The 144,179-nt window shown below is 45.7% G+C and overlaps 4 protein-coding genes and 1 long non-coding RNA gene across 6 annotated transcripts in view; 1 reads left to right on the top strand and 4 right to left on the bottom strand.

The window, feature by feature from the left end:
* LOC142814593 (uncharacterized) overlaps window positions 1-2,491 on the bottom strand; it is a 208,591-nt gene extending 206,100 nt beyond the window's left edge. Inside the window, exon 1 of the long non-coding RNA XR_012894957.1 lies at window positions 2,303-2,491. This is a non-coding gene — a long non-coding RNA (uncharacterized LOC142814593). The remainder of the gene's footprint in view (window positions 1-2,302) is intronic.
* Window positions 1-17,554, top strand: part of LOC119172857 (atrial natriuretic peptide receptor 1-like) — a 76,047-nt gene extending 58,493 nt beyond the window's left edge. The window contains exons 11-14 of the mRNA XM_037424003.2: window positions 2,334-2,508; window positions 6,096-6,194; window positions 11,237-11,328; window positions 16,099-17,554. Coding sequence (XP_037279900.2) covers window positions 2,334-2,508; window positions 6,096-6,194; window positions 11,237-11,328; window positions 16,099-16,167 — 435 coding nt within the window. The 3' untranslated portion in view covers window positions 16,168-17,554. The remainder of the gene's footprint in view (window positions 1-2,333; window positions 2,509-6,095; window positions 6,195-11,236; window positions 11,329-16,098) is intronic.
* Window positions 17,555-20,581: 3,027 nt separating this feature from the next.
* Window positions 20,582-22,881, bottom strand: LOC119172346 (uncharacterized). The gene has a single exon (XM_037423404.2). The coding sequence runs from the start codon at window positions 22,637-22,639 to the stop codon at window positions 21,992-21,994; it is 648 nt and encodes a 215-aa protein (XP_037279301.2). The 5' UTR covers window positions 22,640-22,881; the 3' UTR covers window positions 20,582-21,991.
* Window positions 22,882-55,791: 32,910 nt separating this feature from the next.
* On the bottom strand, window positions 55,792-108,843 carry Cdc16 (cell division cycle protein 16). 2 transcript variants are annotated; one of them, XM_037423403.2, is made up of 17 exons: window positions 108,702-108,843; window positions 108,284-108,338; window positions 108,063-108,160; window positions 107,934-107,972; window positions 105,860-105,964; window positions 102,920-103,079; window positions 96,469-96,563; window positions 92,547-92,680; window positions 91,366-91,445; window positions 88,783-88,832; window positions 82,652-82,722; window positions 80,530-80,655; window positions 78,454-78,606; window positions 72,646-72,771; window positions 64,690-64,825; window positions 59,195-59,285; window positions 55,792-55,974 (listed from the first exon to the last, which is right to left on the bottom strand). In XM_037423403.2, the coding sequence occupies exons 1-17, from the start codon at window positions 108,819-108,821 to the stop codon at window positions 55,853-55,855; spliced, it is 1,761 nt and encodes a 586-aa protein (XP_037279300.2). In that variant the 5' UTR covers window positions 108,822-108,843; the 3' UTR covers window positions 55,792-55,852. The 2 variants fall into 2 exon arrangements, with proteins under 2 accessions (XP_037279300.2, XP_075749739.1); XM_075893624.1 differs by lacking the exon at window positions 107,934-107,972.
* A 1,525-nt stretch (window positions 108,844-110,368) lies between these two features.
* Window positions 110,369-142,732, bottom strand: LOC142814002 (uncharacterized). Its single transcript, XM_075891960.1, has 3 exons — window positions 142,473-142,732; window positions 133,525-133,805; window positions 110,369-111,819 (listed from the first exon to the last, which is right to left on the bottom strand). Exons 1-3 carry the CDS (start codon window positions 142,686-142,688, stop codon window positions 111,696-111,698), a joined length of 621 nt encoding a protein of 206 aa, XP_075748075.1. The 5' UTR covers window positions 142,689-142,732; the 3' UTR covers window positions 110,369-111,695.
* Between the last annotated feature and the right edge of the window lie 1,447 nt (window positions 142,733-144,179).

Raw genomic sequence — 144,179 nt, 5'->3', positions numbered from 1 at the left:
CAACTCTCAATCTCTCTCCCATGCTTTGAGCATAGTAGGCTTGAAACAGGCGTGTATTAGCGATGATCTATTGTCAAAGTAAGAATGCTTTGAATTCGTAAGCCATTACTCGTTCGGATACTCATCTCTTTACCCACTGATTCGGCCCTGGACTAATGATCGGGAAAATAGCAATGTACGCTTTTTCAAATATTTACGCTGCCCTAGTTCTATAGCCTCCTTTGTTTCTTTCAATGCCAGTGCAAACACGCGCTTCTCAACGGGAGCCGTCGGTTCGCCTTAGTACAGGGAGTGGTCGTGATATGGCGCTATGTGATGAGTACCGCTAGAGTTACAGTATATGCCCCCTAACGGTAGCATATACAGTAACTCTATAGGTACCGCTGCTTGCGTCACACGTGCTTCTGAGCACTTTACCCCGGAGATGCGATAGACGTGTTTTTCACTCCAATATCTACGTCTGTCAGATTTGTTCTTTCTTTGCGGCTTGAAACGCCGCCGCGTCACAGAGCAGAGTATGCAGACAGTTGCAGTGACGCTCCCCCATTGGTCGCCCGCATGAGCGCCACGAACGGCGACACGCTACCGCAAAAACACCGCATCACTTACACGGTCGGCGTGACCACCAATATTGTGAACATGAGGAATGCGAGACGCCGTTCCAACGGATATGAATGCAGCTGAACAAAAAATTACTTCATACTTCATTCGGACAAGTGTAAATTTTGCCCCAAGAGGGCGGACTTGAGCCAAATTTTATGGGCATGCCCGCAGACCCCCATGAGAGGCAAATTTCCAGACGGGAGTGGATGGGATGCCGCGCTCCTCAGCTCTGACTCTTAATTACAAGCCCGCTTAATACGGCAGGCCGAAGACGCCGCCAGAGCCCATGGGATCATGGCCGTCGTCTAGGTTTGGTCCTCCCTTCTCCTCTCGCACCTGAAAGGGGAAGAGGACCTTTCTGCTAATTAAATAGAGTTTGTTCATCATCATCATATGATTTCCGTTATGAGTCACATAACGAGGGGCTCTCTCCCCCATGACCGCAAAGCACACGCGAAGGCTAGGCGATGGGAGAGAGCACGAAAGGGCTGGAGGAGAAGGTGGTGAATAGCTGGATCGGGCGCATCTGGCTTGCATTGATAAAAAAAAAAAAAGGTGGCGTTGGTGGAGCTAAGCATGCGCGATTGCTTATATATTTTTTGCACTGACGTCAGTAAAAGAGCCACGTTGAAGCACCAAAAGGTGGGAAGCAAACTTCGTATAGTGTTACGGTAGTGTTATAAGTACACTGTGCGGGCTGTTTCTTACGCTATTTCTGCACAAAGGTCTCATTACGTTCCGGAGACGTCGTTATCACACTGAAGTTGATTAATCACTGCGTTACTATACTATCTTGATGTCATCTAAGCCGCCGTGCTGGAGCCATTTTGGGTCCATGACGACAGGCGAAACCTATCGATTCGCTGTTAAAAAAATTACTTGCCAGATAAAACTGTTTAGTTGCAATCTAAGAGCTTGTCCCAAATATTTTTTTACTTGTTCTACGTAAAGTAGAGCAATTCTTTAATAGTACCGTGCCAGCGTCGACTGTCTCAGTGTCTCGGTAGATGCTCCTTGCTGGAGATCTTGCAGACACACTAGGTAATGACTAGCCGGTAAGCGCTTTATAACGGCGCGCAGCGTCAAGAAGGTCAGCAAGAGTTGCGAATCTGCACGGAACTCACTCGAAGTGAAAGTGGCACCTTTTATAGGCTTTTTCCACAGATACGGTGCCGCTCACATCGTCCCGAACTTAGCGGAAGCTTCCATGCATGCCCATCGGAAAGCGTTCGAAGGGTGTTTAGCCGGGAAAGTTGGTACACTATTGCTCAACAAAAGGTTGCTAATACAAATGAGACAAGATATGAACACAAACAAGCACTGTTCTTGTGCTCTTTTGTCGTCACCGTTGAATTAGCACACCATCGTTGACCAAAGCTTGCATTAGCTGAATTGTGACATGGGCTGTGAGTAGTGGTGGTAGGAACGGCACAGCAGACGAGACTTGCTCATCAAATGAACAGGGTGCGTATGATCTATTATTGTCAATCTCGTTGATTCACCTTTTCAGCAAACTCTAGCCTGTTGTCCACTGGACATTCCCACGACACTGCTACGAAATTGATCCGTTGTACTCCTGCTTAATTGATCTGGTATACTCCTGTTTGTGTGGTATAGTCTGAAGATTTCGTGGCAATACCGATAAACCTTTCAACAGTCCTTAGCCCTGCGAAAAGTACGCGGGCAAAGAGTTCCTCACCTCGCTCGGTCGCTGCTTCCTCGGTGCACAGGTGGAGACCATCGGGGACGCCTACCTGGTCGCCTCTGGTCTGCCCATTCGCAACGGCAACGAACACGTGCGCGAGATTGCACGCATCGCGCTGTCGCTGCGCCACCAGCTGCAGTTCTTCAAGATCCGCCACCTGCCCAAGAGGAAACTGCAGCTGCGCATAGGAATCCACTCCGGTAAGCCTAGTGCCTCAGTTTGACAACCAAGTCAAATAGCTGCATTGCCGAGCGCACTGTGGTAGAAAAAAACACCATGCTATACGTTTGAACATAGCCGCTACGACAGAAGCGCACGAGTACATAAGCGGAAGGTTTGAAATAGGGCACACGGGATAAACATTAGCCGCAAAATCAAATACCTTATCACGAGGGAAGAATGTACGTTATCTAAAAGTGTTTAAGTGAGCTTGCAATAAACAATAAATGTTGAAAAGTGATTTCGCGTCTTTTTTTATGTCCCGAAAATTTTATTGCACCCTTATCGACCAAAGTATAGGCTAAGCTGGTCTAATAAAGCTCGGAAGCGTAAGTAGTGTCCTCTGGCCCATGTACGGTGGCTGTAGGTCAACGCCTTCCGCATTGTTCATCGTTTAACAAACATATTTGAACAGATCTTTTAGTATAGCACATGAACACACACATGGTAGACTTTTAAAAGTAGACAGGACAGCCTCCTGTTTGTTCATTCACGTGTTTCAATATATGTTCGAATGTTGTATCGAGCAGTACTCGAACGTGGTATACTGAAGCGTCACGTATGATTTTAAGACAAGTATCGCTATTCTATTTGTGTGAGTTGTTGCCTAGTGCCACCAGGGCAGGAGTGTAGCCAGAGCTTCTTTTATAAGGCGGGGAAGAAAGAGAGAGAAAGAGGGGGCGCTGAGTATACTCAATATATGCCCACACGTGTGTTTTTACGTGTGCGTGAATATATACGCATGTCGCATTTCAATATTCCGTGGCGTCTTCAAGTTCTCTCCTCCCTGGCTACGCCAGTGCACTGGGGAGGGCAGTAACCTACGTCGTGCCGCTTCATGGTTCTCACTATTTTACCAAAATCACCAATGCCGCAAGCAGCGTCGACGGCGACGCGCCGCTCTACCACTGACGTCATATGCCACGTTTCTGTTCGGTTCACGGGCCTCTCTCACACATGACGGCAAACGAAAGTTCCACTATTATAATTTTTAGCATACGAAAGCGCGCGCAACACTTCCATAGTCCATGCCACGCGCTTCCATAGTCCACGCCACGCGCTCCGTGGTGTGGACTATGGACCATCATTGCACCATTGCCCCACCACGTGCTCTGTGAAGCGCTGTGGTGGTGCACTCGCAAAGAGCCGCTCACGACGTGACGGCGTATGCATATAGGTGCGCTGAACGGCAGCAGCAATACTGCATGCATGTTGTGATATAGGACAATTAGATTCACAGCTTAGTATGCGTCAGCATTTGCTCATATATTGTCTCTACGTAGGCGTCCCTACGCTTTAACGAGCAAAACAAATATAGCTCCAACAACAAAGAAAAGCTGCTGCATACAAGGCGGAGGCTGTAGTAACTGCTCAGATTTCACGTCTCAAAACTAGAATGTGAGTATGAAGGACGCCTTAGCAGAGGGCTCCGAAATTTTCACACTCTCGAGGCTCTTTATCGTGCACGTATATATATGGAAGTGCACGGGCCTATGGGCTTGCGCATGCATCGGTATGCAGCCGATTGCAGCTGGGATTTGACCCCTTTATCATCGGATCAGCATTCGAAAACCATAACTTGCAGGCGGTAGTTTACCAGACGAAGGTGATGAGCAAGTGGCGCAACGCTTTAGCATGCTTATGCACAACACCAGTGCAGTTCCTGCAGATTTTCTTTCTCTTGTTTACGAAGCTTTTGCGCGACGTTTAGGCTGTAGGGATAAATTTCCAGCAATGTAGTACGTGCATAAGGTCACTGGTTTTCTACTGCATTCAAGACGACTCGAAGGTCAAGTCCGATTTCTTTTTCTTCCTCCTCCTTCTCCTCTTCTACGAACTTAATTGATTTCCTCCTCTGGAGAAGCTCTCTTCACCGCATTTGATGTTTTTTTTTTGCCTCCGGATCCACCTTTGACCAATAAGCGGTGTCATGCTACGAAGTCGGCGCGTGGCGTCGTGTTGCATGATGTCGTCGTAATTCGTGATCACACCTTGCATTGTTCGTGTTGACGCCGACAGTCGCTTACCACGTTTGATGAGGCATATAAGATCTTACTACTTCTTTACAGCTTAACTCAGTGTGCCTCATGAGGCTCCACTTAGCATAACCCTTCTTCGCGCGACTATCTTTAATACTGGCGTCCAGTCACGTGATAGAAGAATTTTGCCGCTATAAAGAGCCGTTCATCGAACGCAACCAAAATTTGTGAATTCCAAAATGAAACATCAAAAACCGCTAGTTCACTGAAGCATGTTTCAATACACGCAATAGTGTATATTTTTCAAGTGTTCCCGAATATTCGTAATGAAAAAAAACCTGACGCTGGACCACCCTTCAGCTCGTACATGATATACACGACTTCACACACCGCGCAGTACCTGTACCAGTTTCTACAGTCGGATACAACTTTAATAGCCCGCGGCATTTCCTCCTCGAAGGCGCACGCACAGAAGCCAATACCAACGGGCACGCACTCAATACTGACGTCATAGCGTGGATGGTCTAGAACATTGCCGTGTGTACAAGAGGGGCTATATACTTATTTAGTCGCGCAGGTGATGGCTTCCGCACTTCGGTCCTCTGGGCTGGGCTTCTGCGTACTTGTAGCTAATTTGCGGTTGTAGTGTATTCGTGTGGACAGCCTTATAAAGGGTTTATACAGCTGCACAGTTTTGTCATAGTAGAGTAGAGAGTACTCCGAATCGCCTGTCATTTATTTTAAGCACATTAAATTCTTTATCCTGCCTTTTCAAGGACACGCTTCACTTGCACGTGTAAGGACAAATCAAGAGTTAATTTCAAGCTGTCTGTCAGCCAACCTGAGACGGCACCACACGTGCTCGTCACGTGCGCGAGTACAAAGGGAGCAGCAATTTCAAAATGATTGATTGATATGTGAGGTTTAACGTCCTAAAACCACCATATGATTATGAAAGACGCCGTAGTGGAGGGCTCCGGAACAGTTTCCAAATGTTGCCAGTGTGTATCTTAACGAGGGATTAATAGTTTGCTACAATATTTTATAGTGCATATAGAGCAGATGATACCAGATCCTTTAGTATACACACTTGTCTTTAGTTTCGGTGCATATCTTACCCGGTATGGTTACAGCCACTTATACCGTTCTTAGCAGTGCCAAATAGCGCCCTCCCTGTGTTGCTGTATATTAAAAGCTCATCGCAGTGTAGAGTTGGGTTAACTCAATTTTTTTTCGCTTTAAATGCGTTAAAGAATGGACTTCACACAACACCAACATATTTTTTTGTTGCAGATTAGAAAGTTGTGAGCATTACTAGACTAGCTACGCAGGTATCAACACCCTGTGCAGGGCCTGAATAATTTTTTTTTCATCCGTCCATCCAACTTCATACATTGCTAAACTGAAAGTTTAACACAAAGCATACAAAAAGGCACCTGCTGTAACACTTCCAGCATACACAAAGGCACCTAAACCTTTGTTATACTTTGATTGTGGCTTTCTTGTACAAGATTTTTTCTGGAAAAGATTTTTGTAGCGTGTTTACGTAGGTGCGAAATCGTCCATTGTTATCCTTTATTTCTGGGCAGGTCCATGCGTCGCCGGTGTAGTGGGCCTAAAGATGCCGAAGTATTGCCTGTTTGGTGACACGGTGAACACGGCCTCGCGCATGGAAACAACCGGTGAACGTAAGTTGGGCACGTAATTTCTGCAGAATCTCAGCGATTTTCTGGGGACAATTCATGCGCAACCTGGCAAAAATAACGGAATATGAAACTTGACGTTAGGGTGCATGAATGAAACACACATTTCTTTTTAAAGACGATAGTTATTCTTGGGGTACTTCGACGCAAAAATTTTGTTCTCTCTGTCTGTACATTTGTCTGTTTGTCCGCCGTAACGATGCTCTAAAGGGCACCTGACGAAGCTTCAAACGGCCAACCCCATCCGCAGCACCCACCAACATTGCTCAAGATTACGTGTTCATACTTGTGTGATTGTCAATTGAAAAGCAATTATTGTGCATATCTGAAGCATTATAAGAACACGTCAATATTCTGTATGTGTGTCTTTATGCTAGGGAAGGCATGCATATGTAATCCTAAGGACCGTAGCGTTTATCATACTGCATGGACAACGCAACGCTATGCTCAAAAAGTCAAGTGTTTTCAACGCTTTGCTAAAACTAAAGGCTAAGACGACACAGCGGTGGCACCGCCCGTCGCTTTGCGTTCTACACCTTATCGCCTCCGAGATAAGCGCGCACGCCTTCCTCCGTTTCCAAAGATGACTGCCCGATAGCGCTTGTGTCTAATGTGCCTCGATGTGCTCATTTGCCTTCGCTGCACGGATCACGACACTCTAACACAGTGCCTCCAGAATACAATCCACCGATTTTCTCGTGCAGAACATCAAATAAACGTTTTGTTCAGTCTCTCCAGACGCAAGATTATCGTCTTCCGACGACATTTGCGGTGAAACATGCAGATACACGGCCACTGTTTTTTTTTTTTCATCCTAATGGTCGAGTGCAGAAACGATACAGAATAAAGTCAAGAGTTCTTTTATCGTCCGCGAAATTTTCAGTCAATTGCACGAATGAACGTGCCGAATGTTTTGCATTACGTTATAATGTATCTATCTATCTATCTATCTATCTATCTATCTATCTATCTATCTATCTATCTATCTGTCTATCTATCTATCTATATATCTATCTAGACGTTCTATCTAGGCATGAATCAAAATTAGCATGCGAGGGTAAGATGGCTTGACGAATATGACGTGCTCGTCAAGACAAGAGTAATGTCACCATCCTGTCGTGTACACTTACCGCCAGACAAACACACCGCCAGACAGCGGCACATACCCACGGGCGGGTGTGTGCCGCTGGTATGTCGGTATGTGCCACAGGTGATTGACACTTGATATCTACACAGGAACGACTACAACACACAGGGGCAATTTTAACGCGCGATTGTTAATAAACATCCGATATCGGTAGCGTCGACCCACCGAATGCAAAAATATATGTCAGGGTCCAGCTGGAATCAAACGCAAGCATTCTACGTGTCAATGAAGCATTTTACCACACAGCTACACCAGGTCTCTGTTCTGTTCTGTTCTGTTTTAACTGTTTTGCTGTGGAGAGGTTGAGGTGCCTGTTTTTCTCGGAACTACTTTTCAAATAGACGCGTGTCTTCGTGAAACGTCAATAGTGGTTGTAGTGCTGCCTTCCCGGTTTCAGAAACATTACATACGTACTCCTTTTCATACAGCCGTTCCGTCGAGTTTACGTCGTTTGTGGTTAGTTACCGTACGCTGAAGTTGATTTATGTAGCAGCGTCCAGGGCTAGCATCTTCGCAAGCATCAGCACTTTATATCAGCTTCTGGTATTGCTAATACGTATGTTCTAGTTGGCATCGTTGTGCAATTGCAAACAACTGGTTATATAAACATCTACAACTCTTCAACATATGCCTGTGCGTGAAAAATTTTTACATATATTTAGCGTCATTTCATGACGTGTCGCTCAACGAAAAAATTGCAACACGGTCACTTTCCCTCTGCATGCTTCTCATAACGTCGATTTCTAGGTACGTGGGATCTGCTGAATTTCTTTTAATCACGCAGACTTCTTCTGGCGTATGAATTTTTTCATCCCCAGAACGAACAGCGGATTTTGTTCAATGCTTTAACAAAAGTTAAAGTGCATTCGCTCTTTTAAATACTCTGAGTTCCGATACAGTAATAGGCATCTGTGCAATAAACGGTTTTACCCATCGTTCAAAAGGTCAAGGAGAAAGTTTTATTCCAAACGGAAAATAAAGATAGCTGAGCGCAGCATAGATGTATGACACCTCTATTTTTTGAAGCATTAGAAAAATGTAATTGCTTAAATATTGTCCAAATAACTTCACAGGTTATCATTCAACATCTCAGGACTATTCATGTCAACCTGTTCAGACAATATTTTTTTGTGAAGTAGTCATTGGCAATGAATAACATTGAAGAAAAAATGGTCGTACTGCGCGTATCAGCGAATTTTTCAAGGCATACGACAGAATTAATCATGGCAGATAATCACACATGTTATTTTGTAACCAAACTATTTATTATTTTAATGTATATATATATATATATATATATATATATATATATATATATATATATATATATATATATATATATATATATATATATATATATATATAGATATATATATATAAAAGGGAAATAAGTGTATACCTAAGGGCTCATTTTTCCGTGTTTTGACACAATATTAATAAGATCTAACAGACAATAATGCCAAGGAATGTATAATGTATAGGGGAAGTTATTAGAACCAATGTAAATTAAATAAGAAAAAAAGTGGGTGAAAAATAACTTGCCGTGAGCCTAACCTGGCGTGAGCCCATATATATATATATATATATATATATATATATATATATATATATATATATATATATATATATATATATATATATATATATATATATATATATATATAAAGTGCGTGTGCAAAATCGGCCACAGCAACATGGTATGCAAAGGGAATCAGCATGACCTAAAAACATTAAACGCAGTGTATTTCAGTAAAGCATTTCCCAACCGCTAATATTGAACATATATGATTTCACTTCTCTCGATGACACCACGCACTGTTTGTAACGTATGCGGTGTGCACAAGGCTTTTATTTTTCAAACTAATATTCGTCCTAAAAGTTTTTATTGATTTATATGTGTAGTTTAACATCCCAAAGCCACCATATGCTTATGAAAGACGCCGTAGTAGAGGGCTCCGGAAATTTTGACCACCTGAGGTTCTTTAACGTGCACCCAAATCTGAGCACATGGCCCCACAGCATTTTGGCCTCCATCGAAAATGCAGCAGCCGCCGCCAGTATTCGATTCCACAACCTGCGGGTCAGCAGCCGAGTACCTTAGCCACTATAGACCACCGCGGTGGGGCAATCTTCGTAAAAAAAATCTGACTTCTTTTTCGTGAATTTACACGAACTATCAATAAAAATTGATCACATATTATGTACGCTAAAACAACCGCCGTTCTTTATCGTCCAAAGCATTTCAGCAAGCAATCGGGCCATTTTATTCCTACCAACAAAAAGAAGTGCTTCGTCCTCCACCTTCGAACACTTCGTGTGATCATCAATTCATGAAGATATGCTTAGAAATTTCCACACGGAAAGTATAAATAAATAACAGTATAAATCTTTAAGTTATCGGTCGGTAACTTGACGCCAACATCTGCTACTGGGCAAACTAAATGTAATACTGCACAGTGCATTGTTCGACTTCCGTTCGCACTGCTACCACTTAGGCAACGGTAAGAAAAAACTTGTCATTTTTGGAAAACCATACTCCTTTTTGTGCTATCACTAATCTCCGACTTCACTGCCACCCATCCTAGCCATATAAATATTTAAACACCACAAAAACTTTCGGTCGTTTAGTCCATTCGACTTTTTGTTCCATAGTTAAATTATTTAGGAACATGAGGAATTGAGTGCAAGTTGCGAACATACGTGAAAAAAATTCCTGTAGAGCAAGTGGAACCCACGATAATGTGATCTTTACAACACTAATAAGAACGAGCATTGCGTGGCATTTTATAGCTCATGCAAAACTCCTTCAGCTTCTCTAAAACGAATTCAAAGCATCAGGCGAGGGCTCTTTGTGTGTGGGTCTTTTATAAGGTGCATCGAGAAGTTTAGTAATTTTGTAATTACGGATAACTTTCACTTTTTACTTCACGTAATACACGTATGAATGTATTTGTCTGTGAGAACTCAAATGAATCCAGCAGATGTGGCCCATTTTCTATATAAGTCTACTATGAATCTCAATGAGTAAGTTTCAAACTGTGTATGCGTTGTTGAGTGAAATTCAACACAATTTGTAAGATCGTGAAACGGAGAGAAAATCCAGTTAAGCACTTCAAGTATGCGAGATTCCTATGTTTCCCAATGTTTCGCTACTTCCCAATGTTTCGCTACTTATTCGACAGGTGATGCTCATGAATGCATCATCTCTTTTATGGAAGCAACTCGCTCCCAAAAACTCTCAAGAAGAATCGCACGGTCTCGAACAAACCTAAGTTTGCAATATGACGCACTATATTTTTACAGGAACATGCACATACGAGCACATCCGGTGGCGCCCTGCGAGCCACTGATGACGACGGTGCGAAAAATTGAGCCCCATCAATCATAGAATGCTTGGGCGGGACTCATAACCAAGGGCAGATGCCAGAAACCTTGCACTCCGGGATAAATGTTACAGGACCTCCAAGTGAATGCGCCTTTATACCGCAACTATATAGATGACAATGGTGGTTGTGTTTTTTGGAAGTTGGCGTCTGGAGATGACTTGAAGTCACAAACGTTCCTTCTGAGTGGACGCCCGTGCACTTCGTCGCATTATGGACCCTCAGCTGACAATGTACGGCTCCTTTATGTATACGGTTTTCCCTTGCCTCTATTTTTATTGCGATGCTTTTACGGACGCTCACGTTTTGTCATGCTGTCCAAGCTACGACAGCAGTAAGTGGGACGGTCTTCACTAGTTACTATCAGCCAGCCATGAGCGGTAGTTTATATAACTTCAGCACAAAACGGATGAGCGTCGATACAGACAGAGAGGAAAAGTGCGCTCACTACATCGACAAGCTGTTCGTATGTCCCCTTCTCTCTTCTCTCACTGCAGCTCTCAAGATTCACGTCAGCTCAAAGGCCAAGGAACTCCTCGACAATTTCGGAAACTTCGAACTCACGTTAAGAGGCGAGGTGCAAGTGAAGGTGAGATTAGAATCAGTCTGGTTGCTCGTAATGTTTGTGCGGACGAATAGTCATTACGCCACTTTGGACAATAGGCGTCGTGAGCGTGAGCTTCGCTCAGTGAAGTTTTTTGTTTACTCTCGCTCTATCTATCTATCTATCTATCTATCTATCTATCTATCTATCTATCTATCTATCTATCTATCTATCTATCTATCTCTCTCTCTGAGCGCTTCCTTTTTCAGAAAATGCAATATCTTCTGCAACCTTAATATTCCAATAAGAGAAGTCACTATTGCAGAGGAACAAAATGTTGTTCGGAAATCAAAAATCACCATGGGAGCCGACAGATCGAAACACGTAGTGGGATAGTCAGAATGAACACTGGAAGTGCCTCAGACAGGCTGGCCGACGTTTCGATAGAAGGACCTATATTCGTCAAAGGCGCCTTGCCATTTTTGGCGTATTAGTTTTAAGGAGGTTCGTAGTGACGCCATCTCCTGGTGGTGGCGCGTGTCCCTGTTGGCAATCGTTGTCTGAAACGACGATTATCTCAAAATGTCGTTTGGTTACTCTCACTGCAATAGCTACAAAACAGTCAATGATGAGTGAGTCAGCGTTAGAAAAATGCTTCGAAATCTGCTAATAAATATAATAGAAGCTATTTGTAAACACTGCCACCATCGAACGGGTATGCAAAGCACCGGTAACAACATGCGAACTTGTTCTATATTTGTTCAGGTACTGATTACATTTGTGTTCATCGAAAATATGGCTGACCGCATTTTCTCGTGTTTTCTGCATCATCAGATATTCGCGCTTCTGACAAATTAATCATGTAGTTATTGTTCTCTATCTCTCCGTGTGTGTGTTTGTATGCGTGTGCGTTCGTCTGCGTGCGTGCGTGTCTACATTTACAACAAAGCGACTGTGAGCTTGATAACTATCTCAGCAACAGGAAAATAATATATGGGTTGTTCGCGTAGCCTTCACCAGCATATCCAGCTCTTTCAATATTAAGGATTGCAATGTCAATGTTATGCAAGAGCGTGACGCAACAGAATCTCCTCTGTTTGGGCCAGAACATATAGGGAGCGGAAATCGTCGGTGCTTTCGTGTGTATAAGTACTGCTGACTGGGCCAGTCAGTACATATAGCTCTTTAGTTCTTCAGTGTCAGTGTCTACCATTATTTAGAGGATTAATACCTGTAGTAAACTCGCTGTATGGCCGTATATTGCTTGCTTCAGCAACAGTTTCCCTGATAACATTCGACCTATTGTAAGTTTTATCGAATTCATTCTGTTCCAATAATGGTCTGAAACGTAGGCTTTAATGGAAGTGTTTATATAAGCGCTCATTGTTTGTACAATGTTCACGTCATGTGTTGCTGACTGTTGTGGGCAACTATATGATCACGCGACGTTTTACGCCACAGACACGGCAACAGTCAACATCATGATTTCATACAAAAAAAAATGTTTGCTTCTTTCCATCCGTGGATTGCATTCAACATCGAAACCGCCTCACGATAGGCTATCAGAGTTTTAATCAAGGATAGCATTATTATACTAGCGCTGACCTCGGCTCCGTATCAGCACAAAGGAGCGCGTACAATGCATTACTGGTCTCTTATGAGATAAAAAGAAAACGTAACGATCAAAAGGCAGTACTTTAAGGGCAATTTGTCTTGATGTGCTGTCTAACGACAGCCAGAGGGCACTACAGAGGAATACGGCCAGGATACATCAGATGTGAAAGACATACACGACACGTCACTTTTCACTCGAGTGTGCAGAGATTCCCGCGATGCGCCGCTATATAAGCATATTCAAATGTAAGCATTTCTTTGCGAACTTTGGTGACATTGATCGTATCTATCTATCTATCTATCTATCTATCTATCTATCTATCTATCTATCTATCTATCTGTCTATCTGTCTGTCTGTCTGTCTGTCTGTCTGTCTGTCTGTCTGTCTGTCTGTCTGTCTGTCTGTCTGTCCATCCGTCTGTCCGTCTGTCCGTTTATCCGTCCGTCCGTCCATCCGCCTACGACATTTAGCTGTCCTGGCCGTCTCGATTATTCTATAAATACCAAAATTGGTATGGCATAACATGACGGTATGACGAGCATAACTGACTAGTGATTACATGAAAATCCTGACATGTAGGCCATGTCATGATTTACATCGCATGTTCTTGCTGCTCTTGCGGTGGTTTCGTTCGCATCACATTTTGCAAAACTGATATGATATGACATAGCTGGAGAGTGAACTTAAGTGACAGAAGCTAACATGGAAATAATCACATGCATGTCATGGTTTTCATGTTATGACTAGTCATGACTACACGCCACGCTTATGGTGCACTCATGGCGGTTTCACTGGCTTCACATATACCAAATTTGAAAATTTCACATCAGGTGACGTGAATAGACGACGAAGGTAAATGACACGTCCCAACATGATAATCATAATATTCGTGCCATGTGATACATGAATACATGCTATGCTCATAGCGTGCTCGCGGCCGTATCGCTAGCTCCACATATACCAAATTTGGTATTACGTGACGTGAACAGAGAATGGAGGTAAATGACACGTCCAAACATAATAATCATGGCACGAAAGTCATGTACGGCATAATTTACGTCTACCTCGTAATGTTGCGCTCATTTTAAAGTGGCATATTATTGTTCTCATTCGTGCTTCGCATATCATCGATTCTCACGATACGTGGGATCTGCCAATTTTTTTTAATCGGGACAACTCACAGCTTTCTCATAGTTCAATAAATTCAAATGTGAGCTTTAACGTCCCAAAGCCACCATATCATTATGCGAGACGCCGTAGTAGAGGGCTTTGGAAATTTCGACCACCTGGGGTTCTTTAACGTGCACCCAAGACTGAGCACACGCGCCCACAGCATTGCCGCCTCCATCGAAAATGCAGCCGCCGCAACCGGGATGCGATCATGCGACCTGCGTGTCAGCAGCCGAGTACCTTAGCCCCTAGACCACCGCAGCGGGGCGAGAAAGAAATGTTCCGTCGTGGGGCGTCGAGCCAGCGACCTCCCCATCAGCAGCGCGGGGAGCTAACCATTGGGCCACGAAGCACACGTTGACATACGTGCTAACTGCAAATCATTTATATACACCATATACCATTTGACAGTCCTCAGAGCTTCGAAACTTCATCGCGTTTTGTCATCAGTGGTGAAATGGCGCGAGCTGCTCGCGTTTGCTGCGCCCTACACGTCCTCGCGTCTCGCGTTTTTATAAGCACCGCCTCCAGGGAGCGTGGTCACTCCTGCGCGCGCGCTTATGAGACTCGTCCTTTGGGAGAGCACCAAGGTCATTTCGCTTGCTGCCGCGGCCGCGTTACCACAAGGAGCACGCCGCTCACACACAAAGATGTAAAAATTGTGACAGTCGTCCCCGCTTGTCCTGTGTATACTTGTGCGTTCTTCTCTTTCTTCTTTCTTTTTGTTTACACAGCGCGCTTTGAGTGCCGAGCTGTGACAGTTGTTCGTCCGCACTCGTCCTGTGTACGCTCATTTCGTGCACGCTTTCTGCTTGAGGTGGGTGATGCAAGATTCGAGCTACTTGCCGTCTTTCACGTGACTTCGTAATTTGTTGTGGTAGCGTTCGTTCCATTGCCCCGGTGGCGAAACAATCCAGAATAAACGCTCCACTGCATCTGTGAAGGCACCTTTCGCATTCATGTTATACTGATTTCTGGAAAAAGGGATCAGCCACTTTTTTTTTCTAAACACGCAAATGACACCACTATCCTTTCATATACGCAATTATCTCTGTTATTAGCACTATACGCGTAAGATAACTTCACTGTTTAGCTGCAAGAACACAGGAGAATAATGGAGATGACTTTAAAACTTTTCTTTAAACAGTTTATCCTCCTTTCCACTTAAAGAGGTCCTGCAAGGCTTTTTTGTGTATTCTTTGAATGGCGTCATTGAAAAAGCTTATTGCACCCACTGTTGCAAAATGTTTACGCAATCCTTCAAGTACGTCCGATCTTATAGTAGAACCTGCCACACGCTTCAAGTGCCTTCTTATGTGTGTTTATGTCACCGTTTGTTGAGAGAACAGGGAACAACTTTTAGTTGACTTTAAGAATCAATCGCCCATTCCAGGCTGCATGCTGCGCTTTAATGTTGGACTCAGGATCCTCGGCTACCCGTCGGTAGCGTTTGCTAACTATACTGAAAAAGTGTTGCAGTCTTCCCCTCAAGGAACATTCTATAAAAAACCTTTTTTTTGCGTATTAGTAAAATACGATTCCACAATCCCGAAAGCGCCACTATTATTGCGAGACAGTGCTTAGTAAGTGTGCAAGCACGTGAAAAAAAATGCTGTGGGAGACGCCATCTTGAAATTCTCGTACCAAACACCATGACGTAGAAGATTTCGATGGTGTATACCAAGTTCTACGTAGTGCGTAGTTGATAAATATGAAATACGTTAATATCTGTGGAGGCCATAGATCTAACGTACGATGTTTGAAAAAATTTCATCATGCCAATGTCGCGAAAATACGGAAAATACACTTTGAAATTCGTGACGTCACGCGCGAAGTGTTGGGCGCGAAACATCAACATAAAACTTCAACCTTGACTTTCTCCTGTAATAGTGAACTCGTGGTGGTGAAACTTACGACACCAGAGTTTTCAGAGTACGGTGTATCAATCTAAACCAAGTCATTGTTTCACTATAGAGTCCCCTTGGGCTACCAATGTGTCACATTTCTGCACGTTTTGCTCCGTTTCGCAGGGAAAGGGCCTCATGACCACCTATTGGCTGGAAGGCGAACGAAACAGGGAACCAGAAGCTGAACAGTGAAATGGCCACATCAGCACTCCGATGCATCCTGATGTTCTTGTCGCGATGACTCGAAAAGCAGTCTTGAAGCCGAATCCTGAGAAAACATCAACAAACAAAACAGAAGGAAAAAAAGAACACCACTCAACGCACATCATGTTAGAATGAATCAATTCATCATCTATATAGATAATTTAATAGAACATGCTTGCCATAGGCAAATTTCATTCCTCGAAGATTGCATGGTTCGCTTCATCCTCACTAATCCTGAAGTGAAGAACGCAAACACTTCGAAGCCCGAAGTTCACAGCATAGGAATTTCGAACTTTATGCTGCCACGATAACAAGCCGTGGTAGTCAGAACAATCTAATAGACGCGTAATCTGCGCGTAGCGTGTACCACGTGCCATGGAAAGCTAAAAGTCGAATAATTCCAGATGCTGCATGATTCATACATTAAGCAAACAATAGTAGGAGAAGCTCGTGTGAAGATTCGAGGCAAGAGCACAATTTCCAATTCGTGTAGTCGTTCCCAGTCAAGAGCAATTGATGATATAGCAAAGCAACTGATAAGATATCAACGCAAACCAATCGTAACTGAGAGCGAGGCAAAAGCTACATATACCCATACGTCACAAGCACTTACCTAAAAACGAATAGCACTGCGAATCATGCCTCGAAGGCTGATATCCAACGTCATACTAGCACCGTATTCAGCTGACTCTATTTACTATTTTGAAACTCTAAATAATATATTTCAGAATTGAGCTATGAACCCCTGCTCCGAAAGCTGCGTGACTCTTCAACGGCCAGTGGTAGAAATAGAAGCTCAAAAGCGCCACCGTTCGCATACTCATGACGAACACTATGTCAAGGCAGTTTCTCTTTTATTGATTACCTCAATTACATGGTCCTAATTACGTCAAAATACACGGAACCGCAAATGTCGAACAGCATCCCTTATCTCTCCAGAAACTGATCTGAAGTTGTTGGCATCGCATTAGCCATACGAAGTCATTCACCAACTTATCGTCTGTTTGTTAATGTCTACGCGAAACACAACCCACCAAGCTTTCCACTGTAGGGTGTACAGTGCACCTGAAGTTACAGCAGCAGCGCACTTTGACAGAAGAGCACTAACGCTTATGAAGCATGAGAAATGTGAGTTATGAATCACCGACTCGAGATATTTTCTCGTCTAAGTATTATAAACACCGACTCGCCCAAGCGACATACACTCCACGTTAAGAGCAAAGTTTTTTTCTTGAAATGTTAATTTGACGCCCAATATTATGTGTGTTTTTTTTTCAAGTCTTTTGAGCACCCAAGGAATCTACAACTTCATGCATGTGACTTTTTTTTTTCTCCTGCCCCCCGACGATAAAGATATCTCTAAATAAACATGCGAAAAATCTGCACTGTTTCCCGCTTCCTCTTTTCTATGCGTTAAAAACTCACAGGGCCCCGTATGAATTGGCACAAGACAACTCTAACGCCAAAGGCACGTTCTGCTTTTTTTTAGGCAAAAGCCTCAAACGCCTGAAAAAAGTGAACATTGCCCGTTGGTGGCGTCAGCGTCTCTCCACGTTGACGTGGAAACAAGTAATGCAAAAATTATAGTATGGTGACGTCAACATATTATGTCACACATCACCAAAGCGTGTGACGTCAGTATGGCGTCACCACATGGCAGTCACTTTGTCAAAGGTGGATCACGAAGGACGTACAAATCCAGGTGAGTTGTAAAAAAAAGCTTCCAATGCCTCTGGTCCTGGAGGCAGCGAAAACTACCATTACGCGCAGAAAGATTTCGGGGAGTGGCGTTGCAAGGTCAATGCGCCAAAGCTGATGCCCCCCCCCCCCTTTCGTCAAGCGCTCCCTCATCCACATTGGTGCGTCACTGATTGTTTCACCCTTTCCATCAACCCCGACACTCCCCCATTTGGCGCACCTCTTATTGGTTCGCCCTTTCCTCCGTACCTCCTCCTCACCCATTCGGGCGCGGCGTAGCCATCTGCATGGGTGCCATCAAATGAAAGCGACAACTCGAGTTGACCCGAGGTATATAAAGCCTTAGTTATGTGTCAGAAGACGCACAGTTGATGTATTTTAACAGCTGTGGTTGTTTCTGTCAAGTGGTTAGGCGCACCAATCATAGTTCAGAAGTGCGCCTTGTGGACGTATCTCACATACGAACTATATTGCCGAAAGAATAAGCTATAGCGTATGAATGAACTATAGCATGTTACTCGAACTCTACGGCACATCCAAATGAACTGCCTTATAACCCCCTCTCGCCTTTTTCTTTATAAATACAGGTCTAACCCTTGCTGTCCTAATTGCCCCTCCCCATACACTGACCTGTCACACTGCCTGTTTTACTGCCCAACTGCTCAGCAATCCAGCTATTACACTCCCCCATCCCTTTCCATCACCTTCTGGCTCGACTGGATCGGCACCGAAGGGGAAGAACAGCGTCGACTGATCGCACAGGCGGTCGAAATGCCCGGCCTGTAAATTTGGCTGGATAAAAGTCTATTACTGCTACTAGCATGTTACTACACGATTTACTTCGCGAGAGCTCCACTCGTGGATATAAACCTTCACACAAAATAGCTAATAAACTATCACGCGAAATGACACGTATGGTTGAGGTTAATAAACGATACACGCACACCATGACTCGAAGGCGTGCACGCTTCGCATAGCTGCGTGCCCTATCGCGAGTCTTCCGGCTGATCGGTCAACGTAAAAAAGTCACAGAGAGCAATTTGTTCTGAAGCATGCGAGCACACAACGAAATCTAACGGAAAGTACCTGCTGCACTTCAATTTCATTTATTGAAAACAGCAATGCGAAATCTCTGATGACCCATTATCACAATTTCGAGCGTCTTTCCGCGTACATTCTAAGCACCCAAACCAGTACCACAAACTCAACCTAGTCGGCGCATAATGACAAGCAGAACACGTAAACATGTATTGTGGACGAAAAAAAAAACAGCCTCCACAGAATTTCAATGAAACCTAAGTGATAGATTGCGACGTCCTGCAAAATTAACTACAACTTTTAGCAGAAGGCGTAACAACCACTGGCAACCGCGACGTCATTCTTGGGTGAAAAGTATTTCACAGCACAGCGCGCACTGAAGGGTCAAAACAGATTGATTTGATTGATTAATTTGTGGAGTTTAACGTCCCAAAACCACGATATGATTATGAGAGACGCCGGAAATTTCGACCACCTGGGGTTTCTTTAACGTGCTCCCAAATCTGAGCACACGGGCCTACAACATTTCCGTCTCCATCGGAAATGCAGCCGCCGCCGCCGGGAATCGAACCCGTGACCTGCGGGTCAGCAGCCGAGTACCTTAGCCACTAGACCACCGCGGCGGAGCCGGGTCAAAACAGATGCGCTGCGCTCCAAGGAGTCCGCGCATCCAGATTGAAAATGGCTGTCGCGAGCTATTGTAAACAAACGAACACTGCTTGAGTGTCGCTGAACAGGCGCGGACACTGAGGCTGAAGATTTTATCAGCTGTTGTGACTCAGTGTGTCTGCTCCCCATCTTTCTTTAAAACTATTACTTTGAGGCTACTCTATTCCCTCTTTCTCCTGTGCCTTCATTCGTAATCCTTAGATGTGTTGTATCAAAACAGTAAAAATTACCATCTCATAAGTTCTTGGCAAAGACTTTGATTAACGAGTACACGTAATTACTTTTTGCAGTATGTGCATTATTGCAGTTTTTGCAGTGTGTACTTCGAACGAAACCTCAAGAGGCCGCGTTGAAGCACTACAGTTCCGCTTTCACCACGAAAACTACGCAAGAGTTCTTGGGTATATTTTCGTTCCGGGTTTTTGGCCCAAATGCTTCTTGTATGATTCCCATTATTCAAAACTGCAAAGAGCTTGAAAGCCTTCATCTTTCCCTTCATATGCCGTTTAAGCTGGGCATACGATTTCGATGAGAAGTAGTTAGGCTGTAGATATTCATAACGTCCACTTGATTGATTGATATGTGGGGTTTAACGTCCCAAAACCACCATATGATTATGAGAGACGCCGTAGTGGAGGGCTCCGGAAATTTTGACCACCTGGGGTTCTTTAACGTGCACCCAAATCTGAGCACACGGGCCTACAACATTTCCGCCTCCATCGGAAATGCAGCCGCCGCAGCCGGGATTCGAACCCGCGACCTGCGGGTCAGCAGCCGAGTACCTTAGTCACTAAACCACCACGGCGGGGCTAACGTCCACTTCCTATACCGGTGATTCAACCGACGCAGTGTACAGGACAGAGACACCTCTGTTTGTTCGTACCTTTGGGAGAGGAGGAGGACTTACATTTGAAGTACACATTTCAATGTTCGGAGCATCATGCTACGCAAACATTTTGATAACCACGATGTACATCCACAGGCGACCGAATCCCGCTTTGTGACTCATATACAAAGAATTTTATTCAGTTTCGTTTAGGCGTTATCTTATCATAGTGTTTCTCAGTTTTAGCTGCATTTAAACGGCACAGTTGAATATGACCACAAACTAAAGGTGGTTGATCATGGTGCTGATCATGGCATTCTACAAATTTCATGTCCTCTTTCTTTTAAACTTTTTTCCGGTATGTCAAACCGTGTAACGCTGACCTGTTTAAAAATGACAGCAGCATTATGTTGCTAAATCCAGTAAAATGTGTCACTGATGCCACTAACGTTGAAGAGAAACGAGGTGTGAATGATAACCAGAAATTACGTTACGATGTGAAAGAAAATGACCAGAAAACATCGCACAGGTATGATGCAATTAAGCAAGCAGAACATGTCACTGCAATCTGTAGATGCAAAAATAACACGAAGGACTGCGAAATTCACATCGATAAACTTTGTAAAATACAAGAGTTCTTCAAAGAATCGCTCACTCACTAAAGCTCTATAACAGAACTGACCCGTGTGCTTCGGAACTACAGCAGTTCGGCCTATGCTGCAAGCTATCGACTACAGGTGTACGTGTACGACGTGACGGAGCACTGCAGTTGGCGCCGTCCTCTGAACGACTAAAAGGAAATAAAAAAATATACCGCTTTGTTCGTCAAAAAGATAAGCGGTGCGCACTGCAGATAAACAACGCCCTATAAAAAAGAGAACAGCTAGCGTAGGTCTTTCACACAGCGGGACTAGATAAGAAAATTTCTGTTGAAATTCAAATACGGGGCAATATCAGGGCAACACAACCTTGGCAGTGATTTCCACGCGTGGCCGTCCTTAAAGCACCGTGCCTCACAGTACACCCCTTTCCAACAGCGTTAAAACAACCGGAAAGAGTGATTCACACACAATAAGAAAAAGAAAGATAAATGGCAGCAGGATAGATCTGCGTTTTTTTAGTGGTCTTTGATGACACGATTCCGAACTAACCTTCTTAGAGCACTAAATCGTGGCGTATGACGCGCGCTCGCAAGCATTACATTAAAATTCGTGCACTGGGGCCGCTTTAAGTAACCGAACATCGATGATGGAAGCTTCTTGCCGCGGTGGGTCTTTGTCACCGTCGAACATTCGCGATGCACGCACAAGTGGCTCGGACGCAAAGGGAACGCGACACCCCCATTGCTCGTCAGCAGGCGTCTCTTTTGGGGCTCTGCAAAATTGTATTGCGTCGCGACTGGGTGAGGAGGAGAGCACTGTTGTGTCTTGGGTGAGGGCAAGTGCTGATGAGGCTCGAGGGGGCGAGTGCCTCTTTTGCACCCCCCTGCCGACGTCCATGCTCACTCCCTTCCTCGATGAGGCATGTCCGGTGAACACTGCCGACGACTAACCAGTTCGCCCCGACGCGCTCTAAGTCTTGTCAGCGTGGAGAATTGTTGTTGACGACGTCCACGTTAATGACGACCATCCCCTTGGTAATAGGATCCGGCACTGGTACGGAACAGTGTTCGGGAATGGGTATCGGTGCTCCGGTTTGGATCTGCTTCGAATGAGCCTCGAGTGCCTTCTTGGACCACTTGCCCAGCGCCTCGTTTGCTAGACGGTCCCACTCGAGGCACGAAAAGGACGGCACCACAAGGTGTCCACAATTTAAGCATTGCTTGCGCACCACCTTGGGCATCCCCAACCTGCCCAGGTCGAAGAAAACCTCTACGCCATCATCCGTCCAACGGTGGTCACAGCGGCGACAGTGCATCTGAGCGCGGCCCACAGCTGAGGCCAGCTTAGCTCTCGCAAGGAGACTGTTGCGGGACCATTGACTCCGCTGGTAGGATATGGCGTTGCCGCTAGCTCCTATGACCCCTCCGTTGCAGACACCATTGGCTCCCGCTCCGAGCAGGGAGCCTGACGCGGCGATGGACTTGTGGACCGAATCTTTCACGGCTTTGGACACTGTGGGCTTGGGAGGCGTTGTGGTCCCTCTCTTTTCACCCTGTGAAAACGAGCCGTTGGCCGTAGGGACGCTTCGCTGGAACACGCCGCTCGTCGAACTGCCGGAGGCACCCATGGGCAGCGCACTCCTCCTCCGAAGTCTTGGCTCCCTTTGCACTGCGAGGTATATTCTCTCCACCGCCGCGGAAGCGAGTGCCGTAGAGACCGTGGAAACCGCAGCGTGTTGCCCGGCTTGCGTGACCGCGAGCTATCGGTGACCGTCGCCCTCTCGCATATCGGACTCTCGCATAGCGATAAGGCACCGCTGGTAATATATAGCGGAGAGGTCTTCCTGTGTGCGCTCAGCGTACACTGTGGGACTCTACGAGCAGTGGGATGTTCAGAATATTTACGCGGCTTGCTTAAACAGACTGCGGTACACTTGGCTTGGCGGACCTACTTGTACACATTACAATAATCCCCTCTCCGCCCACCATGCTCATCCGAGCCTCTCAAACTTTTTTTTCTTGTCACACTACAATGTTGTGTGTGTGAGTCTGTAGACATGCCGTATTGAAGGCGTCCGGCAAATTCACATGCACAGTCATGAACCACAGGAAATAGATATTTTTCAGCCTCTTTTGCTGGTGATGCGCGTGTCGTTTCAAGGTCTTTGAGTGCAGGGGTATACGTATCCCTATCAGCCGCGTGCATGCCTTTGTGAAATTGCTTGTTGCGAGGCGCAACGCCGTGCAGTCAGCCAGGCATAACCCCAAAGAATTCACTTACCTAAACACAAAATCCAGGAATTTTAAGCTGTACGTATCAAGTGGCAGGGCAGAAGCATAGGTTTTTTTCTTCGGAGGAAGCTCAGTGGTAGAGCTACGAACGCGTTATTCGAAGGTCGCAGGTTTGGTTCCTGCCCAGGTTATCTTTTCCCCCATTTGTATTTCTTCAAATTCACACTACAATTAGTTCTGATAACTTCCCCTATACTTTCCTTGGCAGTATTGTCTGGTGGATCTCATTATTATTGTGTCAAAACACGGAAAAACAAGCCCTTGAGTATACACTTCTTTCCCATATGTATGTATGTATGTATGTATGTGTGTGTGTGGTGTGTGTGTGGTGTGTGTGTGTGTGTGTGTGGTGTGTGTGTGTGGTGTGTGCGTGTGTGTGGTGTGTGCGTGTGTGTGCGTGTGTGTGGTGTGTGTGTGTGTGTGTGTGTGTGTGTGTGTGTGTGTGTGTGTGTGTGTGTGTGTGTGTGTGTGTGTGTGTGTGTGTGTGTGTGTGTGTGTGTGTGTGTGTGTGTGTGTGTGTGTGTGTGTGTGTGTGTGTGTGTGTGTGTGTGTGTGTGTGTGTGTGTGTGTGTGTGTGTGTGTGTGTGTGTGTGTGTGTGTGTGTGTGTGTGTGTGTGTGTGTGTGTGTGTGTGTGTGTGTGTGTGTGTGTGTGTGTGTGTGTGTGTGTGTGTGTGTGTGTGTGTGTGTGTGTGTGTGTGTGTGTGTGTGTGTGTGTGTGTGTGTGTGTGTGTGTGTGTGTGTGTGTGTGTGTGTGTGTGTGTGTGTGTGTGTGTGTGTGTGTGTGTGTGTGTGTGTGTGTGTGTGTGTGTGTGTGTGTGTGTGTGTGTGAAGACTTGAAGGAAGCAAGAGCGGTGCTTGAGGACTGGCACGAGCTCAGCTTGCGCTAAACAGAAATTAAGGGCAGAATAAATGAAAACAACCAGCCCGCAGCAAGGGTGGGTGCTATATCTGATTTCTTACAATGTATATATATCAGGCGCTCATGTCTTTGATGTGTGACGAATTTGTAGTAATTTTTTTTCTTCGTCGTAGGTACAGTCACTCAATCTGTCTTTCCCCATCTCCGCATTTCCGACTAGCGCCTTTTTTTTGATCTCAGACGCAAAAGTACCCGGCTATGATTCGTTTATCAGCGGCGTTTCAGATCAATAAAACATAGCAACAATCACGGGTTATCGAGTGATAACGGCATGTGATACGAGCGGATGGTGGTAACGCGAAACCGCTCGGAAGCGGCTGTGAATCTACGAGGCTTTGCGTCACCAGAGTGCGTGTGACGCAAGATTAAAAGAATGGGGTGTGACGCGTGGGGGTGAGAGAAAAAAAGGAAAGGGAGTGCAGGAAAAGATATCCGCTCTACGCCCCCACGTCACATGCTAGCACGTCACGTGTTTTCCAGCTCGCGTAGTGCCGTAATCGCGCGTAATCCGAGAAAGAGCAGTCGGCTGACGTATCCGTTATACGTATTTAAGACACGCTGCGCAACATAAGAGCCTCGAAAAAAGAAAAAATACCAAACACGAGCGCTGGATGTATGGTTAACTTATGCACGAGTGTTCTGTGGAAATGTAATGCAATTTATGACAGTTGTCTCAAACTCACGACAGCTGGCGGGCCGCACTTAGGAAACTTCCTCCCTCCCGCAAGAGCCAGGGCAGTGGAAAAGGTCGAAGTGGGGCCGGGAGGGAGAGGGTGTTGAACGGGATATTACCTATCGTTGCCTTATGAACGAAGGTCTTTCCCATATCGTGCATGGATCAATTTTAACGGGAATATTATTTTAGGATTCGAGAACCATACTCATGCTGATTTTTACAGTTAAATCCTGGATGCCAGTTTTTTTTCTTTATTATAGAGGTTTGGCCGCGGTTGTCTCAATACATGGCGACCTCATGACATGCCTCACGCCAGAAAAAAAAATCACAACACATATTTACGCAGTGAATGATGGTGAGTGACGCGGAGCGTTCGTACGTCCATCTGTCTGTCCATCCATCCGTCAGTCTGCCTGTTTGTCCATCGGTTCGTCCGTCTGTCTGTCTATCGGTCTATCCATTCGCCCATCTGTCTGTCTGTCTGTCTGTCTGTCTGTCTGTCTGTCTGTCTGTCTGTCTGTCTGTCTGTCTGTCTGTCTGTCTGTCTGTCTGTCTGTTTGTGTGTCTGTCCATCCGTCTGTCCGTCTGTCTGTGGATATGCGGTGCTGGCCACGCCGGAGAGATAGACTGCCCTAGACCACAAGGAGCTTCGCCCTAAAAAAAAAGCTTGAGAACAGGCATGTCTGTGTAACCCATCAACATATAGCGCCGGCACCTTCCAAAAGGCATGGCCGTCGCTTACTTCGACAATATCACAGACGCAGAAGGCTGCTTGGCAGTAGTCGACGAGGCGCCAGAACTTGATTCGACACCAGTCCTTGACGTTAGCACTGCTTTGCCTAAGAACGAGCGAAAGAGGCTTCTTGAGCTACTGGCCGAATTCAAAACTGCTTTTCGACAACATCAAGAGTTGGCCGCACGCCTCTCACCAAGCATCGAATAATTATCGAGGACATGGCGAGACCAATTCACCAAAACCCCTATCGCGTGGCTGCAAAGGAACGCGAAGTGATACAAGAGCAAGTCGACAAAATGCTAGAAGATGACGTCATTCAGCCCTCAAAAAGCCCCTGGGCGTCACCTGTAGTCCTCGTTAAAAAAAAAGATGGCAGCCTGCGCTTCTGTGTAGATTACCGAAAACTCAATCAGGTGACAAAGAGAGATGTGTATCCACTTCCTCGTATAGATGACTCTCTCGACAGACTTCGACATGCTCGTTACTTTTCATCGATGGACTTGAGGAGTGGGTATTGGCAAATCGAGGTAGACCCAAGAGACCGCGAGAAGACTGCTTTTGTGACACCAGATGGCTTATATGAATTTAAAGTCTTGCCCTTTGGTTTATGTTCAGCGCCTGCTACCTTTCAAAGACTTATGGATACCGTACTTTCTGGGTTGAAGTGGAAAACCTGCTCGGTATACCTTGATGATGTCGTAGTTTTCGCCGCAACGTTTGACCAGCACCTTAAAAGACTTGAGGCAGTTTTACAAGCCATACGGTCTGCGGGCTTGACGTTGAAGCCTGAAAAGTGCCACTTTTGCTATGAAGAGCTGCAATTTCTTGGCCACGTTGTCAGTCACGCAGGCGTTCGTCCTGATTCTGAAAAGATCCCAGCTGTTGCACAGTTCCCGGTGCCGACTAATAAGAAGGCTATCCGACGATTCCTCGGACTATGTGCGTATTATAGGCGATTCATCGCAGACTTCGCACGCATCGCATCACCGTTGACCCGCCTCACGAGAGAAGACGTTGCTTTCCAATGGAGCGACGAAGAGGAAGCTGCTTTTAAGAACCCCCACCAGCGACTACGGACGCCTCCAGTGCTTGCCCACTTTGATGAGAAAGCCCCAACGATGCTACACACTGATGCCAGCAATATTGGTTTGAGAGCTGTGCTTGTGCAGCTGCAAGAAGGCACAGAAAGAGTAATCGCCTATGCAAGCCGAACACTAACACGCGCCGAGACCAATTACTCCACGACTGAGAAGGAATGCCTCGCCGTGGTATGGGCGGTCACAAAATTTCGGCAGTATTTATACGGCCGCCCTTTCAAAGTCATCAGCGACCACCACTCACTGTGTTGGTTGACAAATCTTAAAGATCCTACCGGGAGATTAGCGCGTTGGAGTCTCAGGCTGCAGGAGTACGACATGACTGTCATACACAAGTCAGGAAAGCGCCACATGGACGCCGACTGTCTATCCCGCTCACCCATTGAATCGGCAACTCTATCCGATGAGGAGGAAAGAGCATTTCTTGGGGTGCTTGACTCAACCGCTATTGCATTGCAACAACGTGGCGACCCTGAGTTATTTGCCCTAATTAATTACCTGGAGGGAACATCTCAAAAGGCACCAACTGTTTTCGTAGAAGCGCTGTCGTCATTTTGCTTACGGAGCGGAGTACTGTACAAAAGAAACTTCTCTTCGACAGGATCTGCGTATTTGCTCGTCATCCCAGCAGCCCTTCGCTCCGAAGTACTCGAAGCATGCCACAACGAGGTGACTTCAGGCCACTTAGGTTACACAAGAACGTTGGCCAGAGTACGGCAGCGCTACTTCTGGCCAAGACTGACCATAGCCGTAAAACACTATGTTCGTACTTGCCTCGACTGCCAGCGATGGAAGTCACCGCCGACTAAAGCAGCTGACCTCCTGCAGCCCGTGCAGGTCCCAAGAACACCATTCGACCAGATTGGCATGGATATTTTGGGCCCACTTCCTACTTCTACTGCTGGGAACCGCTGGGTTATTGTCGCGACTGATTACCTTACCCTTTATGCTGAAACAAAGGCTATCCAGAGAGGTACAGCAGCGGAGGTGGCACAATTTTTCATCGAGAACGTTGTCCTGCGGCATGGTGCACCAAGCGTCGTAATCACAGACATAGGAACCGCATTTACGGCAGCTCTTTTGGAACAAGTCCTCATACTGAGTGGAACAACCCATCGTAAGACCACCGCCTACCACCCGCAAACGAACGGGCTTACAGAGCGTCTGAACAAAACAATTGAAGACATGCTTTCTATGTACGTAGATCTCGAACACAAAAATTGGGACGAAATCTTGCCATATATCACGTTTGCATACAACACTGCCAAGCAAGAAACAACCCAGATGACCCCGTTCAGCCTAATTCACGGAAGGGAAGTACGAACCATGTTAGATGCGATGCTAGCGCACCAATGCGACGACATCGAACCGGACGCCAAGATGTTTACAGAACGAGCGGAAGAAGCAAGACAACTAGCACGCCTGCGAATCCAGCAACAACAAGAGTCGACGCGAGCCGCTACAATTCTCGCCGCAGAACAGTCGTTTACCAGACCGGCGACAGAGTATGGGTTTGGACGCCCATACGGAAACGAGGACTCTCTGAAAAGCTCCTAAGGAGATACTTTGGGCCATATCTAGTACTGCGACGACTGAGTGATGTTACCTATGAGGTCGTCCCCGACAGTTCACATAGTACGAGGCTTGCCAGCACCGTCCTGAACTAGTTCACGTTGTGCGCATGAAGCCTTATGAAAGGTAGTGACTGCGCAAGACACTTCTTAAAGAACAGAAAAAAAACTGCACTACTGGTTTAGCATCGGGGCGATGTACATTAAGAGGGGGGGGGGGGGGGGCAAATGACGCGTGTGTACTGGTGGACCAAAACGACGATAAGGTGATTTGGCGGACACCAGGTAGTGGAGCTCTGGCTGATTGTAGATAAAGAAGGCGATCTTGCTGTTTGGCTGCTGAGAGTCCCTGTGTCAACGTTTATCTGCCTTTGGTTCACGCTGTACCGTGACAATATTTATTAACAGGGCTGTCTACACCGTCTTTCATCACCTCCCTGTTTTGTATCGCCGTAGAAAAAAACACAGCATATCCACGGACTGAATGATGAGTGGGGCAAAGCGTCCGTCAGTTCATCCGCGCTTCCGTCCGTCCGTTCGTTCTTGCTTCTGTCCGTCCGTGCGTACGTCTGTGCGACTACTACTACTACTACTACTACTACTACTACTACTACTACTACTACTACTACTACTACTACTACTACTACTACTACTACGTAAATCGCGAACGCAAAACCCACGGCATAAGAGCTTCGCCCCTAAAAAATCACAGCATATCTACGGAGTGCACGGTGATGATTGAGGCGAAGCATCCATCAGCCCGTCCGCGCTTCTGGCCGTTCGTTCGTTCTTGCTTCCGTCCGTCCGTGCGTCCGCCTGTGCGATCGTCCGTGCGTCCATTCATGCGTCTGTCTGTGCGTCCGTCCGTTTGTCCGTACACCTGTGCTCCCCTGCGTCCGTACATCCGTCTGTGCGTGCATCCATCCGTGCCTCCGTACGTTCGTGCATCAATCCAACCATCCGTCTGTGTATCTGTCTGTCTGTCCGTCCGTTCATCTATTGAACACTGCAAGTACCACAATCTCGCATCTTTTCATCATATGTTCATTATGTAGAAGTACCGCCATCCAGCGGACATACCAAGGACTAAACGAGAAGTGGCATGGCTGGGCTAGAGGAGCGGCACACACGCAGTTTATCACGGCCTGCGCTTCGTGTTTAGTTCCCAACTTTCACCGCTGCTAGTTCAAGGCACTGCGGCACAAACCTCGCTTAACCTTGTTAAAACCAAGGAGGTTACGCCCAGCGAGTTGAACGTGGCAACCTTTTCTGGTCAGAAAGTGCTTAGAGTGGGTTTTTTTTGTAAGTATATCTTTCTTTTGGTAAGCATCAAATTCAAGACAAATTTTATTGGAGATTAGGTCACCAATACTCGTCTCTGTAAGTTATTTCATCCGAAAAAACTATCTTTTTTTATTTATGATTAACTTGAGCGGGTTTCCTCCTCAATTCAAAAGCGTGGGCGCGTGCCACTCCTCTAGTTTGACCGTGGAGGTGGATACCTACTACTACGACGACAACGACTACTACTGCTTCTACTACTACTACTACTACATACATCGCGTACCCACGACCCACGGCTTGTTTATTTGTTTATTTGATACCCACAGCGCCATAAGGCATTAAAGTGGGGGGAATACAACATGATTACAAGACAGAACACAAGCTCAATTTGCGGCAAGTACAGTACAGCCTATCCAGATAGTAGGAAGTACACTGAATACACAACGTAACGGAGATTGACAAAAATGTACGAAAAATGCCAAGCATGTACGAAAATGCTTAAGCAGCTTCGCCCATAATATCGTCTGATGTGTCATATATTGCAGCGGTTTTTTCTGAAACTGTAATGGGGTAATAAGTGAACGGCATGGGGTAGAAGTTCGCTGCCTTCAAATGGCACTGTTTGTTGTGTTCAATACCCCATTAGATTCACATCGTTGGGGGGTTTAGAAAAAAGGGGGGAACGATTTAGAGTACAGGGTACTCTACTATGGGAGAGCTTAAAGCCATCTCGTAAGAGAATGCTGCAGTAACTGCAGCACTGATTTTTTCGGGGATAAGAGGGGGGCGCCATTTTGATTTCGGGAGTAGCACCCGCTTAAAATGGTCATCTTTCGCTTTCTATGCTATGGCAAAAAAAATTTCGTAGGGGCCACGTGCCCGGTGTGCCACCGCCTGGCCACGCCCATGCACTGCGATGGTTGTTGCGCTTATTATGTGCAACTGGGCTTTACATTGCTGCTTGCCTTTGAGGGGGCAGCACTTTAGGTGGCTGGCTTGTCATGTATTGATAGATCCTATGTGTCGTGGTCACGCTCATAATAAAATGCTCAACACAGGCCGCCAAAAATTGCTAGCAATGCTAAAACCGCGTCAAGGTGAAACAAACAAGGTCTAAAATAACGTGATTGACAGTGAAAGCCAAGAAGTAACTTCGATAATGCACTTAAAATTGCCAAAAATGCTTCGGAAACATGCGGTCGACCACTGCGCTGCGCAAGGGGGTGCCACCGCCACGCAGAGCACGCGATTGCTCTTCCCAGCTGCACTTCGCCGGCTCTTGGTCGCTATACATCTGAAGGGGGATACAACCTAACGGGACTCGCTGCTTACGACGGGTATCTCAACTGCCGTATCAAGCCGGAAGTGGATAAAGCGCATGCTTCACAAATAGTTTGCGAATCCTCCTAACAATATTATACTCGCGCAAAAGGAACTCTACATGCTTACCTTAAGCGTTATCTATGCTTCGGTAAACCGACCACTGGAAACTCTAGGAACGGAAATCGCTAGGTGCCCATGCTACGCAGCTGTGTGCATTTCTTTCACGGCGGATTTGTCGAAATGCGCAAGTAACGGAGGCTTCTGTAGGCGTCGTTCTAGTTCCTGAAATGCCGCCTCCTGGGGCGTTTCCGACTTATATTCTACGTTGGACCTGGTATGGTTAGTGAGTGGCTCAGAAATGAGAGCGAAGTTTTTTTTTTTTTTTACAAACCGCCCGTAATAGGCACCGAAACTAAGAAATCGGCGTACTGCCTTCTTGTCGGTGGGTGGCGGGAAGTTGGCGATGGCGGCTGTTTTCCGCGGGTCGGGACAGACTTCAGACTTGCTAATCAATTGTCTAAAGAACGAGAGCTCCTCGTACGTGAAACGGCAGTTTGCTGGCATCAGGGTTAGCCCGGAGGTCTTGATAGCATGAAATAGTGCTTCAAGGCACCGGAGATGATCGTCCAAGCTGAAGGAAGACGCGACGACGTCATGCACGTATACAAGACAAGCCTGCCACTTATCCTGCCAGTACTGTATCCATAACACGTTGAAAAGTCACAGGCGCCGAGCAATGACCGAAGGGCACGACCTTGAGCTCGAAGACGCCGTCTGGTGTTATAAATGCAGTCTTCTCTCAGTCTCTCTCGTCGACTTCGATTTTCCAATAGCCAGTCTAGAGGTCCATCGACGAAAAGTACTTCACGTTGTAGAGCCGATCCATCGCGTCGTGGCAGAGAATACACGCCTTTTCTGTTATTCTTTTCAGGCGGCGGGTTCCATCCTTCTTCACTAACACCACGGGGGACGCCCACGGACTCTTGGATGGCTGGATGATATCATCGCGTAGTATTTCGTCAACTTGTCTCATTACGCAACTCACGTTCTCGCGTCGAAACCCCGTACCGACTCTGACGAAGTGGTCTTCCATTTTCCTCCGTTATGACGCAACGTTTCGCGACTGGGTCTGCCGAATTTGTGATCACGACGAAAAGCAGTCTTTGTATTGCAAGACCAGGGTCTTCCTGTTCTTGTTTGTGCTTCGGAAGGTTCGAGTTCAGTCGAAAGCTTAGGGAGGGGCTTTGTTCCTCGCAGCAAGTTCCGCAGAATCAGGGAGGGTGAAAGAATTGGTGGCTTCTGCAATTTCCTCGATGTATGCGACCGTCGTGTCTTTTGCGTCGTTCACGTGTTTTTACTTGTTTCTAAAATTTGTGAACATCACTTTTGCGTTTCCTCCTCTCAGCTAGGCTATTCCTATGGCGACGCGAATTTCGCGGTTGATCAACAGGTGCTGAATGCCTTCAACGACGTCTTCGAACTCTTCTGGTTTCGGAACGATGACGGTAATGATGACACTTGAGCGAGGAGGAACAGTGACTTGTGCTTCCAGCACGATTAGGGCATGGATTCCTGTTGGCGTGTGCGGCGGCAGGGCTGTTTCGGTGAATAGTGCTATCGACTTTGTTCTCAGGTCGATGACGACACCATGGAGGCTTAAAGACACCACACCAATTAAGACATCTCTCCAGCAATGTTGTAGTACGACGAAGCTTGCGGGACAAATCCAGCTGGTAATGGTTACTCTAGCTGTGCAGATTCCTGCCGGTGTTACTATAAGTGGCCTCCGGCTGTACGAACTTCAGGGCCTACCCAGGCGGTCCTAACTTTCTTCAATTTCGCGACGAATGTCCCACTGATGACTGAATAGTCGGCTCCCGTGCCGACGAGAGCTGTGACATTATGGCCGTCGATGAGAATGTCGAGGTCGCTAGTTCATCGCCTGGCGTTGCGGTTGAGGCGTGGAGTCGGATCACAGCTACGACAGTTCGTACCACTTTTCGACGTCGCGTCACCAGGTCTTCTTCTGGCCGCGAAGATTCGACGTTGATACTACGTTGAGGTTGCGGTGGATTCTTGAAGTTTGGTGGCAGCATCATCGTACAGCATTCGCACCTCCATCAGTTTCTGCCCTTAGTTTTCCGAATACGGGCTAGGCGACTGGCCACTAGTCGGGTTAGAGTACGGCCGGCGGTGAGGAGACATGTAGCGAACGGGTGAAGGTGAACGGGAAGATCCTCGGAGCGTCCAGTGTGTTACTGGGATGTAGTAGGCGATATGAAACAGTCTTTTATCCCACCTTGGACGCGGTGCGTCGATGGCGAAACCACTCAGACCTATCTGGCGGTACTGGCAGCGGCAGTAGGTGTGGATAGCTTCTACGCAGTGGTAGAAGAGAGGTCGGTGGTCAGTGGCACGTCACACGTCAGTTTTCCTTGGAGCGTTACACTGGCGCACGGGTGGATGGTATGGCGCCGGTGGCAGTAGTGCCTGGTGGTGAAATTGTGATGGTGTGGCTTCTTAACATATATAGGCGTGGCGGTAATGCGTAACGTCGGGCTGCAGAATCGTAGCTCATTCATGGCTTGCGTCCGTGGCGGTTCAGGGGAGCAGATCGATTGCTGGATTTCTTCCCGAACGATCTTGGCGATGAAGTCTACTTTCGGCTGTGATTGATGAGTATAACAGCTTCCGCAGTTCCTCTCGCACGACCGTTCGTATCGTTTCAGGCCGGTCATCGGAGCCTAGAACACGAAAACCTGGGCTGTCACGCATTATTCGGCGAATGTACCGGCGGGTTCTCATTTGCAGTCTTTTCGATCACCGTTTTCTCCGGCAGAAATTCCTGGGCGGTCTTCGATGTGTTTAAGATCAGCTCGGTGAAGACTTCTAGCTCGACCTCTCGCATGAGAAAACGAACCTTCTTCTCGGGCATGTCGGGTTCGGCGTGACGGAACAGCCGGGTAATCTCTTCAATGAAAATGGTCACGTATTCGTTCGGGAGTTTTACCCTTGTCTCCATCAACTTCGCGGCCCTTTCTTTGCGGACAATGCTTCTGAACGTGTCCAGAAATATGCCACGGAAGAGATACCAAATTTGAAGTCTAGACTTTCGGTTCTCGAACCCGGCCATTGCCACATTTTCCAAGCAGAAGTAGACGTGACGCGGCTTCTATTCAGTATCCCAGTGATTGAGGGTGGCCACTCGGTCATAGGTTTCTTGCCAGGTATCCGGGTTTTCACTGGGTGATCAATGGAAGCTCGGTGGCTCTATTTTCTTCTGTATCACGACCATGGCGAGTGACGGTATATCGGCTGTCATGGTTGCCAAAGTGGTGATAGTGGCGTTGGTCTAATGCGTGCGTTATACGGTAGATGCCCGAACTCTGAATGTAGCCCTCGTTTTCTGCGGCTAACTCACTGATCGAGGTTGGTGTCGGTGTTACCTTCAAGGTTGGGTCTTGGCTCACGGCTGCATGGGGACGTTCGCTACATGAACCGGGGAGAAACCCCGCCAGATGTCATGGGGTCATGACGCTAACGAGGGAAGAGAGAGCTTGCCTAAAATGAAACTGTTTATTCGGCCGAAGTTTTGGCCGGTAAACGGACGGCCTAGTTACGGCAATACACGCTGGCACTGATAACGGCGAAGAAAGCGTCGGCCGTCGATCGATTGAGAAACGGTCAAGAGCGTCGGCATTTATACATGCACCGTCGAATATTCTAGCGCTATCACTAGCGGTCACGTATCTTCCAGAATATTCTGTAACGTTCCCGTTGTGAGCGTAATCTTAGCGAAATGATGGACTATACAGAATGTACTCGAACAGTGCAGGTGCGGTTTGCGCTGAGAATTACTTACAGTGTAACGGGGCCGTAACAAATTTTGAGGAAAGATTGTGGCACTATTTTTACACTGTATGCACGAGCTAGTTGGTTACTATGGTGACCTAACCAGATATCATATGCTTCGCTAATGCAAGGACACACGTAGTTCGAGACGAGTTAGTTAACCTTGACCTTTGGAGTAAATTACGTGCTCACATTTTTTCGGGGAGTAAGAAATCATTACGTGCAGCATTGAATAAAGAGAAGGTTAGTGTTATAATAAAAGCATCCAATATTATCTTACACTAGTAAACGGTACACAGTGCTAATAGTAAGCAAACGAATAATTATTTTGCACTACACGGTATTCAGGATTCACCCCCATTTCATATCTGACTCACACAAGAGAGCATGGGGTACGACTCTGTTATCAAATCGTATGTAAGCGGAAAACAATTTCTAGTGCTACGTAGCCCAATGTGATATAACTGTAAGCTGTCGAAGTTTTAAGCTTATAGCAGGTAAGAATAGCAATGGGTGTTTAGATGTAAAAAAGAATTGTTTATAGTGGAATGAGCAAGCACTACTGCCACGATGAACGGTTTATAGTCAAATTAGTACTATTTCAATAATGCGCATGTTGTTGGGCGAGTCGGTTTTGCAGGAACAAAAAATGTGCTGCGCAGACTAAGCACGGACAAAAAATGGACGAGGACTGGTGCGTTTTCCTTTGCGAAACAACTTGTTCGATCGTGTACTACGACTTGTAATCGCAATTTTGAAGTCCACTAGCATGCATGATTTGAAAGACTGAAAGTAGCACTCCTCCTTTGGCACTTGGATCAACTTTGCAACTCGTAACGCTCACGAAGTGGATCTCAGAGGCAGTGTGAAAAGAGATGCAAGTGACTAAGTTCAGCTCCGCCAGGTGCCGCAACGATCCCAACTTCTCACAATCGATCAATGGATTCAACTGTTCTTTATTCGTATTCGCGACTGTCGACTGCCAGTCGGGATCGTGAATGACAACGAAAGTATCCGTGAGTAGTCAAAGTAGTCACGATAATGGACAGTGAGGAGCCTTAAGTAAAGACATGTTTCGATATCATGTGTATCCAATAAAAGTGTCTGTGGGCAGTCAAAGTCGTCGCGATAATGGACAGTAAGGAACCTTAAGGTATGTTTCAATATCATATGTATCCAATAAACATTTACCTTAAAGCAGAGCCATCTGTTAATGTTTCTAGATGTATTGAACGTTTACAAAACCGTAAGTAAGTGGTCGACTAGCAGTGCTTGGAATGCAAGCAGAAGTGTCACTCGGTGCTAATGCCAATAACAGCAATCAGCTCACGCACATTCTTGAGCTAGCCCAGACACTTAGCATTTATTTATTTTTTTGCAAGCAGTCGTCTTTACTCATGGCAAAAGCCGAATTGTAGCTTTGGCGACTACGGCGTCCATTTTGGTTGAGGTCAACACACAGTATAAGGCAAAATTACCCGAAAAGAGGGTAACAGAGCCCAATAGACCGGATGGATGGATGGATGGATGGATATGGCTGTACCCTTTAGATCAGGCGGTGGCTAGCGCCACCAAGCCGTAATACCTAATGAACCAAAAACTAGATTTATTTTTTTTTTTAAATAGTGAGGTTGAGGATTCGTACTTTGCAGTGAAGGGTTTAATTTTCACTCGTGCCTTGACTTTAGCCACCAATCAGATAACCTCCCTCTAGTTAATTCTACCCGCTTAAAGTCTATTTTGCCCTCCCTGTCCCTAAACCCCGGTGCTTTGAAAAACTCTGCGCCATCATCCTGAACTATAGAGTGAAGTCCTTTACAGAACATTATCAAGTGTTCGGCAGTTTCTTCTTCCTCTCCACACGCACTGCATACCGTGTCTACCCCTTCGTATTTGGCCCGATATGCCTTGGTTCGGAATACTCCCGTCCTGGCCTCGAACAGTAGAGGACTACCCCGAGTATTATCACAGATCCTTTCCTTGGCAATTTCCTGCTTAAAAGCTCGATAGATCTCTAATGCAGACTTCTTAATCATGCCACATATCTCCACATATCGGTCTCAGCTTCCTTCACCTTCTTCTTAACCGATAATTCTTTTTCGTTTGGCCCCCTGTTGTTTTTTAAGTATTTACCAGTCCATTTTCTGGTTCGCTTCCTCCATTTTGTATCGACATTCTTCATGTACAAGTAGCTGAACACCTTCCTAGTCCAACGCTTCTCCCCCATTTCTCTCAATCGCTTATTAAATTTTATCTTGCTGCTAGCTTCCGTGCCCTCAAATGATGTCCATCCCATATCACCTTGTACTCCCTGATTTCGTGTATTCCCGTGAGCTCCTAAGGCAAGCCTGCCTATTCCACGTTGCTTAATTTCTAATCTTACTTGAACTTCTGATCTCATGCACAAGACCGCATTGCCGAACGTCAGACCAGGAACCATGGCACCTTTCCCTATTTCTCGCACAACATGATACCTATTGTAATTCCACAGTGCCATGTTTTTCATCACCGATGCATTCCTGTTACCTTAGTCGTCACGTATATTTCGTGTTCCCTTAGGTACCCGGCCCCATTGCTTATCCATACGCCCAGATATTTGTATTTCCGAAAAGACCCTTTCCGAAAAAGACCCTTTCAGAAAAGACCCTTTCTGAAAAACGGCGCTCCTAGCGCCGCCGTCGCGACCTACAGTCTGCCACCATTGTGAGGGCATCGCAGAGGACGACGCAGGCTGTGTGTCTCAGCGACGCTGATAGGCACTGCGACGTGCTCCCGACCGGATTGCAGAAATTAGGTTCCTTTTCTCATCTTCTAACCACTACCACCACCACTACCACGCTGATGCGCGTTTCTTGCAGCGCACACAGACACCTCTTGCGTTCCTGCAGGACGCGGACCACGTCGGGAGGGCACGTCGATGAGAGTCTGTTGCAGGTCGGATCCATGCATTGCTAGTCATAACAAGCCAAACTGCTCATCGAACCCATTGAAGGATACAAAATATTGCTCATTGTGCAGCAGAAGCAGCTCAGAAAGCTTATCGGAGAGTACTAGAAGCTTGTTCAAGCTAGAAAGCGGTGCGCTTTCAGCGAATGATACGGAGAAGTGGCCGCCAACACAAACATCCTAGCACTCGCGCATTTGACGGCTCGCTTTCCATGCCCTCATGATGGCGCTATTAAATGCAAAGCATTTCTTGGCGAACTTCGGCGACTGTGAGCGTATCTATCTATCTATCTATCTATCTATCTATCTATCTATCTATCTATCTATCTATCTATCTATCTATCTATCTATCTATCTATCTATCTATCTATCTATCTATCTAGCCACTTACGCTTGGGTGCTCTCGTGGTCACCCCCTTAACTTGGCGTGAACCAAAAATGGCATGGGAGGGTAAGGTGGTTTGACGAATATGACGCGCTGGTCAAGACATGAATAATGTCACAACCCCGTCGCGTACATCGTCAAACGCTTCTCACCAGACAGTGGCCCAAACCCACGGGCGGGTGTGTGCCACTGGTATGCTGGTATTTGCCACAGGTCACTGACACTTCGTATCTACCCAGGAACGAAGAGAACACACATGGGCAATTTTAACACGCGAGCATTAAGAAGTACCCGACATTGGTAGCGTCGACCCGACGAATGCAAAGAATAAATGTCAGGATCCCAGCTGGAATCGAACCCAAGCATTCTGCGTGGCAATAAAGCATTTTACCACATAGCTACGCGACGTCTCTGAACTGCTTTCGACGTCTCGAAACGTCAATAGTGGTGGCAGTGCTGCCTACCCAATTTTTTAAACATTACATATGTACTCCTTTTGACACAGCCGTCACGTCGAGTTTATGTCGTTTGTGGTTAGTTGCCGTGCGCTGAAGTTGGTTTATGTAGCAGTTTCCAGGGCCAGCATCTTCGCAAGCATCAGCGCTTTATATCAGCTTCTGGTATTTCTAATATGGATGTTCCAGTTGGCATCATTGCGCAAGTGCAAACAACTGGTTATATAAACATCTGCAACATTGCTGCTGTACATATGCTGCAACAGCATATGTAACAGGAAAGTTTTTATTCAGAAGGGCAAATAGAAATAGCTACTAAACAAATTGAGAAAATAATCACTGTGGGTAATAAACAGTGTGGACATGCACGAATCTAATTAAAGTGTTTGAGCTAGAGCTTGCTAAGGCACGTGACAAGTCACCACGGAAAAGAAGACACAAACCCAAGAGTTGGTGGGAGGAGGAAGTTAAGAGAGCCATAGCAAAATGTCAGGAAGCCTCTAGGGAACACAGACATGCCAAGCAGCGGGGTGAACCGACAGATGATGTTGAAAGAAAATGGGAAATCTTTCTAAGCTGTAGAAGGAAATCATCCCTTCTGATCAATGAAAAGATTAGAAGAAATGGGGTTAAGTGACTGGCAGAAGTACATAGAAAGAATAGAAAGGCAGCTGCGAAATTTCGGAACCATCTAAGCTCCCTAGGAAATGAGACGAGCCTAGAGCAGAGGTTTATAACTACAGCTCAAAGTGCTAGGCTAGAAGGGGACAACGCTATTGAATATATAAGAACAAGGGTGACAGAAAAATTTCAACAAAGAAGTGCTTTATGCACCGCAATAGACAAGGATGAATCAAGTGGCGCAATGGCTCCATTTTCACAACGAGAGTGGGAAAGGGCTGATAAGAGGGTTACTAGTGGTACATCAACAGGCCCAGATGGCATTCCAATTATGCTCATAAAGACATTAGGTCCGCAGTCTAAGCAGGCTTTGAGAGATGCAGTGAGCAAAATAATAATCGATGGTGAAGTCCCCGATGAATGGAAACTTAGCAGGATGAGCATGATCTACAAAGGAAAGGGGGACAAAGCTGACATAAACAACTACTGTCCTATAACAGTGACATCAGTGGTCTACAGGCTGGCGATGCAGATTATAAAAAAAAAAGAATGCCGGCATAGATGGAGGATGAGAGGGTGCTGGGGAACTGCAGAATGGCTTTCGGAAACACAGGAGGTTGGAAGGCAATCTGTTCTCACTGACGCAGTGCATCGAAATAGCAGAAAAGGAACACAGGCCCATGTGGCTAGCATTTTTGGATATCAAGGGAGCGTGCGATAGCGTGGTTCAAGAGGAATTGCGGAGAATACTGGACACACTAGGCGTGGAAGATGGAGTCACTAATCTTTTAAAGGATATCTATAAAGGTAGCAAGGTAGGGCACAAACAGGTATCCAAGCCTGCAGAGGTAAAACGGGGGCTTAGGCAGGGGTGTCTTTTGTCACCCTTATTATTCATGATGTACCTACAAGGATTAGAGGCCAAATTAAAGGAAAGTGGACTGGGCTTCAACCTGTCTTTCGTCAAACAAGGAAAACTCATTAAACAGGCACTACCAGCATTGATGTACGCAGATGATATAGTGCTAATGGCTTACAACAAGGAAGTTTTGCAGAGATTTGTGGACATCTGCGGTAATGAGGGAGATAGGTTAGATTTCAGATTCAGTAAGGAAAAATCAGCAGTCATGATTTTTAATGACAATGAAGGTAGTGAGCTTAAAATGCAGGAGGTCATGCTAGAGATAACAGATAAATACGAATATCTGGGCGTATGGATAAGCAATAGGGCCGAGTACCTAAGGGAACACGAAATATACGTGACGACTAAAGGTAACAGGAATGCAGCGGTGATGAAAAACAGGGCACTGTGGAATTACAGTAGGTATCATGTTGTGAGAGGAATATGGAAAGGGGCAATGGTTCCTGGTCTGACGTTCGGCAAAGCGGTCTTGTGCATGAGATCAGAAGTTCAAGCAAGATTAGAAATTAAGCAACGTGGAATAGGTAGGCTTGCCTTAGGAGCTCACGCGATTACACCAAATCAGGGAGTACAAGGTGATATGGGATGGACATCATTTGAGGGCAGGAAAACTAGCAGCAAGATAAAATTTGAGAAGCGTTTAAGAGAAATTGGGGAGGAGCGTTGGACTAGGAGGGTATTCAGCTACTTGTACATGAAGAATGTCGATGCAAAATGGAGGAAGCGAACCAGAAAATTGACTGGTAAATACTTAGAAAACAACAGGGGGTCAAACCAAAAAGAATTATCGGTTAAGAAGAAGGTGAAGGAAGCTGAGACCGATATGTGGAGAATCAGCATAATTAAGAAGTCTGCACTAGAGATCTATCGAGCTTTTAAGCAGGAAATCGCCAAGCAAAGGATCTATGATAATTGGTAGTTCTCTACTGTTTGAGGCCAGGACGGGAGTATTGCTTACCAAGACATATCGGGCCAAACACGAAGGGGTAGGCACGGTATGCAGTGCGTGGTAAGAGGAAGAAGAAAGTGCCGAACACTTGATAATGTTCTGTAAAGGGCCTCAACCTATAGTTCAGGATTATGGCGCAGAGTTTTTCAAAGCACTTGGGGTTAAGGACAGGGAGGGCAAAATAGACTTTGCGCGGGTGGAATTAACTAGAAGGAGGTTATCTGATTGGTGGCTAAAGTCAAGGCACGAGTGAAAATTAAACCCTTCACTACGAATTACCAGTCCTCAACTTCACTATTTAAAGTTAAAAAAAAGATAAATTAAGTTTTTGGTTCACTAAGCATTACGGCTAGGTGGCGTTAGCCGCCTCCTGATTTAAAGGGTACAGACATATCAATACAATCCAATCCTATCTATAGGCACACGCGATGAACAAGTAGACCGTCGAGGAGCAACCACAGAGGACTACGTGCCGCGTGCAAACCACTTAGTCTCCAAAAAGATGAACCGCGCGGGAGATGCGAGCCGTGCGCAGACTGTTGTCACGGGCACTAGCTCAGTGGCACTAGCCGTCCTTCTCCCTCCTGGCTTAGTCTTCCTCCTTATTTTGCTGGTGACTGTTGGCGTTGCGGCGCGCTAGGAGAGGTCGACGATCTAGGAATCACGCCGCGGTGCTTTGTGTGTACGTTTGGATGAGCGTGAGCTGCTGCTTTTGCGTTTCGCCGCACCCATGAACTCTGGAGGAGGTCTCGACACGTCGCCACGCCGCGCTGTATATCTCCGGCTTAGTCAAGATGGTCATGAGCAACTCCCGGCACCACCGGTTGGGAATGAAGGCCAACATGGCGGCCAAGAAGACAGCAGGCCTATTGGATACATTATTCAGTCTGACTCAGGGCAGAAATCGGCGCTGGATTCTTTCACATGTAGGTGATCATTCTTTATTCCGCCATACTTGTGGCGTGTGCGATACGGATCGCGCTTTCCGGCAACGGGCTCGATCATGTTGTATACCGCACGCACGAAATCCACCGCGAAGAATGGCTTCGGCGTCTGCAGTTCGCCTGTGCCTTGTGACCACCTGCAAATTGGCCACCATTGACGTCGGCCACCCGGACGCTCGCTCATGGAGTGTTCGCCTCTGTTCGCCGCCGTGATGAGATCCGGACTCACGATGTTAGGCGGAGACCTCGCCGCTGTGTTGCGAGTCGTCCAAAACAGGTTGCAGTTCCTCGTAACAACGATCTTGGTTGTAGTACGTCGCGCGCTGTAAGTGCACCGGCACGGGCTGATAGTTGGATTCCCCGTCAATCAGTCGCAAGCAGCTCGGCGCCCGCCGTTGGCGGTGGCCGCGCCGGCGGACTCGCGTTTGCTCGCTGCCCTCGCACTCACTCGAGTTTGTGGAAATGGGCCGCATTACCGTCGGTTTCTTCGGCGCTCGCTCCAAATAAGCTCGGCGCTGTTCGGTGCGGCGGCCTAGCGTACGCTCGCTCTCCTGTTCTAGGTTCGCTGGCGACAGACACTCCGCGCGAAACGCCATGTTTGGTCTCACGTTCACTTGCTCGAGCTGAACGACGTCACTCGCTTAGAACTCTCCGACTTGTTAGCGAAATGGTGGTGTCTCGGCGCCTTGGAGTTATGACTGCGGCCAACGCACTTAAGATGTTGGTTAGGGGATCTAAATGAGTCTTTGACGATGTGTGACATCACGGTGAAACAATTGTCATGTCATATTTTACACGTATGTTTTTATTTCGCCTTGCACGTGTTTATCATATGCATGCATATTCATCCTCAGTCACTTGTGTGATTAACTATTTTTACAATCTTATTGTGCAGCCATAGGCACACATTGCCGAAGGCTGTGGCTGCGTGTGCTGGCGTCTGCAAAGCCTGTCATCTATCATTTTCGTCGGAACAGCTTGAGAAGGACTGTACTAGATGTGAAGGTAAAGTTATTTTCGTGTCACATTTTACACGTATGTTTTATATCAACCTGCACGTACTTCTCAAATTCTTGCATCTTCACCTTCTGTCACGTGTGCCTAACTATTTTTACAATCTTATTGTGCAGCCGTGGGCACACAACATGCAGGAGGCTGTCTGTGTTGGCGTCTGCAATGCCTGTCATCTATCGCGGCCGTCGGAGGAGCTTCGCAAAGACTGTGCAAGATGTGACAACGAGGCTGGACTTATATTGTACATTTCACCATAATTCGCTTAAATAATGAAGAAAGTTCATGTGTATATCGAAAAATAAAAGACTTCAATGTCTAATTTTTGTTTTTTGTTGTTGCGGTTGCTGCGAAAGCAGTAAAACATAGATGGCTAAATAATTTTTCGCGTGCTCTTTTCCGCGTCATTTTTCGCTAATTGCACAGAAAAAAAGGCGAAAAAAAGTATTAGGACTGGAGGAGAGTAAACAGAAAAACAATATTTAAACCGGGGATTAAAAGTTCATCCGACTAGAGTATTTGAGTGGACCAACCTTTCGTCCGGCAAGATGCAACTGTGAGTACTAACGGTTGCCCGGTAAGGTGTGAATGTGGGGACTAACGGTTGCCTGATAAAATGTAATTGCGAGGACTAAATATTAGTCCTTTGGAGTGATTTGCGGGACTAAAGGTTACGCGCTTAGCTGTGAATGTGAGGACTAAATGTCAGTCTCTCTAGCTGGTCTGTGGGTATTAACTGTTAGACCCGGTACCGTTAGTCCTTAAAGGGATTACAGATTGCGGCAGCCCCATTAATCCCCAAAAGGACGAACCACACACCCTTTTAACACCCTTTGCCTTTGAGTGCATAAATAGTTTAAAAAATCACAGCATATCCATGGAGTGCACGATGATGAGTGGGGCGAAGCATACCCCAGTACGTCCGCACTTCCGTCCGTCCATGCGTCCGTCTGTCCGTCCATGCGCCCGTCCATCAATGCGTCCGTTCATCCACCAGCATTTTCGCCTCCATCGAAAATGCAGCCGCCACAGCCGGGATAGCGAAAAGAAATTGCGACGAAAGCGCGTTGTTGGCAGTAGCGAGGGAAATGAGTGACATGAATGGACATACGGTAGCAAGCGTAACTCCCCCGCGGAGCGCAACGGAAACTGCGGACGCGTGCGCTGTTGTCCGGCGCCTTAGCCAGAGTGAAATGTATACGTGCAACCACGCTGCAGTCGCGCCGGAAAAACCGGGTACTGTATAGTTGTTAGCAATGTGTTCGGAATCGATGCAGCTATCAGACTAAGACTGATGCAATGCGGTATGTTTCCAGAAGGAACAACTGTCGTAACGAAAGAACGTCATGTTTAGGAACCAGTGACGTACAGATAAAAAAAAACGGGATTAAAGCTTCGTTATGAGATTACTGCAGACATTCGAAATGTGTAAAACGCGTGTTATCCCAAGACAATACGCGATATGAAAGATGGCTATGATTATAAATGAATTGAAGCAAACGCAAAGATGCGCGATGAAAAATAAGATTGCATTTTTATGAAAGTAGGAATGGTGAATGGAATATTTTATAAGTGATCCGGAGTATGCATTAAATTTCAGTTCAGTATACCTAAGACAACGTCGAGAAACAGTGCATTGGAAACAAATATGGCGCAATCGCTGACGTGAAAGGAAATTGGCACACGTGCATCGATAGTTTCGAGAAACAAAACGCCTTAAATGTTTACTTTTAGTGAAATTAATGTTAACTTGATTACTTTGGCGACTTAGTATTATTAAGTCGGTGTTAAAATGAAATTGGAGCGTGGTAACTCAATTACTGATTATAAATGTGACGAAATAATACACATACTTTTGTATTTTGTCTTAAATGGAGGCGGAAATGTTGTAGGCCCATGTGCTCAGATTTGGGTGCACTTTAACGAACCCCAGGTGGTCGAAATTCCCGGAGCCCTCCACTACGGCGTCTCTCATAATCATATGGGGGTTTTGGGACGTTAAACCCCACATATCAATCAATCAATGTATTTTGTCTTAGTAAAAAGTAGTAGACAGGTTACTATACAATTGAATAGTCTCGTGTCAAATTATCTCACACTGAAAGAAATGAGCCGAGCCCATATTAAGCAACTTTTTTCAGGGGCAGGAGGGGTCTACTTATTAAAGGAGGTAAAAAATGCCCATTTTTATTATTTGTCCCCGGTAAAACACTCCCTCCATTCATGTTTAAGGGGAAGGGGGTGGGCCAAAGCTACTCGTTTTGGAGGCATGAAATGACTCTTCACAAAAATATAGTGCAGTGAATAGCTTCACAAGCTGACTGCCTTCTTAATCACCACAGCAGATCATGTGTAGAAAGGGAAAAAAATCACACAGGAAAAAAATGGGGCTCCTTTCTTATAAACGTCAGATATAAAAGCGTATATAAAACCCCAACGCTAATTACATTTTATCACAAACAGTGCCGTGAACCTCTATTATAAGAGACCATCCAGTAAATCGGTTCTTGGTGAAGGATCTGGCAAAGCTTATGGTGTGGAAGGCCTCTGTCAGATCGATAAATACAGATACCACAATTACACCTGTGTCAGCAGCTAGCACAATTTATTCAGTCAATATCCTCGGGGAAGTGCAGAGTGCTGCGGAAAGAAAATGTTAAATTTCTTTAAGGTGGCCAATAATTGAGTGCGAAATCAATCAATTTACTAAAATAAAAAAACCTGTAACGCCATTGTAGTTTTAACGAAGTTAATGTTGACTTGATTACTTTGGAGATTAAGTGTTTTTTGATAAAGTCGTTGCTAAGGTTAGAGTGGAACGTACATGAACTATTCGACCATATTTGAAACGGCTTGGAGACAACCCTGAAAGGAAAGATTTGTTAATAACTAGTTTCATGACTGGCAACACGTTTCCTCCCAAAATAGTTTTGCGTTTTTTATGATTAATATGGTCTATAGGTGAACACTTGTCCTCAAAGACGTTCTAACCAACATATGTGTACAGATATAGTTGTCCAATGCTAGTTGTCCGACTATAGATATAGTGGTCCGACTATAGTTGTCCGATGCAACTATAGGTAAAACGTAAAACGTAAGGTAAACGGTACACTGGCAACTAGGCATCCGTAAATACTTAAAAAAAAAAAAACTCACTGCGTGCGTCAGCTATTCAATGGGAACCAACATATCATTCTACGACGTGCTTTATTTTGATTATCACCTTTGACCAACTATTCTTGCTGAGAAAAAAACAATTTTCCAGCAACGCTTCGCGCTGCGGTGCTTTTAAGGTAAGATTCTGGTAACTCATGTACTTAGCACGCCTTAAAGATGCACTAACAATATTTTAGAGGGGTCTTCTGTCTGCATTTACTGCAGAGAGAAGTGACCCCTCTAAAATATCGTTGCCTTTACGTTGCCTTTACTGCAGTATACTCCTCAATCACGGCGAAGAATTGCTCCCCTCCCAGACAAACATTAAGTTATAGGCATCAATTTATTTTGAACATTCTGCTCATTTAGTATAGGCTGTAACGTCTTTGTGTTACTATTCTGCGAAGTTCCGCATGATTGGAACCACTTTTTCAAGCTGGTTTTCCTACACACTTGGCTAATGTCACGGAGAAAGACGTGGGAACCTTTTTTCTTTGGTATCCTCGTCAATCACCAATGTCCAGTATTAACGAATTAACTGCACAAATATTGACCGATTAAAGACACTATACTTTGTGGAAGTAGTACGGCTCTTTCAATAGCACGAAAATAAAAACAACGGACGAACACACATAGCTGAACACTGTGTGTTTGTCAGTTGTTTTTTGGGCTGTTATGTGATGATTATAAACAACCAACGATTCCGACTCACCTCCATGATAGTGCATGTACACGAAACATGATGAATCATCAGGCTTCATTATGTTCATTTTTGCAGCCACCATATATGACCTTGTCCTAATTTTCTATTGCAAAATTATTAGGAGTATTGGTAACTTCACTGCGATATTGTGGACCCGAAGATGAAGATGACCGATGAATGGGAGCTACATTGGAGCTATACTGGAACAAACATGGTTGCATTCGAGCTTAAAGAGTTGAGTTATTAAACGTTTAACGTCGGCGTCGTACACTGAGGACTATTTTAAAAGTGTGGCATTTACATCACCATGACTCATTCGTAATTATATTTTTACATTGATGACCTGAAGCACATAAATTATACCTACACTGCCAGTGAATAATGTTTCAAGCAAACGTCCAAATGAGAATGAATCATCAGTTAAAGAACGCGACAACATTATCGCAATGTTGGTTTTCTTTTTTTCACAAGACTGCTGTTGTTTAGGTGAAGTATTGATGATGCGGGCGACTTGATGTGTAATAGTTCTGTCAGCAGCTTTGAAAACCGGGCCACTTAGCACGGCTCCAGATTTGGGGAAATTGCGCTGGAGAAATAAAAAAAAAAAGAAAGAAGCGAGACAGACACTCTTGCGCAGTCGCTATCGATGCTGCGCTTATCTGCTTCCTTTCCTTCCATGTTCCATGTCCATCTTGCCTTGCAGTTTCACCAACGATGAACAGTACTGCCGTTTACACGAGCCATGACAATTTAAGGCTGGTTTAAAATGGCGAACGATGGCTTTCATAGCGGCGGAAACACGTGCCTTCTGCTCATGTGGTCAGGACCACGAGGTTGTCATCGATAATTGGCGCATTGATTGCGCAATCATCAGTCTCGAGCGGATTTCATTTGTTTGGTTCCTAAAGCGCAAGTGCCAGCGCCAAAGGGCGCTTTCGCTCTGGCATTCGTTTGCGCGCACATTCTTGCCGCTTTTCCTAAGGGGTAACTTTACTTGCGTGATACACAGCTCCGCCTTTCTTGCCATTTTAGCGAATCTTATTTCTTATTCCTCGAAGAAAATTGCGTAATAATGTGGCTTCCATTTTTCGCGAGCACTCACTGCGTTATTCACATAGACGATTGGTAAGCTCACCTTTTCAACAATAAGTTCGACGATGGCCAGTCTGTTTTCGCCCTTTGTCTATAAGGTATGCCTGTCCGCTAAATATTCTTTAGTCTGAAATATTGTCGATTTCGCGCACTTGTTGTTTAAGAAGTTTCTTAATTTTGTCACTCAAAACTTTTTTAACAGGCTCTCGCTGTCATTTTTAACGTATCGACGGAATATAGCGAGCAAAGGCGTCCTCTACGAACGGTATCGACATAGAAGTCTCGAATCGCGGCAGGCCATGGGAGGGGGCCCAGTTCAGCAACGGCCTCACCGATTGACTGTGAGCCCTACGGCATACCGAGGCAGCTGCCGGTGTCCAAGGACTCGAAGACCGATGTGTTTCTCACCCAACATGTCAGCCACCTTTTAAAAACTTTACCTCACACGCTCATGAATGCTGTCGGACATCGCTAGGCTATATAGCATTCAGCTCGGTAACTTTCCCCTGAGAAGCCTGTGATTCCACCACAGTTTCAGTACGAGTCAGCATGCTGAAGGTAAGCGAACTAGAGGCAGGAGTGGGAGAAGACAAAATCGTTCGTTACTCGGAATCGTGGGTAGAAAAGGCAACGAACCTGGACGGAGAAGGCGCACGGATCAGTAGATGCACACGGTCGCAACCACTGCTGCCCTGATAACGAGCAATGGCTTGCGACAGCATTCTTGCGTCGCATCTAGTCCGGCAAATGTCGACCAAAGCAACCGAATCACTGACGAAGACCTTCACACGCAATAGATACTTTAGCAGATTGCCACAGCTGTGCAGTGAACCGTCCGAGATCGGAATAACTACAAAGACGAAGCGAACACGATGATCACAACTCGCGCACAGCCGCAAAACATCGTTGCCCAAATGTTGAAGGCTGTCAAGCGATAGCTTTCTCGTATTGTACTTCCTTACCGGTAGATGGCGAACAAAGAAGCTGAGATACATGATTTATTTGATTGATATGTGGGGTTTAACGTCCCAAAACCACCATATGATTATGAAAAACGCCGTAGTGAAGGGCTCCACATATTTTGACCACCTGGTGTTTTCTAACGTGCACCCCAATCTGAGCACACGGGCCTCGCCTCCTTTGAAAATGCAGCCGCCGCCACCGGGATTAAATCCCGCGACCTGCGGGTCAGCAGCCGGATACTTTAGCCACTAAACCACCGCGGCGGGGCAAGCTGAGATACAGTGTTAGTAAAAAGACGTGCACGTGCAGTTGAATCAACAGCAACCCGCCAATGTTGCTCATTGGATTCTACAGATTATATACGCTGCCTCGACGGAGCGAACACAAGATCAGTGCTTGCACACAGCTGCCTAATGTACTTTTGCGAAACGACTCTGCAGGGCGGCGTGCGCCAAGTTCCCCTGCAAATGGGAACCCTCCCCCCTACGCACACGCCTATGACTTGGGAACGATGCTGTCGTTACAGCACGTAACGACGTGCCTGTAAAACGTGAGGAACAAATTATGTCATGATGATGATGGTAATAATTTATGAATAATCTCCCCGAAGGGAACCCTGATGGTATGCGAAGCAGCAGCGGTGCGCACGGCGGCATTGAGCCGGTTGAAACGGGCGTCGACGCGGGTGCTGGAAGAACAGCTTGAAGAGAAATTTGGTATAGCGTTTACTCGAGTAAACGTTTATACACAAAACGTTATACGCAAAACGAGTAAACGTTTTGCGTTTAACGTTTACTCGAGTAAACGTTAAACGCAAAAACACGAGAGGCGAGTAGGGTTTCGTGTATGTTTCATCGCAGATAAACAAGCCGAAATTGAATTTCAACTCGACGTGCGGTCGAGCGTTGTGGGCGGCGGGAGGGTGAAGCGAGAGAGAAGTGTCTTGCAAGCGGGCGGAGGAGCACCCGGTAGCTGCGGCGAACGTGTTGTGGGTGAGGGAGAAAGTGACGTCAGCAAGCACCTGCAACAGATGAGTGCGAGAGGAACGTGACGTCAACGCGCAGCTGCGGCGTGACCTACTTGGAACTGCTCCAACACCTGCGGCGAGGGGAACGCGTTGCGGCGCGTTCGTACGGACGCACGAACGTACGGCGTTACACACGTGAGTCAAAGAGCTACTTCGCATCTAATAATATCCGGGGTCTAACATCCCACATTGAACTCGGGATGGACATTACAATAGAGCAGCGACGGGATACTTTCTTGGACGGTAATATCCGAAGGCTAACATGGGTGACGCCCGACCCTTCCCTTCGAATGTTTGAGTTACATGATGGTGTATTGTACCGTTGCAATATGCGTCCTAACGGCCCAGAAAGACTACTCGTCGTTCCCCTTCAATTGAGTCGGACTGTTCTCGCTTAGCTTCATGATGCACGGATAGCCGGTGACCTCGGCGTGTCACAGACTTACGAAAGAGTTCACCGGCGCTTCTTCAGGCCTGGCATGTACCGCCACGTCTGCCGTTATGTTGCAGCCTGCGACCCTTGTCAACTATGGAAAAAACCAAATGCCCCTTCCTGCCAAACGTCTTCAGCTACTGGACATCCCACGAGACCCATTCTACCGTGTTGGCGTGGACCTGCTTGGCCCTATTCCAACGGCAGCCGCGGGTAATCGGCGGATTGCAGTAGCAACCGATACGCGATCACACGAGCCCTTCCAACCAGCTGTGCAACTGATGTGGCCGATTTCCTTTTGGAGGACGTCATCCTACACCACGGCACCCCTCGAAAACTCCTTACCGACTGAGACAGCTACTTCCTTTCTAAAGTGGTTGATGACCTCCTCCGCTCCTGCACAACTAAACACAAGCTTTCGACTGCTTACCATCCACAAACAAATGGTCTAACGGAGTGCCCCAATCGCACTCTCACCGACATGCTCTCCATGTACGTCTCCACCAATCACGGCGACTGAGACACTACGTCACCGTTTGAAACATTCGCATACAATTTCTCTAGACACGACCCCACTTGGTTCTCTCCTCTTTTTTCTGTTGTTCCGCCGTGACCCTGCGCTACCTTTCAACGCGCTTCTGCGGACAGGTCTAAATGACACATCTGAGTACGCTTGGGATGCGATAATGAAGGCCCAAGCGGCACGCCAAGTTGCTCGACGACGACCACTGGACTCCCAGGACAATCAGAAGAGCGTATATGACTCCCGCCATCGCGATGTTTACTTCCCACCCGGCAATCCCGTTCTGGGTTGGTTCTCCTCGCGCTGCCTTGGACTTTCAGAGAAGTTACTCCCACGCTGTTCAAGTCTTTACCGCATCTTACGCCAAGTAACTGACGTCACTTACGAAATCGCCCCTACGGTCCCCGTCATCATTCACCCTGACACTGACATAGTATATGTTACACGCCTCAAGCCGTGTCACTCCAGTACCTCCCGATTAGCATCGGGTCGCTGCTCCAGCCACCGGGTAAATCATGTAACCGGCGGACGAGAACGACGAAGGGGACAGGGAGGAAGACGACGCGGCGAGACTCTACGAGCCAGCTTGGCTCCATCCATCTGGTCCAGCCCGAGTTCATTCTGTATTTATTTTGTCCAGTAAAGTCAATCTCCCCGTAACAATATCCCCGACATGATTATAATAGACGTATAATGAACTGCTCCGGAAATTTTGTTCTTTTACGTGCACTGACAACGCAAAATGCACAGCCTCTCGTATATCACCTCCATCGAAATGCGACCGCCACGGCCGGGATCAAACTAACGTCTTTCGGATAAGCAGACGAGCACCACAACCACTGCTTCACTGCGGCGGACGACGTGAGGAAAGAGACATATGAACTAGTTTTGTTATATAAGGTGCTTAAAATTTATGTATACTCTTGGGTGTTGGAAGAACAAGGACATAAGACTAAGAGACCAACTGAAAAAAAAAAAACTCCCAAGCATTTCCCCGAGGGTGAACATGGTTAAGTGCGAATACATGGGGTGATGCTATGAGGGGTATTTATTAATTCGCACTATTATATTTATTAATTACACTATGGTGCCTTTATGGTGTAATGGTTCCTGGGAATCGCAATTTGATCACACGGGGGAGTTTACGTTAACTCACTGGCGAATGCCAACGGATTTTAACTTTACTCCCCCTCACGACCGCTCTCGACGGGAGACTGAGAGAGAAGGCGTGCGCGCGAGAGAGAGGGGTGCGCGCGCAGCTGCAGCGAGCGAGGAGAGCGGAGGAGCGAGCGAAGGGGAGGGGGTATAAGGCGCGTTACTGACACCGATATCAGCGTCGCGTCCGTGGCTTATTCGGTAGAGCGTCGCGCTGCGGCCCGCCAAGTCCTCTTTCTTTTAAAGATAGAAAGAAGACTGCGGACGCCGCCGACGGCGGTGGATGGTTTGGGGTCGCTTATAAAGTGTATTCACACTTAAAAAACAAATAACAGCATATTCACGAAGTAAATGATGAGTGCGGCGAAGCATCCGTGCGTCTGTCCTTCCGTTTGTCCACTCCTATCACACTGGAGCACGCATTGGGTCGACGGACGCTTCGCTCAACTCATCATCATTCACTCCGTGGACGTGCTGGCTACGCAGGACGGAAGGACGACCGACCACGTGATGCTATAAAGAGCTTCGCCCCTAAAAAAATTGGCAGATCTCACGTACAGTGGGAATCCATGGTATGCGAAGCACGAATGAGGAAGGTTCATATGCCGCTTTCAAATCACCACAGCGTTACGAGGTGGAGGTAAATTATGCCGTACACGAGTTCCGTGTCATGATTATTATGTTTGGATGAGTCGTTTACCTTCGTCATCTATTCACGTAACATGATAAATTTAGTATACGTGGAGCTAGCGAAGCGGTCGCGAGCACGCTGTGAGCGTGGTATGTTGCCATGTTCTTACATGACACGCGTCTCATGATGATCATGTTTGCACCAGTCGTATACCTTCCTCATCCATTGACGTCACGTAACACCAAATTTGGTATATGTCGAGCTAGCGAAACGGCCTGGAGTGCATCATGAAGGGCCCAATATACTCCAACGTAACGTTGACGCGCGTGCACGCTGGGAACAGCGACGCTACGTTAGCAAAACGTGAGCACTCTATAGCCTGACGCAACGCGCGAACAGCGTCCGTCGGCGCGACCCGACGGCAACCGGCGCGAAATGCTGCACTTGGCGCCAATGCGTTACCCATACAGCACTGCGTCTGCCTCTTTTTTGAGACAGAAGGACGCCAAACGCGCATGCGTCAAAGCAACGCAGCGCGTGCCTGCGAGTATATGGCAGCACCGGCGCCTGGCGTAGCAACACCGGTGTGACACGACGAAACGAACGCCGGCGCCGGGTCACGTTGAAGTGTATTGGTGCCTTGACTGTGGCTTGTAGTCATGTTCTCACATGACACGCATCACATGAATATCATGTTTGAACCAGTCACATACCTTCTTCATCCATTGATGTCACGTAATATTAAATTTGGCATAAGTGAAGCTAGCGAAACGACCGCGAGCGCATCATGAGCGTGGCATGTAATCATGTTGTTACATGACATGCATGTCATGATTCTCATGTTAGGGTCTGTCGCTTGAGTTAGCCATGCAATCGTATCATACCATACCAATTTTACAGCATGTCATGTCAAGTAAACCACCGCAAGAGCAGGAAGACCGTAAAATTAAATCGTGACATTCATAACATGCATTTCTGTCATGTTACGCCATACCAAGTTTGGTATCGGAACAATTATCCAAACGGCCAAGACAGCTAAAAGTCGTAGGCAGCTAGATGGATAGATACGCTCAAAGTCGCCGAAGTTCGCTAAGAAATGCTTCGCATTTAAGAGAGGATGGGATAAAACAGAATAACTGATTTGGGCCACTTGCGGATATATATATGTGTGTGTGTAACAAGCTTCTAAACGCAGTTGCCATGCCCAGGTATGGACTCCGTGTCCTTGAGACCAGCACAGCAATGCCTCAGTTACTGTGATGTTCTGGTCAGGCATATGAATTCTGTGAGCTTATTAATGAATATTTCATTCGTGAGAGAGATCAATCTGCTTATATTGTTGTTTTGAAATGAAGGTTTTGAAGCTAAAACTTTACTGTTTTGCTTATGAAGGGAAAGAAGGAAATTGAGAGAAGCTAACGCTAGCCGCACAAGAAACTTGAAGAAAACGAGGCTACGTGTGAACGAAATAATCAGGTGGTATCCTGAAGGCTACAGTGAAACATCAAGATGAAATTAAAAGCCTTGTATCACATAGGGGCCTTGCTCTCGCTCATATGGCCACGTTGAAAACAAGGATAATGTCTGTCGCTGGCACCCGAAAACAACGGAAAGTACTCTAGCAATAAGAAAATTAGAAAAAGGTACTGTGAACATTTCGACTTCCATTCGATGCGGTGTCACTGACTCCGATTTCCAGTAGAGATTCCGCACTGTGCCGTCCCTGATGTTTACTGATGATGAAACACTTTTTTTCAACGCATAGATTCGGGCTTCTCACTTAGTTAAAACGGACACTAATCAGAAAAACGATTTCTCGCTTTTTAGTAAGTTACAATTTCACAATGCCAAAAACACCACTCCTGCTGAACAGCACTTAATATAAGCGAAAGAACGCGAAAAGTAAATGCCCGTGGCGACGCCTTCTCGTGCCAAACGCCGTCACATCATAGATTTCAACGTGGAACAATACACGAGTCAAAACTGGTTCATATGTTTAACTATGATGTCCCTTAATGTAACCGTGCTCATCGTAATCAGCAGATTTTGTACCCACCACCTAATTGTCCGTAAGCTAGCAAATTCGCTAGTTTACAGACAGAAAGGGATAGATAGGTAGATAGATAGATGATAGATAGGCAAAAGGACAAATGGCATACCGTTCACATTGAACTGCTCTCAAATGGACCGCATCACCGACATACTTTTAAGGACGCATTTCTGAGACGCTTGTTATGTTGAGTTCATCTGCTTACCATGAAGTGAATCTAGTCAAGTGGCAGGGATCGCAAATGATCAGCTTGCGTGTATAGTGAAGTGCTCCTCGCATTTTCTTTACCCAGGCGGTCGATTCATGGGGCAATTAGTTGGCAACTCAGCAGCGAGGACGCACACCTTCCCCCCCCCCCTTATTGCTTTTTGAATATTTCAAAAGTCACCGCCATAGTGCTCGCGTAAGAAAAAGTGGAATAATGAAAGTTCCCAGACAGCTATATATAATCTGACACATAGTTTGAATAAATTTTCCTAATTTATTTTAAATTAATATATACATATAAATATATATAGATATCATATAAAATTAATATATTTATATAAAATATATAACTTGCCGTGGGCTGCCCATGGCAAGTTATCTTTTCACTCACTTTTCTTTCTTCAGAGTCACATTACAACTTCGTCTAATAACTTCCCCTATACTTTTCTTGGCATTATTGTCTGTTAGATCTCATTAATATTGTGTCTAACGTGGAAAAACGAGCCCAAAGGTATAAATTTCTTTATATATATATATATATATATATATATATATATATATATATATATATATATATATAAAGAAGTGTATACTATGTATATATACACACACACAAATGCAAGATGTATAAATTTTCATTATTAAAAAGCCTCTCCCCCATTAAAAAAAGAAGTCTGTGTTTTCTATAAACAAAACTGCCCCATATATCACTCAAACGATACTCCAGAAATTAATGTTTTTACAAGTGCAGTGTGTCTAAAATGCATGGTGACGAACGACGGCTGTACTGGGACAAAAGTCCTCAAATAAAATCCTACAAGACTTTCCTTGAAGGACATCAAAGAGAGAAAGTGTGTAACAAAGCCATCCACAATCAGATGAATAAAGTTTATGTACATATGTGGAAACAATTTCTTCTAGTTGATGCTGTCAATGTCGTAGTCCTGAGACTGGCATGAAGCATTCGTGACATCCATGTCCAGTGCAGAGCTTTGTGGGCTGTCACTGGAGGTGTACTCAGGCAACACGTCGGGCACGCCTGTCAAAATGAAGTTGCACATCAAACAGAAAACAAAAAGAAACTTTGAGAATACCTGCAGCAAAGACAGCTTATGCAAGGGCAAGTTTCGGCAATGCTCCTCTCCACCTTTCATATAGTGCACACACTTCATCCGACTTGGCGTGGCGGTTTGGGATAGTTGGTAGGACATGATAATTGTTGTAGCGCGTGTTCAGAACGATGACAAAGGGACAAGACGCCGAGTGTTAACTTCCAACTGAGTTTACTGTGCAGAGAATGAAAGCATATAAAGGAGACAATAAACAAAGTGACAAAAATGAGCAATGCAAAGAAGAGCAAGAAAAAAAAGCAAGAAAATAAAAAAAGAGACAAAGATCAAGAAAAAAATCTAAGGATACAATACAGAAAACAATAAGAGCTAGTTACTCTTTGTGTGCGCCGATACTTTTGAGGAATTTTAATTCTTTCTCGGACAGAGATACGAAAGGCTTGCTAAAGCATGAAGCCTGTTCGCGTAACATCTACGTAGCGTCGACGATGATTCTGGCGCGATGATCTCTGTGCTTATACAGCGTCACTGTGTCCTCGAAAAGGGGCCCACAGTTGCACGCAGTGCAGTGTTGTGGAAGAAAGCCATCTTTCTCGTTTATGACATTGTTAGCATGTTCCTTAAGTCGATTGTTTAGAGGCCTTCCGGTCAGTTGGAAGTTAGCGCTCGTCTTCGTGTCCCTTCGTCGTCGTTCTGAGCTTGCGCTATAGCAATCATCATGTTCCTCCGAGCCCATAGATGGGAACTTCTAGAAGGGATTCCCATGTGTTGCCGCACTGCCACAACTCAGGCGCACTATACAACGTGTTTCTTGAAATATGATCAGAAATCAACAAAAACAAGGGAAATGCCATATGTACTTGCTGCCTACATAATTACTTTTTTCATAGTGGTGCACACTTAAAGCCCAGAGCACAGATGTGCCCCATGCTTGCTGGAGAGTCATCAACAGAGACCGGAATCCAGGCAAATGCCTATTTCGTTTCCTGCGCTCATATCGCAAGATTCATATATGCTCATATCATATATGAGCATAAGTTAGAGGCTAAGAAGGGCAATGTTTTTATAGAGCCGATAAATGCCTACTAGGTGTTTCTGCCTAAATCCCTACAAAAGCCTATAAATGCCCATTTTCAAAATCGGTACCAGCATGAACACTATTTAGCCTCGCGTCTTGTTTTGGGGAGTAGTTTGAGACTGTTATTCACTTTTACAGCCAACAGTGACTCTTCAGATCTTGACAGGTTGCAACCTAGTGCTCTAGTTCAACCAACTCCAAGATAACCACAGGCTGCAGTGAAGTGGGATACGCCAGCTAGCATAGCCTGCCACGCGGACGGGGCCTGAGTTGGTGACTGCGAAACCACAGAGATCCATCAGGAGAAAGGAGAGTGAAGGAAAAAAGAAGGAACAAAAATGTGATGTGCCCGTGGCTTTTGTTTCGTTTGCATGACGGAAGGAAATATTGAGGGCTTGTTTTTTTTGTTTGACACCACATCAACGACAAGCAGCAGATAATGATGCCAAAAAAAGTTATGGGGAATGTTAATTGTAGTGTTTTAGGCATATTGTAGTAATTGTGAGATGTAGATGTGAATAAAGTAACAAAAAGGCAACCTGCCGCAGGCAAGGACCAAAACCTGCTAACCTCAGATTGCGTTACTGGTGATCTTACGAGCTACCCGGGCAGTCATCCCCTTGTACCCATTATTGGATATGTTCGTGCGTGAAACTGGGGTGTGTTAGTCTGCACTGCTCGTAGCCATGGCGGCGCGTGTGCAACTCTTTTTTGTCAGATAGCCTCATGTAGCATATGAATCTTTAACGAGCAGATAGCTGACTACTAAACCAATAAGGTGTTCGTGGCCAGGGGAGAAATAGGCCCTACATGACTCGACTCGGCCAGTAGGAGGCATCCCTCCCGTCTGGCCTTCTCGACCATGCCAAAAAAAGACGCTTACGATAGTGTTGATTCGATCATGGACATTTGGTTTGCCAAGCTACAGAATAAATGGAGGGACCATGCTCTGTGAACCATAAAGGACAAAGGACAACTGCAGTGCCGTATGAACTGTTAGTGCCTTTGTCATTGTAAACAATAACACTCCCTTGGTACAATCCCATGTCATTAGAAAAAAGTAGCATGGTTGTACTTTTAATGCTGGAGGTCGAAAAGGATGTTTGGCCTGCCTATTTTTTCGGCCTAAAATGTGCTTTTTTAATGCCAGAAAACCTGGACTATCATGCAGTGTGTAATGGGAGGCTCTCACAATGTGGGCACACTCACTATATCCTTCCTCAATAAAAATAGTGACTACTGAGGGGATAGATTTAAAAGTGCTAAACGCTTGAACCCCTCATTGTACAAGGCAAATCGATGTAAGAGGCACGAGTACACCCACACTGAAATTGAGTTTAACCCTTTACTGCCTAGTGTCGCAAATTCGCGACACAACGAAAAACTTGGAGCAAGCAAGTCACGAAGAGTGTGCTGCCTTTGATGCCCCCTGTCAAGTACTCGCGAAAACCATAGCTCCCACCATAAAAATCCAGCGCCGTCTTGTCTAAGATATTTGATGTTAAAACGAATTGTTTTGCAACTGATGGCGACAAGCGCGAAGCGTGTGCAACGGCTCTCTCTTCTTCGTTGTTTCTAGCCTGGGTGTAAGTTCTATCTTCAATAATTTTGTTTATTTAGCGCGTACGTACCCAAGAGATGGCACACGACATATCACGCAGTCCTGAAGTACGTTTTTCGTGGCGAGATTCTCACTTCTGCAGGTACATGGAGAATTTGCGACACGCAAAAAATTATGCACTTAAGTTGCATTTTAGATAATTTAACAGTGGAATCATTTAAATGTTGCTATTTAGAGCTGGAAAGTGCAAACAATTTCTATTTCATTCGGCAGTTTTATAACTAAAGCACTCAAAGGTTAACCTGCCAATAAAAACACATTTGCCAGCTAATAAACAACACCTCGTATGAGACCCAAGAAATGCTTCCGGGAGCCTGTCTTTTGTAATGTGGTTCAATATTTACTTACCTATACATTTTCAATCCCCTCCCTAAATTGCATGTGTGTGCCTACAGACATGCCTACACACACACACACACGCGCGCACGCACACGCACACACACACACACACACACACACGCAAGAAGGACCAGCACATTCATTTGCATACCTTTGCCGGGCGTTAGCACCTTCATCTGCTGCTCTATTGCTTGAGAGAGCATGGTGGTCGAGAATGCATCGTCCCTCTGCAGACCTAGAGCCTGAAAGCAACATAAGAAACAGAAAAATGAATGTTTTCTTACGAAACTGCTTCTCTTCTACTCGACCATTCTTCACTTCTCACTTGCCACCTAAAGATAATGCCCGTTTTTATTGTGTTGGGTGCACAGATTATGAAACATATAGTGAATTTGCACTCTGTTGATTGGCACATACATTTACGGTTTGGTGCAAAGAGATGTTCGATAAAAGATATTAAACTATTTCAGTGACTCAATGCAGAATGAACACTTCTCCCCAAAATGCGAGCTTTAACCCATCGTCGTACTAGCCAACCCTATTTGGCCTGCACTTTTCCAAATTTATTCACACTGCCCGGTTCTTCGCCATCCTCAACGTCAAGATGTTTATGACAGGATAGTAAAAACTAAAAAAAATTAAATAATTCATGAAAATGTTAGGCACGTTACAAAAAGCGGTAAATAAAGAACATGTGCCAAGCATCAACTGTAAAACCCCAACACGGCGGAAATGGAACAATTCTCGGCGACAGCTTATCTTGACATTGGAGTGAAGGCTATGAAGACGAAGCTTCCGCACATTCGTGTTCCTCTGCAAGTGGTATATGGCAGCTCACAGCTGACTTCGGTATTGCTCGCTTGCATCGTTAACGCACTTAGAAAATTGTACACATAAAAAACGCAAATGGAAAAAATATTTATATAGTTCAGGGGACAGTTTAATGTCATACTTTGAATATATATATATTTTTTAGACAAGTAAACATCGCGTTTGCAGCCGCACATTGACCCACTACGTCACGGATGCCGTGCTTACTTTGGAAAATGGGTGTGCTGAAAAGGTGCCATCTTAAAAACGGAAAGAAAAGAAAGGCACTCTCGCAAAGTTAACAATAACTGTATTTTACCAATGAGTTCCTACAACTGTCAGAGTCATGCAATAAATAAATTCGTATTCATTTCAGCAAGGCCAACGAGACCATCATTACTAAAGTAAGGACTATTTTGCGGTAGCAGGCATGCATTTTGGTTCCGTGGCTTCCACAATGATTTCAAGAAAAGTTGTCGCTGAGTAGAGAAAAAAAATATTTCTGTGCATGCTCAGATATGTGGTGCCACCCTACAATCAGTGTAACGTACATGCTTACACAAGAAAATGACTAACAATCACATTTCATCCACATACTACATGGTAAGTGAAGGCTGGAACACAGACACTCCTCCTAATACAGTCGCCGACCGTTTATTCGGACTCGACGGGAACCGCCGAAAAGTCCGAATAATCGGGAGTCCGAAAAAACGGATGCACTCGAAAAAAAGCACTTTTATTGGCCCGATCGCCCGAAAAAACTGTCTATGCGCGTCTGCATACACGCACGCTTACGCGCGACCACGTCGGCCTGTACCTCTGCGAGTGTCTGGCCGTCGCTGTAGACAGACAACAGCATCGATATGGCCTGCGCTAAGTCCGCATTTGATGGCTGTGGTGCGGGCGGCGCGTCATCGTCGGAGCCACTGTCCGCCAGCGCCGGCTCGCAGACCTGACGGACGATCTCGTCATCGTCCAACTCTGCGCAAGGCAAAACGGCACTGTCGAAGTTGGCGAACTCTTCAAACGTACCCGCCCCCACATCGACCCCGCTAGCACGAAGGTCGTCCAAAATGTCCGCTGCTGCGGTAGGCGGACTCTCAACCGCGGGGTTCTGGCCTGTGGCACTGTCCTCCTCAATCCCAGTAATAAATCCTGCGTGGCGGAAGCAGTTGTGGATCGTTTCCTGAGTCACTGACTTCCAGGCATCGGACAACATGCTGATGGCCGTCAGAACATCCACGACGTAGTTTTTGTTATTGTCGACGCATAACAGCACACGATTCAGGAGGCGCGACCGGTAATGAACTTTCAAGTTTTTGATCACGCCCTGGTCCATGGGCTGCAACACGCTTGTCGTGTTAGGCGGCAAAAACTCCACTGTCATAGCCTTCAAGTTGTCGATATGCCCATGGGCACGGCAGTTGTCGACGAACATCAGCACCTTGCGATTTTGCTGTTCGTACCGGCGGTCGAGCTTGCGAAGGTACTGTTCGAAGAGGTTTTGCGTAATCCACGCCTTCGAATTCGCTTCATACCACACAGGGAGTGATTTGACGCCTTTAAAACATCTTGGATTTTTTGATTTCCCTATCACGAGGAGCGGAAGTTTCTCCGTCCCCGTCATGTTGCCTCCTACAACAACTGTCAGTCGCTCCTTGCTATGCTTCCCCCCATGACAGGGTTCGCCAGACAAAGCTAGCGTCTTGTCGGGCAGCATCTTATAGAAAAGTCCAGTCTCGTCACAATTAAAGACGTTTTCTGGTGGATACTGGCGCAGCAGTGCGCACAGCTTGTCGGCGCGGTAGTTGGTCACGAGCGTTTGGTCGACGGAACCACTCTCACCACACATTCGCTTGAAGGCCAGGTCGTACCTTTTCTTAAAGTTGCGCAACCACCCGTCACTGAACTTGCAGCCGGTAATACCCATGCGCAGGGCGAGCGTCTCTGCTTTCTGTCTCAGCAGATCGCCAGACACGGGTATTTTCCTAGCCACCGTGGCACTCAACCACATGTTCAGCGCTTCTTCAAGCTGCGGGTGGCTGCCGTCCCGGAAATTTTTCTGCGTACCCGCAGACGCTTTCTCAGCTGCCTCCAGGATCTTAGCCTTCTGCTTGAGGTAGTCCGAGACGGTTTGCTTGGAAATGGAAAATTCCCGAGCAACTTCAGACTGAGGTCGGCCGCCTTCTACCTGGCGAATTATCTCCGCTTTCTTCGCCATCGTGAGCGTCTTGTAGCTCCCACGTTGGCCGCGTTTCTTCACTCCCGACGGCGCAGCAAAGGGTGGCGTCGGAGCCATTTCAGCACGCCACGGAACACACAAGAGAGCGAGAACACAGAGAACAAGACGAACCAGGCCTACCCGCAGAAGCAACTGACTGACACCACTGACACGCTGACACAAACGCCAAACCACGCCAAACGCCACAGCGAACAGACTCCGTAAGTGGCTTGGCTTGGCCGCTCGACTGGCTAAAACCGAAAAAAACGTGTCGCCAAACATAGCCTTTGAGATCGGCAATGGCAATTTCTGCGTGCATTTTGACACTGGCCCGACGTCCATCCATAGCTAGTGCAGCATATCAGTGCTGGCAACCTAGCAAACGTATTGTTAACGTCCCTGTCAGCGTGTCATGGCGTACGGCGACGCATCCGGTCAGTCAAACTGAGTCCGAATAATCGAACGGCGCACAGCGGGGCGTCCGAATTTTCGGTCGTGAGTTTACATTAGGTTCAATGGGGCGAGTGGCGGTGCCACGAAGATGTCCGAATAAACGGGCATGTCCGAATTTTCGGCGTCCGAATAAACGGTCGGCGACTGTAGTGACATTCCAAGTATCAACCATAGAAAGTATCTCTTACTTTCATGGCAGTATACAACTGTACAGTATCAAATTCTGGTGCACATTGAAGATCTTTGAATTTATGACAACAGATTAGACAGATTCATTCTAGAGAACAAGTTATAAGTCCAACTGTCTTAACTTTTTCTACAATGCATTCCTACCCACATGCTCCCTTTCTGTTGCACAAAGTCTCTACTGCATATTGGCTAGGAACACATGCAACAAATGTCTTTTTCTATGATTACAGTAGTAAGTTTCAGTAGTAAGATTACAGTAGTAAGCCTCATCTATTTACATTCAAACTGACAAATAAAAGCTGTCTGCACACAAGCATGTCTATCTCAACCGAGCAGGTAGAGTACAGCGGTGGGAAAGATCGACTGATGCGATGCACCAAGCAGCTGGAGGGCGCCTTTTTAGGCTCGAGTACGACTTCAAAGCAGACGAGCATTAGGCAGTTTTTCTCTGCTAAATAAAATGGCAGTACGGTAAGCTCCAGCCGCTTAAAGTCTCTTGTATGGTATTTTTTCTCTCTTTTGAGCCTGCCCAAGAAGAACGACCAGAAACTGCCACTGAAGAGCCGGTAAGTAGAGGTGATTTTTCTGAAAAGTGCTCATTTTTCCTGGCGATTAGCGCAACTTTGCTTATCTCGAAAATCCATTTATACCGAAATTTTTCCTGGTTTCACGACTTCAAGATAGTGGGGTATTACTGTATCTGAGTTTAACTGCCGTATTTTCTCGCATATGGCCTCTGCGGAATATCTAGGAAATTTGAAGCTAAGAGAGAGAGAAATAACATTTATTGATACATGCGGCGTGTAGGATGTCCCCGACCTCGCAGGGCGTGGATGTTCCCTATCTTAAGGTGACGGCTATTGGAGTCTGATAATCTCAGAGCCTAGACCTCGAGGATGTTGTGCTCCGACTAGGCGACAGTTACTCGGGTACCTCAGCGCCCGTTAGACTGGTCGTCGACTCCTTTTCTCCGTTGCTTCGCCAGAGCCTCCTCAAGCCGCTGGACGGCCCTAATTTGAAGCTAAAGCCCAAATGCATATTAAATGCGAATTTTGGTGTGCAAGATGGCTTCATGGCACAGCCATAGTAATGCACAAAAGGGAGATTTAGAGACGATTTTCTGTAGTGGCGCACGGGCACTGCCAAACCTGATCATGTAACTGTAACTGGCCTTCCCCAGCCGGTCAAATCAGCCAATGCATTGGACCAACAAAGCGGCCGTCGTCATAAGCAAGGGCCGTAAGAGCCAGCAGCTGGGGTTTTTAGCTACACTTAGCTTATTTAGCTACGCCTGCTAAGCTTTTTCGCCGATAATCTTAGAATGAATCTTGAAAATACTGCAAAATACCGACGAACACATTGGTCTGGGAACTACTACAGGGCGTAAGTATAAGGCAATAAATGCATAAGTTGCGAACCTGCGGGCCACACGGCGCAGGACGACGACGCGATAAATTCAAGGCAGAAAAAAATTGCATCCACAGGCGCAGCCATGGTGACTTTCTGGCTACCGAATGCTCGCTTTTACTCGCGTGCGCGCAGGTGCTAGAGGGACGCCAAGCAGACAACGCAACGCAGATGGAGACGCATTGAGCAGCACTGCTAAAGGCCACGGCATTGAGAAAGCCACAGTAAAGGACGGCCACGGAGCAGTGATGGTGCCATCTAGTTTACTAAACAATCCAGCTGTAGAAAACCGTCCATAGCAATACAAGGGTGTCTATTTTTCTATAGTCCGCAGCTGAGAAGGCAGGTTATGCACAGGGGCAGGTTATTCGCAAGAAAATATTCAATAAAATTCTAGTTTTTGCATCCCTTGTGCATGTGTGACCATGTTTCTTTCATGTGTGCGCAGTTAAAAATTGTGCATTTATGATGAGCAACCACTAGTATATATGCAATAATTCTGTGTTATTGCATGCAAATGCAGAAATCAGCTTCACCTCTTTTGGCGTGTCAACAAGATAATATACCTTGTGAAAGTAGTCGACTGCATGAGCCCAGTCACGCATTAGACTGTGCACAAAACCGATAGCTGAAAGCGTGGAGGCATTTTTCGGAGACAGGACCAGGGCTTGCTGGTGATACTCCAGGGCTCTGTTGTACTTCCTGCATTTACAAAATCCAGAATTTATGCCATCACATATCAGTCCTGCAAGAACACCCAAGGTGGATGAAATATCAAGAAAAGTAAAATTTGCGACCAACAAATTTTGTAGCGAAAGCTACAAAGAAAATCTGGACATATTGCACAAAGAGAAAGCCTGTAAAAATGTTTCTAGCTACAAAATTTAAACTCGAGGACAATGCCTTTATGGGGTGGTTGACCTACGTTGGAGTGAACTAGAAAGTTGACGCATTGCAGCATAATTGCATCGAAAAGAAGTCCATGGGCACCAAACATGGCACAGTATGCGACCTATACACACTGAATATGATGCAGTGTTCAGTTCAGGAGACCATGAGCGTGCGCACAGAGCGGGGTAGGGCACTGCTACACGGGGGGGGGGGGGGGGGCTGTAAGGTTGCTTTCTGGGTGACATCCCTTGCCCCCTTCTTTCTTGGTACAGTCGAGCCCACATATAATGACCCCACTTAAAACAAACTTTCGCTAAAAACGAACAATATCCGCGTGACCGTCAAAATATACATTGGTTCAATGGCACAAATTCGCACTTACAACGAACGTCTCCGAGCGCCGCTGATCAGTTACAGCGAACGGAGTCAGCGGGCTACCAACTTCCCGGGAAACCAATTTCGACCACCGATCAGGCATCAGCGAGGTGCCCATACATTCTTATTGTTAAACGCCGATTCTGCCTCCGCGCCCCTCTAGTTGCTGCTCTTCCCGACCGCTTTTTGTTACGCACCCCTCCGTCCTTTGTCCCCCCGCTACTCTGAGCACCCCGCATCGCCAGATGAGGCCCGTGTTTTCACACTGCCACTGATCTTCCGGTCGGCCACGTACCCTGTTTTTGACCGCTGGTACTGTTGTTGGCGTCACCGGCCTGGAGTGACCAGACCATTTGCCAACATCATCGGCCACCGACTGTATCCAATAGTCTGCGCCTAGTGCATGCATGTACGCTACCCCACCGACTCTGACAATTCGCGATTCGTTTCGTGTTTAGGACTTGTTCTCGCTCACTTCGCACTCAACTCACCATGCCTTCCGCGCGCGTGCGGAAGCGCGAAAACGGCTGTTAATTTGCGCGGAATGTATCGCGAAATATCGAAGTTCGTGAGGCCACGCAAACCCACCGGCGCAACAAGACGATTGTTTTTATCAATGCCGCCGATTCTTCGAACACCGCCGCACGCACCGAACGAGGCGGCCATGCTTTGACTTCAGCGCGTGCTGGCAATCTTTTCAAGTTTTTCTACGTGCGAGTTTCTACGTGCGAGTTTCAAGCAAGCTGCCCAACCTGCCTCCTTCCCATGTGTATTGGTTTGCAAGGTCGCCCGCCCGCCGCATCGTCCCCTTTCTTTATCGCACGGAGGAAGGAATCTTTCATTCCCCCGTGCTTTATCCCAACTCCTTGCCCTTCTCTCGTAAGTCTGCTCTCCTCTCTTGATCACAACCCCTTCGCCCATCTCCACCGCTCCGCCACGCCCGCCAAGTTGACTCGAATTAGTTTCGTTTTCCGACAGGAAACGCGCCCAGAGCTGTTCCACGCGTGTGCGCGTCTTGCTCACTCTTGGTGTGTGTGTGTGTGTGGTCATGATGGCCGACGGGAGGACTAGCACGCTTTTTCGTGCCGCTCAACAAAACTTCAAAAATGTGACCACTTCACTTGAGCGTAATCCGCCTGTTAGGTACCGCGTTGCGGAGCGCTTGCTCATAGCTGTTGACCACCTGGCAGCCAACTTGCCGCTTTGGGCGTCCCGGTATTCAGCTGTAGAGATAGTGAATATTTCGTGGGCGGCAGTGACGGCTACATGTGCACGAAACTATTTTCGCGAGCCCGACTTCGTCGATCACCGGGCACGATACCGAGCCTGAAGCTTCCGAACACGACCACTGTAGCGGCGATTTGTGGCAGCGCGCTGTCGACTCCGACCTGGGAGAGTGGATGGGACATCTGTTGCGATGATTTAATTACGGCCGATGATGATGCCGACACTGCGGAACCGTGCACTGATTGGGGCATTGTGAATGAAGTACGTGGCGAGAGCGATTTGGACGAATCGGATTGCGAGAACGATGAAGCTTTGGAGCCAGCGCCTCATGCAGCTTATGCCACGGGCCTCGGCGAACGAGCAACCTGCCATTTTACATGAACTCGAGACCGCCCTTATCGTTTCTGGTCTTCGAAACACGTGCATCACAGACTTTATGGGACAAAAAAAGTTTGTGCTTTCACTCGCAACTTTTTTAAAAGCTGTGTTTTATTTACTACGAACTTCGGAATACAGCGAACGGATGCCACATCACGCTCAGGTTCGTTATAAGCTGTCTCAACTGTAACACGTCTTCCCTAGAAACGAAACCAGCTCGGCAAGGTTCTGTTTGGCGTTGCATAAGTCAGTTAACAGATTTTGGGGTGGATGTTGCCAGACTGCCACCAAATTTAGTGGATAAATTTACTCTTGTAGTTGTGGCTTTTCCGTGAGGGTTGGGTGTCGTCCGTGGTGCATTTTGCGAGTGCGTGAGCTACGTTGGCCGTTTTAATTAAGAAAATGAATGTAAAACGAGTGTTCCAGAAGTCGGGGCGCGTTCTCTTGCTGTGTGCGCTGCTGTGCAATTAAGAGATCGTGTCTCAGAGTTAGAGAATCAACGACGCGTCGTCCGCCGTGCATTTCGTGAGTGCGATGAACTTTTTCGCGAGTGTGTGTACGACCTAATTAACGCAATGAACCGCACGTTACAGAAGTCGGCGCCCGTTCTCTTGCTTTGTGTGCAGCTGTGCAATTAAAAGATCGCGGCTCAGTATTAAAGACGACGGGGAAAACCGAATATAGTCGCAGCAGGCGCTGCCCCCCCCCTCCTTTTTTTAGGAGGGGGGGGGGACCCCGCCGACCAGCCACCATCGCTTGCAGGGCCCCACCCGCAATAAGCACAAACGACCAAAATTCCAAATAATGAATGCTTATGCGAGATCCCATTTACAGGTACGCGTGAGTCACGCTTAATTCGCTCTAACTGCATCGATAAAGCAGCCTTCCAGGCGTATATAGCTGTAGCATATCCGACGTACCCCAATTAGCCAGCCTTGGGACGTTTATTCGTCACATGTACACGAGTCCGAACGATATGTATTGTGCTGACATAGCTAGGGGAAGCGTAGCATCCCCGACGCGGCACGCGGTCGACGCGACACGATCAGCTGTGAAAAAAAAAGGGGGGGAATGGCAGCGCGCCACCTGCTGCGACTCTATTCAGTTTTCCCTGTCGTCCCTAATACTAAGACACGATCTCTTAATTGCACAGCTGCGCACACAGCAAGAAAACCCGCGGTTCATTGCGTTAATTACGTCGCACACACACTCGCGGACAAGTTTATCGCACTCGCGAAATGTACGGCGGACGACGCGTCGTTGATTCCCTAACTCTGAGACGCAATCTCTTAATTGCACAGCAGCGCACACAGCAAGAGAACGCGCGCCAACGTCTGCAAGGCGCGGTTCATTCCGTTAATTAAAACTGCCAGCATTGCTCATGCACTTGCAAAATGCACCGCGGACGACACCAAACTCTCGCGAGGAAGCCACAACTACAGGGGCAAATTTCTCTACCAAATTTGGCGGCAGTCTGGCAACATTGACCCTCTCAGTCTGGCAACAACATATGCAACGCCAAACAGAACCTTGCCACCAGCTCAGCGTGGCAACCCTTTCCTTGCTTGCCCGGCGCATTCCAGAGACACGACGCCCTGCAGTTTCCTCTGCCTACCCTGCTCCTTCCACAAAAATGCCTGTCCGGTGTCGACAAGGGCGACGGCAACGGGCCCGGGGGGGGGGGGGGGGGATAAAAGGAGCGCCCGGGGAAAAGAGGTGGGCTCTTTTTGCTACAAGGAGAGCTTGCCGGCTACACACCGGCACGACTGCCTTAGACCTCACTGCGGGTCATATTGTTGCTGACATCTCTGCACTGTAAACAGTTTTGTACATGAAGTTCTATTTGTAAAACGTCCAACGGTGGAGGCGTCTTCCCACAGAGAAAAGTCACGAAAATGGCGGTGATCATCCTCGCGAAGCAACGAACCCGGTTTTGCTTCACCACCAAGAACCTGCTCCAAACCGTATTTTGAGTTCGGAAAAAATTTACTGGGGGGTTGCAAAGTCAGTCCCATATGTTGACATAATAGGGAAGGGGGACCTTGCTCCCCCTATGAAGGGGTACCCTGCGCACGCCTATGCAGGAGACCTACAGCAGAAGAAATTGGGCAGTTCTGTATCAATGGAAAAGGCTTACAGTCACCAAAGAATTTTTTTTTTTACTCCGAAAATTCAGATTTGATGGGTATTTCAGGCTTCATGAATGTCCTGTCAAGGTTAATATAACACTAATACATTTTTGTGACTGATTTTTCAGACGAAGTTATGGCCCGAAATTTTATTTTGCTAACGGAATCACTCGCTTTGAGCCATGCTCCTCTATTTTGAAAGTCTCCATGCTGGAGTTTTTCCCTGGCTTAGTCAACTCTGGTTTTCAGTGGACAGTTTTGTTGTCTCCAAGATTTGGAGCGTGCACAATTGTCTAGTTTTGGAGGCCATGCCCGCATTTTCTTAGCTATCAAAACACCCTACAGGACTCAACTTTTTTGCTTCAGTCAATCTTCTTGTTATTATTGATCAGCCAATAGGGCTTTTTTTTCTGCTTTAGTTTTTCCAGTTGTCATTCCACATGTGGTCATGTTAGAGGCATGTGAAGTGTTTCTGAACAGTCGTGCGTGTCACATGTTTTCTGCCGTTTCCTCTATTACAAATAAACTTAATTTTAATGCCATCCCCACACTATTTCCAGACTATTTCACGATGAAAACTTAATTTTCACGATGAAATTTATTTTCAGACCAGCAATAGAAAACTGAAATGTATCTAGTCAGTCGATTGGTCTTTGAAAGGTCAGTGGCAGTGTGAAAACACGGGTCTTGTCTGGCGATGCGGGGTGCTCAGAGTAGTGGGGGGAACAAAGGACGGAGGGGTGCGTAACAGGGAATGGTCAGGGAGAGCGAGAACTAGAGGGCTGCGAAGGCAGTGTCAGTGTCTAACAATTGGAATGTATGGGCACCTCGCTGGTTGCTTATCGGCAGTCGAAAGTGGTGTACCGAGAAGTTGCCAAAGCACAGACTCCTCTCACTGTAACCGATCGGTGGCGCTCAGAGACGTTTGTTGTAAGTGTGATTTTGTGCCATTGAAATAATGTATATTTCCATGATCAGGCGGGTAATGTTCCTTTTAAGCAAAAGTTTGCTTTAAGGGGGTATGTGGAAATTGTAAATTTGGTCAAGATGTTCAGTTTTTCAATTGATGTTTTTCTGTAATCCTGAGACCATGTTTTAAATCATAGTGATACTTTAGATCAAAATAAGTAGTAAAGGTAAGAAACAAGCATTTTACTGGTGGACTGTTGTTAAAATCCGTGTGAAAATTGGGCATAGCAAAATGCAAATTTGCAGCTTTCCCTCGGCAAAGTGCCACCATATTGGTCTCATCATAAAGAGGACAAATTGGAGCTCAAGATAGTCACAAAGATGCATTTCTCCAATGAAAAATAATGCCACGTTTCTTCCGAGTTTCGTTTTATTAGCTTCTAGCTCCAATTTTCTTGAGCTCCATTTTCTCAAGTTTCATTTTTTGAGCAGTTGCTGTCAGTCATTCCTGTGCCATTTCACAACAAATTAAGCTATTGCCATACCGTTTCCTGCACTTGGATTCTAAGGCATTGGTGAGTGTCGTAAAACTGCCCATATTTGTGTGCACATCATACAGACTTTTGTAATTCTCTTTTTGTAAAAGCTGTTTGTAAGACAATTTGTCTAGGACATTTCAGAAAAACTTTGTGAGCTTACTTGAATATTAAAAATAAACCATTAGCATTACGTCACAAAATAGACACTTGTAAATATCCTTATGCAAAATTTTGAAAAACTTGTGTCTAATTAGCTAATTATGTTAGGGTAACAATGAGAGTCTATCAATAGTTGTAACTCGAGATTTGTATTAGATAGCTCAAAATCGATTTCAGTTATGATATCAGCACAACAAATCATATCTTCATGCTGAATTTCGTCCCTTTAGCTTCGTAAATAACAAAAATAAATTTGATTGCCACGTCTTCCCTTAAATGGGGCCGTTATATGTGGGCTTGACTGTATATGCCTATTCATTTCAAATACTTCGTAACTTCAAATGACTTAAATTCATAATAATAATATAACATGTGAGGGTCATACTCTCCAAAACAATGATACAATTACGAGGAATGCCGTAGTTGAAGGCTTCAGGAAATTTTGACCACCTGGTGTTCTTTAACGTCCACTGACGTCTCACAGTACACAGGCCTCCAGCATTTTATCTCCATTAAAATGCGAGCACCGCCACGGCTGGGATAATTTACATACGTGTCAAGACGAATGTGAATACTGTAATACTCATTGGAAAATTCAAAGTGCTCAAATGATAATTTACACACGTGTCAAGGCAAATTCGAATACTGTAACACTCATTGGAATATTCGAAATGCCCAAATGATAATTTACACACGTGTCAAGGCAAATTCGAATACTGTAATACTCACTCGAATACTCGAAGTGCTCGAATATTTGCGTACCGTATTTACTCGATTCTACCGCGCCTTTGATTGTAACGCGCACCCGGTTTTTACGACGGAAAAAAAAAAAAAAGTAAGACATCGATTGCAACGCGTACCCATTTTTCTCGTTGGCCCGCAGCATCACACCATTCGGGAAAATGACTGCTTTCGAGAGCGTCTTCCTTTGAAATATGAAATACAGGGGAAGCTTGTGCCTATCTGATGTGCAACGAAGCATTGCCGTCAATCTAGTTTTACCGTGGCCCGATGTCAGCACCCGAACTTGCTTCGTCCCCTTCTTCTCAACGGTTGTGGTGCCAGGCATGTCGAAGTAAAAAGGCGTCTGATCGGCATTCCCGATTTGCCCAAGCAGGTAGCCGTTGTTGTGTCGCAAGTTTAGGACGAACCTCTGAAAACTGTGAAGCTTTTCATCGTACTCCTCTCGAAACTTTTTTCATTTGCCCGTTCGCCTTCGGAGGGAAAAGCTTTTCCTTTTCATAAAGTTAGTTAGCCAGCACCTGCTCGCTTTAAACTGGCTCCATATTAGCCCTTTTTCTAAGGCTAACTGCATAGCCTGCACTTGGAGCAGTTCTGTCGTCACGGGCCGCTGTGCCGCTCACTGCTCAATCACACACTTGCCGAGCAGCTCTTCAGTTTGCGGAAACCGACCCTGCTGTGGTCCAATGAAGCCTTTGCGTGAATTTTTGCTGTCGACAATCTTCTGCTTTTGTTTCCACCAGTTCCGCACGCGCGTTTCGGGAATTTCGAACGACCGCGATGCGGCCCGATTTTCGGCTCTTTTGGCACACGCGATGACTTTTCTTTTAAAAGCGGCATTGTAGTGCACACGTCGAGTTTTTCGAGTTGGCCCTTCCATGCCGTGGATGCTAATGCACTACAAGATGACGAACTCCTCAGCACAGATACGAAGTGCCGCACATGGGAAACACATAGGCAGAAATGGCCGGCGCGCCATGCCGACGCACGTAGGAGGCGGCCATTTTGGAAATGCCGATAGCAATAGAGTGATCATATTCATTTTTTTTTTCGTACTCGATTTTAACGCGCATGCGATTTATGAACTTGCTTAACCGGAAAAAATGTGCACGTTAGATTCGAGTAATTACGGTATGCCTTGTTCAAATTTAATAAAGAAACACAGCAGCGGTACTTCAATTTTCGGTAGGTGTGACCCAAGTTGTTCAGAAGAGGCTCCCACTTCTCAGGAAGAACACCGTGGTCATTCGCCTGGAGCAAGTTCAGGGCATTCTCGAAGTGCCGCTTGGCAGCTGGGTACCTGCGCGGAGTGAACCCACAAACAAACTGCTCGTGAGCGCAGGTGGAAACTTCTGCAATCAACTGATCAGCTTAGCAGGTCTTGTGTTTCTGAAAGATTTGGATCGTGGAACTTTATTATCTACAAAGTGTAGCTTTTGGTAAATTACTTCCCGATTAGGTTTGATGATCATAAGACAGCCTATTTATGAAGTGCAGTTTGCAGTAAACAGCCCTCCAGCAGGGCTTGACAGTATGTCAGAAATACAGGCTGTATCCGCAATGTGAAGCTTCGAATCAATAAGCATTGATTGCCAATGTGTAGTACAGTGCAGTCCACTTATAACGATACCACATATAACGATATATCGGTTATAACGATGGGTCGACTTAACAGTCTCATTTTATGCATTGGGGCTATGGGGAAAAAAACCATATATATCGATATGTTATCCACCGCATATCGGATACAACGATGAAAAGTTTGCCGTGGACGGCATGTTTCATTCAGAATAATCGTAACATTTAGATTGATAAGTTCCTCTATAACGAACTATGCCGAGACAAGACGAAAAGTTAGCGTCGGCGAGTACCTGCCGCCACTGCAGCACAGCGCCGGCAGCGCGTCCCGGCCGTTCAAAAAGCCGAGGAGAGCATCGCGAGTTGGCGCGACGCGCTACAGATGGCGCCAGCTGTGTCACGTTTTGCGCCTCGCCGCGCGTCGACCGCGAAGAGGCTGAGAGAATTAAAAAAAAAATGCGAAAAGCAAAGCGCCGCGCTCCGCGGCTCCCTGCCTTCTACAACGGCAAGCCGGCAAGCTACTCGTAGCTTGCCGAACGAAAGCGGGAAAGAGAGAGAAAATAAAAAAAGCGAAAAGCAAAGCGGCGCGGCGGCATCGGGGCGGGGCCTCGTTAGCATTCCGGCTGTGTACCTCTGGCTGTGCTTTCTTCCTCCCACCCCGCCGTCGGTCAGTCTCTCTTCCTCAGCGAACCCGTGATGCGTTCTTCGGAGTAAGAAATAAAGTCTTGTTTTTGACATCCTACTATCTACAATATTTATTAATTGGTGAAAATAGCGAAATGAAGCCTGGAGCTACAAAAGGTACGTCCGGCGACGATTTTTTGGCGGCAGTCCAGATATAACGATCACCGGTTATAACGATCATATTTTTAGGTTTTCTCGATATCGTTATAAGTGGACTGCACTGTAGTAAATGTCCCTAGGAGATATTAACATAGTGTATCCATACTGTAGTATTTTAATTACAGTTACTAGTTGAATTAGTTTGTGCTTAGCATCGCAACAAGACAAAGCATTTGCCAACCTTGCTGGCCAGCTGTAATGTCTCTTGGAAAAACAAATTGCTTCTGAAATGTGACATTTTCAACAAACAAATGATTAACTGGTCTGGTTTACATGTTTATTCTGAGCCAAAGCTACCATATAATAATGAGAGTACTACCTAATCATTCTGACCACCTAGAGTTCACTAACAACTGGGATTGCAAAGTGAAAAACACGGTCATTTTTACATTTTGACCCCATCAAGATGTGACTACTGTGGTCGCAAATCAAACCTCCGTCTTTGAGCTCTCATGGTAACCCAGAATGAATAATGCAATGTTTCCAGTAACTTATATATTGATTGATCAACCGACTGCGCTCAACATCTGAAATAGACAAACAGTACAAGAGACAGGAAAATGGAAAGATTAAAATAATCTTGCACTGCTGGTATTTCTTTAAAAGGAGCCTTGCAACACTTTTTGAGCATGGTCAACAATGCCTGCTAATAGGTACCGCAGTCGAGGCTCCTGAGAACATGCGTGCCAGCTATTATAGCACAGCAACCCCCGTCCAAGAATTTACAATTAATTCAGAAAGTCAGCTTAAACTAGATTTCTCTTTTCTCGACAAATGACGCTACAGGGTCAAAAATCACTGCGTCACGGGCATAATATCAGTCATAGGCTGATATGAGCATGGCATACTCGGTTCTTACTGGAGTCGCCGTGGGAGGCCACAACTTATGCCCGTGTGTGCGCACAATCATCCTGAAAAATCATGAAACTGAAGAGACAAAAAAAAGAGAGAGAGAGAGAAATCGCTCCAGGCTATGAGGCGCACATAATGTGTTTTTTTCCCCCCGTGCCGCCCCTGCTTAGGTTTCAGCGCTTTCGTCAGGTCAAGAGAAGCGAGAGTGCAATTGTAGCATGCGACAAATCTTAGTATCTCCACTAGTACTGGACGGATTCTGAAAGTTATTGCGGCGGTAAATTCGTGAGGCAAGAAGCTCCTTTGAGTTAATTCATTCCATGGCTACTCCAAAAAGAGTCTAAATGAACATTAAAATGAAGTACTAAATTAATGTAGGCAGGTAAATTATTCCTCAATAACAATCATATTGTCGACACAATTGCTACTGTAAGTTTATTATCATAACAAAAAATTAAGGTCCAAGTTTGATTTTTCATGCCCGCGTAAAATGTTCCTCACATAAATGGTAATGTGGATTTTCATGTGGACTTCATGGATTTTGAGCTCTTTTTTGTATTTTTTGACTGCACTGGGTCAACAAGATATTTTGAAACTTGCTATACTATAGTGAAAGCTAGTGTCTTTCTTTTTCTATTCCAGTGTGAATTCAGCAAAATTCAAATCAAAGCCAGTGATTAAAAAAAAATGCATGATTCCACTCTAGCTCCCCCCCCCCCCTTTTTTTTTCTTCAAAAAAAAAAGATCGCAACCACTGCTTGAGCTACTATTTGGTAATGCATCTATTGAGTGGATTCCTGCTATTCGCGGCGAGATCGGGATATAGGGGGCAGCACCGTCTTGCAGAAGTGTGGATATGCGGTCGGCGGCACATATACAAATACACTCAGTGGGGCTTCGTTTCATGCAGTCTGAGCCGATTGTCGGCGAATAAAATGGGTTTACTGTTAATATTTATACTTTTCTCATCTGAATCGATGCACAACACCTATGCAACGTTAACATTACCCAGGAGTAAAGCGCATTCTGCCTTTCAACGGGATGCTCGCACTGGGTGACTCCCTTCATGCTTTCGCACTAAATCACGCCTTTGCTGTGTTGTACATGCGTAGTTAGCTTGTGTTCCTCTTGCTACGCACTGCTGTAGCGTGACTGAAATACTTATTTACATATTCGACATCTGCATACTATGAAAAAGAGAAGGAAAGATCGTAGAAAGCCCGCATATATGCAGCGATTAGTTTAGTACCACTGTTCGCACCTTAAGCATATGATTTTTTTTCTCTCATTCTGTTTACCATGAAATTTGAGACCGTCGACAAGTTTAGTCAGGAAAGCTTAGTGGCTGACGGTGCTTTGCGCTACATTGCGTTGTGCCACGTGTACGCACATGATGTTGCACCAGTAAAAACATAGAAATCTTATATAAGAGCGCACCAGAAAGCTTTCATCGACGAATTACGTGCATGACAGAGCTACGACAAAGGCCTGCATGGTTAATAAGACAAGCATGTTGTTTTTTCAGACAATAATACCACTGACTTCCGTTAGTCACTAACAATGCCCCACAAACACTGAAAATGTGAAAAAGATTAAATTTTCAATGAAACTATACGTTATATATAAGGCATGTTGTCTGAATAAATTTTCAACATCTGGGATCTTTGAAACGTTCCTAAATCTAAGCCCACGGTTGGGCAAGGTAACTCTGTTTTAAGTACAGTGTAAGTACCAAAGTCTCGCAGTTTATGTGAAAGTTATATTTCTATGTAGTGGTGCCATGGCCAGATAAACACAACTGAGGCTCGTCGCATGATCGATAAACCACACTGCCATAGTTGTACACTTACCAACAGTGCGCAAGTGCGTAACCTAGATCCTGTTTTTTTTTTTAACACCCGAGTCGCTATAGAACGCTGCATATACATACCATTCAATAGTTCTCATGTTTGAGAGGAAGCTAAGAGCATTTTGCGATGTGCTCGAAACAGAAAGTTGCACCCACTCTTAAATTATTCTGGAAAATGGTGGGTACGATGACAATGAACAGCATTCTGTAAAGCTGCACTCGCCGATCTTATAACAATGCATTAGCAGCCGAGCAAGACCAAATGCTTTCATACGACATTTCAGGCATAGAAACAAGACGTGGCTAGCAGGCAACGCAAGGAGCTATTCACACTTCACTGTTTCGGCCAGTTGGCACCAGGAGGCGACTCTGCTCGATCTCGCGGCCGATAGGCACAAAACTTGGAAACACATCTGCTGTCCAGAGTCGCCTTTGAAGGCAAAAAAAAAGGGGGGGGCTTTCGTAAATGGCAACTACAGTTCTTATATATTTTTTTATTCATCTGATCATGTCCATGACAAACTTGTGTCAACAGCAGCTGCTTTTTATTTTAGTTCAATGCTAAGTGGCCATGGTATTCATTCAAAAGCGAAGTGAAAGGCGCTTTGATTTCTAACCAGACACTAGCGTCAAATTGATTGGTTATTGTAGGGCGAGAGTTCACTTGAAGAGAGTGTAGAGTCCGTGTCTCGCTGTCACCACTCATAGCTGCCTGTTTCATGCGAGTTGATACAACAAGCCAGCGAATGTATACCAATTGACCCCGATAAAAATAGAAGTGGAATTTTATTTATGTGGCATGCATAACTATGGTTGCAATTTATTCTTAATGGCATTTCTTAACCCTTTGCGGTCCCACACTTGCACCCACTTTTCGGCACTACCAGTCCGAAACTATTTTGCCAGTTTCTGGCATCGTGAAAAAAAACACGAACTGTGGAAGAAAAACTCGCAGGATATTTATTTTTCCTCCTGCATTCTGCAGGACACTTCTTTAGTGATATATAAGCAGCATATGATACCAATCAGACTATTCTCCTGGGTGCAAGCTATTGTTGTTACTGCAGGTTTTGCAGAAAAACAGAGGCGGCTCCACCGCCGTCGTCATCGTCACTCACTTGAGTCGAATCACTGTCATCACTGTCTGGCGGCGGCACGTAATTCTCTTCCTCAATAAAGTAATCCTCGCTTTCACTAAAAGAACCACCGTAAAACGCACGCAGTGAAAGTGTGGCTATGCTTCTCGGCCAAACAATGCCTAAGTGGGTACGCTCTAGGCTCCGTGCTGAACATAGTACTGTTCCCTTGTGTAAAAAAAGTTAACCTGAACGAACTAAGCTCACTCATTCCTCAAGAGACAGCGCTTCATGGATATTGAAAATGTGCATGACTTGTAGAGAGAAAACATCATTAAGCAACGAATAACCTTGTTGGGCAGCGTCCGACAGCGAACCGCTGCGACGATGTTGGGTTGTCGGTGCCGGCAACGCCCTTTGTGGTCTGTCGGACCACGAAGGTTCTAACTTTCGGGCAATTACAAATGTTTAGGAGCGCGGTAAAAGATTTGTGGATGAGCTATACTCCACAGGTGCTCTCGCTATGCGAGACAAATGGTTATGAACTTTGCAACACCAAGGTTGTATGTTACAAATGAACTAAAAGCAATGCATTTTTGTTTCTTGCTAACGAAAATATGTCGTGCTTTGAAACTGCAGAGACATTATAATCAAGTCGGAACAGTATTTGCATGTTACTATTTTGTAAGCTGTGCAGCAATTTTTGAACGATACTCAAAACAAAGCAACACGCATTCTGGACATACTGAAGGCATAGTGTTACAAAAAAAAGTTCACGACATACTCTTGATTCTGGAAGGCTACAACACCCATTTCGTGGAGTACAAAAGGGTCGTTTGGTGCGATGGCCAGTGCTTGGCTGAAGAACCGCTCTGCCAGCTTGGTGTTGTTGGTCAAGCCGTACTCGAGCCCAATGTACAAGAACGGGAGGTGACACCTGGCGATACATGGAAGCACAGGACACATTATGCACAGCCAGTAGCACTACAGTTGAAAACATTACCAAAAACATGTTGCATGAAGTTGCCAGCATGCCGTAAGTACAGGCACTCAGGAGGCACATGGTGGGTCATTAGAGTGGCGCAATGCAAGAAACACTCGGAGCCCAACAGTGAACAAACATTTCTTCAACAGTGAAGCCCAACAGTGCAGAGACTGTTCTCTGCTTTGGCATCTCCGGAAAGATAACTGTCCTTAATGCAACTGCCAACAATAATTTATCTTCCCTGTCACTCACATGCTCCAGCAGCATCGTATCAGTTTACACAAGGCGTTTTCGGCACACTGCTGAAGTAGATTATTCTGTTATCACGTAATGACAATGAATGTGATGACATTGAGTCTTCAAAGGTTCTGCTAGGCAACAATTTCATTTCATTCGACCATGCAACCACTGCTGTGCATGGTGTTTTACTAAATTTAGCACCTTCTGTTTCTATGGCAGCATTATAATTTTAATTTTCATCAAAATTCTTCACTGTACAATCGTCCCACATCTTCATTCACAAATCACCGAGTGTTACCAGCTACAAATGATGAAGCTAACTGTACTGCTGCTACATTGCTAAATCTAGCAAGCTGTGAGTTCGCTGGACTTCCACACTGTACTGGGTATGTGACTTTTATTTCAGATCAGAAGAAAACCAGCACAGAGCACATATGGGTTTACAGGAGATCGAGAGTATAGCTGAATGAATAGAGGGCAAGATGGGAAAATTTTTGACAATAACCTATGAAATTACAATATGTTAGTTTGCAAGCACACTGTTCACTGCTGGCACAGCCTGCTTTGTCCCTGTTTTGATAAATATAGTTAGGCTGCCTAGAGCAGCTTCTAGCGGCAAGAACGTGTAGATTTTATAAGAAAAATAGAGCTTCAACTAGAACTATGCATAATGGTTACAACAATGTCAGATTGTATGTGGCAGTTCACATTTTGCCAAGGCCAGAAAAGTGCACAAGATGACGTCAAAAGAAGAGAATGCACGTTATAGAAAGTGAGACAGCCTAGTAACAGAAAAAATGAATCGAAAAAGTGTGGATCGATGGATTAGTTTTAAAATTTTAAGCGAGTTAATAGATGGAACAGGGCAGCAATGAAAGAAGAGGACATACGACAACTTGCACTAATGCACTCTCTTTTGTTTTTGTCACCTGTGCTGTTTTATTCCTGTTACAACAACGGACACTGAAGCGCAATACAATTTTTTGGATGTAAGTAAAGAACAACTTCACAATTCTGAAAACACCACTCTCACCTCGACGCAAAGTACGGTAAGCGAGGAAAATCAACAAAAGGAAATGCGGGTAGAGACGCCAACACGATATTCCCACACTAAACACCGTGACGTCGTAAATTTTGAAGGCTTCTACTGGGTGTTTCGTAAGTTCCACTTGATAAACAAGATGTGCACTGTCCTCTGCGGGTGCCATAAACCTAGCATATGAAGTTGCAGAAAATTTCATCGAGTTAATGTAGAAAAATATGAAAAATACATTGCGAAGTCTTTGACATGCACGAAAATTCGGCACGATATTTAAAAATTACACTTCAGTCACTATTTTCTCTGCTAATAATGAAATTACTATAGTGAAACAACGAGTTAAAAGTCTTCAGAGTACACTTTGACAATCTAAACCAAGTCATTGTTTCTTTCGGTGTCCCTTTAAACTACCATCCACACTTCTGCGATGCACTTCATGCGACAGGGCACAGCGCATTGCGTTTAAAAGCAAGGTAATGCGTGACAACACTGAAGACAAACGTGAGGGCCAAGAAGTGGAGATTAAAGAAATACATGAAGAAAACTATTCACAGATCACAATTGATGACACCAAGCCAAACGATGACATTCCTCACCCTTTGATTAGCTGGAGTGCCTTGAAGTAAGCTGCCATTGCCTGGTCATGCTCACTTTCCATGGCGAACGAGTGGCCATACATGAGCCAGGCCGGACCAAACACCTGGTCCAATACGGTGGCCTTGCTGTGTAGAAATGTACAGGAGCAGGCAGTCCCGAGCCACATGTTAGGTGGATAACGAAATGAAAATCATGAAATTAACAGCATGAGTGCTTCGGCAAAAGAAGCAATGAACCCCTTCCTCACCCTATGTTGCTTTTATTCCACTTTTGGCTTGCTTAAGGACCTGACAAACCTTCTTTGGCAACAGCAACAAAAGCACCGAAAACAAAATCGACATTTTGATGTGCTCTAGGAATCAGTTTTTAAACCGACTGCAGCGTTGCGAGCCATACATTTTTCAGTTGAGGGCGTGAGGCACAAGGCTGGTTACTTGCATGTTCAAGCAAATCAGGACTGCAGCAGCCACATTGCAATTGAGGACAAATGTAAGGATCGCAGGTGGTCAGAATTTCTGGAGCCCTGTACAACAGCATCTTTCGAATTTGCCTTGTGGTTTTGTAATGTATTATTATTAGTATTATTATTATTATTATCATTGTTATTACAGACAGTCCCATTTCAATTAGTTGGACATCATTACTTCTTGACATTAGTATCACTCTTCCTACAGCTGTTAAATTTATGTAGAGCTCTCACAAGTGTTCAATTGCAGTTAGCCGAGTGGTACCCAACAGCAATAATGTAACACGAGCGCTGCAGTTAAACTGTTTGTTAAAGCAACAATTTTTTTTTTTGCTGTCGCTAACAAATGTTTATTAAGGTAAATCAGCCATCAGAAAGTTGCCTGGCTGTGTTTTGTAACAGAAAGTCCGCATTGAACGATTACTTCTGCAGCAACTGAATGAAAGCTGCATTTGGAATGGGAGCAGCACACGTTGCTAGACAAGTAGAATTTGAAAGAGCGTGCCTGCTTCCATAGGCAGCTTTTATCGTGACTGTGTAAGTTGAATAAGTTTTCTTTCCCTTTGGGAATTTTCATATTTATTTTAGCATTCACTTCGGAATCACACAAAGAATGCCTGACTCGTCAAGTGAAATGTCAGCGCAAGGCCCCTTTCAGAGAAACAAACCAGGAGTTGTTATGCTAAACGGTATCAAGCTGTTCTGCTACAGTACGTCAGTGCAACACATTGTGTCTTCAATGCTGTTCCTACAGTGCTTCTGCTTATATTTTAAATGTCAAATCCTTGAACAAAAGTTTCCTACATCTGTGCTAAATGAAATGCAAAAAACCCAGAAAAATTGAAAGAATGATGGAATTGCACAAAGAAGATGCAATTATTCTAACATGCAATGTTTATTTAATGCTGTTTTGAACAGATGGCTGTAATTGGGTCAGTACATGAGTACGTGCCAGTGACATGCCAGCCCATTCAGGGCTGGGCACCAAGTATCGTGACGTCATGTGTTCCCAAAGCGGCAGATGCAGTGACAGATGCAGTGACAGCATCATGCACGCATAAGATTTCAGGGATATGTCCGTGCTATGCAAAAATGTATGGCATGTCAGTGTTCCCATCCAAGAAATTCGCCAATTCAAGTCATGCTTTCAGCCTAGCCACTATGGCTGTACAGTGCAATAGCACTGTAGTACTTCTCTAGGGAAGGTATGACACGGAACAGTTCACTTGATGCATCCGCATTTCTATTTCGCGTAGCTATACACATCTAGGTTACATGGAACATATTTCCCTGGTTCTCCAGGTTTTGTTTAACGAGTCTACGGTTTTTCGGAACATTTAGCTTTGCATCCTTCATTTGGGATGGGTTGCTAGGTGCAACATTTACAAAGATATCAGCAGGTTCATTATTTACTGGTAATACATCTCAAAACTGTGCTGCGTTTGTCGCTTGAAGCATCTGAGTGTTATTAAATATCTCAGCAGCAAATATTATTCCGTGTTGGTTGAACTAAAATTGGGCTTTTCATGTTCTCTAGAATTCTGCCGTAGTGGTCTTTAGCCATAGCTGCAACTTTCTAGAGGAACTCTAGAGATTGACTTTAGAATAAAGCCTCTAAATATTATTGTAAGCGCAAGGGCAAAGTGCACACTCACCTGAGGTAACGCCTCGCAGAACCTGCTTTGCCTATTAGGTAGTAGTAGCAACCAACAGCAAACCATGATATCTAGTGTGAAGAAAGGCAAAACCACACAGAATGAACATTGCAGCTCAAAAGAGACTAGAGATTGAAGCATCGCACCACTATGAAAATAATAACATTAGAAAAACATACCACTAAGCAAACAAGCGGTCCTCAGAATGTGCTATGAAATTTTTGTTATGAAAATGACTTCAGTAAAACAGCATGCTAGTTTTCTAGCATCAGCACAAGATGTCTTTTCATTTATATTTCTGCTTCCAACTTCCGATAGCCTTCTTACCTTTCAGTCACCACGTCCGATTCCTCTAAATGCAATAGTGTTAAAGGGCTTATTTTGCCGAAAGCCCAGTGCTAGCAGCGTCAGTAGTGGCGCCCCTGCTTGTGAGCGAAAAAGCAGCTCTGGCCGTGAGCAAATATTCGAGGTGCTTGTAAATAAAGACAGGAGCCCGAAGGCGTTTGAGCTTAGGCTTTCCTTGCAACACAGTGTAGCTCTCTACAGAGCAATGATGACAGGCCAGCAATTAAAAAAGGCAATAACCCACATGTGTGCATGCGTGCGTACGAGTGTGTGCAAGCGAATATTGCTATTGTGTTCAACTCAAAGGCGAAGTTTAAGGGTCCCCCAATTCTGTTCACTTCCCTTTTCTACTTCCAGTCTCTTAATCAACTTGTTGTTTCCATTTTATTCGCTGTTATAGGTAGTCCAGAGAAGGCCCCTTAAACATGTATGTTCAGAAATGATCGTTCACATCCTGGACATTATCCCCTATTTAAAAGAACAGGCAACATGTCATGTAATGAAAGATGATTATGAGGAAAAGCTGTGCTGCACATAGGCTTGTAAAAGATGCACTGAATATGCTGCCGTTTTTTGCCAGACACCGTGCAAATTTATTCATTTGTATGCTTAAGATTAAACAAAGTCGCATCAAGTTGTATGAAAGGTGTCTTTTGCCTTTGACTGATTACTATGAAAGAAGAATAATTTTTTCAGGCATGCTTGAATGCAATACGCTGCAGCAGCAGTAAGTAAACACACCACTGCAGTCTGACACAACTTAGGAAGTCCGGAGAGGCCCCGTCCAGATGACTGAAGTCCGGCAGCAAGATTGCCTCGCCACTAAAAGAACAGTCGCACTACTGCAATCGACAATGTTGAATGCAAGCAAGGTCGCCAGCCGTTCAATTCATGACACCAAAAAAGCTTGTGTGGGGGGCTAATTGTAACAACTAGTGCTTGCTGCCTTTGCTGTAGGTAAGGGCAGCGCTGCAAACTTAAGGACCAAGAAAACAGGACTATACGCAGACAAAGAGCATCTAACAATATTGAGTTTGATAACAGCAGGTGTTTTACTGCATAGATAGTGCTCCAGTAAAATGGTGCGTGGTTTGCCTTCAGTGCCCTTTCTTTTGTACTTCACCCCACCCCAGTGATGCTACCGAGGTCATCTGATTTGGAGCAACTTTTGGAGCAGCAAAATTTTCCGTTCTGGAGCAATCTGGAGCACCTAACTTCACTGAGAAGCAAGTAACATTTACATTCAAGGACATGAATTTTGGGGCTCTTGTGAAGAGCTAGAAATATTTCGATTCATTGCGAATCTCATGGAGCCAATCATCTTCGGAGGTCTACTTATTTTAGTTGACGATGCAAAAATAATGGCATCATACTATTGAGCATTCTGGAGAAACTTGTTCAGTGATTATTTTTGTAGCAAATGAACAGAATAGCGGTTGAATAAAAACATGCTTCATGGAAGAAAATTATAAATACGCCTATGTGGTTATCAGCAGATTTGGTAGAAAATTGCTACGATGTATAATGTGAGAGACTCGAACAGTCCCAATTGATTTCCCTACAATAATTTTAAGCATAAAAAAGATTCTTTTTCTTCACAGCTGAATATACTGATGGGCGTAACATGACGTTATTTAGCTAGTCTCATAAAGCCAAGCTCCTCCACCACTCATTTCTCTGTGCTGAAACTACACCATTTAACAAACCTTGTTTTCCTTCAGCAGCGATGTTTTATGTGGCTAGGGCATTCTGTCTTAGCCCCCTATACAGTAGACTCCCTTGAAAACGAACTCCAAGGGACCTCGATCACTTCTTCGTTTTATTATGAGTTCATCTTATCTGAAGTACCCAAAAAACCAAATGCTAGCATGCCCAGTACACCTAAATATGTTGCTTGAAAACATGGAATGAAGTATGCTTACAATGGGGAGTAAAGGAACAAGAAAAAGCATTTATTTAGCTCAGCTTGATAAAAACTATGCTTTCATGTAGAGTATTTAGTAGGCTTGTGTGAATATTCAAATGCTTAGAATATTCAAATGAATAGTAGGGTATTCCACTTTGTTTCGAATTTAAATCATTGAAAATTTTGAAGTATTTGCAAGGAACGAATGAAGTATTTGCAAGAACCTTCGTCCTTGTTGGTTGTTACGAGTGTTCATAATAGCATAAGAGGCGTGTTATGCGGTTCGTCTTAAGCAGATTTTTTCGCATTGAGTCTATGGGAAACCAAACAAACACTCATATGTTGTTCGTCTTAGGCAAGAATTTGTCTTAACAGAGTTCGTCTTAAAGGGAGTTCACTGTAGTGTCTTTTAGAAAGCAGTGCGTAGAAAAAAAACATAGGGTACGTTATGCACACGCCTCAGACGACTCAAGGACCCCCCCCCCCCCCAAGAAATGAAGCAATAAATGCGATGCCCTGATGTCCAATATTTTTTTTTCTAACCGTCGGCTGTTGGCCCTAAGAAACGAGAGGCGGATGCGTAACGAGGCGTAGCCGCTTCACAGTGAGCCTTCCGACACCAGAGCTGGCAGTGATGGCCTCACTACAGAAAGCTGCGTGTATTAAAACCTAATTGTGGCTGCTCCGACCAAGAGACATGATTTTATTAATGAGATGTTATTTTTAAAAAAGCACACCAAAATTTTTAATTCAGACCCTAGCGATCTCGAAAAAAGGCTGGGTCTTTTAGCGGCTCTTGCCGCAACAGCGAATACAAACGCAGACGTAGGTGGAAGGCATTACGAAACACCGCTTCTGACGAAGATTCATGAATAAAGTATATTAAAGGAAAAGTGTCAATGCATTTCCAGCATTCACGTGTTGTTCTGTGGATGTGAAGCATGAAAAATTAGATCACGATGTCCAAAAGTAGACATGACAAACATTAGGTTAAGGTTAAGAATGTTGTAGGTAGCCGGTGGATCTAGCCTTGCATAATTTGCAGGCAATTGCCCCGCCCAGTTTCCTCTTTGCTAATTGTAGCTAATGTCCTTTGATTGTTTTATAACTAAGGATGAGCAGGCTTTTAAAATAAATATCGTGCATAGCGCAACGTAAGCCTGCATAAGATGGCGGTCTTTGTGCTGTTCCACGTGCAGCATTGTGCCAGATGTCTATCTCACTGCACTATACCCCACACATAATTGTCACTTATCACCAGTCACATACGAGGTCTGTAGCCATAAAAAATTCAAGAGAAGTCGAGACACCTGTTTCCTGAAGATTGAGGAACCACGAGGAAACACAATATCAGTCACGCTGTCACATGGCGAGCCTAACTGTTGCAGTTCCTCGAATAAACCTTGCCGCTCCTTCTTAAGCTCACGACATTTAAGCGAATAGTGTTCTATATCACCGTTTTCCTTGCACTTCAGGCACAAGGGCGCCGCGGAGAGTCGGATTTTGTGGAGCCATGCTGGGGTACGCACGGATCCCGTGCGGATGCGATGAAGCAAGCAGGCCTCTTCCCATGATAGCCCTTGCGTCACACATGGCTGGTGAGGCATCAGCCATAACGAGCCAAAATGCTTATTGACAGCTTCTCGTAAGATACGCTGATTGTCTTTGGGAGCCTTCTTCATTGGTGTAAGCTCCAGAGCACTCCGGACAAGTCTGTCAGCGGCCTCATTACCTGCTATATTTACATGTGATGGAATCCATTGAAACTTAATGATTATACCAATGCCATGCAGGTCTTTAGGGATTCTCAGTGATCCTTGAGTTTATCGATCCAAAAGCAATCCATGATTTAGCCGCTGCAAAGCGGTCCGAAAACAGCACAACCTGTTGCTTCCTACAAAACTCTGGCGGCACACATACAGTTATAAATGAACATTGCTTTATTTACGTGCCTCACAACCCTTCAAACAAGCTATCAGCAGCATTCCTGAAAAGAACAATGTCCGTTGATGAATTGCCACCACATTTTCACGCTACTAATAAAGCTAGACGTTACGAGCCCCCGCGAAGAGCACGTTTCGCTGTTAAGTGGACAAGCTGAACAGAAAATGCGTCGGCACCAACCGACGGATGGATGGGGCGGTTGCTGTACGACAAACTACCGAAGATCTTCTGCTGCCGCCGACAATGCCATGACGAAACCTTAAAAACACGATGGTATCCGCAGCGAGCCCTGTCATCGAAACCTCGCGTACCAAAGACGACCTAGTGGCACAACACGGAAGCATCGGAACAAGACGACGTAATCATGACCCGACGCCACAGCCCAACTGCAACGCATTACGACGAACTAGCGACGTCGACGTTCTTATCGAGGACCCCAATCTGACAGCTTTCGTCGACAACAGAGACGACTATTCTGTCATCAGCAGAGCGTTCGCCACGAAGTTGAAGAAAGTGAAGACCACGTGGGAAGGCCCCGAGATCCAGACAGCTGGAGGTCACTTAGTAACGCCGGCAGGAATCTGCACAGCGAGAGTCTTCATAAACAACCAAATTTACCCTGCAAGCATTGTAGTCCTACAACCTTGCTCCAGAGACATCATTCTTGGTCTACACTTCTTAGCCCTTCACGGGGCAATCATCAACCTCAGATGACAGAAAAAGCACTGCCGCCGCACACGCCATCAGGAAAGCGCGCCTTAAATGTGCTGGAAGAACACGTCACCATTCCCCCTCGCTCTAGCGTCAGCATTTCTGTCGGCACACAGGTATTTTCGCAAGGCGTTGTTGAAGGCGTTGTTGAAGGCGTCCAGTACCTGTTGATCAACCCCAAGATTTGTGTCGCCAGAGAAATAGCCGAGCTGCGAAGAGGAAAAGCTACAGTGATGCTTTTGAACTTCAGCAATGAATACAAGCACGTGAGCAAAGGCACCACGCTTGCCTATATCGAAGACATGATGGAAGACAGCAACACTTCCGTCTTCGCAGAGTTATCAGGATGACGCAGTAAATCTGATTTGGCGCACTTTGGTGCAGTTGGCGCAGGAGTGTAATTACTGCCCCACCCCCTTCTTGGTTTTTTCGTTTCAATAAATTCAGTTGTTAGATACCCTTTGTCTTCGTATAGTCCAGTTTTTTTTTGGTCCTTAACTTTGCAGCGCTGCTTTTACCTACATCATGATGTCAGTCCGAAGTGAGCGTCAATTGGTGAAGGCTTGCATGTGACGAGGAAGTCAGCACCTTTGACGAAGTCAGCGGCCTTTGACGAGAAAACGCCGCTGACTTCTGAAGTTGCAGGTGAACCCACTTTGCTACTCCATGGAGTGCCAAGAAATCTTTGGCTCAGATAACCAACCAGAGAAAGAGAACCAAATGAACGTGTTCCTAGAGTTTGCTGCCTTTGGAATCACATTGACTCTGCTTGTGTAGGCAACAGTGGTGCAAACCGGTTGAGCTGTGCTCACTTTTTTTAAACACCCAGTCACTTACCGGCTGGGAATAGGCTCTAGGACTTGGTGCACTGCATAATGCAGTTGAAATAGAACTTGCCAACAGCGACGAATGTATGCAAAAATAATGTGCCGCCCTTTTCTATAGTTTCTTTATGCGAACTTGTATAGGAGTTGGTCAATCTCCAACCAGTGCAAAAGTGCACATGATGCAGCCACATTCACTATATAATTCAAAAACTAAACAAAGGTTAACTTCAGTTCTATTATACCATCTGCAAGTAACTAGATGTTCTTGAACAAGATTTTAAAGCAAGCTGGCATAGCTGCATCTACCGTAAGAGTCAGAAATCTCCTAACATCAACAAAAGCCAGTCTTTCAAACATATAAATACAGAGGTAAAAAATTTTAAAAAATGCACACTTACAGCGTTTTCGGGGTACATATCGACAAGCTTGTGGGCCAAGTAGAACAAATCTGTCAAATACAAGACACAGAAACTTACTCGGAATGAAGCTACTCAGAACAGCGAGGTGACCTTGGAACATAGGCTACACAGCATAGCTTTGTTAAGTACTCTACAATTAGTGGTGAAGCACAAAAAATCAAAGGCATAATATTCCATCAACGCTCACACATAATGAATGGCCGAGAACCATGAAAGGCAAGGTTTATGGGTCAATTCCTGGAAACTCATCTTTTGGTTCATCTTTTCGCCAAGCAACAGCCACCTATCTCACATCTATCACCTGTCATGCCATTTCTTTCGTTAAAAGGGCCCTGTAGCACCTTTGCAAGCTTATGAATATTTCAAATCCATCAATGAGTAATCAATGTTGTTACGACTCGAGCTGCACACTTTATCTCTCCGTTCACGGAAATCAGTGCACTTGATGCTACACAGGAGCCGAATGAGCTAATGCATGCTTTGAAAGATATTGTCACATGTAATGGCTTTGAGCATTTTCTATATTTTTTTTTGCTTTACTAGGTGCTACTTTTGGTTCAGATGTGGTGCATACCACAGGCATGACGCACCACATGGCCTCAAAGATGCAGGGCTGGCATATTGTAAATGAGATCAGCCAATACCTACTGTACCTGCCTGGTTTCACGTGCTGCGTAGTTTACAGGAGGAAGAGGGAGCGATTTTCGGCTGCTCATGATTAGAATTTGTATATTCTCTGCCACATATGGTGTGGCATTGTTCAGCTAGTGTCACCATGTTCAAAAGGCTTAGCAGGGCCTCTTGAATGCTGCATGCCAGACACTTCTGGTTGACAGAAGACACAAGTTCCATCAGCATGACAAATAATTCTTGAAAGAAAACTTGTGAGCACCAATTTTTCCAGACTAAAACACAGTAAACAGAACTGATGATAATTGTTCATAGCTAAATAAAACTACCCTAAAAGGCAGAAGTTTCGATGGCTTAAGAATTTAAAGTTACTCAGCCCACCTAGAGAAAAACTAATTGGCATTGCCAGTCAGCATGCAGGATGGATCTGACAGCACATAAACCTAGACAACATAAATACTTAAAGTGGCCCACAGTATAAGCAAAACTTTTGAGAGTGCTGCAAAGCCACAAGCAGCAGTTCACTGCTATCCTTCAAAATAAATAGTAGCATACTGCTGGCACTAATATGAGGAAGAAACTTTTGAGCTCCCCGAGTTGAGGACCATGCAATGAGCCGACAAATACCATAAAAATCGGAATATAGATAGAATTTTTCTTTTAAAAAAATGCTATGAAAAGTCAACCCTACATTCCGATCATTGACAGAAAAAAAATGTGGAAGTCTTGCAACAATGGACAGCTGAAGTCGAAAGCATCCATTGCTGTCGTGAGCATCAGCAGCCTCGTCGTTGCGCAAGGCTAGGCAAGGCCTACAGTGTTCCAGCAACACCATTTTGCTTCGATTATCTGCTGTCAATCTGCTGTTTCCCTTTTTCTATTTCCTTAAAAAATGAGTGGTAGTCAATAGCAGTTTGAAATAGACTTTAAGAAAAACGTTATTGGAGTAGGCCAAAGCACACGGCAACCTGGCGGCACAGCGGAAATTCAATGCATCGGAGAAAAGCGTCTGATACTGGAGGAGCCAAAAGCAGTGCATCACATCCTGCAGCAACCAAAAAAAAAAAAACTTCATTTCATGGATGGACTGCAGGGCACCTCGATCTAGAAATGCCACTCATCGAATTCATCTGCGAGTTGCGTGCAAGGTCACTAACCGTGACAGAGGAGTGCAGCATCCGCGTGAAAGCTCTCGAGATAGCGTGCGACTCTGGGCTCATGAGGATGCAGTTCAAGGGATCACCATCGTGGGTGCGCCCATGTACAAAGTGGAAGGGCTTTTCACTGAGGCGGCATACTTCTATCTTTCTGCAAATGCTGCATCTACAATGCATCGGATGAAACAGAGGACGATGCACACTGGGACGTTACTAGTGAAAAGCGGGCATCGGCGGGCTCAAGTTTCGACAAGTCTGAATGAAAGTACTTGGTGGCCTTCTGACGTTTACGTAAACTTGGTCTCCAAATAAAAAAGAATGTCACCACCGTGCAGCTGGTTGTGTTGCATATTTACCAAGGTAAGGGTGCGCTGCTATACTTTGCGATTTATAAAAATTTATTTTATTTTATCAGAGATTCAAATTTTAGAGGGTTGACCTATATTCCGGTTTTTACAGCAAATGACAGATGTAACATTATGAGATGGGAAGACAGCAGAAGTGATTAGCGAAAACAAGACTGAGGTATTTTAGTTGGGATAATGAGGTACACCTCTTAAGCAGGTTACATAATGCACGAAGGGGGTAGTACAAAAGCAACAGGATTGGTTCCTAGGAAAGGCGCATCGTCAAGAAGGCCAGACAATGTGGCAGCGTCGTAAGATTACGAAATTCTCCGGATATAAGCACCCGATGCGAAACAGCCGTAATCGAGGGATGCTTAGATCATTGTTTGTCTCGCACGGACACAACATAGGATGAGGACGTAGCTCACCGTTGGATTTCCCCAGCTCCATCAGACACGATATGTGGATGGGAAGACACTCCATGAGGTAGGGGTCTCTATTAAGCACCCTACAATAAAGACAACGAGGCAAGTATCAGTGCACAATCATCCGTCACAAAGTCACTTTTGCGTGGTCTGGGTACTGCCGACACATAACGAGCACGACACATGGCTTCCAGGGCTTGCACAAAAAAACATGGCTCAAAATTTGATGCAAGCACATACACGATTCTTACCGGAGCTCACTAGAAACCGCTGCTGGCACACGTTTCATTGGGACACCTAAATCATCACTGAATTCTCTCTTATTTTAGCAATTATTAAGTCTCCTCAATACCACTTCTATTTGTTAATGGCTCACACCAACCATTTATCGCAAATTTCTGTCTCACATCTTTGGAGGCTATTCAATGAAGTTCAAATGTGCCAATGTTTTGATCAAACCTGCTCAAGTTCCCCTCAACAGCAGCACAATGATTTACCTAACATTGCGTGCGCACTTCTCCTGTACCGACAGCAACTAGCTCTTGAATATTGGTGGTGCATGTGCTACATTGTGTAGCACAAGATATGTAAAGCAGATGCGCAAGCCTGTCTTCAGTTGGCCAGACACGCCACATGACACCAAGTCATTGCAATGCTGATGTGGCAAGTGGGACAAACCTGAGCACAGGACATGACTAACTCATTAGAGTGCGGCAAGAAACAAGAGGTCTCCTAGATTGTTTCAGACACAAAAAGATTAAGATGAACTCTGCTTCAAACCATAACGATGGGAACCAGTTAGATCAAACCACTGCATCAGCAATAACTGAGACTGTTTAAAAGACTTAAGTTGTTCTCAGGGTAGGAGTTCATAAGTCTGTGTGATTTATTTCAATTCCTTTTGTATAATTGTATTTGTTGAGTGCTAAATGATATGTTCCATGATGTTACACATGTATCTTTGCATTTCTGAACACCAATCCTGAAATCGTAAAACCAGATTATTCATTCAACTACTACATCATTCTCATCGAGGTCAAGTTAAGAGCTATAGTTGATATGCTTACACTTCTCAATTGACACAGCATGATTAAAAGTGCTTGGGCTCTCAAACTAGTTACCATTTTCATAACAGCATGTATATAGTAGATGAAAAAAAAAAAAAGAATCATGAAGGTACTCACAAAGAAGTGATGGAATAGCAACGCTTATAGTCACAATTATAGTAGCACTTCTCAGCCACGGCTGTGGCAATGTCGAGGTTGTCGCTGAGCTGGGAAAGCTCGTTTGGAAGCTCGGAAAGGTCCGGCTTGTCATACTGGTTGTAATGTAGATAGCGAAAAGATACAAAAAACATAAAGTCATAATGTGAGCTCACTTGGCATGCCATCAAGACTAACACAAAAATATGTGCCGCATCACTTCAAGTGCATTAAGATATCAATCATGTGAGATCTCTCAACTTGAAGTTAGCACCAGGTCTCAGCCATGTTGTATGCACTACAGCTGAACTCCTTCACAAGACACATGCACCGGGGTGCAGTTCTTGTCTCTTAGATGATGTGTGTCTTATAAGCAGGGTCTGATGAGCTCATTTTCTGATCAACCTGTATTTAAATGTATGCACACTAGTGTCTTTTATACTCACTTGTTTCATACATCAGTTTCTCTTATAAAGAGGCTCTACTGTATTTTAATATGAAAAAACTCTGGCGAGGCCAAGCTCCAAGAACTCCTGAACGGCTCTTTCGAACCAAGTTTCTTACACCAATTGGGTCACCTTTTAAGAAAAAAGATGCCTCATGTTGCACAGAGCCTCTATATAAAATTTTTCAGTCAATGAAACTGAAAACACGATACTGCAATTCGAGGAGCGTGTGTGTGCAAAGCAGTGTTGTATACGGTCCTCGAAAACAGTAACAGAATCTCGTTCCTCATTCCTTTTCAATAGCGGAACGAGTTCCCGTTGTATTTAAAAAATTGGGACATGTCATTCCACTATTGTTACATTTGACTTTTTAATAAATATATATACCGTTGAACAATCCTAAGGCAAAATAAAGAGAGCAATTCAAAAGACATCAAGCTGCACATATTAAACTAATTTAACATCACTGACAGCAGGTCATAAGTAAGTAATAGAAACCTAAAGAAATGTTCCTAAATCTGTTTTTTAGAGACCATCGGCTTCACTGCAACTTTCGTGCTCATCCATTTTAAGTCCAACACATGCGACACTTCTCATGTCTGCCTTCGGAGGTACCGTCAGAGTAGTGTGCTTGAGATATTCCATAGAAATGCACCAATATAATTGAATTTCTTTCACACGAAATTACTGAAAGGAACAATGCTTAGCCGCTTAATCAGTGCGGATTCAATATTTCAGTGCGAGTAGAAAATAACGTCCAGGACATACATTCGCATCTCCTTAGCAAAGTTAGCAAACATATTTTTGTATATTTCGTTCTCCTTGAGTATTTTTCACCCTTTCTTCCTGTGTTTTTGTCATTCGTTATACATCTTTCTTTCCCAATCTCTCTCTGCATTACTTTCACCTTCTATCTTCTTTCACGATCTTCCCTATCTTTCTATTTCTCTCTTTCTGCCTCTTTCTTTTTCTCTCTCTTTCTCTGTACTACCTCTCCCCTCCGCTTTTTCCACCCTCTTACTATACTGTACAATAAAAGGCTATGCTACATTATTAGCATGAGTGCATAATGCAAAGAAATGCTGAATCAATGATTTCTTCAACATCCCACTTCACTGGGATGACTAGTCAGCCAGAATAACATATGCATTGTTGAGGTGTTTATTCTTATCATCGTTCTAGTCTACAATGACCATTATTTTATGCATTTGCTCTACATTTGAATGCGCATTCTTTACTGCTGTGTGTTCGTCGTTGGGGCGCAGTACGAGCAGAATGAACTTCTTATTTTTCAGTCTGTACTGAATTGCGGCGAAGTGTCATGCCTGTGTTGAGCAAATACTATGAAAGAAAAAGAAATTGTACAGCCAAATGCTTTTGACGCTTGCCTTCGAATTGTGGGTAAGTGGTCTCAAATCTCGCCTCACCGATATATATATATATATATTTTTTCGCCAAGAATTAATCTTTTTCTTTTTCTGTGTCTCTTTCTTTCGCTTACTCTGTGCTCATTATCTCATCGATGAGAGCTCTTGCACTTCACGGCGTACAAATAAGCGCACGTGATCTGGGAGTGAAGCAAAGCGCAAAAAGACGAGAACACACGAGGGTTCATGACGATGATAATTTTCTGCCTACAACGCACAGCCAACCTTGAGCAGAACAGCCCCACTGTAAAAAATCAACTTCTTTTTTACCCCACGAGCTAGGCATTTTTCACTCCCGTGCACCACAAATGGGTGCCTTAAAGTGAGAACCAGGATTCGTCATAGTTATGTGAAGACCCACATGGTCACCGATCCGCCCTGTTCGGCAGCGTACATGTGCCTGTTGAATGCCTTGCAAGGTTTACAAGAGGAACGCCGTTAACTCTATCATTCCTTGGTAAATGTAAAGAGCTACCATTACAGTTCCACGAATCATGAATGGAATGGTGGCATTCCTCTGTTATTCCAAAAAGGAACGTCCTTTCTTAAAATGTTGTTTCGTACAACAGTGGTGCAAAGCACCAAAGAAGAAAGAAGATGAAGCGACAAATCGTCATGGGGGCGGTGCTTGTGAGCCAAGAACAATGCAGGTGTGCGGACAACAACATTCACGCACTAACTTAACGAGCATGGTGTCTGATCGCACAAGCAAACACAAATGCATCTCGCCCACTAAGCCCAAACATTTACAAAATCACACCGAACATTTCTGTTCACTACGCTGGGGCAGTGGCTCAATCCCATAGCCGGCCCCGCTGCCACCAAAAATTGCTGCGACACTTCGCTCTGATAATTTAGGCAATGCACAAGTGAATGGGTCACATTGCAATCTCCAGAGGAGTCGCAAAGTGCATCTCAGCCCCACCCAGACCTCTTTTCCCTTTTTACCTCACTGGTGGTAGCGGGGATCACTGACCCCGCATTTGAACTGCAGTACCACATTACGGCGACGGAGCCTAGCTGCTCTGTGTGTGATCATTCATGGCATCTGTGAGACAACGTTTCCGTTAATGTGAAAAACAACCTTCACCGTTTGCCGCATCTGCAAATGCTCTTTGAGAAGGTCAGGTCCTCTCTCTCTCAATTTCCATTAGCTACATATACCAGCACAAGGTGCCTCCCTTGCCTTAGCTCAACTCAGTTGTGGAGCAGCTATCCACCCCTCCACCCCAAGGTGCCATTCATGCAAACTCAGTGATTTCTCTCCAATGGCAGACAACATAACCATTGGTCAATGTGCCTATGGAGACCGATATCACGCTCCACACAATCCCTCAAAACAGTGAGGATGATGAATCCACCTTAGTTAACACAAAGCAGGGGTCTAAAACACATAGCCCACAGGCTGCGTTTCACAAAGAATAAAAATTTACGACATTGCTAGATGGTACTAGCACCATTTATTCACCTATTGCCACCAATAGCACACTGTTTGCTCAGGTGAGCGACGCAGGCATAACAGCTCTGAGCATATTCTATATTACTTTCATTTTTTTTTTACATAAAGCACCCTATATGGTCACAATGTGTTGATACATAACTGAAGAACAGAAACTCTATATCCCAGAATTGGTGTCTAGGTTTTAGTAATTCAGGAGATGGACATCGACGATGTGTTTTGCTAATCTTGATGCCGCAATCCCTCCCCAAATGACCAGATTACCCATGTGCAAGATATTAGAAAAGTGTTCTTTCAAATGGAAACGTCAGGTGACACGGTCAAACTAACACCCCACTCCTATCTTCTACACTGTCCCTAAATGTTGCCAACTGCAGCTCGCTAGCCAAGTTGAGTCTGAGACTCCCGAACAGCACTGCACAAAGCTATAATACTCAATCACTTATGTGTCGCTCGAATTCACGCAACAGAAAACTGCAGTAACCTTTTTCCCCCAAAGTTAGTTGCATCAAAACACAGAAACATGCTTGAATGCAAGGCATGCTGTTAAAGCACTGAGCAGCGTAACATACCTTTTTAACCTTGGTTCCATACAGAAGCCTGACGAATTCGCTGTCTTCACAAGATGCACCCATAGCCATGGTCAGCAAATTGAGGACGCTCTCCTCTGCAAATGTTCCCATGAAAAGAAACTGATATTCACACACTACTAAAACATGGCAAAACTCCAAAATGCAAATTTCTTCTCAACATTCCTTTTTTATTCCTTCTGGACAACAACAAGACTGATTTATGGTGAAATAATGTACCACACGTCACAGTGTTCACAACATGAGAGAATATTTCTTGACGTACTGTCATTTGTTTTCGTTTATTTATCGAGCTCATTTAGCCTTGCAACCTACCAGTAAGGCCTTTATGAAAATACATTCACCCCAAAACCCTATTCAACCAGATACAAATTTATCTATAGTTAAAAGGTGTTAAATGTGAAAGCATTTTTTAACGCGGTGAAAGCCTTAGATGACTCAAACCGTCTTGAAACATTTCCAGAAAATTTTCAACTACATGACTATTGGGAATCCTGGCCATAAATTCTATATACAGGGTGTCCCACATAACTTGAGCCAAGAATTTCAAAATGAAAGGCACTTCAGTGGCGAATTGAATCAAACATGTATTAGTCACACTAGCCTGAAGATACTCAGGCTATTTTTTATTTCTCCCCATACTAATTATTAATAATTCAAATTACCTATTCTTTAAATTACGGGCTGGAAACCCAAAATATAAACACCGAGATGTAGAGCACTTTCAGAAACCACCAACTAAATTGTTTCCTGTATGATACCTCTAGCACTGTTATATTTTCCGCGTTGTAAAGAAAGCCTATAGCAGCACTATAGCAGTGCGCTCGCGGTCCATCACACGGCTTCTTTTTACATTTCACGGGCTTTCTTTACAACGTAGAAAAAATAACAGTGCGAGACGTATCGTACAGGAAACAATTTAGTCGGTGGTTTCTGAAAGTGCTCTACATCTCAGTGTTCGTATTTTGGATTTCCAGCCCATAACTAAAAAATTAGGCAATTAAGAATTATTATTACATTAATATTGGGAAAAATAAAAAATTGCCTGAGTAACTACAGGCTAGTGCGAGTAGTATGCGTTTGGTTCAATTTGCCTCCTAAGTGACTTTTACTTTCAGATTCTTGGCTCAAGTTATGTGAGACACCCTGTGTACCTAGACTCGTTTCATAGTCTGGGTTTACTTAATACCTAAAAAAACACAATTTCAATTTCCCAGCCCACTCTACAGCTTACGTCATCTCGAGTCGGGCAATCAAATATCTCTGTCGTGGATAAAAGAAGGCAACGCAGCAAGGCCTGCTGAGCCATAGTTGACCCGAGGTTTGGAGCCTCATACTGTTCCAGCTGTTGTGCTCTAAAGATGTCACACGCGCAAACCGTGCCAACCAGCTGACACTAATGCACACGAGGACGATTTGATTGCCGTGCAAAATCGCAAAACGAGCCTTTACCGCATGTGCCCACATCCATCACCGTGAACCAAAAAGGCCCAGACAACCACGCCATCCATCAGAAAATGCTAGAAGATGGTGCAGGTGCCGTACAGACACTTCTCCTTTCTGAACTGGGTTTGAAATGCAGTCACCTTTTGGCTTTAAGCACCACTGTGAGCTAAAAAATTGCTAAAATATTTTATTACTTTCTAGTTTTCATAGAAGTTTATTATTTTAGAATGAGCAAATGTTAACAATACATTTACTGTTTCGAATGTCGAGGCAGCGTCCCCTCACTGATGCCTATGGCAGCCGGCTGCATTAAACTGTCATTTTGAATTACGAAAATTCTAAGATCTCAAAGGGGCGTGATTAGATATTGACTTATTATTGTGCCAAAATATTACAGGAATCAGCATGCCTGATGCTTGTTGAGGTAGTAAAGATTACTGTCGGGCAGCTTCATTTTCATTTCGCGGTCCCCCTAAATAAAAAACTGACTTGCAATCCACGCTGGTGGTGTCAACACGAGCGATGCAAATATACACATTACATAGGGCAGAAGCGGGCTTCAGTCTTTTGGAGCAGCTTTGGGAGCAGGAATAACACGGTTTTGGAGCAGCTTCGGAGCAGTAAAAGGGAAATTTTAAAGCAGCTCTTGAGCTTGAAAAGCCGTGTTTTGGAGCATCAAAATTTAGTTTTGGAGCAGACTTCTTGGGTCACACATCACTGTTAATTAGAATTTTCGTTTTCTCTTTGCTTTCTCATCAACACAAAAAAATTCAGTGGTATTTACTAAGCATCTATGCTGATCAAGCGACCAGACTTACCCCTAATTGATATATATATATTAAACCTTACAACAATAACATTGAAAGCACAACAACTCAGACTAGAGATGAACTAATATATTAAAGGTTATCTTCACACTACACCAATAAGGCTCCATAAAAATAAATGTAAAGAAGTTATCTACCGGTGATTGAAGTGCCACAGTCGACATGAAAACCGCGAAGAAACTTAGATGGGCTTGCCACGCCACTGCTAGGCAATTAAGTGATTTTTCTTCTTTATTAGGATAGGAACTACATGGGCAGTCGACGGGTTTTCGCCTTCGCCCCCATGTTCCGTGTAAACTACAAGTTCGTAACATTCCCCGCACATCATACGTTCTACCGGCGTGCATAAAGTTGCACGAGTTGGGAGGGTGCGCGCTGCACAAGCAGAGATTAAATTAGGCGGCCGATCTCCATCGCTTGGAAGTGACGGCGCACGCGATACTAGACCTACCGCACGCGTGTTAGACCTACCGTCGAATGCTCAAGCAGAGAGGAAACACACTGCCCGTCTTGAACGAGCATAAAAAAATACGGGGAGTAAAAGGTGGGGGCGGGGGGGGGGGGGGGGTAGCTCGAGCAGCAGTGGTGAACCATAGAGAAACATACTTACATAAACAGTGGACACTCTCGTACGGCCCTACGGCCCAGCACTGCTTTCAGCGCCACGAGTGGTTCGTCAGACCCGATAATGTCTTTAGCATAAATAAAATAACAAAATTTTTTTCTTCCTGACGCTGGGATTTGAACTCCTACCCTCACGCTCCAAAAGCACGTGTCTTTACCAGTAGGCTACGCACCCATGCTTCCACAAAAGGAATACATGTACAGTACATCTAAACCACATGAATGTGCCTCTTTGTGCAAAAAAATGCAGAAAGACAACGCTTTCTAGTCATACTTGACTGTTTTCTATTGCAAGGCATTAAACAACCTGAGTGAGATATGATGTAGAGTGGATACGGAGAATCGCTCAAATTAATGAAATTTCATCTTTGCAAAAAATTGATGCTAATCTTTGGCATTAATTGTCCCCCTGAGGAGGCTATTACATGTCTTAAAAAAGGAGTAAAAGCGAGGGTGGGTGAGTAATCTAGCGGTCAGACCCTTTCTTGCTGGGCCACGAAAAGGCTCCAGTGGCCACTCTATATATAGTTGTTCTCTATGGATGAACTTTGATTTTAAGGGCCTGGTTGTGATAAGGTGGCCCGCCCTCTATCCATAAGCATCATCGCGCAGCTCGTAAACAGTTCTACATGAAGCCCTCTCTACGAAAAGAGATTGTGCCATAAGAGCGTTTCTCCCTGGAGCGGTCGTACGTCCTTTCTTACACTAGCTTTTTGCAGAGTGTCGCGATGTCGGGTTCAAAAGCGTTAGCTTTCAACCTTCGTACTGTCATGGGGTCGTGAGGTTGACGAAGGCAGCAGCCGCTGTTTTTATGAATGAACCTTATTTGGGCGAACCTGTGCCCGGAAAACGAAACGTCACGCTACAAGCAATACAAGCTGTAAACTAATAGCTGCAAACCAGAGTGTCGACCATCGATAATCTGCCGAACAGCAAAGTGCGTCGGCATTTACACATGTGCCATTGAAGATTGCCGCGTTACCGCTAGCGGCTGCGTAAGTTCCAGAACAAACTCTAAGGTACACGTTGTGTGCTTAATCTCACCAGAAGGTTATAAGATTATCTAGATTTTTCCCAGTCATTTGGGAGAGAATTGCACAAGGCAGCATTACACGCCTAATGGTGCGGTAGCAAAAATAGAAAGTGCGTGCAGCATTACCATTACAAACTTTTGCTATTACCGTCATCACTTCACCAGTGAAACTGACGTTTTTTTTTGTTTGTTTTTTTTTTCAGTTTATACGGTTTGGCTAACAGCTTTGCTGTTAAAACATATATAGACTCGCATAATGAGGTATGCACACGAACACCACCTTAACAAGATTCATGCATGAACCGAAATACGACGTCACCAAACTAATTTGATATGGACACAGTTGCGCCCTTTGTGTAGCCCACACGTGTTGCTTTGATGATAAAACACGACTGAATTTGGCATTGCACATGCAAATTACCATTTAGGCGCCGTTTGGCCCAGCAGGTCAGATTGGCGCAGAATGGCGCAAAAGGCGAAGCACTTCCACCCCTAGTTACATGACGTCACTACATATCATCATTATGTCACAGATCACCAAAATTTGTGATGTCGTTATGATATTTTTACGGGGGTGAGAGTATGAAAACAAAAAATACTTTTACAAGATATACAACGACTAGAAACAGCTGCAGCCGAGACGACGGCGAAATAGCAACAACGCTAGCGCAATCCCACTCGTCTTTGTCTGTCTGGTGTAATATGTACAACCAACTCTGGCCCTTCTTTCTGTCTGTCGGGTGGCTTCTTGTTCCCAATGGCATGTAACATTTATACCCCGCCCCGCCGCCAGTAGCACCGTCACGGCACTTAAGAGAGCACGTATCAGAGCATAAGGGACCCTGCAAGTTCTATTGCTTACATATAACATTTTCCCATTTATTTGACCTTAAAGAAGTACCAGTCAGACAGACCTCTTTTCTAACAGCACCTATGATGTCACAACAGCTTAGCTCTTTAGCCAATCGATAATACAACAGTGCCTAAAGGTAACTTTAATGCCACAATGATGGAACTTAATGCAAAACTAACTCCAACAGCTCCTCCAGGCTGGCTATCTGTCTAGAGCTCTTTTGTGACCACTTCATGTAACTTTTGAAAGATAACTGTAGTCAGAGTAAATAACTCCATTTGGAAGAGATTGGAGAGAGATTAAGGAACAGAAACTAGAAAGCAGACATAGGAGAGTAGAGGAAGCTGGCTAAAACTACAATTGACATTAAGGGGCTCTGTGCGTCCGGACTGAGCACTGCAAATGAGCAACCACTGGGCAACAATTCATAGGTGAAGATTGCGCCTGTAGAAGCACCTGTGTAGCTTGAAAGTGATCAAAACAGATAACAGGAAGTCGTGTGCACTCTCTTTTGAGGGAATGTGATTACAGCGGAACTCGCAGGTATCCACACCTACATAACAACTGCTCCTTAAAAACGCCCCCACCGATGGCTAATAAATTTGGTTTTTCCGTGCGGTGCAGTACATGCAACCATGCCTGAAAATTATAACATGCAGAACTTCGACAGTGCAAGGTTTCTGAAATAGGCTTTCTAGTTTTCCATCGTTCTGAGAAAAGAGCACAAATGATAAGATGTGCGAAAGGGACAAAACAATGCACCTGTTGTGTGTTCTATTTCAATGATTCCATGATCTGCCGAGTTTCCCAGAAGAGTTTTGCTATCATAAGAATGAAAATAATTTGTCTTAATTTGTTACGATTAGAAAAACCTCGTAAACTGAAAAAAATGCAACTAAGCAAAGTACTTTTTTTAGCACATACTTTCTTTTATGGATTCTTTCAAGAGCAAATAATTATTAAGAAATAAGACTTGAATATAGATGAAATCATTGTGTAGTTTGGAAGCAGTTTTTATTATCATTATGTATTTCCATCAGCTATTTCAGGTTTCAGACAACAAAAACTAAGATTCCAACCTAGAATTTTTTTTTTATAAATAATACGCACGATTTACCTCCGGAGCTTCATAAGAATAGAAAACCTCAAACATCCCAAAAAGTGTGGTCGATGTTTTCATTTGTTATTTACATGGTATGACTCTACTCTCAACAGAATATACGAAGCAGGATGTTGATGATAAATGCTGACTTAAACAGAATAAACAAAAGACAAGGTGTTCAACCAGGATAATGCACTGCCAGTGCCCTCAATTTACACTTGGCCTGTTTAACTCTGTATGCACTAGGTACGTACCATGCCTATAAAGGATACCAAACTACACATGGAATCATACTAGTTTTGAGCAGCGGAGCGCACGGCTGCAGTCGCTGTTGGCAAGTGCACCGGCTACATCGCATAGCCACAATATTTCATTCAAGCTCGAATTATAGCGCAAAGTCCTAGCATGCGGTGTGGCTACATTTGGTACCATTGCAGTGCTGTGCTCTGCAAATTACCGATTGCAATAAACCGCGGCTGACACGGTCGGCTGGATGCTTTAGAACAGAGTGATTCCGATTGTGCAATCACACAGAAATTTTCACTTGCCTTCCTCTCGAGAAAGCATCTGATGCTTAACAAGAGCTTCAAATGCTTCATAGCAGTGAATGTCAAGGGCTAGTGCTTTCTTGTAGCATTCGGCAGCCACCGAGCGGTTCTCAATAGCCTCGTTCGCCTTTCCTTTGAGAAGGTGCAGTGAAGCCTCCAACTGCATACAGAGAGAATCATGTGGACATATGCCTATAAAAAAAATAATAAATGGTGAAAAAAAAAATAATTCTGATTCCATACTCTCTGCAAACTAATTCAACTTTGAAGTAGATATACACTGCAATAAATGTGCCTTGTCACCAAGCCAAGACTGCAGAGAAGCCCAACAGCCACCAACGGCATTCACACTTTAGAACGGCTGCACCGACTACTCACATGATATAATGCGAAGAAACATTAATTATTAGCAGAGAAAACTTGCGCTTCTAACTGAAGCCTGATAGTTCCCCAGCCAAGCACAAAAAGAAATAGCCAATGAGGTCAAAGGTATTTCAAAAGAATGACGCATGTGAAGGCATTTTGATGTACTTACTGCGGTGTGAACAATCTGGCAGCATTTCTTGTCTTGTAGCACACCACACTAGCAAAAAGCTTTGCCAAACACATTCGTAATGATAGCACTAACCACTGTGCCTAAACGTGAATTTGTTATGCATTTAAAGGGATACTGAAAAAAAAAAACTTCTTTTCTCAAATTAGTAAATTGCTCTTGCACAATGCCACACTCACTATGCTTACCACGAGAAGAGGTGCGGTCAGCGAGAAAACATGCAAAAACAAGATGCGGGCGGCGATGCCACCTTTAAGCTCCCACACCAATCCGCCATGAAGTCAAGAGACCATGATGACGTTTCCTAGAGCCTACGCAATTCCAAATTGGCAAAAACGAAGTACATTGACATCTAGGGGGGCTATAGACATAGCATAACAAGTTTCAAATAGCTTCATTGAGTCAATGCTACCTACATAAGACAAATGAACTGAAATTGACATAACGTGGGGAGATTACATTGAGAAATTTAAAAATGTGACTTCGAGCTCGACTTTCTGAAATTAAGTAGAGTAGTGTTTTCAGAGTAAAATTTTTCACTCGTTCACTGTTGAACTTTAGTATCTCTTAAACAGATGGGTTGCTATGTTCACAAAAGGCGGCGATTCGCACATGCCCTGGTGGAGTAAGCAGTCGAGAACACATATGCCCGAGACTACTTCACGACTACTTCGTCGCACTGCTTATATTAGCTCTTCAATGACATTGTCACACATATTAACACATGCCAAGCCAAAGCAACCTCACCAGCTTGCTCCAGGCATGGTTTTGAACTGCTTGCTACATTTAAGATGTTGCCTCAGCTCCATGAAACTGTGCTTCGACAATAACAATAATATCTGGGATTTTTGTGTCTCAAAACCACAATATGACGAGAGATGCCTTAGTGGAGTGCTCCAGTAATTTTGGCCATCTGGTGTTCCTTAAGGTGCCCTGACATTGCACAGTACACAGGCCTCTACCATTTTGCCTCCATCGAAATGTGACTGCCGCAGCTTGGATTGAAACCGCGACCTACGGGTCAGCAGCCGAACCCCTAGCCCCTGAACCGCCGAGGAGGACTAAAGCACTGTTTCAAAGCACTATCACTTTCACAGGTTAGTTGGTCTTTTTACTTCAATTTTACAGCACTTACTTGAATAGCATTCCCCCAGGATGAAAAGGCCACCTGAAGCAACACACTGCCTTATTGTAGTACAGAAAAGTGAGAGTCATGTGTGTGTGTGTTTTTTTCATTGTGCAAATATTGCTCGTACTGAAAAAGGCCTGAAGTGCTCATGATTACAATCAGCAAAACAATATTCCTTTTCTAAGATGGTTATCACTATTTTGAATGCACTGCCATTAATAGAGGCACATTTTAACAGAAAGCAGCACCACAAAGCTTCTCTAATTTGGCCTTAGTGACAACAAGTAAACTAGTGCCATTAAAATCTGTGCAGGCCTGCTATATGAATATTTTTAAACTTTGTATTGCCAAGCACCATCTAAGAATATCCTAAAAGCCTGTCCAATTCGCTCTGCACTTCATCTAGTTCACTTAAGCTCCGTGCCGGTTTCGTGTTCAAGCAGATCTAACCAGACACCTTTTGCCCAACTACCTACTTACTGCACCATACAGACAAATTGTGAGCTCTAGATAACATTGTGCTGCATCTGCGAAACAAATAGCGAAGCAGCCTTCGAACTTGTTCAAGAATTGCAGGCAATTCAAAGGAACCCCGCCTCTATGCCTCTCTGAGGGTCCCCAAAAACAAAATAGTGCAACTGAGTGTGTATTGGTAAACAATTACATCTATTTAATAGCAAGACACACATACTAAAACACAGCCATTTCTGAGCGCCCTTTTCTAAGACACAAATGGAGAACTAAACTTAAATACCCAGTTCAATAAATTAAGGTCCACAAGTTCTAACTGATATAAGAACTGATGCGCATATGTAGCTTCAAAAGCGTCACAGTTTGTCCACTGTCTACTATATTTGAATGCATAATGTCTTCATACATACAGGACGCTGTTTAAGATGCGTTTAAGACAAATTATGCACATTGCGAATTTATCAATGTTGACTATTTGCACTAATTCTTTTCAGTACAATGCACTACGCATAGCTGTAGGGCCATTGTCAGGCCGTCTTTTTTTGCCATCAGCTATACTTCCCCAGACCTGCTATGCGCTGGAATGAGTGAATAAAAAATAATTAACATTCTATTTCGCTCGTCCATTAGAAGCTGCGACACTGACGTTCCAATCATTCATGCAAACAAGGTGTATAAATCTTGTCAAGAAGTGAGAGTAAGACATACCCATAAGCATGTATAAGCTGTTCTGCATGTGCTGAGCCCAGAACAAAAGAAACAAGTCAGTGCATTCTTATCAATTTACCCGGTGCTGTGAACCAGAGTCGTCGCCCTTGCCCTCGGGATGACAGGGTTCCAAGAGCGGTGCTTCCGAGATTTCTATTGCCTCTTTGTACTCCTTGCCTGCAAGCTGGACATATATTACTACTCTAGAGTAGACATAACGAGCATACACCGTTAAAAAACAGGTTCTTTTCAAGAGACAGATTATTCACACAAAAAGCAAATACTCCCACTCCATGGTCAATAAACAGCTATGATGATCAGTTGGTTTTTGCGGTGCAAGAACCATGTGTGGTCAAAGAATTCCATGCCATTAGGCGGTGCAAGTAATGAAAAATGATTACGATGATAGTACGCAACATGGCTGTAAAGTAGCCTAAACACAGGTTGTATGGAAGCATAAGAGATGTGCTCAACAAACTTATTGGCAGAGATAAGTGTAGTGATCTATGGGTAATAAGTGAAGACAGGTGATTGTGATTTCAACTACCGCGAGAGATAAGGTAAATAGCGTGAATGCCCCATTAAGACCTTTTAACGCAAAGGCCAGGAAACCAGTATTTTCTTTTATTAGCAGCTATGACATTGCCCTAACAAGCATTTGAGTGCTGGTTTGATTACAGGACATGGCAACCCCAGAATAGCAAAGAAAGTCTAGAGTGTATCCCAACAGGGAGAGTGTTCGGAACAGCCACAGCATCAATGTACAAAAAGTGAAGTCGCAAGAGTGCTAATTCACTTATTAAAATTGTTTATTTGCCAACTTTACCAAGTTTGATGATTTGTTTGAGTTTGATAGTTGATGTCTCTGTTATCAGCAGCCAGCAATGTGCAGTTTACGGGTCGCAAGCGGCACTGATGAAGTGGCGCAGAGGTTGAATGCCCGCTTCCCAGCTAAAAAAAACCTGCGTTCAAGTTGCTGCTGTTCATGGGGGGTTATTGTTGACGCCCCTTGTTACAGCTCTATTTGTATGCTTTAATTCTTGAAACTGGCTTCTACTACAATGCATTGCTATAAAAGTAACATGAACTGGGAAGTAAGATACAAGAAATCTCATTGAGCAAAAATTTTGGCAATGCCACCGCACGGGATTCAACAAGAAGCCAAAGCGCATGGTAAGCGCACGAGCTAAAGGCCTTTTATTCAACTGCTTGAAAAGAAACTTCATCAAATTGAGTCTCTGCAATCTGGCTTTGTTTTTTAGATCATCCAAACCTTCACTGTTTCCCAATGACCGAGCGTCGACACCACCAGTTCATCTTCTGCTGCGTAGCAACAGTCGGCAACCAATATACACATAGTGAACACATACAGGCTGTCTTCTATATACAAAACTCGGACGTCACGCCTTGTTTTACGTTTTTATTGAATCTCACGCAGTAGAGATCAAAATATTTGTGTTAACTGTCAAATCACTTGTGTTTCATGTTATTTTGTGTAAAATAAGGAGCAACTGAAGCTAGTTTTGAGAAACAAAAGGAACAAGAACAAAAGTAACACCAAAAATAAAACGACACTATGCGTAGCTGCAACTTGAACCAGAGTTTTTTTAGTCGGAAGCAGGCATCCTAGCTCTACACCCATCTTGATAGAGCCGTGCGCTTGTTAAGACAACGGAGCAGACTAATAATCGCAGCACCACAAGCAGCTTGACCCTGTGTAGGCTCTACTTTACCAGACCCGTTCTAAGCACTCTCCTATTCCAGCGCACTCTGGCAAGGCTTTCTTTGCGAACAACTCCTGGTTCTCACGTCCCATCTCTTGCTAAGCTAATCTTGCCGATTGATCTAGAAATCAAGCTTCTGACAGCTCCATCCTCAGAAAACCAAACTGCCCCTTCAATTCTTGCAAAGATAGTCGTGTTCAAAGGTGCCTCACAGCTTTTTCCATCATGGAACGGAATAGAAACTAAAGTAGCGAGCCACCCAGAGAAAGAACTTTTATTTACTGCGCAATGAAGCTTCTGTCTATCTAAACTACATTCAGGTATGCTGTATCTTCTGTTTGCCTCCCCCCCCCCCTTTTTTTTTTCTTTTACGGACTACAATCTGACAAACCGTGCGTCTTTCCACTGCAATGAGGCATGAGAACTTACTCTGCTGGACACGGCCAATATCTTGAAATTCAGACTTGCCTGCAGAATGAAAAGAAGGAGAGGGACGACTATTTCATCTTGCTGTGCTTTGCGAACTTCACGTGCGAGCAACTGTTGAAAAACACTCACCTTGTGCAGGTTTCTACTTTCGATGCAGTGCGCTGCTCTGTGGTACTGCTTCGTCAGGTAGAGACAGTGGGCCATAGTGTAAATATCATCGGCGTTTTCTGCGGAAGCAAGCACAACAATCGGCGATTATGACTTAATTAGGCAATGTGAGGAGAAAAAATATAGATAGTAAAGTAGTGCGACGCTTGCAAGAACGCTAAAAGAAACACCGAATTGTTTACCTCCTGACATCGATGCGAGCTTGTCAGCCCAGAACAGCGCTGTTGTGTACTGGTGCTGCGTAATAATGCGTCATGATCAGTTCCGTCTTGGTTCGCATCAAGTCGTGCGTAACGAGAGACCAGTAAGCTAGAGTGCGTGGAAAACATTTTAGCTCCATTGAACGTATGAAAATAAAACCGCCTCTACCGCGCGATTCAAGCGCCTTTATTTTTAGTTCACAAACAGGGCTAGACTGAGATAATTTGATTGCGCGCGGCCACTTGAGGGCAGAATCTAGCGAACAAAACCACTACTCTAAATCAGCCCCGGTTTCGTGCCTGAGTGAAAACGAGCGCACGGCAAATGAATGACAGCGGTGCGGAACACATGAACGCCGCGTACATGGGACAACTGCAAGTAACAGAATTAATTTTTTACCTTGTCTATGTACCACTGGACCATTTTCCTGTATCGTTCGAAATCGATTTGCTGACTGCCAGAGCGCATGAGCAGGCTGTCAGTGCACGCATCGTATTTTAAATGACCCTCGTCCGCCATTTCTAAAGTTTCAGAGCGGAGCGCATGGTTGCCAGGTCAAAAAAACAAGAAGTAGCCAGTTTGAGCCAGGAGCATTAAAAGTATCCAAAAGTAGCCATGCCCAAGAAAAACTGTAACGTTCTCATTTAAATGTCTGCATTTTAAATCATTTAGTTAAAACGTGGAAATAAGCATAGCTAAAACCCTCACGAATAGTAATAGCCAAGTGAAAGCATAAATTGTTGACCTAAAGAAGTAGTGTGAGGAAATTGAAACATGTTTGTCTTTTTTTTTTTGTCTTGTTCCTCTTGTTGCGCTAAATAAAAGCATATGTGTTGAGCACACTAAAAACTGCATTGTAATGCTTGGGAATGCATTAGTATTACTGCCTTACAAAAATCACTTTTGGTTTTGGTACCGAGACGGCGGCTTTACAGTGACGTGTCAACGCTATTACTTACATAAGCAACGATAAGCGGCTCTGACAGCGGTTTCTTCGTGAACTAGTCTCTTTACTGACGACGCGGTGTACTTACGATAACGCTGGTGCTTACTTGTTGATGTGGTCGGGGGTCCACCGGAACGGAGCCAGCCATGTCTCAGGGAGATGTTGAGCAGAGGAGTAGCCGGTGCTGATAACAGAAGCGTTTATTTACAGTATTTTGCATACTGATGCTATAGCATCATGATGGTGGTAGCATCAAGGAAGCTCTCGATGGAAGCATGCTGGGAATTGCGGGGAGCTCTTCTGGAGCTTCTCGACGCCTTCTAAGCCCTGATCTTCCCAAGTTTCCCAGCGGGAGAAAGCGATTGAGTCCAGGACAGTGCAAAATATATTCTGACTCTAAAGGAGCGCTACAAATCATTAAGAATTTTTATTTTCATATAAATGATAGCATGATGTATGAAATCTTAAAAACGTTTATCATCGGTCATCGGGAAAGCCACAAGATGTGTTTTCAGTGGCTTTGAAGTCACGTACACAGGAGTGACAGGAAACAAAATTGCTATCCAATTATAGCCACTGCAGCCCGCAAAAATGTTCACTAATTGACACCAGCACCCGTTTATTTCTCAGAAAGCAAGAAGTTTTTTTTTATTCGAAACTGCGCCAAAAATTATGCAAGGATGCTTAATTTAAGTAAAATACAAAATACATGAACTGGACTATGCCCATATACTGTGCTCATTCATGCGCTATAAGCCCTAATGTATATAGTATGTACATAGTGCCTCTGATTGGTTTTTCTTTTATACTTCACTTCTCGTGTTTTTTTTTTGTTTATCTTGTACATTATCGCATGACGTTGGGCTAGCCGGCTCTAACGTAGCCTACTTTATTCACGAATTTCGCCAAATATAAATAAAAAAATAATGTGATAACACGCACAACACGGCACATTGCAATTGGTGCAAAAACAGGGTGCACTTAGTGACGACTAACTGTCTAATCAGGTGCAGCGACCGATGCTGTCTGCAGCGCCGGGCAGGCCGCAGCTTATGGGCAACGAAGACATGATCAAGTACATTGGTAAAATGTACCCGAAGACGGATCCCAAGCGCTTAGCTCATTGTCCGGTGCAACTTGACGAACAAAGCAATGCAGAGGCCACCATTTCTAAGAAATGGAATCGAAGAAAAACCCTTTGTAACCCATGAAGTGTACGATTCCACGCACGTTAAGCATTGCCAGATGGTCGAATTTTCCGAAACCTTCCACAGCGGCGTGCCTCATAGCCACATCGTGGTTTTGGGACGCAATGTCCGAGACATTCTCGTTAATGCCAACACATTGCAATGGACTGAGCAATAACTTATTAATCCCAGCATGAACGTATATAGTGTGCAGCTATTCATGAGGGTGCTGCTTATAATTAAACGAGCACACCTGAATCGTCCAAGGTGAATGCATAATGGACTTAACATGTACTCAGAGTGTTAAGGTCTCATTTCAGTGCAAGCTATCAGCTGCACATGGCGAAGGATAAAGCAACATGACAGATTATTATTCTGTGCACTTTGACAATAGCTGAGCTGCTTCCCTCTTTATGGATCAGGCCGTTGCTCCTATCAAAATGCGAGAATTTTTGGGGCCGCCTTTGCTGGTTGTCTTCCGCCGAACATGGCTCGTACCCAATGGAGGGAATTTGCCGAGTATAAGGTGAATTTTCCCGGGTACTTTCCGCATTGCTTCCTTCAAAAGACCGCTAGTTAATTATGATCTGAAGTGACGATTGCGAATTTGAAAATATCACCGTGTTATCTATCGGCGGTTGTTCAAAAGAAAAACAGCAAAAACAATGAGAAAAAGATGGAAGATGAGAATGGCGAGCAAGAACAACAAGATGGGGAAGATGAAGAATGAAAGGAACAGGGAAAGAGAATATGAACAAGAGGATGAAGAATAAGCTTTATTTCAGAAGACAATACGCGTGGCCCAATCGCGTAGCATATATGGTGTGTATTCCCCCCCACCCCCAATAGCTTCCCCCCGCACAACCGCAGAGCGTACTAGAATTAGTACACTCTTGCCGTGGTATGTGGTCGTATGTCGTGGCCCGTGGGCCGTGGCTCGCCGGACCAACGTTACTAAAAAGTATCTAGTAACGTTGCGCCGGACATGGTCTAGGGTTGCCAGCAGGCTTATTGAGTTGAGCCGTGCTTTCCAATTTGAATTCCAAGGCAAAGCTGTCGGGGTTTGTTTCGCAAGTCCTGGTGAAACCACTTTGGATGAATGGTCGGTTCAAGTACTGTGTTATGTGAGCAAATGTCACTCAAACCAACAAGTGCACCTCATCTATGCCGTCCACGTGGTCACTTGTAAAAACTCGACACTGTAACAACAAGCGTTTCTGTTATTTTTCTTTAAGGAAATAAAGAATTCGTCAATAAGCGCTACACTGCGCAAGCACCAGCGTAGCTAGTGAAGTTTTCTTGGCCGTCCGCACCAATCACACGTGTCTCGGCCAGCTTCCCGAGTGGAGGCCAGGGACTGCTGTCGGCCAAAGGGGGCACCGTGCTGGGCAGGTCAAGTAAAAGTCATGGTTAGTAATGCAGAAACTAACGTATACAGTGAAACTCGATTGCGGCGCTAGGATAAGCACAAAGGCAACTGACCGATGTCCGAAGAAATGATGGGTTTAATCCTGCCCGAAAGTGCGATGATAAATCGCTGCATACCAGAAAAAGTATATTTATAATTAATGAAACGAAGTTTTATACAGCCACGCTAAAGGAAGATATGGTGGGACTATGTACACAAAAGGCAGTCATCATCAACAGATATCAGGCAGAGAAAGTCAGCAAATTTATACTCGCCACTGGACTACTAAAAATAAAGGGACTGTCTACCACTCGGAAAAAAAAAATGTCTGTGAGAAAATCTCTTATCACATCGGTGGCAGCGCGCATGATTTTGTACCATAAGAAAAGAATTTTAATTTTAAAATTGATGTTGAAAGTCGACAAGAAATGACCGCTACCGCACCTAACAGCGATGTGGTCAATCTACTCGTAGGACAAGAAATCCTCACAGGTTGACTCTTGCTATGAAAAAGAACATGTATAACTTGGAATTTGGTATTTTATGGATGTGCCATAGAGTAATGTTTGCTTTTTTTTCTTCTCACGCGTTCATAGAGGTGCCCGGTGGCACTGCCGGTGGTGTGTTCACTGGCCTGCATGCATGCCCGCAAACGGCGGAGAAACGTAAGCACGGCCGTCCGCCGCCGCTCAAAAAAACAAAAAACAAAAAAAGAAGTGTGTACATGCCTTAACCGACCACTAAGGCATTTGTTTTATTAATAAACAAATCTTGATGAAGCCTGCAAGAACCGCACGCGGTTTCAGTTTACGACTTTCACCGGCAGCACCACTGTTATTGACTCCGCCGACAAGTGTTCTGGGCATTCATCTTACCGATAGAAGGAGACTAAACGTAGAACGAAAAATTCAGTTTTAAAATTTTCTAAACACTTTTGAGAGAAACCGCTATAGGGTTAAACACTTCAGATGGCAGGCTTTTTATTGCGACACAAAACAGAAAGCAGTGAAAGACGGTAGACAGTCTCTTTAATGAGAAAGACAAAAAAATTAAGAAAGACTGAATAACCACCGTATTTATCTAGTGATATGGCACGTTTAGGTTTCCCCGTTAATTAAACTACATGTACTGCATTGTCATTAGGAGCAGCGATGGCGTAGGGGTTAGAGCATCCGGCTCGCATGCAAAATGTCAGTAATTCAAATCCCGGTGCCGCGCAGTTACCAAACGCATTAAAAAAAAATCCGCGTGGTGATGGAACTACATTAGGAGGCCTGGGGTGCAGCCTCACCGGTGAAACACCGCCGGGAACGCACTCCCTCACCAGAGAATGATTGGCCACCCTGGTGTAGTATCTGGCCACTACCTCCCACATGCACACGTCAAATAACTCACGGCCCTCAGTCCCCAGCAGCTGCGAAGCAACTGACTACGGCGGTGGTCAGATCTGCAACGAAGCAAAGGGTGCTAAGAATCTCTGGATCCGGACAGGCCGCCATTCGAACCTGAACTTGGCAACGTTTAATGCTAGAACCTTATCTAGTGAGGGAAGTCTAACTGTACTCCTCGAAGAGCTAGAGGGTGTTAAATGGGATATAATAGGGCTCAGTGAGGTTAGGAGGACAGATGAGGCCTATACGGTGCTACAGAATGGACACGTCCTTTGCTATCGGGGCTTAGCTGACAGAAGAGAACTGGGAGTGGGGCTCCTAATTCACAGAAACATAGCTGGCAACATAGAGGAATACTATATCATTAGTGAACGGGTGGTAGGTATCGTAATTAAACTGAATAAAAGATACAAGATGAAGGTGGTACAGGCTTACGCGCCTACATCCAGCCGTGATGACGCTTCAGTTGAAAGCTTCTATGAAGACGTGGAATCGGCAATGAGTAAGGTAAAAACACAGTATACAATACTAATGGGAAACTTTAATGCAAAGGTAAGGAAGAAGTAGGCTGGAGACCAGGCAGTAGGAGATTATGGCATCGGTACTAGAAACGCCAGAGGAGAGCTACTAGTAGAATTTGCAGAACGCAATAATTTACGGATTTTGAATACCTTCTACCGAAACCGAGAAAACCGCAAGTGGACATGGAGGAGCCCTAATGGCGAAAACAAGAACGAAATAGGCTTTATAATGAGTGCACACCCAGGCATCGTGCAGGATGTGGAAGTGGTTGGCAAGGTACAATGCAGTGACCATAAAACGGTATGGTCTCGAAATCGCCTAGACTTTAGCAAGGAATGACAGGAACTTATATGCAAGAAGCCAATCAATGAGCTAGCACTGAGAGGAAAAGTACAGGAATTCAGAGTCTTGCTTCAGAACAGGTACTCGGCTCTTAGTGAGGAAACCAACCTTAGCATAGATACAATGAATGATAATCTGACGAGTATCATTACGGAGTGTGCAGTGAAAATTGGAGGCAGGGTAGTTAGATAGGACACTGGCAAGCTTTCCCAGGAAACGAAGAATCTCATTAAGAAGCGTCAAATCATGAAAGTCTCAAGTACAACAGACAAAATAGAACTGGCAGAGCTTTCGAAGTTGATTAATAGGCGTAAAGTATGCAATGTAAGAAGGTATAACATGGAGAGAATTGAACACGCTCTAAAAAACGGAGGAAGCGTCAAAGCAGTGAAGAGGAAACTTGGGATAGGCAAAAGTCGGATGTATGCATTAAGGGACAAAGAAGGCAAAATAACTACCGATATGGATAGGATAGTTAAAATAGTGGAGGAGTTTTACAGAGATCTGTACAATAGCCGAGACAACCACGACCTTAATACTATAAGAACTAGCAGTAACCCAGATGACACCCCACCAGTAATGATAGAAGAAGTCAGAAAAGCATTGGAGAGCCTGCAAAGAGGCAAAGCTGCTGGTGAGGATCAGGTAACATCGGATCTGCTGAAAGATGGAGGACAGATTGTGTTAGAAAAACTAGCCACCCTGTTTACGAGGTGTCTCCTGACGGGAAGAGTACCAGAGTCTCGGAAGAACGCTAACATCATCTTAATACATAAGAAAGGAGATGACAAGGACTTGAAGAATTACAGGCCGATTAGCTTGCTATCTGTAGTATACAAGCTATTTACAAAGGTAATTGCTAACAGAGTAAAGAAAACATTAGAATTCAATCAACCAAAGGATCAAGCAGGATTTCGAACAGGCTACTCAACAATCGACCACATTCATACTAGCAATCAGGTAATAGAGAAATGCTCAGAATATAAACAACCACTATACATAGCCTTCATAGATTACGAGAAAGCGTTTGATTCAGTAGAAGTATCAGCCGTCAAGCAGACACTGCGGAATCAGGGCGTTGATGAAGTATATATAAACATCCTGGAAGAAATCTACAGGAGAGCAACTGCTATCATAGTGCTTCATAAGGAAAGCAACAGAATACCAATCAAGAAGGGTGTAAGGCAGGGGGACACAATCTCCCCAATGCTATTCACCGCGTGCCTACAGGAGGTTTTCAGAAGCCTAGAATAGAAACAGTTAGGGATAAGAGTTAATGAAGTGTACCTTAGTAACGTGCGCTTCGCCGATGACATTGCATTGCTGAGTAACTCAGGGGACGAATTTCAACTAATGATTACGGAGTTAGACAAGGAAAGCAGAAAGGTGGGTCCTAAAATGAATCCACAGAAAACAAAAGTAATGTACAACAACCTCGGAAAAGAACAGCGCGTCGAGATAGATAATAGTGTATTTGAAGCTGCAAAAAGCTACGTCTACTTAGGACTGGTAATAACCGCGGAGCCGAACTACGAGATTGAAGTAACTAGAAGGATGAGAATGAGGTGGAGCACATTTGGCAAGCACTCTCAAATCGTGACAGGTATATTGTCACTATCCTTCAAGAGGAAGGTATATAACAGCTGCATCTTGCGGTACTTACGTATGGAGCAGAAACCTGGAGACTCACAAAGAGAGTTCAGCTTAAATTGAGGACGACGCAGCGAGAGATGAAAAGGAAAATGATAGGTGTAACTTTAAGAGACAAGAAGAGAGCAGAGTGGATTAGGGAACAAACGGGGGTTAAGGATATCATAGCTGATATCAAGAAAAAGAAATTGACTTGGGCCGGGCATGTAGCGCGTAGACAGGATAACCGCTGGTCGTTAAGGGTAACTAACTGGATTCCCAGAGAAGGCAAGCGGGTTAGGGGGAGACAGAAGGTTAGGTGGGCAGATGAGATTAAGAAGTTTGCGGGTATAAATTGGCAGCAGCAAGCACAGGACGGGGTTAACTGGCGGAACATGGGAGAGGCCTTTGTCCTGCAGTGGACGTAGTCAGGCTAATGATGATGATGATGATGCATTGGCGTAGAGTATTAAACGCCCCGGGGGAGGAAGGAGTTCGCCATGTTCTCTCTCTCTCACACACACACACACACACACACACACACACATATATATATATATATATACATATATATATATATATATATATATATATATATATATATATATATATATATATATATATATATATATATATATATATATATATATATATATATATATATATATATATATATATATATATATATATAATACCACGCTGTGTTGGTGTCAGAAGAGGAGAGCGAAGAAGTGAATGGCAGCTGTGGTTGAGTAAACAGTCCTCCACTTCGAGTTCCTGCCTATCGTTTCCTCTCGCGACAGACTGGTGGAGGTGCTGGGTACTGTATGCAACGCTTATGCCTGCTGGTCCTGAACCAGAAGCAACTACCGCCAGTGCACCAGGGTCTGCTGATATCTATCGAAGCAGCCGCCGCCTTCAAGGACTACCACCACAGTACGGCCCCTTGGCAAGTTCCGTGAGGACAATGTTTGCCACATCCGCAACCCAAACCGAGCATGACCCACTCGCTAGCATACCCTGTGTCATCAACACGTCTCGCACACCCAACTCCTTCCATGGTGATGCTGGCGAGGATGTCGAAGACTGGCTTGACCAGTTCGACCAGGTCGCTGCCATCAACGACTGGGACAATCGCCGTAAGTTGAAGAACGTGTATATCTCCCTCTTAGACGCGGCAGGAGTGTGGTATGAGAACCACGAAACTTCATTCACAAGTTGACAGGAATTCAATCGGCATCTTCGCGAGGCGTTCAGTAACAATACTTTTTTGCAGACTAGTTGGTTCATACTTGAAAAATTGAATTGCTGCACACTTTCCTGTCTCTCTTGTTTTTTTCTTCAAGTTTGTGCAGCAATTCAATTTTTCACGTTCAGTAACCCCGAACGAAAAGAGAGAGCGGAGCAGGCACTTTCTTCGCGATTTCAAATGCCGAACGAGAGCGTCGCCATGTTTGTCGAAGAAATGTCGCGATTGTTTCGACGGGCTGACCCCCACATGCCAGAAGACAAGAAAGTGCGCCTGCTAATGCGAGGCGTATAGGAGCAACTTTTCGTGGGCCTTGTACGCAACCCTCCTACGACTGTGTCCGAGTTCCTACGTGAGGCCACAATTATGGAGCGCATGCTTCGGCAGCGGGTGTCGCAGTATGAGCGTCAGATGGCCATGTCCGCTGCGTGCTCGCTTGTACCAGGAGGTGATAACAGGGAGGTCCTTACAGAACTCATACGGCAAGTTGTACGCGAAGAACTTCGGAAATTTCATGTAGATTCCCCTCCCAGTAGCGCTGCTCTTACGGACGTCGTTCGTAACGAAATCAGGCAGTTCGTTCTCTCCTCACCACCATCGCAAGTCGAACCTCCGACGCTTTTCTACGCGGATGCTCTACGCGCCTCTACGCCGTCTACGGCACATTTTGCTTATCAACCTACTGGGACCCCCAGACGCTTTCCAAGTCCAGCCCATCGCCTGCCTTCTCAGGCCGATTATCGTCCTGGCCCGCGGAAGTCCACCGTCTGGCGTGCACCTGACAATCGTCCTTTGTGCTACCATTGAGGCGAAGTTGGACACATGTACCACGACTGTTACTACCGACGAATAGGCATACGCGGATTCCACCCAGATGCACGTTGTGCACACTATGGTGAGTGCCCACAAGAAATTGCGGATTACTTGGAAGGTAGTCATCATGCTCCTGTCCCACCGCGACGACAGTCACGGTCACTAGGGAGTTTTAGTGCTGGGTACGCATTCTCTTGGGCCTTGCGGGCTTGGGAGCGCGCGGCGTTGCGTGCCCAACCCATACCCAACCGGAATGCCTTTTAGTTGGCGCCACAGTGGCACGCACGCAAACGCAAGCCGCACGAAGTTCACACGCACTCGCTGAGCCATAGCGTCTTGTCGCGTAAGTATTATTTAGGTATTTTTATTATTTAAAATGTTAAATTAAACATACGTAGTGATCAGGACACTTTTTATTGTGTACAGTAATCTGGTGTACGCAAAATAGTGAAATACAAAGCTATTGTAACGACGGTGTCGACATCTTGTGACACTTTGTGCAACCGCAGTCATGAACATGTTAGCTTACGTGTAATGTTTTTGAAGTGAAAATGAATAAAAAGGTTACTTATTTGTAGTATTGTCGCTGCGCAATTTTTGCACCAGATGTACATTGTACAATGCTTCTGCAATAACAAAGTTGTGGTTGTCTGTTTCACTATCGCCGCGCTAGATGGCGCCGCCTATTCAGCTGGTCGGGGGCTGGCATGTGTCTTTTATACCTGTGTCACACGGGCGCGCAAAAAGTCTTTTAAGTAAGCGGTCTTTTACGAAGTTAAAAGACTTTTAACAAAGAGGTGTTTGCAGCGCAGACACACGGCAGCAACGATCTCCTTTTAGTGTTTTCGTTCGAAGACGCCAGCGAAAGCGTGGCGCTAGCAGTTAAAAGAGAAGCAATGAAAATTAAAGATGTATCACAATGTACAAATTAAAGACTTGTTGCACTGCTCGTTTCTTCAAATAAATTTAAGAATAAGAGATGAGGAAACACCAATGTGAATGTTTTTTGCACTAGATAAGGAAGCATTCCCATAACTAGCGACGTGCACAAGTCCGTCTGGCACTACTGTGCTTTTATTTACCGTATTTGTTTTTCGCTGCTCTCGACTGCTCTCGACACGTTATGGGCGACCGTACGGGAGAAAAAGTGAGGATCGCAAGCGTCACGGCCTGCCTTCTCGCTCTGGAAAGCGAGGCAGACGCTGCAAAAGCCGCCAAGAAGAGGATAAAGCAGCGCAAGACCGAGCGTCACCACGTGATATTGCCGACGCGTTGTAGCTGCTTACGAGAGTAGAAAAGGAAATAACCATAAAATAGCTAATTACACCTTCTGCAGGATATGAAATTTGTTTTTACAAGGAGTTTTGGTGACAGAAAAATAAGCATTCGCTCTTTTTTTCCCACCACTCGGAAATTGCTGGCGCCGACTGGTTTCGAGGCTACTCATTCGGAGCCGTAAAAGAGATCGACGAACGCCGTTTACGAAAAAGACCGCTTCTGAAAATGAGTTCGCTCTGTGCCGTGTGTCTGCTGTCAGAAACTCCTTTTCGGAAAAAGACCGCTTACTTAAAAGACTTTTAAGTGCCCGTGTGACAGGGGTATTAGTTTCTATGTTCCAGGCCATTCTAGCTTTAGAAATCTGGCTGAAACCATGAAATCGCTTTAAGTGCTCGCACTTTGGCTTATTTTAACTCGACGGCTAGAGTATTCGCAGTGCGGATACCGTGAGTTCTTGCGAAGGTGGACCGCGCGGACGCATGGCCCCATTGCCCCAGCGATCTTGCGACGCATCTGTTTGGGGTTTCGCGCATGCGTAATACCGCCGCCCCAACGTCCTGCGTACGCAAGCCGCTCGGGTACCCAGCAAAAAAACTCCCTACTATCACCCCGTCCGTCCACACCAACGCACCGCGCCCGACCCGCCTTTGGGTCCCCTGGTGTCAGTGGCGCAAGTCCACGCCGGGGAAACTGAAAGCGGCGACCTCCGGAGGTGAGGCCACTGTCACGCGAACCGACAAATACCCTCCACCGCTGCCTTACACGTGCCGTTAAAGCCTGTTTGTGAAACTGCCAACAGAACGTCCGCTGTCATTACCGTTTCCGTCGACTGTTATCCGGTGACTGCGCTTGTCGACACGGGAGCTGATTACTCGGTGATGAGTGCTTCATTGGCCACCCGTCTACACAAGGTGCTGACAACGTGGGACGGCCCTCAACTAATCACCGCTGGAGGACACCTCGTATCCCCTATAGGAAGGTGCACAGCCAGGCTTGAGATTTGTGCGTTGGCTTTTGTAGCATTATTTCTTGTACTGCCCAATTGTTCTCGGCCGGTCATTTTGGGCATGGATTTTCTGCAAGATTATGGAACGATAATTAATCTGCGTGATTTGTTCGTCAGTTTTGCTAACTGTGTTTCTCCAGATTCCCACAACGAGAACGAACATCGTGGCGTAGCCTTACGCGTAGTCGATGATTGCGTAACGTTGCCACCTCGCAGTTGTGTCTTCGTGCTTGTTGAGTGTCCACGGAAGCAGTCGATTACGGGCATCGCTGAAAGTAACCTGACGTTATTGCTTGATCGGGAAGTGACCATTGCTCGAAGTCTCGTTCAACTGCGAAATGGCCAGACTGCGGTTTTAGTTACGAACTTCGGTGGCGAACACAGGCATTTTGCGAAACGCACAACCATAGCTTACTTGGAAGCATTGGATGATTTGGACGCCTTCCCTTTGATTACGACGATCTCGACTGAGAACAGCTGCGATACTGACGTGACTAGTCGCCTCAACGTCAATCGCCAGTTGGAAGAACCTAAGAGGGCAAGGCTCCTCCGTCTCCTCTAATCCTTTAGTGACTGTTTTGCCACTACTTCGAAAGTCCGGCAGACTCCTCCAACGAAGCACAGAATTATCACTGAGCCCAACGTGCAACCCGTGCGCCAACATGCTTACCGCGTGTCGCAGAAGGAGCAAGATGCTATCCGTCATCAAGTGAAACAAATGCTCGACGACAACGTAATTCAACCATCGACTAGTCCTTGGGCGTCACCAGTTGTTCTGGTTAAAAAGAAAGATGGTTCATTACGATTCTGCGTCGACTACCGCAAACTGAACAAAATAACGAAAAAAGACGTATATCCTCTTTCTCGTATTGATGACTCCTTGGATCGCCTGCAAGACGCCCGTTACTTCTCTTCCATGGATCTCCGTAGCGGATATTGACAGATTGAAGTAGATGAACGGGACCGAGAAAAAACAGCGTTTATTACACCAGACGGTCTCTATGAATTTAAAGTTCTCCCTTTTGGCCTGTGCTCCGCTCCAGTGACGTTCCAATGAATGATGGACACAGTTTTATGTGGCTTGAAGTGGTACTCTTGTTTAGTGTATTTAGACGACGTAGTCATTTTTCTACGAATTTTCAACAGCACATTGAGCGGCTTGAGGCGGTTCTTCTGGCTATTCGCACTGCCGGCCTCTCTCTGAAACCGAAAAAGTGTTATTTTGGATATGAGTAACTGAAATTCCTTGGCCACATTGTCAGCAGCAGTGGTGTTCGCCCCGATCCTGACAAGGCTGCGGCAGCTTCTTTGTTCCCGATACCGAAAACAAAGCATGATGTACGCCGCTTTCTGGGACTTTGTGCTTATTACCGCCGCTTCGTGCCGAACTTTTCGAAAATCGCCAACCCTCTACAACAACTCGTCAAGGATGACGTCGCCTTCGTCTGGGGCCCCAAACAATTCGGCGCTTTCCGCGACCTTCAACAACGCCTACAAACGTCACCGATCCTCGGTCACTTCGACACCGAAGCAGACACAGAAGTCCGCACTGACTCACGTGAGCAACCCTGGCCTCGGAGCTATTCTCGTGCAATATCAAGATGGCGTGGAACGCGTCATCGCCTACGCTAGCCGCACGTTGTCATCTGCGGAGAACTACTCGACGACTGAAAAAGAATGTCTGGCGGTTGTATGGGCCATAACGAAATTCAGGCCCTACTTGTACGGACGCCCCTTCCGAATCATCAGTGACCACCACTCTCTCTGCTGGCTAGCGAATCTGAAAGATCCTTCGGGCCGTCTCGCAAGATGGAGCCTTCGGTTACAAGAATTCATTATAACGATGGTTTAAGTCTGGTCAGAAACACACCGACGCTGACCGTCTTTCCCGCGCACCCGTCGAGGTCACTGAAGAAGACAACGATGAAGACTTCAGCTGCCTTGCTATTCTCGCATCATTAAACGTGGCTGAGCAGCAACGCGAGGACTTAGAATTACAACCACTGATCGAATACCTTGAGGGACGCCGCCCACAACCCCCATGTCAGTTTGTGCGTGATTTGTCATCTTTCTGTCTACGCCAAGGCATCCTCTACAAGCGCAACTTTCATTCAACGAAAACTGTTTAACTCCTCGTCGTTCCTGCTGCTTTCCGCGATGATATTTTGCCTGCTTGTCACGACGAGCCATCGTCAGGGCATCTTGGCTTCGCGCGTACTCTAGCGCGGATCAAAGACAAATACTACTGGCGGAAACTTGCGAAAACCATCCGGCAGTACGTCAAGACATGCACAGCCTGTCAGCGCCGCAAAACTCCAACGACGAAACCAGCCGGTCTGCTTCAGCCTTTGCTTACCCCTGACGCACCTTTTGAAAAGGTCGGGATGGATTTACTCGGCCCATTTCCGAAGTCTACGGCTGGTAATCACTGGATTGTGGTTGCCACTGACTACTTGACCAGATACTGTGAAACACAAGCCACCCAGCGAGCAACTGCTTCCGAGGTGGCTGACATTTTCATCAAAAACATCGTTCTCCGCCACGGTGCTCCCGCTGTCGTCATCACAGATCGTGGTACTGCTTTTACGGCACAGTTGCTCTGACAGATCCTGTTGCTGAGCGGTACGACGCACCGAACAGCAACTGCGTACCACCCGCCGACTAACGGGTTAACCGAACGCCTTAACGAAACGATTGCAGATATGCTTTCGATGTATGTCGCCAAGGATCAGAAGAATTGGGATGAAATCCTCCCGTATATAACGTTTGCCTACAATACGGCTTTGCAGGAAACCACCGGCTTTGCTCCTTTTCGTCTGGTTTGCGGCCGCGACGTCACCACAATGCTTGACGCCATGCTGCAACCAACTTTTGCAACCACCATGCTGCAACCAATCGTTGGTTGACACCATGCTGCAACCAACGATTACCCCGGACGCAGATGTATTTGTTCAGCGTGCCGAAGACGCCCGGCAGCTGGCGCGCTTTCGCATTTTATCGCGGCAAAATCAAGATACTCGCCGATACAACACCCACCACAGAGCAGTAATATACGAGCCCGGTGACCTAGTCTGGGTTTGGACTCCTATACGTCAACGGGGACACCCAGAAAAATTGTTATGTCAGTACTTCGGACCCTACCAAGTTCTTCATCGCCTCGGCGAAGTGAAGTATACGAAGTTGTCCCAGCAGACACGTCACACCGTTCTCGCAGACCACACTCCTCGGATGTGGTTCACGTCTCCAGGATGAAGCCGTACTACTCGCGTTGACAGCAAGTCAAGAACATTGTGATGTGGCAATAGCCTTCAAGACAATTGTTCATTACTTTCATGCTTCTTTTTTTAATCTCGTCCTTTTTCTTTTCAAAAAACACAGACATTTCTGACTACCTTTCGTTGTTTTTCGGAGCCGTGGCATTCATGCGATGCTTTTTCTTTTTTTTCTTTGGAGCGAGGGTAATGCCACGCTGTGTTGGTGGCAGAAGACGAGAGCGAAGAAGTGAATGGCAGCTGTGGCTGAGTAAACAGTCCTCCACTTCGAGTTCTTGCCTCCTATCGTTTCCTCTCGCGAATATAATATATATATATATATATATATATATATATATATATATATATATATATATATATATATATATATATATATATATATATATATATATATATATATGAGATTAAACAGACAATAATGCCAAGGAATGTATAGGGGAAGTTATTAGAACAAATGTAATGTAAATAAGAAGAAAGAAAAGTGGCTGAAAAAAATAACGTGTCGTGAGCAGGATTGTGTCAAAACACATAAAAACGAGCCCTTAGGTATACACTTATTCCCCCCCCCCCACACGCACACACACACACACGTACACGCACGCGCACACGCGCACACTCACACACGCATACACACACACACACACACACACACACATATATATATATATATATATATATATATATATATATATATATATATGTGTGTGTGTGTGTGTGTGTGTGTGTGTGTGACGCTATTATGAATGGGCGACGAAGCCTGGCTCATACCCCATGTTTATTCTACTCTCACTTCTTCCTTCTCGACCTCTACTAACCATCACTTGATACGTCACACGATCCCCCCTCCCCCCAAAAGAAGGCATGGATTACGCACAACAAAAGTAAACAAGCAGAGGTTGAGAAGTCACAATGTCAAAATGCACAATTGGTTTCATGGCCCCGTGGTGTTCCGTAAACTCGCAAAACTTCAGAAAAGAGTGCAGCAGCCCGGTAAATGGGGGAGTTCTGGTGGGCGAGGTTGGCTGTGGCGTTCTGGAGAAGGTAATCGCGTCTTGCAAAACTGCACTGACCATGACGTGACTTGAGCACCTGCGAGGAACGAACAAGGTTTGAAGTCCTTGGAGCATTTTAAGGTCGAATGTCGTAGGCGCAGAATCCTCTGTCGTACGCGCATTATTCTGTGTCGCGGCTGAGACAGAATTAGTGCTTGCAGCCTGCGTGTACAAGAACTGAAGTTCAAGGAATTATGTCTATGTTCATGCATTGTACAAATTATAGCGTTCAGTCTCTTTTGTAGTTTTCTGTGACGTTGGCTCCGTTTTCGTGAACTAATGGGATGGTATCGGAATCTTTGCGTGGTAGAACTGGTGACTTCTTGTCCTGTTCGGTGTTTCCTGAGGTTTCGGAGCTGTAATCTTAGGCGCTGTCTTGATATTTTGTGCCAAATGAGTTTCTGGCGCTGATACCTTATGCAAAGATGCCTGACGTCTTGAATTTGTTTTAAGAGGCTGACTTTGCGTCGTCGTCCTTGTCGGTGTATCCGTTAGAGTGTCTGCGATTCTTGGACTTGCTTTTGCTGGCGTTGCTGATGTTGCTGTGAAACGCATTGCGGTGAGATCCCTTCTTGAACATCGCGCTCGTTTTCCTCACAACTTGATGTGGGGCCCAGTCGGCAGCTGGTAGTTTGTGGGCTGTTGTCATGCACTTAGGGCAATGAAGATAATGCTTCGGAATTGGTAGAAAGTTCTTCAGAAGCTTCTTCTACCCTGTTCACTATAAGAGGCTCTTGCGCATTGCAGCGTGCGACGTTCGATGCGTTGGAGCCTTCGGTGTTTCTTCCACTGTCGAGTGTGTATAGACTGGATGGCGATGCATGAACCCGTGTGGAAGGAGCATGGCTCGACAGGGTATTTTCCCGATGAGCCAGGTCATCTACCATAAATACGGCGTCCTTATAAGGCAAATGGTGAATGTTAGGAGCGCTTGAAGAATCGCTTGATGAAAACCGAGGTGGTGGACCACGTATACCAGACGAAGAGTGAACGGCATCAGGTGGTTGGGAAACGTGTCGGGTCATATGCTGAAGCGATGACTTCGCAAATGCCGACTTTCGTGCAGAAGAGAGGCGCGCTCAATGGCTGTGTTTTTCCCGAAATACGCGTAGTCGTCTGCCACTGAACTCGCGTGCCACTTCGTCTTTTGTCAGAGGTCGAATCTTGTTGTGCGTTCGAATGGTTGATGACTGCCTGTAAAATTGATGACTGAGTGCAGTTGTCTGTGGATGGTGGGTTACAAGCAAGTCTTCGTCGTAGTCGTCATCGTATTTCTTAAACCAAACGATCATTTCTTGTTTTATCTTTTGTCAAGATTCACCGTTGTCGAATATGTGGGTGAGGTAAAATTTAAATGCCTCACCGGTGACGTAGTCGCTGAAGCTCGTAACCATTTCCCGTTCCGACCAAGATGCAGTGGTAGCGTAGAACTCGAACAGGTCGAACCAGTCCTGTACAGGTCCATCGTCCGCTGCTCCGGTGTACTTGGGGATGGGAATGTCGGTCGATGATTCTGTCATGGTGCTGGTCGCTGTGTGCGGCTAGGAGATGATTCCATAGTCGATGTATGGTCAGGGCGTGTTGTGTAGAACTGCCTCGATGATGAGACACTGATGAAGTGGCTGGGAGGTCTTCATCCTGTCGACTCGTGTGACGCTATTATGAATGGGTGACGAAGCCTGGCTCATACCCCATGTTTATTCTACTCTCACTTTTTCCTTCTCGACCTCTACTAACCATCACTTGATACGTCACACACACACACACACACACACACACACACACACACACACACACACACACACACACACACACACACACACACACACACACACACACACACACACACACACACACACACACACACACACACACACACACACACACACACACACACACATATATATATATATATATATATATATATATATATATATATAAAATCTTACAAGAAAACGTATATTTACAGATATTTACAACGATTACACGCGATCACAATGCCTGGCGCACTGGCGGGCTGGAACCAGTCTCTATCCACTTCGTAGTCTTCCCTTTTAGCCAGGGACCCTCTACCGCTTTATGCCCCAATCCCACTACTGCCTAGTGGCACTACCCCGCGGCGTTAAAGCGCCGACCCGGCGCTTGTCACGAAAGGGGAGTGTTGGGTGACACATAAGGCTTCAGTCTTACGACGTGCACAACAGTGGATGGTGGTGGCATTGAGTGCGCTTCGTCGACGACTCGCTGTATCTCGTAGGTGAGGTTGCTGATCTTGCGAATGACTTTGTATGGTCCGTCATAGCGAAATAAAAGTTTTTCGGAGAGGCCGATGTGACGACATGGGGTCCACAAGAGTACGAGAGAACCTGGTGCATACGAAACTTCACGGTGGTGACGATCGTATCGATCTTTCTGAGAGGCTTGAGAAAGCATGAGTCGTTCTCGGGCAATCTGTCGTGCTGCGTCAGCTCGCTCTATGGCATCGCGGACGTATGTGACAGGGGAGCTTGAACCAGCGGGAAGGAGTGTATCAAGAGGCAGAGAGGGTTCCCGTCCATAAAGAAGGTAGAACGGGGAATAGCCTGCGGTGTCATGTCTGGAGGAGTTGTAAGCGAAGGTGACGTAGAGTAACGTTGCGTCCCAGTCACGGTGGTCTGGAGAAACATACATTGACAACATGTCCGTGATAGTGCGATTCAGGCGCTCTGTAAGTCCATTAGTTTGTGGATGGTATGCCGTTGTGAACTTGCGGTTCGTGGAACAGGAACGTACGATATCCTGGACGACGCGAGATAAAAAGTATCGGCCTTGGTCAGTAACGAGCTGTCGAGGAGCGCCGTGATGCAATATGATGTCATGTAGCAGAAAGTCGGCGACATCGGTAGCGCAGCTGGTTGGAAGAGCGCGGGTGATCGCATAACGTGTCGCGTAGTCGGTGGCCACGGCAACCCATTTGTTCCCGGATGCAGAAGTGGGAAATGGCCCGAGAAGGTCGAGCCCTACGCGGTAGAATGGTTCAGCAGGGATCTCAATAGGGTTAAGAAGGCCAGCTGGAAGCGATGTTGGTCGTTTTCGACGTTGACAAAGGTCACAGCTGGCAACATACTTTTGCACCGAGCGATATAGGCGTGGCCAGAAAAAACGGCGCCGGACGCGATCATAAGTGCGAGTGACTCCCAGGTGACCAGCGGCAGGTTCATCGTGAAGCTGTCGGAGAACATCTACACGCAAATGGGAAGGCACGACGAGAAGGCGGTCAGGGCCGTTAGGGCGCATGTTGTGGCGGTAGAGAACTCCTTCATGAAGGAAATACAAGTTCAGAGAAGTGGGTGGAGTAGCGGAACTCAGGCTTTCTATGATGGGAAGTAAATCCGGGTCGCGGCGTTGCTCAGAAGCGATATCAAGAAAGTCTGATATTGATAAGACGCAAGCCTCCGTAGCTCTCTCTGTGGCGTCTGGTGGATCCACTGGATACCGTGACAGGCAGTCGGCGTCTTGATGGAGGTGACCAGATTTATACACGACCGAGAAGGTGTATTCTTGGAGGCGTAGAGACCAACGGCCGAGACGTCCCGTGGGATCCTTTAGCGAGGAAAGCCAGCAGAGTGCATGGTGATCAGTTACAACAGTAAAACTGCGGCCGAAGAGGTACGGGCGAAATTTAGCGACAGCCCAAACAAGAGCAAGACACTCTCTTTCGGTGATTGAATAATTCCTCTCGGCAGGGGATAAAAGGCGGCTGGCGTAGGCGATGACACAGTCACGTCCATGCTGACGCTGAGCTAAAACAGCACCAATTCCGTGGCCACTCGCGTCCGTACGAACTTCTGTCGGGGCAGTCTGATCGAAGTGGGCTAATATTGGCGTAGTCGTGAGGGCTGCAATGAGCGCCGAAAATGCAGCACTCTGAGGCGAATTCCAAGTAAATGGGACGTCTTTTTTAAGAAGCTCGGTGAGAGGCCGCGCAATATCGGCGAAATTTCGGATGAAGCGGCGAAAATAGGAGCACAAACCAAGGAAGCTCCGGACATCCTTATGAGAAGAGGGCACGGGAAATTGAGTCAATGCGCGAATTTTGTCCGGATCGGGCTGTACCCCAGATGCGTTAACGAGGTGACCAAGTACAGTTATTTCGCGGCGGCCGAAACGGCATTTGGAAGAGTTCAGCTGGAGACCGGCGTTGCGAAATACTTGGAGAATACTGGACAGTCGCTCTAGATGGCTTGCGAACGTCGGTGAAAAAACAATTATATCATCCAAGTAGCATAAGCAAGTGGACCATTTGAAGCCGCGCAGAAGGGAGTCCATCATGCGTTCAAAGGTGGCCGGCGCATTACAAAGCCCAAACGGCATTACTTTAAATTGATATAACCCATCGGGGGTTGCAAATGCTGTTTTTTCTCGGTCCCGTGGGTCAACAGCGATCTGCCAATAACCAGATCGAAGGTCAATGGACGAGAAAAACTTTGCGCCATGAAGGCAGTCAAGGGCGTCATCTATTCTTGGTAAAGGGTAAACGTCCTTCTTAGTGACCTTGTTGAGATGTCTATAGTCGACGCAAAACCGCTATGTGTTGCCCTTCTTCTTGACAAGCACTACCGGGGATGCCCACGGACTAGATGAGTGTTCGACGACGCCTTTGGCGAGCATTTTCTCGACCTCTTTCTGGATGACAGAGCGTTCGGCGGCGGAGACGCGGTAAGGGCGGCGATGAATTGGGTTGGCATCGCCGGTGTTGATGTGATGGGTCACAACTGATGTCTTGCCTAAGGGGCGGTTGTCAAGATCGAATATGTCCGCATAGGATGTCAACAGACGGTGGAGGTCTTGTGCTTCGGAGGGCGAAAGAGCTGGCGCTATCATTTTGGCAATGCCAATGCTTGACAGGTTGGGCGCAGTGAGCAAGTTGACATGCGGAGTAGGTTGCTGAGCCGACAGTTCAGAAATATCACACTCTTGCAGCGACGACATGACGCCTAGTTTAATACCAGCAGGCAGCACATGCGTGGAGAAACCAAAGTTCAAAAGAGACAGATGGGTCTGATTCTGGCATACTCTCGTGTGCGGGACAGCAATGGAGTGCTTTAGCACAACGTCGGTAATAGGTGAAACGACATATTCACCATCGCGCACAGGCGGATCACACACGAGCTGCACGTAAGTCGCGGCTTGCGGCGGAAGATGCAGGAACTCGGTGGCACAAAGGCGACTTTGAGCGTCATGGGCAACAGCGGCGTCAAAAGGCAGTTCCAACTGAAGAAGACCTGTCGAGCAGTCGATAAGGGCGGAGTGCGCAGAGAGAAAGTCGAGGCCAAGAATCACGTCATGTGGGCACTGCTCAAGCACGGTGAACAATACGACGGTCTGGCGCCCAGCAATACATACGCGAGAGGTACACATGCCGAGAACGGCAGATGTGCTCCCATCGGCAAGCATTACTGCACACTTAATAGGAGGCGTGATCACTTTTCGCAGTTTAGTACAGAGAGCAGCGCTCATGACTGAAATTTGTGCACCAGTGTCTATCAGGGCTGTAACGGTAACGTCATCCACCAAAAGGTCCAAAATATTGCGGCGTGTAGGAATCGTCAACAGAGGATTTGCAGAATGGGTCGTTAATGCAGCGTCACCTCCGGGAGCTGCATGGTCTAGTTTCCCGAGGTTGAGGGCCCAGGTCGTGCAGGGGACCTGGATCGAGAAATCATCGGCGAGAGAGATCGGCGGCCTTGGGGTGATGGCGACCGGCTGAACCTTCGGCCCTGAACGTTAGTAGGAGCAGGCTGTGGATCGTACGGAGTAGAAAAGCGGCGAGAACTGCCTTCAAAGCGACGCCATGTCCCAGTGTTCCAAGATGAATTGGATGACCAACGATTGCGACAGTAGCGTGCAATGTGGCCGGCGCGAGAGCAGTGAAAGCAGATTGGTCTATCATCCGACGTTCTCCATTCAGCAGGGTTCCGGTAGCGGGAAGGGTAGCGTGAAGGGTACACCGGAATCTGGTTAACAGAAGCCGAGCTCTCGGTGGTGCGAACAGCGCAAACAGGTGTGATGCCGAGATTTGCTATTTCTTGGCGAACGACGGCTTGGATGAGGGAGACGGTGGATGCGTTGTCTTGAGGACCGTCAGAGGCGATGGCTGCAGGAGCCATTGCTTCGAGTTCGCGACGAACGATTCGGGTGACATTTTCGGACGATGTAGCTTGCGTGAACTTGGGGCTGTCTTCACAGGTCGAAGTGGCTGCAGTATTAGGCAGACGCGCAAACTGGCGGGTTATGCGACGGTTATTGGCGTGCTCGAAGCGCTGACACTCCTTCACAACCGCGTCGACGGTGGCGCAATCTTTAACGATCAACAGATTGAACGCGTCATCGGCAATTCCCTTCAATATGTGAGCGATTTTGTCAGTTTCGCTCATGTTCTCGTCCACCTTTCGACAGAGGCCCAATACGTCCTGTATGTAAGATACATACGATTCTGTCGATGTCTGCACGCGACATTCGAGGTCTTTCTTCGCGGCCTGCTGTCGCCCAAATGGCCTGCTGAATAACTCGAGAAGCTTCAGTTTGCAAACGTCCCAGCTGGTCAACTCCGACTCATGCGTCTCATACCAGGTGAGCGCCGTATCCCGCAAGTAAAATACAACGTTGGCCAGCACCAACGTAGGGTCCCACCTATAGTATTCGCTCACGCGCTCGTACAAAGCGACCCAATCTTCAACATTCACCTTGTCCTTGCCTGTGCCCGAGAAGGTTCCGGGGTCTCGTGGAGGCAGGAGAATCAGAGGAGGCAGCTGCTGCTGCTGGTGCTGGTGCTGCTGGTGCTGGCGCTGCTGGTGCTGGTGCTGGTGCTGCTGGTGCTGCTGCTGCTGCTGCTGCTGCTGCTGCTGGTGCTGCTGCAGCTGCTGCAGCTGCGGCTGCTGTTGCTCTTGTGGGTGGGCCTGTTGAGCCATTGCAGAAAAATGAAGGTGGCGACCACTCCGAAGTTCCGTGTTGGTTTGCCGGAAAAGCCAGGTAGGCGTACCCCGCACCTCCACCAATAATCTTACAAGAAAACGTATATTTACAGATATTTACAACGATTACACGCGATCACAATGCCTGGCGCACTGGTGGGCTGGAACCAGTCTCTATCCACTTCGTAGTCTTCCCTTTTAGCCAGGGACCCTCTACCGCTTTATGCCCCAATCCCACTACTGCCTTGTGGCAATATATATATATATATATATATATATATATATATATATATATATATATATATATATATATATATATATATATATATATATATATATATATATATATATATATATATATGACATTTCTATCCAGTTCAGGCGGTAAATTTTTGACCACCTTCGATCACGATAAAAAACAAAATCATGCTCGTATATGTGAATGTGCGAAGCAGTTATTGAGGCATTATATATCGAGAAAAAAAATTTTACGTCGCCTATAAGCCGCTTCAACCTTTGGCCACGGAAAGGTAACTGTCACCTAAATCTATGTACCTCGTTTGAACAAATACTGAGAAACAAATTTTTCCGTAATCTAGAGGCGCTGGCCATTCATGACGATGACAGTTTACTCATTTTACATAAGCTAGAAGTTGCAAAGTGCTGCATGTTTAGCGTTTTGTAGAAAAAGATAGAAAAGTTTTTGTGAGTAATATATGTTCACATTGTGGACTTTATAGTTTTTATATAATACATTACAAAAAAGCTCTGGGATCTGCTAAAGCAAGAAGATTGCCACAGTCTCAGTGACAAAGTTTGGCAATTGGCAATGTAACGGTCAAAGTAAAGCCCCGCCACGGTGGTCTAGTGGCTAAGGTACTCGACTGCTGACCCGCAGGTCGCGGGATCCAATCCCGGCTGTGGCGGCTGCATTTATGATGGAGGCGGAAATGTTTTAGGCCCGTGTGCTCAGATTTGGGTGCACGTTAAAGAACCCCAGGTGGTCAAAATTTCCGGAGCCCTCCACTACGGCGTCCCTCATATTCAAATGGTGGTTTTGGGACGTTAAACCCCACAAATCAATCAACGGTCAAAGTAAAATAATGGCTCATATGTCTTCGTGTAGCATATTTCGTTGTTATGACATAAAGTAAGTCAGAAAAGAGTGTGTTGTTTGTTTTGTTTTAAGATATAAAAAATCCAACTGAAGAACCACAAGGTTGAAAGAATTTTGCCCTTTTGCCTCTGCTTCCCTGCATAGCGCGTAAGCGCGAAATTCGAGAGGTAGCTCTTTTTTAGCGAATAATTATTGTAATTTTCTGCCTTTCATTCTCTTTCTTCTCTCTCTCATGTACTAATATTTGTGACTTGCTTTAGTAAGGCATTCGTATACAACGTCGAAAACGGCAGTGGTGCTTGAGTTAATAGGGAACCGCATGTTTCCTTTCGGACCATCAAAGGGCACGGTATTAGTATTCAGTCATTTCCTGGTGAAAAGTGGCAGAATAGTAATGCAGCTGATGGCCTCCAGGCTAGTTCTAGGGCATCATGTTCGGGCTTCTGATGCACGATCTCACGTATTTAACGGCATAAATATATACAGTGTGCCTAAGTTGTCTTTATTATGTTTGACGATTTTATTGTGTTTGATGTTAGGCTGTTAACCTGACCTTGTCCCCGTACATGCGCGCCTTTTATCATTCTACGCTAAATCATGTCAACTAGCTCAACTTTCTGTAAACCACGCATGAGTTTCAGTGCCGCCATATCGGTTGGTTAACCTGTGTGTTTTGCATCACCGGCAACTAAACCAGCAGTGTTACTGTAGACGCACAAGTATATATGAAAGCGGTTCGCTTGGTGCATACAATGTTTCGTGGCTTTATTAACTCGAGTCGCGATATAGAAAAAAAAACAAGGAAAAAAAACATCGTCTTCACAGCCAAAGATGGTGGTTCCCGGGGTACTATTCTGGACACTGTCCTATTCCGCCATACTACATGTTTTCATAAAGGCGACATTTCGAGCCAATCAGAGTGGCCGTAGCACAACGCTCTGGAACAATCAGGATTTATTGATGGCGGAATTCGACAACGTGGTCGAACTTGACGATGTCCAGGATAGCAGAAGACCCCCGCAGTCCTACGGAAGACACGTCTATAGATAAAACTCACCCGTGTGCCGCGAACAGCGCCACCTGGCCGACGCCCAGGGGCGCCCTCAGCTGCCCGGTGGCGACCGCCGAGTCAAACCGGTAGTGGTAGCCCTCGGCCACGGCAGTGGCCACTTTCAGCGTGGCGCACGTGGAAACGGCCATCGAAACGCCGCGCACAACGAGATCCACAGATTTCGCCTTGAAGCGGTGCTTGAGGTTCGACTTCACGAGCGAGGGTACATTAAACACGTTGAGTGCGAAATCCAGCAGTGCTTCTGGCGTCGAAGCGTTGCCATCACGCTATACGCGTTCGAAAAGAAAATAGAAACACAGCCTGTGCAAACGTTGCCCACATGTATGCCATAAGCGTACGTCTCGAAATTTTCTCGACAGATAGATATACAGATAGATAGATGGACAGATAGATATATAGATAGACAGACAGAAAGACAGACAGATAGCTAAATAGATAGATAGATAGATAGATAGATAGATAGATAGATAGATAGATAGATAGATAGATAGATAGATAGATAGATAGATAGATAGATAGATAGATAGATAGATAGATAGATAGGTGCTCAAAGTGGTTGCAGTACGCAAAAAAATTAATTTTAAAAGCCATTGACAGTATAACCACCAGAGTTATTTTTTAAAATGTGCTTTGTTCTTAAGAGCAAGAATTATCACAGAGGACCAAAAAACCTTTACCTCTTAGCCTGCATTCCATTAGGATTCAGTTGAAAACAAACAATGATAACATGCCAATGAACAATCTGACACTTACCGCACATGATACCCAAAATGTTGTTGGAAAGGGAGTCAGACGTTGAAATGGGAGAAAAACTGTGTGAATGATATTTGAAAGGATATTTTCAATTTTTTGGATAAATATTGATATTTGAAATCATGCATAAACGGCGATTTTGTTCCCGACACCGTTCACCCTAATCCGAAAAGATAGTTCGATGGAGTCCCTCTCAGAATGCTTTTCTCACAACAGCCTTCGGATTCAGCCTTCTGTCTGCCCTCTTGATCTTACTTTTTCATTCAGGAAACCGCGCTGGATCCGTTAGTGCGGTGAACAAGACACCTTTTCCTTGTTCGACCGATAACTTCTTTGACACAGCGGCACGATACATGTCATTTCTTTGCATTGCCGCATAGCTTTAAACATCTCAGGGTGTTGCAGTGTACATATGACGCCGTCGAACTTCACAGTAAATCAGATGGTAGCTGTAACACACTGATTTTAAACGTGGCGAGGCACCGGCAGCAACAGGACGAGATGAATTTCGCGCGTTCGTGCACCCTCTCAACACGCAGCGCTGCTTGTGGCATCTGAGGAGGAGGAGGCGCCTTAGACATGATGCAGAGCAGCAGCACACTCACTCGGTCCTGCATGTGGAAGAGGCAGCGTTGAACCCCTACTTCTGGATATCTTCAATCGCCCTTGTCTACGACTGGAACAACCCCAGGAACCAATACAACTAGCCCCCGACTACAGTACACGGAAGATTTTTGGTGAGCGAGCTTTTCCTGACCCAGGTGATAGAGACGCTAACCGCAACAACGAACTCGCACTGCTCGCGCCGCCCGACGCTGGCGTGGCGGCTGCCATAACAGCTGCTCCTCGGCGCGACGCCGGTACCACCGAACTCCATCTGACTCCCCCACGTTGAGCCCTACCTTCAGAAATCGCAGCAGTGTTAACCATGGAAGTGGTCGAAGTCGAAGGAACTAAGATCGCCCCTGAAGACGCCATCCTCGAAGCCGGATGGATCTCTAGCCGCCGAAACAAGCAACGCAAGCATGCATCGAACGCTCCGGCATCGCCAACTGGCCAGGGAAGCGCGTCCGATACCCCAATGCTGAACGGATCTGCCCAGCGTCTCCCTCGCAAACCCAGGCAACCGCGTCTGCCAGATGATCACGTAAAAGTTGTGATTCGCCCGAGGGACGGCCTCAATCTCTCCAAAGTGGGGAAGCACAACTGCGCGATGCTATTCTACGCGAAGTGGATCTGCACGCAACGCTACTCAAAGAGGACATTTACCGCACATGCGTTGAAGCTAATCTCATTGTAGTAAGCACACCTCATCTATCCAACACAGAAATCTACAGTCGGGTCTCCAAACTACAGGTGGAAATTGAAACCTATGACCTTCGAGCCTACGTTACTTCCCCTGAGAACACAGCAAAGGGAGTGATCCACAATATTCCCCCCTACGACTCTCCTGAAGACGTCTCAGCAAGTCTTGTTAATGACCGCAACCCCACAATACTACAAGCTCGCCGAATGGGAAAGACAAACACGGCACTCATTGTATTCAATGGCGACCAAGTCCCTTTCCATGTCTACTATTGAGGAGCCGAATAGAAATGTTACCAACATAAGAAGCGCACCGAAGTCTGCGACAAATTCGGGGCAGTCGGCCACCGCTGGGATGTCTGCCCCAAACCAAATGCCATAATTTGCACGCTTTGTGGCACAGCCAACCCTGCTACTGCTCATCCATGCACCCTTAAGTGTCTTCTGTGCGGCCAAGCCCACCAGACAGGTGACAAAACCTTTCTTCAACGCTACCAGACACCTCGCCTTCTCATTTATGGTCGCCAAGAAAAATCATAGCTCCAACAACAACAGTACCTCTCAACCATAATTACCACGCAAGATGCTCATCCAGAACGTCAAACAAGAGGTGAAATCTAGCGATAGCTGCTCCCGCAGTCCCAGTCCAACCTTGAAGCGTTGGGGCTCACGCAGCCGATCAAAGCAGCGACGCAAGAATCAGCCCCAGGAGCTCCTATTGGGATCGGCGGCACCCGAGGCTTCGGATGCACCCCCCCCCCCTTCAGCAGCGGCAACCCAGTCTCACCCTCGCCACCCCTACGGTAAGCTGGGCTAGCATTGCCTTCCAACCTGCTCCTATACATAATACAGCGCCTACAAGTACACACACGACTACATCTAATAAGGAAACCATGTTAAGTACTATCGCACTGGAGCTGCGTTCACTCCGTACGTTAGTACAAGAACTTGAAAACGCTGCTCTTCGGAAACAACTTGCTCAGCAACCTCCGTCCTCTTCTTTGCTTCACTCTGCTGACCTCCACGCCAATACCGCCCCCACTCCCCTACCCCCTAAACGAAAGGCTCCAGACACAGAAGAACCAGCCATACCATCGTCGCAACCACCTACCGCCTCAACACCCATTTTGCCTGTAGAATGTGTACCGCAGCAGCAACTCCACGAGACGATTAAAACCGTACTTGAACGGCAGTTACCGGTAATGCTTGAACAGACCATCGCGCAAACGCTAGAGCGATCCCTCGATTCAATCCTCACAGCAAAGTTAGAGCACCAACTCACCTTAATGCTCGACGGAAAGCTGGAAGCCCGAGCAACAATTATCTAGAACAACATTGAAGCCTCACTTCCGAGTCTTCTTGCCAGCTGCAATAGCAGAGTCACGGAGCTTGAGCGGTGTACACATCGCTCACACTCGCATCAGAAGCCTTAATTGTGGCCGCATTAACCAAGACGGCCGTGAGTAATCCACACACTCAGTACAGCATCTGGCAGTGGAACTGCCGTAGCTACCGCCGTAAGAGGAGCGTGCTACAACAATCTCTATCAACACTCAAAGGAACAGATACACCAGATATTATTGCTTTACAGGAATCGGGCGGACAGGCTAAGCTGGTCGGATACGCCTCCTTTACGGCTGCTCAAGCCCCTGACAGTCGCGAAGTCCTTACCACTCTCGTGAAACGAAATATCCCTGTAATTCAACACCCCTCGCTCTCTGATACAGTGCCACACATTATATTAGAAATCTTCTCTTCATCTCGCCGGACATCCACCAGTATGTTCTTGGTCAATGTTTACAGCAGCCCACGACAACCACATCGCTTTCACAAGCTCCTGTCTTATGTCAAGAAGTTGTCAAGAATTCCCCCCCCCCCTCCTCACGGTAGGGGATTTTAACGCTCCCTCACCCGCTTGGGGCTACATTCATGACACCAGAAAAGGGCGAATGCTGTGGCAAGACACCCACGATCTTGGCTACAACCTTATCACAGACCCGGCATACTCTACGTGGTTGGGCAACAGCGTTGCCAGAGACACCACTCCTGACCTCACTTTCACTGCGAACATTACGCATGCAGAGTGGTCCAACCTTGATGAACATGTAGGCAGCGACCACTACATAATACAAATGATCGTCAAGGCTGGCCCGCAGCGCAGGAAATCCAAACAGCCTGCCCTCGTTGACTGCGATGTCTTCCGCGAATTGCGGGCAACGGCCTCTCCAAAACCTGCCACCTCGATCGACCAATGGACAGCTTCCTTACTACGAGACGTTAAGCGTGCTACCAAGACTCCCCCAGAAGACGCCGTAGGCGACACGGTAGACACCAAGCTGCTGCACATGTGGGAGGCCCTGGCTGCTCTGCGCAAGCGTTATAACTCCAACAAATTGAACCGCTCATTACGCAAACGCATTGCTATATTAACGCGTCAAATCGAGGATTACGCTCTTCAACACTCCCGCCAGAACTGGCATCAGCTTTGTAACGTTATGGAACGCTTACATAATGTGCCCAAAACGTGGAATATTCTTCGCCATATGATAGAACCAACATCGACAAAAACTGCTCAGCGCCACTCATTAATCACGGCTCTGCACAATTATCCAGGTACCATTGAAGACCTTATCCAAGACCTATCTAGTCGGTACATTGTCAGTGCTACTTCGGTTGATCTCCCATGCTACAATGGGGTGGATAATCCAGCCCTCGATTCCCAGATTACAAAAGCGGAAGTGAGGTCCGCAGTTTCACAACTGAGACCCCAATCAGCGCCTGGCCTGGATAAAATTACAAACAAAATCTTACGAAACCTTGACGAAGAATCACTTGAAACGCTCACATCTTATCTGCAAATGGTTTGGGAGTCGGAAGAAATACCAACAACATGGAAAACCACCACAGTCATTCGGATACCTAAACCAGAAAAACCACTCACTATCGAGAGCCTTCGGCCGATATCTCTCACATCTTGTGTCGGAAAGGTACTCGAGCATGTTATTCACACTCGACTACAAAAATACATGGAAGAACGTGCCCTCTACCCGCATACAATGTTCGGATTCCGCCCTAAACTTTCGACACAAGACGTGATCCTGCAACTGAAGAGTCACATTATCAATGGTGAAGACGGCTCTCGGTATGGGACACGTGCTATTCTGGGGCTAGACCCTACCAAGGCATTTGACAATGTGCTACATTCATCCATCCTTGCCGCCCTCGCCACGCTCAACGTAGGCGCCCGTACCTACCGCTACATCCGCAACATTTTAACGGACAGGACAGCCACACTTTCGGTCAACGGTCTGCCTGCACATTTCATCACTCTCGGTGAGAAAGGGACACCACAGGGGTCGGTCCTCTCTTCATTCCTTTTCACACTGACCATGCTTCACCTTCCGCCACTTCTAGAAGATGTCCCCCACCTCAACAGCATATACGCGGACGATATCACCTTGTGGATGGCCAGAAATAGTGACGGAGAGATACAAGATGCACTTCAATTGACGATGGGTAGAATCACAACTTACGCTGAACAACGAGGATTGTCCTGCTCGCCCCAAAAGTCAGAGTTACTCATCTATCGAGCTAGATCTCCCTTCAACAGAGACCTTCCCACGATAAATCTGCATGTGCAACATCACCCTATACGAACAGTCCCTACCATTCGTGTATTGGGCTTCCGCATTCAGCAGAACGGCGGCAATTCGGGAATAATGCAACTACTACACCATCATGTCTATCAGACTACTAGGCTCATCTCCCGCATCGCCAATGAACAGCACGGCATGAAAGAGGGCAATCTCATACGACTGGTGACCGTCTTCTCCATAAGCAGAATCCTTTACGTTGCTCCATTTATGAAACTTACGCTCACCGACAAAAAAAAAAAAAACTAAACATGATGATCAGGTACTGCTACAAGTGCGCGCTGCATCTCCCCATGTCTACGCCCAATGCGAAACTCAATGACCTAGGACTTCACAATACTATAGACGAATTCATTGAAGCCCAACGTATATCGCACTACAAACGACTAGGCCAAACTCCTACAGGGCGTCATCTCATGTGCGCACTCGGCATACCTTACGTCTCCCAGTTTGGCCAGAAACTCCCAATTCCTTCAGACATTCGCGACACTTTCGTGATTTACCCCATACCACGCAATATGCACCCTGAATATAACGTGGAAAGACAAGTAGACTACGCCAAGCAACAAGGCAAGCGCTACGCGAAAGCCACGTACGTGGCAAATGTAGACGCAGCGGAATATTCTACGCATCGGGCCATGGCCCTCGCTGTCGCCACCGGGCCGCAGTACATAATTACCGCAACTGGCACCATTCGCGCAAAGAAACCCGAAGAAGGCGAAGAAGCAGCCATCGTTCTCGCCTACGCTTCAACCCAAGCATCCTGCATCATCAGCGACTCCAAGACTGCCATCCGTAACTTTACCAAAGGTTTGATCTCCCAACCTGCGCTCCGAATTCTCACAAGTACATCTCTGTTACGTCGTCGCAGCGTTGAGATCACCTGGACTCCGGGCCACTCGGGGCTCGCGGGGAACGAACACGCTCATGACGCCACCCGAGCTCTCGTCCACTGGGCGCGTCATCCAACAGAGCACCACCCCTCACGACCTGACGCGGCTGAGCGAGAGATAATGGTCTCCTCGTTTCGCGACAATGCTAGGGACAGAATGGTTACCTCCTTTGGAGAAATCCTAATGTATTACCGCAAGGCCAGACTTAAATACCCACCACCAGACAAGTGCGTTAGTAAGTAGCAGTCCACTACATGGCGTCTATTACAGACACGAACTTTCCCATGTCCGTCACTGTACAGCCGTATTTACCCCGCTATTCACACACCACAATGCAAAATGTGCGGTGCACCTAACGCTGAGCTCGACCATATTATATGGGCCTGCCTCGAAGCTACTCACTCAGTTAAACACAGCACAAACCCTACATTCACAATCACCACGGCCGAGCAGTGGGAGGCTTTGCTGCTCAGCACGTGCCCGGAGGACCAGCTCTGGGCTGTCCGGCTGGCCAAATACGCCGCCAGGATTCAAGGCCTGGCCGCCGCCTGAGAAAGGGGGTTACAGAGGGGCCCATCTCCCGGCCCCCCACCACCTTTGACCCCAGCAGGGACACTTGAATAAAGTTTCTTCTCTCTCTTGTGGCATCTGAGTGCAGTCATCACATGCGGGGCCACCCTCTCTCGCACAGAATGCGCGCGCTCAGCACACTAGGCAGTATATTTCTAGACACTGTACTTCCAGCGTTTTATCCCTGGTGCTCGCGCAAGCTTTCAAATAAATTTGGCTATACGCGTCCTGCGTGTCATCTTAGCAGAGTGATTTCCACCAATCGCGAAGCTTCCTAAACGCAGTGGTGCCGTACCAATGGCGCCAAGTGTTCATAGTTATTGTGGGTGAAACACAAATACATCAAATTAAAAAAATGAAGGACACTTGGTTAATTCCGAAGTATGTTCGGCGAAAGCCTGTGGCCATGCCACGTGTTCTTGCATTTTGTTTTTTGAGCACTCTCTCAGCAACCACGTAATCGATTGTAACCATGTGGCAGCGCAAGCGTTGTCATGCAACGCTATGCTACTCCGTGATTGTTGAGAGCGAGAGAGAGAGAGAGAGAGAGAGAGAGAGAGAGGGGCCACAGCCACTACTATTCCAGGGTAGGAACGGACGGACAGATGGAAGCTAATATTAGACACTGAAGGTTTTCGCCATATACAATAAACGCATCTGAGTACATCTTAGATTCGGTACGTAATACCCCAGCCACTATTAAGCCCTATCTCTTCTGATTACTATAATTTGACATAATTAGTGCTCTATACTGCCATGCCAGCTTCCTCTATTACAAACACCTAACCGCTCCGTTACAAGTGCAAAAAACTGCTTCGGGAGCGCCACGCCAATATGCCAAACATTCCCGATTATTCTAAAATGTGTGGCTACGTTGAGCGCGCAACGCGAACTGTACAGTTTATTCTGGAACTTGCGCCACCACCAACGGTAAGGCTGAATCTTTGACGCCGCAACATACATAGCTTGAGCGTGACGTCAAAAACGCAGTTTTTTTTGGCATACTGCTACACTCCAACATGTTGGCTCTGATGACGTCATGGCAGCATTATCGCTTGGCGAATTACGTCTTTTACTGTGATGGCAACACTGCTATAACGGCATTGGTCTCAGTACGCGAATGACAAAAGTACCTGCACGCGATGTACCGGTATACCGTAAGCGTAACGTAACACTCGAAAAAAAAAATATCGAGTAAAGAGGGTGTCTTTTTGTCCCACAACAATAATCGTCATCAGACTTGCGTGTGCTTCCTTTCTTGAGAACTCTGTGCTGGCCACTTTCCTATCGAGAATGCAATGCAACCCTGATAACGGGCATGTCGATCGCGACCGGAATGTACCGGGCGCGGGGCGATAGCGCAAGGATGGAACGCAATATAGATAACGATTATTGTTGTGGGACAAAAAGACACCCTTTTTACTCGCTCTTTTTTTTAGAGTGAACCAACGTCGCTTTCCTTCATGTCGGTATACACTCCAACATGGCGGTTTTAGTGACATCAGTGCAAACTACCCATGAATTCCGGCACGCCTAACCTTAAATCACAATACTGATGACCGACATCTGTGCTTGGCGCTCTCGCTGCGCATTGGGTGCTATATAGCTCTCACAAGTTTATTTTATGAAGAATTTCATTTTTATACCAGCTGAGTTTTGGTTTCTTTAGCGTCACAGAGAAGGTACACACGAAAAAGAGCGGGCGTGGCAATATACCCGTGATGGGGCGTAACTTCGAGCCACGCATGCATGCACATACCTGCGCCATCTTCAGAATGCGTTCATTGAAGAACGCCCTGTCGTCGGCCGCGTCTGCACCAGCCAAGACGGTAGGTGGCACGGCGACGGCACGTGATATCAGCGTACCGGTGTCGATGTGCGGTGCGAACTGCAAAGGCAACTTGGCCGAGGCTTGCGCGGCCCGCAACAGTTCGCTGACGGACACAGCGCGGAAGCAGGCGACCCAAGCCGACATCGAGTCGACCGTCCCGTTGCAATTCAACGCCACCGCCAGGTCGCGGTACGGCACCGCCTGCGTGGCGCATAGCTCGCGTTGAGGAAGAACATTGAAGCCACTTTCGTGCCTGTGAAATCCATGGACTCAGAGAGTGAGTGAGAGTGAGCGAAACATTTTTATCAGGTCCACAATAGACGCGAGCAAACTCGTCACATGGCTACGCCCACTCGGACACCATGAATGCTATATATACGTTGGGCTAGTCGATACCGTGAATAGTATGTAATCATTACAAGCAAAATGAGACGGGGACTAGAGGAATATACAGCATGGTCTTTCTTACCCTCATTCCCGTCTCCCATGTCACTAGTAATCATGACCACTCAGCGAACCCTCGCATGGACTCTCTGGACGGCCAGGATTTGAGAGGTTGGTTACTGGACCTTATTGAGCTTCATTTTGTCCAGCGCGAAAAGGGGGACAGGCAGAAACGCAGTCTTGCAGAACCTGCTCAAAGTCCGCATAATCAGCACACAGGAGGCAGTGCAGGCTTGGAAACCATTCGGAGTACACGGAGAGAAACAATTAAAAATTATTTAGGTCGAAATTTATTTCGAATCCGCGCCCTCCACGTGGCGGCCCAGTGCTCCACCACAAAGCCACGCCACTGCCTAGAAATTGTCTGCAATCAAAAGTTATGTATGGCTTCATGTGGGGAAAGATTGTGTTAAGATGTGTAATAGCGCATTTTATAACGGTCAAATAACAAGGAAGCGTCACACAATTTTGATTGCGTATCGAGTGGGCCGTTGAGTGCTCCCAGAACATTACAACAAAACATATTCATACTTTTTCATCGTCATGAGCTTTTCCGAAGAGTGAATATAGCGCGGTGGATTCTTCCCTACAACACAAAAAAATTCACGATTGATGGCGTAGTGGGTGCCATGCAAGTGTACCTGTAGTATGCCGAGATTGAAAACTGGGTGCATAGGTAAAGCATAGCTGTAGACTGTATATCTCACCAAATTTACGGGACACAAGAAAGATACACACACACGTGTGTCTGTGAGCCTTGTTTATGTCCTGTCAATTTGGCGTGCTATACAGTCTATAGTCATACCTGTAGCAATTTCCCCAAGAGCGTAAAAAAAAGACCCCAAAAAGAGCCGCTCTTACAGCTGTCACTGCGATTGTGTTGCGCGTTCTGCGCACACCCTGACTTTTTTTTTTTTTTTTGGCTCCTGAAAAAAAAATAATGACGACCACGGCAGACTAGCTTCCAAACGCCAATATACTCCAACGCCACTCCGTCATCGGACTCTGCTCAGAATTACCACCATGCTCTTGTTTCATTTTTCATGGCAGGGCTTCAAGATTGTCATGCGACGCCCCCTCCAAGTTTTCGTTTCCCGCCATGGTGAAATCCGAGTAAAGAGTGGTAGGACCAGGTAAGCAAGCGCCACCACCTGGCAAAGGCAGATCCAGTATTTTACAATTTCTTCTTTC

Source organism: Rhipicephalus microplus, chromosome 4 (genome assembly GCF_043290135.1).
Source record: "Rhipicephalus microplus isolate Deutch F79 chromosome 4, USDA_Rmic, whole genome shotgun sequence".
NCBI lineage: Eukaryota > Metazoa > Arthropoda > Arachnida > Ixodida > Ixodidae > Rhipicephalus > Rhipicephalus microplus.
This window is presented reverse-complemented; position numbering and strand designations above follow the sequence as displayed.

Bases quoted from the DNA above. Each gene is read 5' to 3' on its own strand.
- LOC142814002 (XM_075891960.1), bottom strand. From the start codon at position 142,688: ATGTCGGCTTGGGTCGCCTGCTTCCGCGCTGTGTCCGTCAGCGAACTG. The intron at 133,806-142,472 runs GTATGTGCATGC...GAACGCGTATAG, and splicing joins GCATTCTGAAGATGGCGCAG to CGTGATGGCAACGCTTCGAC. The intron at 111,820-133,524 runs GTGAGTTTTATC...TGACCTGCCCAG, and splicing joins GCGCTGTTCGCGGCACACGG to CACGGTGCCCCCTTTGGCCG.
- Cdc16 (XM_037423403.2), bottom strand. From the start codon at position 108,821: ATGGCGGACGAGGGTCATTTAAAATACGATGCGTGCACTGACAGCCTG. The intron at 82,723-88,782 runs GTAAGTGTGCAT...TCTTCACACTAG, and splicing joins ATATGTACCCCGAAAACGCT to ATATCATGGTTTGCTGTTGG. The intron at 72,772-78,453 runs GTATGTCGTGAA...CACTCCGCGCAG, and splicing joins GTAGCCTTCCAGAATCAAGA to GTACCCAGCTGCCAAGCGGC.
- LOC119172346 (XM_037423404.2), bottom strand. From the start codon at position 22,639: ATGGGTGCCTCCGGCAGTTCGACGAGCGGCGTGTTCCAGCGAAGCGTC.